Source organism: Thermobia domestica, chromosome 5 (genome assembly GCF_964235325.1).
Source record: "Thermobia domestica chromosome 5, izTheDome1.hap1.1, whole genome shotgun sequence".
Taxonomy (NCBI): Eukaryota; Metazoa; Arthropoda; class Insecta; order Zygentoma; family Lepismatidae; genus Thermobia; species Thermobia domestica.
In genome coordinates this window covers 128,673,286-128,817,464 of record NC_137458.1, presented here as the reverse complement: position 1 = coordinate 128,817,464, position 144,179 = coordinate 128,673,286, and the positions used below count along the sequence as shown (strand labels likewise).

At 35.7% G+C, this 144,179-nt stretch overlaps 2 protein-coding genes across 3 annotated transcripts; one reads left to right on the top strand and one right to left on the bottom strand.

Annotated features, from left to right (window-relative positions):
* Positions 1-28,417: 28,417 nt before the first annotated feature.
* Positions 28,418-31,487, bottom strand: Gclc (glutamate--cysteine ligase). Its single transcript, XM_081759095.1, has one exon. The coding sequence runs from the start codon at positions 31,241-31,243 to the stop codon at positions 29,324-29,326; it is 1,920 nt and encodes a 639-aa protein (XP_081615221.1). The 5' UTR covers positions 31,244-31,487; the 3' UTR covers positions 28,418-29,323.
* Positions 31,488-48,092: 16,605 nt separating this feature from the next.
* LOC145686120 (calmodulin-lysine N-methyltransferase) lies at positions 48,093-131,930 on the top strand. Of its 2 annotated transcripts, XM_081759093.1 has the most exons (6): positions 48,119-48,447; positions 86,280-86,352; positions 90,045-90,179; positions 108,775-109,006; positions 113,269-113,569; positions 123,504-131,930. In XM_081759093.1, coding segments are annotated over exons 1-6 (957 nt in total). In that variant the 5' UTR covers positions 48,119-48,445; the 3' UTR covers positions 123,718-131,930. The 2 variants fall into 2 exon arrangements, with proteins under 2 accessions (XP_081615220.1, XP_081615219.1); XM_081759094.1 differs by lacking the exons at positions 86,280-86,352; positions 90,045-90,179; positions 108,775-109,006; positions 113,269-113,569; positions 123,504-131,930 and adding an exon at positions 64,967-68,156 and having other exon boundaries at positions 48,093-48,447.
* Positions 131,931-144,179: the final 12,249 nt, after the last annotated feature.

Below are 144,179 nucleotides of genomic sequence, written 5' to 3'. Positions count from 1 at the left end.
CCATCTATTAGTGCAAATTTGCACCATCTTGCAGACAAACTGACATCACCTATCACTTTAGGGGTACTAACACTATTCATACTCTTATTTCTATGCGTATTTTTTCGGTCTAGCTCACGTACTTTCCTTAACGGTCAAATACGCACAAATATGGTAGCACCCTTGAAGCAAACAGTAATGTCCGTTTTTCTGAAATCTGGTGTAAACGTTAGCAAGAGCATACCATGCTGACAGGGCGTCTATAAATTCTGACCCCGGGACATTTTTGCGGAAACTTTTGAGTGGATGGAAACATCGGTGCACACGTATCCCATTATTTTTGGGGGGAACACATGTTGAATGAAAACGTATTGCCCCAGGGACCCCCGTAGTGTTCCAGGCAGGGTCCATCTCACAATTTTCAAATGGTAAGGTGGGTGAGGTATTGCTTGAAAGGTATTGCAAAAAAAAAAATCTAGAACAAGTCCCAAGTCTGTATGCGCACCCTATGCAAAATGGTGGTCATAGACTCTTTCACGACAACTGTGTTGACATTTTGATTATCTACCATTATGTGCAGGGTAAACGTAGAGACTCGGGACTTACTTCATTTTATTTTTTTCCACAATAACTTTCCAATGATATACTACTTGACCCCCATTGCCATTTGGAAATTTTGGCTGAGCTCTGTTTGGGACCCTTCGGCTGACTATGGGACAATTTTTTCATTCAAAAAATGTGCCTCTAAATATAATGGGATACGTATTCGCCTATTTTTTCATTCACCGAACCCTTTTCTGCAGAAAATGGCTCGGAGTCAGACAGTATAGACGCCCTGTAATTATGGCACGTGCTCTACTTTGCCCTGCTCTTGCGGACGTTTACAGCATCTTGCAGAAAAACGGACATCACTGTTTGCTTCCGGGCTGCTAACATTACACATGCTTTCCATTTTGTGCGTATTCACCCGTTCGAGCCCAAGTACTTTCCTTGTCAGTACAGCACAATGGAAACAGTAATGATCAGCATTATTTAGGTAGTGATTTGCAGGTCGAGGAACACAATGGGTATTATACAGAGTCGTTTTGATGCGTGATTAGTGTCATACTAAAGAGTTCGACTAACATATGTTTCCTGCAGAGTCAGGCCTTTAGTATGACGCTAATCATGCATCAAAATGATTCTGCATAAGGACTAGTATCTCTATAGGGCATACCTATTGCATGATTGCGAGATTCAGGCCTTGAAATTTTTACAGCGAGAACACAACAGCGCACAACATTCTACAGTCTTCCAAAATTTTCTAACATAGTACAACAGCTGTACATTAAAATCACTGCTGTAGGTTTCCTCCAAGCTTATGTAATTATTTCCTAAGGTCCGCAACACACGCTCCAGAGTTGGCGTGGGTCAATGAAAACGACCCATGACCCACTGACCCACCACCCATCGTAACCCACTCCGACCCACCAAAAAAAAACACCGTCAGGAACTCTGACACATGATCCACGGCCTCTTCTCTACTAATAAAACCAGGTTGTGAAATTCTAACTAATCGAAGTTTGACTTTCTACGGTCGATTGCTCAAGCACAGCTCTTACGATAACGGTAGATCTGACCTTTACGATATAAAATGGTAAAGTGTTTGTCATGGGCCAAATTACGATGAATTTCAATTAAATTATCATGGTATAATTATTTCTTTGTTGAATTACCGATACTTTTCGGTGGAAAAAAAGGGAAGAAATTTGAAAGTCCCACATCAAAGTAAGTAAACGAACGTAAAAGAAAAAAGTGTAACATTTTTCATATAATTACGCGTACAGTCCAAACTTAAAATGTACGTATAATTAAGCTTACAGTACAAATTTTAGGTCTATTTCTCTCACAACTTTGTTGTTTGATTGCCCTGTGCCTAAGCGCTGCATATAATAAACTTCAGCAATTATTATAATAGAAAGCAGTGGATATATGAAGCGAAGCACTGTACTTTTTGTTCCTCAATTTGTTTCTCAACTAATATCAATCGTTTTCGATTATTTTTACAAACCAACCTACTACCATTTTTCCAGTGCCTCTCCCCATAAAGGAGAATTTTAAAAAAATTCTAGGACATGTTCTGTTTATTTTCAATAGAGTTAATTTACTGAACTTCAGCTCCGTAAGTTAAACGACTTGCGAGATACTCATTTTTTTTTCGTAAAAATTCGGATCCCCACTACCCCCTTAGGATATGTATTATAATGAAAGCGATATGATAACATCCCAGTTTGGATTAAGGTCTAGCTGAGTGATTCCATTTCAAATCGTCCAGGGTGGTCCACATGACTGTCTTGGATTTAGTTTATTTTTTTAAATAAAAAACTACATACAAAATTATTAGACCCATATTTTTTCTTTTTGCTAAAAAATTTTTTTCTTCGACATACAGCCTTCCAAAATGGCTGCCCTCCTCTCGGATTGCTCGAAGAAATGAAAAACATATCAAATTAAAAATGTTATTGTAGAGAAACGAGTGTACTTAGTAACATAATCTCAATAGCAGGAAGAGTATAAAGTTGTATGTTTCGGTGGAGGGCCAAAATTCGTCGATTGGTCCAATAGGAATTGCGCAATTCACTCGCAATGTTGCCAACTTTGGTGAAATTTTTGCTAACTTCAAACATTTTTTTTCTGTCCTCACGAGCAATATCAACCATCTGCTTCTAGCATCAAAATCTACTCCATAAGGTCTCTTGAAAATGTAAAGGACTTACGTTTCTGATTATTACATTCCACGTTATAGCATGATGAAAACCTGAAAATTTCATTAAGACGCCATTTTCTCAAAAACCTCACCTTTTAAAAATCTGAATTTTTTACATGTATTGGAGAAGTACCTAAGTATTTAATATCCGTTAACCGTTCATGCGGCTGCAGCCCCAAACATTCGCAATTAATTATTGAAATTTCGATTTTTGTACTGGAAATGTAAATATTTCCTATGGGCATTGAGATCCTATACACAAGGCGAATTGAAAGGGAGTATGAAAATTTTGAGAGATGAATCCTGACATCAAATCCAGTAGAAAAGTTCCTATAAAGATGAGTCGAATTCCGCTTCGTTTTCGAGTTACAGGGTTTCCAACTCGGAAACAAAATCGGCTCGTGACAATGGGAAATAAAATATCGTGTTAAATCAGAACTATGTGTTAAAGTTATGATGAAGTTCAGAAAGTTGATTTGTATCAACATGATGATTTTTACGTGCGTTGCAATTCGGTTAGCAGTGTTGCCAACTTGGTAGAACTTTTATTTGTTTCCAAATCACACTACGTGGTTTTTATTTGATATTTGGTATTCATTAATGATTGTAAACATCACATGTAGCACAGTTTTCCCCACGTCATCACACTTTTCGAAAACTTACATGTATTTCATTAAAAAGTTTTATATCGTGGGTTATTGATAGTTTGCGTGATCCGGTGTCGTGAACATCGTCCTAGTGTTCTCTGGAACCATGAAAATTGTTTTGACTGGCAACATGACATTGTAGTGTACTAATTACAGTGTTTGTGTGAATTATAATGGAGAATTCCTATTACAGTAAGGACCGTATTAAATGTGTTGATTATGCTAAAAGCCATAAGAGGATTGCGTACAGAAAGAATTCTAGACAAAAATTTTATCTTGCGGTAAAATATATGGATTGCGTACAGCGAGTCTGCCCAAACGTACTATTAGGGGAGGATGATTATTTGTGTCCTGTACACAAGGCGATTTGAACGGCAGTATGAAAAATTTTGAGAGGTGATTCCTTCACCGTAGTCTAGGTTTCACCGATAACGGCTGGTTTTAATGGCGACACATTCATGTTTAGCATGTTAACTGTCTGGTTAATGGTTTCCAAATCTACATTCAGAGGAATAAATTCTTTATCTTGCTGGTGCATAATTTCATATTTACACCTTCTTTCGTGGTCACCAATATCTCACACATTCACGTTGTTCACGGTAAATATTCAAAGCACCCTTTACACAAATAATCATTCTCTCCTAATACTACATTTTGGCAGACGCGCTGTACGCAATACATACAGTGGCTCACAAAATTGATCGTACACTTGGCGCTTTGAGACAAATGAATAGAAATAACCTCTTTTACATAGTTTATGTTGCAAGAAACTGAAATATATTATGTGAAGGGATCTTATAAACAAAATATATTTATTTCATTCCTTTACACAAAATCAGACCTTGAACGTAGAAACAAAACACTTTCATACACAAACTTAAGAGTCACAAAATTATTCGTACACCTTGTCCATTTACAAATTTGGAACGTTCAATAGCGAGTTGAGAATCCGTTTCTTCTTATTACCTCGGTTAGTCTGTTTGGCATTGATTGTACCAATTTCTTTGTAGCACTAGGTGTAATCTTGAGTCACTCTTCTTTCAGGAACGTCTTCAGTTCTGTCAGTTTATTCGGTTGGCGCTGCTGCACATTCTTCTGTTATTCCCACTATAGATTTTCTATGAGATTGAGATCTGGTGATTGAGGAGGGGTTGCAAAAGTATTTGGTGTGTTGTACAATAGCCATGAGCGCACAATATGAGCGGTATGCTTGGGGTCGTTGTCCTACTGAAATCTGTAGAACTGTCCAAGTCCTAAGTTTTCTACACTAGACTTCAAGTTCGTCTTCAATATGTTGAGATATGCAAATTTGTTCATTATTTCCTCAATAAAGTGTAGATTTTCTACGCCAGAAGCAGCCATGCAGCACCAAATCATGACTGATCCTCCTACATGTTTTACTTTTGGTCTAGTGTGTTCCTCCTTAAATTCTGTATTAGGTTTCGTCAAATAGTTTTGTGTCCATCGGATCCATATATGTTAAATTTGCTCTCATCACTAAATATTAAGCTATTCCAAAAGTCTTCGGAGCATTGCTTATGTTCCAGAGCAAATTGAAGTCTTTTGCGTTGATTCATCTTGTTAATATAGGGCTTCTTCCTATCAACTCGGCCAATGAATCCAGCTTTTCTTAAAGTTCTTCTCACTGTTTCTATGGAAAGGGGTCTTCCAATGGATGATACCACTTCTGTTGTCAGTTTAGGTACACTTTTAAGAGGTTTCTTTTTATTTTTAAAATGATTCTTCGTTCGTCTCTTTCACTCAGTATAGATTTTCTTCCTCAACCAACTTTATTTCTTATCCTGCCCTCTTACTTGAATCTGTTGACAACTGCCAGGATGGTTGAATGTGTTCTTCCCGTTACTTTTGCTATAGTTCTTAAATATTTGCCCTCCATGGCTAGTTTAATAATTAATTTACGTTTAGAATGTGTAGTTTCACTTTTTGGTGCCATTGTACTGCACTTTCTTCGTGTTGCACTCACCTCAAATATGTAGAAGGACGTGGATAACCTACTAGTACAGGGACTCACTCCTTCAGCTTTGTTTGTTTCCACCCCTTCCCCTTCAGCATGAGTTAAATGTAAAGTGTACGATCAATTTTGTGACTGTCTTTTGTACATGGATCTGGAGAATCCACCAATAACTATAGACACGGAGGACAAGAAGGTGCAATACTCATACAAATAGGTCTCATAAACATCAGTTCCACCTTAGTAACTGCAATCATGTAGACTTTGTGACAAGTAATTAATTTACGCGTTCATTTTTAGAAATTAGTAGGGTGTACGATCAATTTTGTGAGCCACTGTATATTTCACGAAAGATAAAATTTTTGTCACGAATTCTTTCTGTACACAATCCTCTTATGCCTTTTAGAATAATCAACACATTTAATAGGTCCTTACTGTAATAGGACTTCTCATTGTTATTCACACAAACACTGTAACTAGTGCACTACAATATTATGTTACCAGTGGAAACAATTTTCATGGTTCTAGAAAACACTAAAACGGTGTTCACGACACTGAATCACGTAATAAACCGTTTCGTGGTTGCAGCAGAACTTCTTGAACAAGTTCAAACTTGATGCGCGGAGTTACGAGAGGTTTTGCAATAACAAAAGATAAATTTTCTTATTATTAATATTATTATTATAACAACTTACAAAAACGTAGTTTTTATTCGATATTTTGGTTTTTCTAATGATGGCAAACATCAAGTGAAATTCACACTTAATGTTGCAAACTATCAATAACGCACGAGATAAAACTTTTAGTGAAATGCATGCAAGCTTTCAAAAACTGTGGTGATGTGAGAAAATTCAGCTTCATGTGATGTTTACAATCATTAATGAATACCAAATATCAAATAAAAACCACGTAGTGTGATTTGGAAACAAATAAAAGTTCTACCAAGTTGGCAACACTGCCAACCAAATTGCAACGCACGTAAGAATTATCATATTGATACAAATCAACTTTCTGAACTTCATCATAACTTTAACACATAGTTCTGATTTAACGCGAAATTTATATTTTCCATTGTCGCGAGCCGATTTTGAATCCCGAGTTGGAAACCCTGTAACTCGAAAACGAAGTGGAATTCGACTCATCCTTATAGGAACTTTTCTATTGGATTTGATGTCACGATTCATCTCTCAAAATTTTCATACTCCCTTTCAATTCGCCTTGTGTATAGGATCTCAATGCCCATACGCAGGGTGCGAAATCCCGGGGGGGACGGGAGGGATTTCCCCCCCACCAAAAATTTTACACTTGCTTTTCCCCCTCACCAAAATCTGTAAGGGGGGACACCTTAATAGGAAAATATAAGTAGGTCTATAAAGAAAATTTTCAGACAAACAATAATTTTAAATGCATGCTGTTTTAAAAAACGTAGTTTATTTGTAAAAGGATCAGGTGTTTAACTTTTTCGGTTGTTGACGAGATGAAGACCTTTATTCTCTAGCGTACCAGTTGCATGCAAAATTGGTAAAATTTCTCAAACAAACAGATTGTTCTTCAATTTCAGTGGACGAACCTACAAACAGGTTTGCGGATAAGCACTTGCTGTTATATGAACATATGTGGACGAAGAAAATAAACCTTGTTGTCGTTTTTATAAATAAGAAAATAAACTGGTTGGATTTAGTTCGGACGGGGATGCAGTGTTTACTGGGAGAAACGAAGGCGTTGCTGCTCAAATTAGAAGAAATGTCAACCCGTGCCTAATTAGCGTACACTGCATGGCACATCGAATTAATCTTGTTTCTGAAAGAGTTTTTGGTGTTGTGAATGCTGTTCACAACTTTGCATGTTTGTTAGGCGAACTTTACCAGGTGTTCAGTAAGTCAACTACAGCTGCAACACTTAAAAGTATCGCGACAGTCACAGATGCCGCAGGACAAAAATTTGAACGATTACAGTGGTTCGGATTTCACCTTAAACTGTAAGTCCACATTTCATAGCCTCGCTGCTGAAAAGGGTCATTAAACTTAAATCAGCAAATCAATCGTATTATAGTGTTTGTGCTTTTATTTTCTAAAGTTTAACGTCCTATGAATATTCACCACGGCTAAGGAAGACGGTCATGATGAGATGAATTATAATGGTTGATTAGGATAATGGAAGGAAGCGAGAGGATCCCGAGAAAACCCCCACACAATTGTTTGTATATCGCAAGCAGAATTTGGCGCGAGCTAGGATCCAGCCGATGATTCCACGCACCTGAGGAGAGCGCTCTACCAGTGAGGCAACACCGCTTTTTGTTGTCTATCAAGTATTTGTATTGAAATCATTATTTATAATAATATATTCTTCTAATAATACAATATAGATACATAGTATTATTTAGACTTACAAAGGTGACCGCATATCTGAACGACCAAACTGAAACACTACGTACGTAGAGAAGAAACGAGAATTTCATAAATAATAATAAAAACTATACTCTGACTCTACAGCTCATGAGGATCTATGGCTTGCCAGGTGGAGCGCTTCAAGTTAGTAGTTCTAATGCTTGGTTAGGACATCGGTTCTCAGGGACTATTATTTCTGACATATATCTCTACTACTATTTTCGCGAATGTAATCTTCAATATAATGGTAAACACAAGGGTACTGTGCTCCCACTAGAGTCTAACCCTGGACCATACGCACCGAAGTGTACGGTTAAATGAATAAATAACATTAAAGTATTTTTAAATAACAACTACCACTAGTTTGAACATTTATTATTATTATTATTATTATTATTATTATTATTATTATTATTAATCCATTAATATTTCAATTTTTTGGAGGCTCCACGAAGCATTAGTGTGGATCGCTGAACTTCTTCCCCCCCACCATTTTCAAATGATTTCGCACCCTGCCCATAGGAAATATTTACATTTCCAGTACAAAAATCGAAATTTCAATAATTAATTGCGAATGTTTGGGGCTGCAGCCGCATGAACGGTTAACGGATATTAAATACTTAGGTACTTCTCCAATACATGTAAAAAATTCAGATTTTTAAAAGGTGAGGTTTTTGAGAAAATGGCGTCTTAATGAAATTTTCAGGTTTTCATCATGCTATAATGTGGAATGTAATAATCAGAAACGTAAGTCCTTTACATTTTCAAGAGACCTTATGGAGTAGATTTTGATGCTAGAAGCAGATGGTTGATATTGCTCGAGAGGACAGAAAAAAAAATGTTTGAAGTTAGCAAAAATTTCACCAAAGTTGGCAACATTGCGAGTGAATTGCGCAATTCCTATTGGACCAATCGACGAATTTTGGCCCTCCACCGAAACATACAACTTTATACTCTTCCTGCTATTGTGATTATGTTACTAAATACACTCGTTTCTCTACAACAAAACTTTTAATTTGACATGTTTTTCATTTCTTCGAGCAATCCGAGAGGAGGGCAGCCATTTTGGAAGGCTGTATGTCGAAGAATTTTTTTCTTTTTTTTAGCAAAAAGAAAAAATATGGGTCTAATAATATTGCATGTAGATCCCATATAAGAAAAATAAATGAAATCTGAGACTATGATGGGGACCAATTGTGGTTTGCCTGGACGATTTGAAATGGAATCGGTCAGCTATATAACAAAAGTAATTTCATTTGACTTTGCACTTTGGCCGTAATGATCAGGCACACATAATTAGGTTCAATTTTCTATATAATAATTTATATATTACAGTGATTCATTTTTTTTAAAGTAGTAGTTAGCTTCTCTAAAAACTCACAGTTTGTTTGTCTCGAAAGCCAAGTAGTGGTATAAGTCCTACTGTTATTATTACAATTACAAATATCAATATTCAAAAGTGCCTGAAGTTCTTTTTGCACTTACAAGCAAGGTTTTCCAAGTGTCACACTTCGATCTGCTTCAAGCTCCTACAGTGAATTAACGAATCAAAAGTAAGATATACGTGTTTTTCTATATCGGCCAACTTGGGAGATGAAGGGGATAAACATCCCTCTAAACTGCGAATATAGGCAATATGATATCTTTTTAGCAAGGCCATAGCTAGCAATACACAATGCAGATTTGTTTGAAACTCCTGCAGTGAATAAAGGAATCAAAAGTAAGACATACATGTATTTATGAAAGGGGCAAATACCCCCCCCCCTAAAATCGAACATAGGGTAATACGACATCTTTTAGCAAGGGAACAACTAGCAACGCACAATGCAGATTTGCTTGAAACTTCTGCAATCAATAAAGGAATTAAAAGTACGGCATACAGAATACATGTTTTTTATATATATATATATTGGCCAACGTGGGGGATGAAGGAGGTAAACACCTCCTAAACTAGGAACATAGGGCAATATGACACCTTGTAGGAAGGCCATAACTAGCAACGCACAATGCGGTTTTTCTTGAAGCTCCTGCAGTGAATAAAAAATTTAAAGTACGACAAACATGTTTATTTTATATCGGCCATCGAGGAAGTGAAGGGACAAACACCCTTCTAAACTGCGAACATAAGGCAATATGACACCTTTTAGCAAGACCATAATAAGAAACGGACAATGCAGATTTGCTTAAAACTTGTACAGTGAATAAAGTAAGTAAAAGTAGGATATGCGTGCTTTTTTTATATATATATATATATATATCGGTCAACGTGGGGGATGAATAGGTCAAACACTCCCTCAATTCACTGCACGAGTTTCAAGCAAATTTGCATTGTGCGTTGCTAGTTAGTCTATGGCATTACTAAAAAGTGTCATATGGCCTATGCTCGCAGTTAAGGGGATGTTTGCCCCCTTCATCCCCACGTTGACCGATATATATATATATATATATATATATATATATATATATATATATATATATATATAAACACTATGTCCTACTTTTACTTTATTCACTGCAGAAGTTTCAAGCAAATCTGCATTGTCTGTTGCCAGTTATGGCCCTGCTGAAATGCAGTGTTGCCAGATCTACTGATTTTGCAGGAGATCTCCTGCTTTTTCTACGTTCTACTGATCTACTGCGAAAGAAAATGAAAAGTGAACAATCTCCTGCTTTTTCCTTACTTCGAAAAGTTGAAGAAATATATTATTATTAATATTGGATTTTCAATGTTTCCTCACATAAAAACATGAAATTTCTCTGTTAGGCCTATAATACACAAAGCTCTGTAGAGCATATAGTTAGAGAGTTTTACTGAATATAATATATGAATTCAAAGAATACAACTCCACGTCATCTTCTATATGCATTATGATTAGCGTTTTTATGACTTTCTGTAAGATTTACAAGTAAGTGTTGTTTAGATTGGGACTTGGGTTGGAAGAGTGGCTTAGATCATTTCTCCACGATCGTCAGCAAGAAATCGTCTTACGCCACGATCACGTGTGAGTGTACCATATAGCTAGGTTATCGCTACGTGCATGAAAAGACATTTTCCCATTCCACTTTGCTCTTTCACTACGTTTTACTTCACACACGTGTGTATGAAATAATATTACTATAAATCGGGACTTTTCCTCTTCATTTGCTCAACGTGGTTCATCGGAAATGAATTATGGACTGCTTGTTTTGATTACTGCCCCCTTAGTAATGGCAAATTTACATTTAAATGCCACCACTGATGTGTCTACTGCTTTCTCCTGTTTTTTATCTTCGAATCTCCTGCTTTTCCAACTGATTGGTCTGGCAACAGTGCTGAAATGTATCATTTTACTCCATGTTCGCAGTTTAGAAGGGTGTTTGCTCCCTTCATCTACCACTTTGATATATATTGTGCGTTGCTAGTTATGGCCTTGCTAAAAAGGTGTCATATTGCCGTATGTTCGCATTTTAGGGGGATATTTACCACCTTTAAACCCCACGTTGGCCGGTATATATATATATATACGTAGGCCTATATCTTAATTTGATTTCTTTATTCACTGTAGAAATTTCAAGCAAATCGGAGTGTGACACTCGGAAAATCTTGCTTGTTAGATATACTCATCTCAGATAAGTAAACAGAACAAATGAAAAAGGAAGGGAAATAGAGGCCTTCAAAGTAAAACATAGACAAACTCACCAGTGTTCAGAAGATGTTGTCTACAATGCAGTGAGCAGAGTGGGTCGTAGGTCATGGTGGGTGGTGGGTCACATGCTGTTGACCCGCGACCCAATCAGAAAACGACCCACCGACCCACTTCATCTTTGACACGCTCCGGTTTACCTGTACAGGTCACCTGTAACATTAAGTTTCTTATCTCTCGAGGTCTCACGGGCATTTTTTTCTTTTCGCTTTCTCAATTCAACATATCATTTGACAGAAGTCAAGGACTCACAGACTATAGTTTCTCTTTCAGTCTAAAAATGATCTTTAAAACGTTTTAAATCCAGGGCTTGTCATGGAAGTTTATATTAGGATCTTAGTCTCTTTGAACTTAGGCCGTGTCCAAAAGTGCATAGTGCACACTTCGAGGATGCACACTCGAAGTCTACAAATGGAGTGCACACTAAATAGTGTACACTTCGTAAAATTAGCTTTTGATCAGCACTTCCTTACAGCGCCTCGTTGTGGTGGAATATGGAACATTGATGACAAAAGAAGGGAGAATTTCGCGTACTAGAAAAAATTAGCATGCTTTTTTTTCTTTAGATGAATGACTTTCCAGTTATATTAAAGATAAATAAACCGTACAGATTGACTATATGGGGTAACCATAAAATGATTTAAGAGTTTTTTTCATGTATGCCAACAGCTTCAGCTTTGCCGTGCCTGCAAATATTTGTCATTTTTGGTATTTCACGCGCAGATTAACAAGAGCGGAGCATAAATGCAATACATATATAATGTATGTGTGCGTTGTCTTATGTGCACAATAAACTCGTAACAGCATAAAAAACACTAAACTATTGGCGATATTCTACTTTATTAGGCATGCTTGCGGAGGGAATATTTAATAATCTCCCGAAAGAAGAGTAGCACTGGTGATTAGGGCGCTGAAGACACTTTTGCGAATTAGTTTAGGAATTTTATTGCAACTGAAAGTAGGCAACGTGCAAGAGCGTTAGGACACCGAGGGGAGCGGTATTTACAATAATGTGGCACAAAACTACTTTGGGAGAGGGTTGATAACTGAGTATAATTGCTTCCTGTACGGTAGATTTCACAACAATGACAGTATAATTGTTGTAGTTCTACTGTATTCTTTGAGTTCAGGCATACTGATTGAACTCTTTCTACCATATTGCGCTAATATTGAAGTTCCTTAGATGTTATTCTTTCACTGTGAATTTATTGATTTTACCTGGAAATCATCGAAATAGTGTCTCCGTATTCTTAATCTACAGCAAAAGTTAACACATAGAAGGATGACAAGGAAAGAAATGGTAAAGTTGAACAACATGAGGACCAAAATTACAGAAAAAAAGCTATTATGTCGCTATGAAATACCAATTTATAAGGACAATACATACTCAAGGCGAATAACCCTAATGAAAGTAGTATGGTAAAAATAACAAAAAAAAAAAAGTGAGATTACTATCTTATAAGCCTGCTTGAATGGAGTTCTGTATATTGTATACACTTCAACATTTACGTGCATTTTACTACGCTTTCGGCGCCCTACATCTCTCTTGAAATATACTCTCCTACATACTTCCCAATGCGAAAATGGTTATTCAGTAACGAAACAAATCCCCTCGTCCAAATATAAACGTAAAACAAACTACTAAAAGTATAATAAGAATTTTATGAAAATTAAGAGACGGTTTTATGAAAAAATACAGTATGTAATGTAATGGCTCTCATTGTTCAACTATACGGAAGAAATTATTGATCATAATCTTTTAATACTGGGTACAGTAATGGGATTATATGAATTAAGAGGAAGGCAAGTCTTTACTTTGGACACTTCTTTCAATGAATCGTTCAATGAACCGATTCGTAACGAAGACGGAAAAGAAAGTGGTCTGCGGGGTTCCAACCAGCCTTCACTCGCTAACACTCGCTCGTCAATATTATGTGAATTAAATATTATACTTTGGTACAAAAAAGGAACCAACCTACCTACTACCTTATATACAGTATATGGATGAAGAGGTAAGTTGTTAAAATCGGAACCAAGAGATCAAATCGCTAAATCGAAGAATAAAAAAAATGAAATGGCCATAGTAAAGACTTACCAGGAGTAATTTGTGAAATCTTTGATAAATATGGAGAAAGGAATTTTTGATCTGTATTTCACTTTTCGGTACCTGTCAAAAATACACAATGTACGGTAATTGGTATATTACAGTCTCTCTCAAGTGCAAGGAAATATGGTATCGTTGAAAGAAATTCGTTTAGAATCAAAACTATAATATTAGGCTTATGTGTCTATGAATTAACATTTGCGGCTGCGGCTGTAGCTGTAGCTATAGAGAAATGAATAATCTATGTATACTATGCTAGAACTTAATATATTCATACACCACTAGCAGCGTTCACCCCGCTTCGCTGGGGTCACCCCGGAACGCAATAAACTTTGTTACTTAGATAATTTTTACTTTTTCGCTTTCAAGTGATATGATAAAAACCATAGAAGATTGCAGTAAATGTTAACATTATATCGCCTGTCATTTATGTTAACCCGCCGAGTGACACGGTCATGTGGGTTGCATATAAATACGGTTAGATTTAGCTATGATGAGCTAACAAAGGATTTCTACGTTATGGACACTTGAATGGTCAATTATCTCAAGACACTGGTAATTGAAAATTAAAGTGATATGATAAAAACCATCTAGGGTCCAAATCTTAATAACCCCCCAAAAATGAAAGAAATTGGTTCAGCCGTATTAGCGTGATGAGCTAACAAAGGATTTGTACGTTCTCTTTTATATATATAGATTAAAATTTGTCATTTACGTGCAAATAGCCGCATTACCGATAGTGCAACTATTTCAATTAAGCTACATAAACCATGTAATATTTAAGCACAAATGTCTTTATAGCATTATTAAAGAAACTATTTGTTTTCCCTATACTATTTTAAATTCTATTGCATACTCAAAGAACATAACGTAAATACATTTGTTATTTGCGTAATATTTTTATATTCGACTTGTAAAATCACTAACTTGTATGTTTATCAAGTAAATTATTATAAAATCAGTCCACAAATATATTTACTTAAACAAAAATATTAAGAATATGCCTATTAAAATTTTATTAGGTCATTCTACGAGAAATCGCCATATTAAGCACACAAGTATACTAACGTAGTGTACATCCTCGCACACTACGCACTATGCACTCGCACACTTGTGAACTTGGACCTTTTGACGCACACTAGGTGACGTCACTTCCGGAAATAAGCGTACTTCAAATGTGCACTTGTATCTTTTGGACACGGCCTAAGGCAGTCTATTGAAGTGACAATCTTGTTTTAAAACCCCAACAAAGTTAGGAAGTTGTAATTGAATAATGTTTTGAATAACTATGCTGTATCACATTTTGTTTCATTACTCTCGCTCTCATTATCTATCATGGTCTGAAGAACTGAAAGTTCCTTTTGAAGCACTTAGTAACAAGGGCGCAAATTTCTCTGTAACTTTGGAGGTGGGAGGCATTCAGATGTGTGTTTGATTGCAGAAGACTTCCGAACTCGTTTTATATGGATGGTTCAAAAAGTGAGAATTCTGTTGGTTGTGTCTTCGTTACAGACAAGGAGAATTCAAAATTCAGTCTGCATCATCTGTATCCAATATTTACTGTTAAACTAACAGCAATTAAGTTTGCTCTCGATTCGCGCTACAGCTTTCGCTGCACTGACTCACAAATAATACCATATTTTCCCGCAGTACTTCCAAAACCTTCTCCAAACTACTCGAAAATTTCAATAGCATTGTTTCCAGAGACTCGTGTAATTGCTAAAACTGCATTCAACAAATTTAGTCAGATCCACACACACACACACACACACACAAAAAAAAAAAAATCCTTATACAGAGATGGTTTCCGATTCATAGTGACGATTTCAAACTGCACTTTCTTAAAAGGATCCATGTGGCCACCATCGAGAGTGCTCTATTTGGTGGCCCTATATCTGGGCAATTGTTTGACGGAGAAGTTTCCACTGTAGGAGACTGGCACGCAGTATAGTCATGTCAAACCGCAAACACTCCTCCGAAAGGCTTTCCATAGCCCTTCAACGTTGCGGGGTCTCCTGTGAAACAAGGCTCGTTTCAAAGGCCGAAGGCACGAAAGTCCATCGATGACATAACAGGAGACTACACTGGAATGTCTGTGAGTGAAATGGTATTCCAGTTTCTGCTACCATTTATTGAGGAGGCAGCGGATATAAGAAAAAATGGAAAGCTATTGCAAATAAATTGTATTAAATTAAAATGGTGGATTTTTTTCAATTGCACCAGATATTAAGGCTCCACATTGATAAAGCGCCGTCAAGCTGTTTGAATAGAACGTAAAAGCAAGCAAGCAAGAAAGAAAGGAAAAGAGAGAGAGAGAGAAAAAAAAAAACACGGACATATAATTCTGAAGGAATCTAGAACCCGAATCCGTTTCTCAACAGTGATGTACTGTTGGTATAGAGAGCGCCCAAGAAAACCACCTACTGAAGTATAGCAATGTTACTTTTTCACTTAATAAATGTGGCCTTACCAATATGGAACCTCAACAAATAGTGCGATTGGAAAATTTCTACCATTTTAGATTCAAAAATACATATTTACAGGAACCTTCCTCTTTCCCTTTTTTTCTTTCTTTGTATAGTTATTCATAACAGAGTCGACCATGGCCAAGTACATTTAATACATCCAGCATATACTACTCTAAAAATTGTGTTCCTCGTAAAACTAAAAGCTACACAACAAATTATATTGTACATTATTTATCTCAATTTTATAACTAGTTTATTTTATTAATTGCCAGCGGTTTCAAAGCAGTAAATTTTCATATTGATGGATTGATTTTCTCAAGCCCTTAATTAACTCGACGAAATTTAATTTCTCTAAATATCGACATTATCATGCAGAATGAATCTGGTAGCGAAAAGGTTAAGGAAAATACTGTATTTTCAGAGATAAAAGGATAATATTCTCGATGCAGATATAATAAGATGGGTCAGCTAACACACTTCTTGTCATGCATGGATTAAGATAAAGAACAAAGCATACAGCTTTTCGGGCCAGATGAAACATACTCACTGGTAGAGTGATACGTGAGGTCTCAGGTCGCATCAAATGGGCTTTGTAGTAGACGAACACCGTATGCATGAGTTCTCTGGGTTCTCCCGTTTCCTCCCACTCTTCACTCCACCATTTCGTTCATCACCACAATCACTGTCTCCTTTAGACTCGGAGGATAATCATGGGACGTTAAACAAAATAAAAATCAAGTAGCAGTGTCCCATGTATACCTCGTGAAAGAGTTTGGGTTGTATGGCGTGATATTTTCTCAATATTGAAACCGGAAGTGATTGTTGATTGCAGGAAACCGCTCCTCGCTATCAAATGCCGTTCTTTACTCTATACTGATCAAAGTTAAAACCGGAAGTAGCTTGAATAGAGTTGAGAGAGACGGTATCTCTTCTTTGAACACTCAATCAATTCAAAAGAAACTGCTATATCGTATCGTTTCTGCTCTACGTAAATAAATATTGAAACCAGAAATTATAGTGGGTTTCTATTACGTTTAGTATTAGTAGAGTTACGATATATTCTTGGGACGTTTAATCCATTGCAGAAAACTGGTCTCGCTCTCTATTACGTTTTCCTCCATAGTGATCGTTAAAATCGGAAATGGTTAATTTCTATACTTCCGGATTGGATAGATAATCTCAGTCAACAACTTGATTTCTAACTTTTAACTCGCTACATCCTGGCCAAAATGGATGATAATCGATTTTTTTTTTTTTTTTTTTTTTTTTGTATCCCAGTCATCGATAGGCATGGTAAATATATAACATAGTTTTGATAAACCTTTGTGCCCCCAATACTGAGTCTTCCCAACGTTCCTTACTTTTTATCTTTCTTTCCTTGGAAGGTAGTAAATAAAAGTAACCCACAACTACTAACCTCTTCATGTACCCTGTGATTTTTGTTCTGATTATCACTTTCTTGGAATTATTTCAGCAACCACACTTGTTGGCATCAACTGTCATATACTAATTGAAGAATGTTGGCATCTGAAGATATTTATATGTTATTTACCTCAATCCTCTTCCACGAAAACACTAATATCATAAGTCACTGTTTTTAATTATTGATGCTCACCTACATATGGCTCAATACATCAAGATGACAGTTATACATAAGTAAAGCAATATAAGACGCAAGGTGGTGATAAACCAAACAGTGGAATAAAGGAAATTAAGAAGAAACACGAGAACTTAGAAGGAAACCCGCGTACATTTATTAGGAGCTAGATAGAACCAAAGACTGGCCCAACGAACCGAAGGCGAGCACTTCTAACTACTCACAAAAGAAAAAATAAATAAATATGGCGAAATACAAATAATCGTAAATAATACGGCAATGGCACAACAATGAAAAATTTGAGCTGAGTGGTTGGCCTAAGAGTTGTCCCTTACAACGGTGCTGCAATTTATATGGAAATTAAAATAAACGCACATGCACAAAGTCCAACCACAACGATGAGAAATTGGATACAGTGCAATGGAATGGACATTTTGACCAATTATTACAGCTTAAGGATAGTTAATTATCAAAGTGAAATGATAACCACAGCCGGCGATTAAAGTGGTAGCAATGTTCAAAAATTAATTTCAAACGGTTCAACCGTTCTGTCGTTAGAAGGCAACATCGATTTCATTTCTATCACCAAATTTTGTCCTAATATGTATAGGCGATCACCAACACTTTTGATAAAAAAAATCTTTGGAAGTCAACGTTGTTTAATTGTATCAGGACTTGTTGCAGAAATAATACGAGGAAAGTAATTATCAGATCAGGACGACTACAACATTAAAATAAAAATAAAATAAAGTGGTTGTTAATCTTGATAAAAATGTGCCTGAATTTGAAACGCATAGTTAAGACATTAGAAACTGTATACGCTAAACGTCTATCATATCGACGAAGATGTAGTGTATCCAGAATGCTACTGTATCAAAACCGAATATATTGGAGGAATTTTGTCTCTAATCTCATCTATATTCTCTCTCTTTTAATTGGCTGTACGTTACGAACCGTGCCTTTTAATCAGTATATTAAGAACTGAGGCCTAAATCCTTTCCAGGGACACGACATTTTTGCTCAATCAAATTTCTGCATTATACGAAAGGCGTTGTTTGTTAGCGTTCCTTTTCAGCACCGGGCCTACACGAATCGAGGGCCTACAGTTTAAGGTAGAATCCGAACCAACGCAATGTGTTCTAATTTCAATGTTCCCTCAACGGGAATCGAACTCGGAACTCTGTGCACCATAGAAGGGGAGGGCCAAAAATGCATTGCAAATATTAATTCATTATACTGTGAGACAAACGAAGGTAATAACCTATTTTATATATATATATATATATATATATATATATATATATATATATATATCACCCATTTTTTCGAGCGAATACATGACATACCAACAGTAAAAAAATGCACGACTGAACCGAGTATCGCAACCAGGTCTCCACATTACCGTGCCGATGTGCCAACCACTACGCTATCGAGTCCGCTCCGTAACAGCCATACATTCTACCACTCTTGAAGAAATCAGTGAGACCTGGATTACATAACCGGTCCAGTCAGTACTTTTTGTTTTTAATTCTTGATACGTCATGTAGGGAATATTTATTTAAATTAACTTCACTCCTCTCCATATTGTAGTAGTAGCCAAAAGGTTAATATCTTCTAAGTATTTCGAAAAGCAGCATGGCCTTCCTTCATCATCATATCAAGGCCTTTACTCAATTATTTATTAAAGCTTTTAATTATTATATCATCATCATTTACTACGACACTAAAATAATTGTATGCATAATATTTTTACTTACTTTTCCACGTAATTCTGCATGAACTTGATACAGTTTTCCATCAGATCTTGAATTGGAACCCTTTGTCTGCTGATGAAGGAAAGCCTAAATACTTAAAAGCTTCCCAGTACATGGATACCAGAAGAAACATGAAGATGAATACAGTTAACCCTTTCGTTGTTATTAAATGGTCTACTTTCTACAATTATTAGATTGTTGCAGTTATTTTACAACAGCTTAAAAAAAAAAATAGTTGGGAAGCATACCGAAGAGAATGATTGTAGCTTCAAAGGAAACAGGTGTTTTGAACAGGTGAATAGAACAAATTAGCTACTGGTCTTTCCAGCCTGAAATTATGCCTCAAGTTAATATGGCATTTGAACATACATAGCGCTCCGGTTTTGTTACATCAAATTATGAACTTTATTTTTTCAAAACACACTAACTAAATTCATAAACATGTTCATCACACATTCCGATTTCAGGTATGGTGAATGATCTGGCATATGACTACCTCTACCGCGCTGGAACGCAATAACTGTGTTCGTGAAATTCGCTATGACTGCCTGACTAACAGCCACAGTCACGAACAACTGTAATGTTTAGCTCAAAATTACCACTACGATGGCGCCCAGGACTTTTAATGTTCACTGTTGAACCGTTTCAATGATTTTTTTCATAAGTCTGCGAACTGCTGATTCATTCGGTGTCTTATTTCGCCCTAGAACCGCACGAAGTCACCTGACAGTTGATGCATGACTTTCTCCGTTCTGATAAAAAGTCTTCACAATTAGCACCCGTTGCACTATAGTAAACTGTTCCATGGCTAGGCACAGACTGAAGAAATACGAGAAATTCAGACTAAGGGGACAATGGGAATGTTTGTGGGTAGAGCAACAATACAAAACAATGTCAGCAACTGAGAAACAAAAATTTACCAGACGATCCAAAACCCTATACTTACCAGTCGCTTTTTGAATAACCTTATACTTACTAATTCACTGGAAATACCTTTAAGTTGGAAACACGTCAGATATTTGTTAGGTAACGGTCAAAAGGTGACTCAGCTCCGGGCTCTTGATGATGTGTTATTAGAACAAACTCCTTAGTACGCAAGAAGTAGTACAGTGGAAATAAATGAAATCTTTCAGTTTAAAGTCCCACGACTATGGCCTTTAGGCTCAGGCCCGTATTTAGTTAAGTGCTATTTATTCTATGCTCGAGCACAGAACAGCAGAATTAAAGTAAAAAAACATTCACAATAAAATAATATTTAAAACTAGCAACCCACAGAGGGATATAGTATACATAAAGCTGCATCAGTTCCCGAAGGAGCAAGACGCTCATACTTTTACGGATTATTCATTGAGTATGTACGAACTTACAAAGGGGGTAACAAAACGACTTTTATTTACTTATCGACTAATACGAAAATAAAAAAGAACGTACCTGTACTTTATATCTACATGTGTAGTGCCCTTGCACTTTATCTATGACTGTGTGTGTGTGGTGGTGGTGGGGAATTTAACGCATATCGCATGTCTTGTGCACGTGGATACTTCTTACTATTGCACTACGTAGAAAATTTATGGTATTTCATGTAGAAGTGATAATAGAACACAGAAGAAACGCAGATCAGGGGGTTCTCATGTATACTATTACCCCACAGAGTCTTACGCAAGCGCGAGAAAATATGCTAATTCGCTCTAATTACAGTAGTTACTAATTAGCTAGCTTATCTCATTATTTTTAAAAAGTCACCCTCCCTCCCCCCCAGGGATGAGGATGAATTTGAACATCATGAAAACTGATACCGTTAAACTCACCGACCTCGAAAACTATGAATTCAACACTAATATATGTCGTTTTCGATTACTTTTAAAATAGATTATAACTGTCACTATTCATCTCAGCGACTCCAAAAACTATGAATTCAACTCTAATATTTGTCGTTTCCGATTATTTCTAAAATGCTTCCATGTTATTCTTTAGCTGGTATATTTGCAAAATCACTGTTTCATTGTTTGAGACAGAAGGGGGGGGGGTATTTACAGTACAGAGGCGCACAATATATAAATAAGGGACTGTTTAGGCTAAGGAAGACGATTAAAACAAGTGAATGATGATGAAACTGATGAAATGAAAAAGTGGGACAAAATGGAAGTACCCTGAGAAAACCGAAGGACACAATGCTATTCATCACAAATTTTACAGTGGCAGTGAACTAAGCTGACCGTGACGTAAAACGGGCAACCTCCACTATCAAACAATCGTTTGCCTAGTTGTATAGTGCGAGCATGACGAAAGTGGCAAGTGTCAGGCGTGTCATGACGGAAGTATCCAAGATGATGATAGCCTGGTAAAATCACTTAGGCGAAGAGGAACAGTATTCGAAAGAAAATTCTCAGTGAAGGTCCCGACATACATTAAAGCGGACTGTCTCTCAGAATTAATGTGCGACTACGGTGCAAGTGACGGAGGAACTCAACACTGGAAGTGTATAATCACAGGGACATTGAATTACATTGCAGGGACATATAGAGTCGGGTTGTATGGGCGAAACCGCTTATAAGAGGCCTTAATGCTTTGGGAATACGCCGCAAACATGCAACAAGGCCGGTGATGACTGGAAACTTGTGATATGGTCAGATGAGTCAGCGTTCATCTTATTTCAAGCCATGGGCCGGATTAAATGCCAAAAAACTGTATGGTCAGCAATGTTTCCACCCAACCGTGAAATATGGTGGGGACTAGTTTTCAGCGAGTCTTGTGCTGACGCTTACCGGTCGCGTCACTGCCCGTAATTGTCACCATTTTAGAACACCATGTGTATTCTATGGTCCACATGTTCGGGCGAGGACGCCAATTCCAGATGAAAATGAGCCCATTCATACACGTGAAGTTGGTGTAGTGTGGTTTCTGGAACATTGGGGTGAACACCTTCCCGGACGTGAATATAATTGATCATTTGTGATCCCATTTTGAAGACACGAATGCGGCACAATTTCTTGTAACTAAGTGACGTACTGGATGGAATGGTGTAACATTCCACTCGCTAACATTCACGACCTCTATGACTCCACTCCACATCATATCAGAGCTGCTCTAAGAGAGAAAGGTGGTCCAACGCCATATTAATCTGATAACTTTCCAGGCATTTCTATTAAATTGATAAGTATTGGTACGTTCCAATATTCGGGTTCTTATACCAAAAATCGAGAATTTTAATCGCTAAGCCGGTACATTAATATATACAGAGTTTATCAATAAGAACATCGATACTCTAAAATGAAGCAGAATGAAAACTACAAATGATGAAATATTTGTTTTATTTCTGTGAAAAGCAATCAATAACATTATATTTTGAAGATAATGTTGTTCGCATGTTCTGGGCTGGAATAAATTTTGAATGTACAATTTTGAACTTCTTTTGCACACAAATTGCGCGGAAAATTTACAATGGTACGTTCAATGTTCTCTTTTAGTTCACGAATTGTTCGTGGCTTATTCTCATTGACCTGAGATTTAAGAGAGCTTCATAGAAAATAAGCTAGTTGGGGGAGCATCCAGTTCGCATCACCATTTCTTAACAGAATGTGCCTGGGTAACATTTCATACAATAAATTCAGAGTACTCCGTTTCATTCATCAAATAAGAACATTATTTTCAGAGCATAATTGGAGGGTAAGGGAAAAAAAGAAGGAATGTCACAAAACTTCATTTTCAAGAAAACGGCGTTTTAATATTGAAAACCGCGTAAAAAGAATAAGATTAGTTAAATCTTTTGCCGATTTTGCATGGACATTTATACATCTACATGCATGGCATATACAATCAAATAGTACCAAGAGTCACCAACAGATAAGGCAAAGCACCCGAAAAAGCACATACATGGACATTCCTTGTTTTTCCCCTTACCCTTCAATTGAATTCATTGCTTCTCACAATACGCAAACAGAAACATATCTCATCATAAAGTTCATATTGGTAAACCCTATACTTGATTATTGAGCGTGAAATTCTCTTAAAAATACCGTACTGAAAAAGTAAATACATAAAAACACCTTCATGATTGTACTGAGTATGTAAACATCTTCAAACCACTTGTTATGTTACAACAGATTTATTTTACAGTGGTGCGCAAAAGATATGAAGATTCCACATCCTGAAGGGGGGCACGGTTGGCTCACTGGTAGAGAGCTTAGCTTCAGTGCGTGGGGTCCCTAATTCGACCAAAGGCCAGTGGACAGGGTTTGAAAAAACCCGGGCCTTTTTGAAAAAGCCCAACCCACCTCGGCCCATATGGGTTTTTTCGAAATATTTCAATATCTTTGGGGTAAAAGTGTTAAAATATGATTTATATTTTAAGATTGTCATTGTCACAACTTGCAACAATTTTCTACTCACTCCGTTTTGAAAAAAGGGCCGCAGTTTTGAAATTTTACATTCGATCGAAGAGAAAATCTATACAGCAAATTTAGCATATCTAGTGCTTCCACCATCAAAATTTCAACTTAAAAGACTGAAAATTGCGCTTCGTAGCGTAGATACTCGCAGTTTTGAAAAAATGGTCGCCATTTTGATATTTTACGTTGGTATGCCGCCAAAATCTATACAGGAAATTTAGAATGTCTCGTGCTTGTTCTCTGAAAATTTTAACTTAAAAGGCCGTAAGTTGTACCCTGTAGTATGTGTGGTAAAGGCAGGCAAACGAGTTGAGTTGATTTTGTGTTTAACGTCCCTTTCAGCAGTGAGGTTTTATGAGACGGGACCTACTGATTAAAGTTGAATCCGAACCACATGAGCTCCCTCCGGGAAGCAAACCCGGGTCACCCACGCCGAAGACGCGTACACTAACCGCTTAGCCATGAAGGACCTCGGCAGACAAACGAACAAATGTAGATGAAGTCATCCAGAAGCCTGACTGACGTTCGCCAAATATGAATACCAAAAGGGGTCTATTAATTTAAAACAAAGATACAATTCTGTTGTATGAAATAAATAAATGTTTCAAAATATCTTTTACACGAAATTAACAACTTCCAGCGTAAATAAACCCGCCATATTTCCTCCATGAGAATACGGGACAGCTCATACCCCCCCTCCCCTCTCAATTTTCCAACACAATGAATTGAACTATAGTCTGGTTATAAACAAAAGTATAATAGGCCGCGGTGGCTCAGTGGTGGAGCGTTCACCTCTGGTGCATAGGGTCCCTAGTTCGATCCCAGCTCGCGCCAAGTGAGCTTTGTGGTGGACAAACACCTTGTGCGTGGGTTTTCTCGGGATTTTCACGTTTCCTCCTACTTTCTTCATTCCGTCATTTCATTCATTTCTCATCATCACCGTCTCCTTGAGCATAGTAGGCATAACCGTGAGACTAAAAGTAAAAGATTTCATTTTAATTTATTTTTTTTTTCAAGAATATAATTGGCAAAAGTTCACTAGTTCACTAAGCAGCAGCTGCTTTTCTCTCTTCGTACCCTGCAATTAATTGTATAGACTCAAGATACCTAAAAACTCAAGATGTGCTATAAAAATGCTTTATAGGAAAACGATATGCAAATTATTTAAATCAGTGGTACAATCTACCTTCACTATTCTTCGCGCGTTTAGCAATATTTATCTACATGGTTATATTTGCCAAAATTACGTTCGTCAGTTTAATCTGATGAAAAGCTGATTTTTCTCCCTGTGCCATGTGTAATTGTCAGGACCAGATTTACATTTTTCTAAGACTTGTAAGACTTGGACCAAAGCACAATTCTATGCCCCTAGCTTTTTTTTTTTTTTTTTTTTTTTTTTTTTTTTTTTTTTTTTTTTTTTTTTTTTTTTTTTGAGAATATCCGAGAAAAGTAGCATTGCAAATTTCACTCGCTATCAAGTCGAACAGGGTGGTGTAATAACTTCCTCGAAACTGTTACATGCAACACCGTATTGTTCAATCACTAATTACAGGATTCCCAGCTTCACTTTTCGAATAAGCTGGTATTGATAGCAGAAATGGAACGGAGTTAAAATACGGGACATTTCCCTGTCCCGACTAAATTTATGGGACGCGGGACCCAAAAACGGGACTGTCCCGTTTTTTTTACGGGACGTATGGCAGGTTTAAGCGTAAAATAAATAGTTTTATTGTTGAAGTATTCATCTCCGATGCTTCTGCGTTTAATTCAGGAATTTCCCGAGCACTTCTTCACGGCGTGTACATCAAAACTTCCACTGGTACGGAAATTTGAACTCAGCACTTGAAATAGTAAGCGCTACATAGTTTCTGAACCCCGAGCATTAATCTTCTTAAATTTGACAAGAATTTTTACGCTATTGCTGGTGTTGATTCTACAGAATAATTATTTGAAGAGTAGCAACAAATGACTAAACTAAACTGTTATTGTTCAACCAAATTTTAGTTGAAAAAACTTGTGTTTTACATCAAAGGTAAGAAATAATACTAATGGTTTTACTAATGTATTTACGTATGTACTATTAGTACCGGCACCTATGACCTTAAAACCATCAAACGTATGAGTGATAATGTCCCTTGGTGTCGCCGAGCACACTATTCACGGAAAATATTTTCTAAAGTACAAAATTGCTTATTTTACTTCAAATAGGCTATAAGCATAATCCATACATTAATTTGTTCTATAACTATCTCAAGCTTTTTTTTTTTCTTTAAATTCATTTAGTGCATTCAGACCTTTATAAAGGTTTTATGTTTAATGTTGTTGTATACCTTAACGTGAAAGCCTCTAATTCGCCCAAGGAAAGTCTAAAATCTGATAAAAACCACTTACAATGTGATCACCTTAGTTGTACCAATAATATACTAACAAATAGGTCAAAAACCCAGGTGGGTTTTAAAGTGTTTTTTTTTTCAGGTGGGCCCAACCCGAAAAAAAACACCAGGTTTTTTTCTGGCTGGGCCCACTTAGGCAAACCCTGCCAGTGGACAACATAGTGTGTGAGTTTTCCCTCGGTACTCCCGTTTCCTCCCACTTTCTCATTCCTCTAATTCTTCCAGTCATTTATTTACCTCAATTATCGTCTCCCTTAGCTTGAACAGCGTAATCGCGGGACGTTAAACTAAAAGATTTCATTTTCGTTTTTCAAAATTGTGAAGGAGGAACATTCTATCATGCAAGTACTGACCAAATGTTTACGTATTCATACATTAGTATCGATTGTTTTGTCCTCCTATAATTGCAATTGGCTCTGCGAACTTCTGTGGGAATTCAAGGATAATATCAAACTTTGGCAAGAGAAAGCCACTTATTTCCGATATATCCGTTAAGCTGGTTACTATCACTGAGATACAGGTACTCCACAAAAAAGCACTACTACCCCAAAGTATTTTTTTTTTGTTTGTTTGTTTTTTTTTTGTTCCGGAATTTAAATTGACTATCCTTGCCAAACTCAAACTCTCGTTTTTAATGAATATATAACTGACTTCCTCGAACGGAAAAAGTTACTTCGATGTTATCTTAATTGAAATTAACACTGACAAAGTCAGAAGACTGCAACTACATATAATGATAAAGCTTCTGTTATTGATTGTACGCACTAGTAATAAGAATATAATAAAATTTTTATTTAGCTTTAGTGCGTTTTACTTATTTTTTAATCAATATTTCAACTTCTAATGGTGCTAAAATATTGATTAGGAAATAAACAAAACTCACTAAAGATATATAAAAATATTATTATATTATTAGAACTACATGTTAATATTCTATTAAGATATTATCTTACAGTGACGTACACTTTCTTTTAAAGCATACCTACAAAAGAATTGTTCAAGGCCTAATTTCTGTAGAACTAACTAATATATACATACAAAAACAACTTAGCTCGCGGACCAATTAAAAAAAAATAAATAAATAAGCGACTAGAATCAAGTTACGGCCGGAAAGAAATGTATTTCAAGCACTGTGTTCAGTTTTGTACCGCTGTTTTTCGTTTTCATGCATTAACAAACTCAACATTTCGATTCACACGGCGATCTTCATCGGGATCATATACTTTAAGCTGGAAAACTATTAATTATATTCGTTGTGTTTCCTTCTTATATTGTCCTAAATAATAATAATAATAATAATAATAATAATAATAATAATAATAATAATAATAATAATAATAATAATAATGACATCACAGTACTCAGAAAAACGTTCAATCGCATCACTGTTATCTATTATTAACTGTAATGTAATTGAATGTTTTTCTGGGTACTGTGATTTCATAATTTTCTTAATAGGAAAATACAAAAAGTAAACCCATAGAATGTGAGCAATAGGGTTCCAGCTTTAAAAAGTAAATGATTCCGAAGAATATCGCTGTCGGGATTGAAATACTGATGTTTACTAATACATAAACAAGAAAAATTGAACGGTACGAAGGTGAATTTCTTATATAATACGTATCATATACTTTAATTATAGAACCGTATTTGGTTTATTTACTGAAACATTAATATTTGACATTTAACAAGACAAACAAACCTCAACCTCCTAGTATTAAATTATAACATACAGTTTCAAGGATTCTCTCGCCGCTTCCTTGGTGTATAGCATCGTGCTACGTTGCTACACGTCTGAGATGATGAAGAGATTTTTTACTCTGGAAAATTCCGTAACTCAAAAACTTATACCAATATCATCCCACACTTTTACGCTGTGCATGATAAAAATGTTGAAATGTTCCTCTTGAAAAGCAGTTACCGGTAGAAGAGTATTTCATAACTGTCTGATGTACAGAAATATGCTCCATTTATACTATTGATTATTAAATATCTAAATGTAAATAGCCGTTTGACACGTCTTAAATTCAACATTTTTCCCGTCATCATGTCAGAATTTTAGCAACGCAGAGGAATAATACACACCGAGAAAGGAGTCCGAGAATCCTTAAATACAAGGTTGTTAAGATTCGTTTGTTCTTTTAAATATGTATTTGGTTTAGTTAAAAATGTATATATACGTATTTATTTCCTAATTACTACATTTAATATTTAAGATTTCATTTTAAAAGAACGAAATCTGTTTCAATGTTATTATTATTACGTGTTTAATGTTTGGCAATACGAATTATATACAGAATTCTTTCTTAGCTCCATTTTATGTATTTTTTTCTCAAGTATTGCATGTTTACAATAGTTCTTCACAAATTAAAACGTATTGATTTTAAATATGCACAATTCATTGTAAGATTACGTGCTTTCATTATGTTTTTCTCTTTTGTTTCGGATATACCGGTATATAAATATATATATATATACACTAAAATAATCTTGAATTACAACAAGTACATATATTGATACGAACCGACCGTTAATAATTTTTTTTTTTTTTTTTAATTAGCAACAAAACTCGTTATTACAAAGTCTAATTCAAAAGTGCATTTTTATGACCATACTTAAACGAGAAAAAATGAAAGTAATGTATGAACATTACTTCTCAAATGATGTATAAAGTTATTACACCACTGGTATACTGAAAATAAACGTGTATATCTATATATATATAAAATTACATATTGGTGATTAGAACGTAAATATAATAGCCAATAGTTTCACTCTTACAGGCTTGCATTGGTATAAAATGATACATTTTAATATGATGACTAGAGAGGTCTGCTATATTTCTCATTTATCACTGGTTAAGTAATATAGAAAATCGCATCAAGCACCCATTTCTGCAAAGTTCTCAACAACTTGAGTTACTACTTTCAACAAATCACCCAGTTTCCCTTTAAAAATAGCTTAACGATGCAAACATTCAAAAAATCCACTTCAACAAATACATTACATTCATATCACAGTTAAAAATTGTGTGGTTAAACATCTTACTGGCCCTGTAAATAATTCCCGTCTTTTTCCTTTACAGCATTCATGCAGCACCATTGTATTACAATTACTTCCCTATGATAATCAAGTTCATAAAAGGCAATAGCAAAATATGCTACAAATTACAACATAAAAAATCTGAAACAATACATATATTACATCATTCATACATATCACCTTTTGCTAGGGCATTCGGAATGCTATCGGAAGTTTTGGAAGTGTTACCCGTACCTAAAAGTTCTGGACATGGAACCTCTCCTTTTTCTATTTTTAAAGCAGTCATAAGCAAATCATAATTGATTTGCTCTGATATTACTGAATCTTGTTTATAATCAGGGTGGTTCTGAACATAATGTCGCAGCCATCTTGCTGTTGTGAACAGCTCCCCTGAAGCACGACGCCTAATAAGATTCAAATACTGCTGAATGGAGCAATGCGTATCAGCATCGACGTCCATTCCTGACAAATAACTATTGATTAAAGGTATAAGGCCAGGGAAAATTCCTGTCTTACCATTGATAATTTCATCAACTGTCATTTCCGTATAGATAACTTCGCTAGAGCTACAACCCTTACTTTGGCAACATGACGTAGCTTCTGGAGGTGAAATATTGGTCGTTAGATCCTTTCGGAACCAAAATTTTTCTGTTCGAACAGCGTCTCGTTTCTGAGCTCTTTGCATATTCTCATCAACCTTACTAATTGGTATCAGTAAATTAAGCTGATATGATAGAATAACACGCGTAAGCAAAACCACAAAACATACAATAGCAGCATTTTCGAAGTCTGTAAGTTGAACTTCACATGGCCGAAACTCAACTCGCCATCCTATTGAGGTGTCCGGTGGCGGAGGTTTAAAACGCATCGTCTGCCAGTTTGTTGACTGAATATTTTCAAAATGATCCGAATCCTTTTCATCATCTTGGTGAACCTTTTCACTGAACAAGGATACAGTGTCTCTTATAAATAAATGAGCCACATGTTGCGCTAATAAATGATCAATTCCACCTTCACGCAACTGATTATAAATGCTTTGGTCGTATATCAATGGAATATCATTATACTTTTCACCACTTGGAGATATGTACGAATCAATTGAATCATACCGCGATTTTGGGATACGAAATTTGTTATATCTTAGAGGTTCCAATCCACGTTCCTCCCTTGTACGACAGTCCACTGAACTAGCTATTACGTTCCATCGACAATCTACGTCCGTAATATAACCCCTATAAAACGGGGACGCAGCTGTTAAAGCCAACATGATCGGGCACAATGGTGTTAATTGGTCATAAAGAGTCCTAGCTTCATTAATGTTACAAGCCTGAAAAGTAAGTTGAAGGCAACAGCACCCCATTCCAAATCCCATTGCATCCAAATACACATGATCAGGTAAGACTGCACGCTTAGCATCACCACCATCATCACCATACACACTTACATCTTCTTTAAAAGGGTTAGGTGTGTTTTTATCCTTATAAATAGGGAGATTGATAGCTACCTTTTCTCCCCTACGTTGGCGAATATTTCGTGTTAACGTTTTAAAGCGCGGATGCCCAGGATAGATTGCCTCATCCGGGAAAAACAGAGACCTTGATGAACTTGTAACTGGATTTGGGGAAACTGGGGGTTCCGTGAAATTAACACAACCAAGTCTCGGGAAACTGGTCAAAGACATAACAACTTCGCCGTCACGAAGTAACTTCGACACTTCTTCTCGTCGATATTTCATGTTAGCCTCAACAACATTGAAATGTGCTAACAGTCCACCGTATGGTTTTCCGGGTGTACCTTCAAGCATGTAAGCACCATATTCAGGTCGCCAAATATCCGGATCTTTCATCTGTAGAGTGTCTAATATATCTGGACCACGCAAACTTACACGGGCAGTTTTGTTCACATGATCAAATTTCACAAGAATATACTCCACTTCATCACCCCACTTTAGAATATCACCCTGTCGGTCCCGTACTCTTCTATATAAGTTGATAAATTGAACAACACCATGCTTCCGTACATGATCTGCTAGTGCCTTGGTATCTTCCCAACTCAAGGGACTTCCTTCGGATAACAGACCCATGACACTTGATTTCAAGATTTAGTTCTATTTCAAAAGCACAAATAAACAACAGAAACGGTACAGTCCTAGTTTCGCCGTATATGCTCACAATTAACGTTGTAGCTTCTTATCATGGTATTTATACACTTAAATATTTCCACATATTTCATAACATGCCGCACTCACATTCCACTAGCGGTGTTGAACTAGATGATTACGTAAATTCCTCGTTGCCCAAGTCCCACCTTCACTTGTATGTTATTTCTTCTTCTCGTCGCCAGGGCGCAGCTGTTTACAAGTCGGAATAATAACCCAAAATATTGAGTACTGCAAACCAACACGGGCCTCATTCCGTAGCACTTTTTCCGTCAAGACATTATTTTTTTATTATTATTTTAATTTGTTATAAACAATTCACACTGACTTTGGTATGACATCAATGACGCAAATGTTGTGTTTTCAAAACATATATCATCCGAAAACTTATCATACACAGAAACGCTATCAAAGTTTTTAACGCATATTTTGCGAAAACTGATGCGGAATACAGGTCATTCCGTACAACACTTCGCAAAATTCTTGTAGAGCAATGCAACGCAAAAAATAAAAAAACAGCCATTATACAGCTACTATGCCGGTTATCAGAAACTAACCACAAATTTTACGTTACATTGACAGAAACCGTTCCGAAATGTGTCTTATACAGGGTGCGGCAGAAGCAACTAAGCAGTTTAAAGGAGCAATAAAAAGTAAATCTGGATATATATAGAGAAAATGTTTTTATTTTCTAAATTAGTACAATATACCATTTTACATTCATTTAGTTTTAAAAATGATGTCCTCAAGATGGCGGCCGTTAGCATAAATACATTGTTGTAGACGAACCCTGAAGTGTCGAGCAGTTCTTGCACACATATCGCGGGGTATGGCATTCACTTCGTCAATAATCCGCTGTTTTAACTCTGGTAGGGTGTGAGGGCGGCTTTTGAAAACCTTTTCCTTCAGATATCCCCAAAGAAAGTAGTCACAAATGCTAAAATCTGGTGACTGCGGTCTGAAATCCCCAATGCAACAGCATGTCGTCGAGCAGAACGTTGCGGCGATTGTTGAACTGCTGTTCTCACCCGCTGCACATTTTCTGTCGTTCTGATGGATCTGCGTCGGCCATGTGTATCTATTCTTAGTGTGCTACCAGTTTCCTCCAACTGCCGAACCTAGGACCGAATTGTGTTTGCATTAGGAACGGCATTGTTGCGTGGAATGTTGAACTGTCGCCGAAAAGCTCGTTGTGTAGCGATCACAGATCTGTTGTTTTCATAATAAGCGCGAACGGCAAAACTACGATGTGCACCGGTCCAGACCATATTAGCTACCTGAAATGGGCTCAACGATTGAACAAAGGCAGACCACGTGCAACTGCCTACCCCCACCACAGCTCTCGCGGTAATCGATAGAAACTGCTTAGTCAGTTCTGCCGTACCCTGTAGGTTCCTTAAACCTAATCTTACTGACGGAAATTGATTGTCACACCTATGGGGAGCCAGGATTTTTTCAGAGGGGGGGGACAAAGGGTATTCGCCCTTTTATGTAGTAAAACTATTAAGGATCTTAAGTCACGTCAGTTCAAACTTGATTTTAATTCAATATTTTAATATACTTACGACCGACACAATCAAGTTTATTTCTTACAAATTAATACTTTTGTGGTATTAAATAAGTACAATATCTTAAATCTCAGTTCTGTTGCCCAATCCGAAATAGAGATAAGTACTTTATTGCTAGGGTATATATATATAGGAGCGGATCCAAGGGGAGGGCTATAGGGACTATATAGCTCCCATTGACGCTCAGGTATACACTGGACAAAATGGGCTTCAATCCTGCTTTACACTGGATAAAGCTGCTCCTTTGATCATATCCTGGATCCGCCATTGTATATATATATATATATATATATATATATATATATATATATATATATATATATATATATATATGTGTGTGTGTGTGTGTGTGTGTGTGTGTGTGTGTGTGTGTGTGTGTGTAGTTTAAATTTAGTTTTCCTCCTCTACTGTTTCGAAGACCAGCTGAAGGCAATGAGGCTGTGAATTTTGTTAATGGTTTCATCTAGAATGATACTTCATATTCTAGAATGATACTTCATATTCTAGAATGATACTTCACGCTGTGAATCACCATTCAGAAAGAATTATTGTGATGAGTAGAGACATTGATGTATTCTTGTCTTGATACACCATGATGTATTCCTGCTGTTGATACACTATTATGACAGCATTTCTTATAAAGAATTGTACATAATGGAGGGACTTCACAGACAAGAAGATTTATTGCAGTTCACCACTTTGACATCAGTTATCTGAGAATGAGAAGAGAGATAGTGACTTATCACGCTTCACTTGGATGCGGCTTAACGTCATATCCAGTTGGAACATCAAAGATCAAGAACTGTGTACTTACTCATGCCAGAAAATTGTGACCTTTAATTTTCCTTAGGACAGATTCCTTTATCCGCAAGCGCTATAGAATCTGCAGAACTGTTTTTCACAAACCTCCTCAAGACTAATGCGAAGATACGTGATGAAGCTAGGCTCCTACTTTTAGGAAAATGCAGCCTGGAGAAATTACCTCCAACTATTGATGCTCTGAAACAACATATAAAGAGATCCCATTATCAAACAGCAATTTGGAAAATGCTGATAAATGTGAGATTAATCTACTAAGGCCAGAAGACTCCGGATGGTACTTGGAGGCCAGAAGGCAATGCGAACAGACACCTGTGTTTTTCTGGACAGGTTGTTTACGTTATGAGAAGTGGAACCTGTACGAAGCTCCACGCGTCGTCATCATTGGTTAGCATTCCATGAACCGGTTCCAAAAGACCAAAACAGTTGCAGCAGTACTGCACCAGAATAAGGTCCTCCTGTGTGTTTCGTGGACTACTCGCGGCATCATGCATCGAGAACTGCTACCAGCTGGTCAGAACATCAATGCGACTATGTACTGTCAGCAGTTGAGCCGTGTTCAAGAAAAACTCATAACTCTGGAGCCAGCACTTCTGAATCGCAAAGGGTTCCTCCTGTTACAGGACAATGCCATGCCGTACGTAGCTAGGATGACCCGGGACTCCATTCTAGGCTTTGGATGGGAAACATTATTGCATCCACCATACTTCCCTGATTTATCCGTCCGGTTATCACCTCTTCCATTCCTTGGACAATCACCTTAGAGGACGCCAATTCAAATCCTTAGTAGAGGTTCGAAATGCACTTGATACCTCAGTGGTGCCCACCCCCCTTATGTCAATGACGCACCCCCCACAATTGTCTATCCATAGGTGTTCTTCCATGAAAAAAATCTTTTCGATTAATATTTACACCCCCTCAAATATATTTATATAGATTTTTAACCCCCCAAATATTTCAATGACGCAGTTTGCGTCATAGCCCCCCTTGTAGGCACCCCTGGAAACCTTCTTCACTTCACGGCCCACCAAGTTCTTCCACGATGGAATGAAATCTTTGAGTGTTACGTTCCACGGTCATGCCGGTTAGGCTAAATGAGACGGTGATGATGAGTGATGAATGAAATGGTGGAATGAAGAAAGTGGGAGGAAACGGGATAACCTCGAGAAAACCCACGCACACGGTGTTTGTCTACCACGAAGTTCACTTGGCGGGGCCTGGGATCGAACCCGAGACCCCAATCTTCCACGATGGAACTCATGGCCTTCCAGAACGTTGGCAAAAGGTCGTCGATGTTAATGGGGACAATTTTTGATCTTCCATGCACGTCTTAGATGACATATCGATGTTCGACGATAGTGGATGAAAAAGCGATAGAGCTTTCTTGTTTACCTTTATATAAGAGTGGCATAACATTATTGAGAACTAATTCTAGAAATCTAATAATTTGTTCTCTTCTGTAGAGATTTCTTAAGTATATGGTTTTCTTCTATTACGCTTCTTATTATAGATTTATTGTATTATAGCAACTGTACACAGTCCCAATAATAGTCAAGTGCTTCTTCTGTTAATAAGATTTTACAGTTTAAAAACTAACCATTTATATAAAATGTGTTAGGTAGGCCTATATCTTGTTTTTTGCTTTTTTTCTAATCGTTACAGTAATAAGGGAAAGGTGGTAATATATAAAAAACGTGGATGGCAAATTGTTCATGATTCTCTCTTGAAGGCAATTTTCAAATGTGGATACTGCTCTATTTCGTTGAGTAATCTTGTAGTACATAAATCAAAGGACTTGTAGCAAAAACAACCCTTGTCAAAACAAGATTTTCAGAAAAATCAATAGAAAGCTACATCTTTGTGCATGTCTTAGAAGGTATCAGATACACGTATGAAGCAACAAATTTGCAGAGTTTCTCATCCTGTGTACTAGAGAAAGTTCTCTTTTCTTCTTCAGAAAAAAATTGTGTTTTGACAAGGGTTATTTTCCGAAAACTCTTCAATTGATATTAAAACTTGATATTTTTTTAATTAGCTTATAGACAGACTCAATCATCAGGATTATATACTTGCAGGCAGACAAGATTATATATATATCTTATATCATATATATATATAGCAGCTGATATATATCATCAGCTGCTAATATCTACCGTTTGTTTGGGCCACGCCGTGATCAGTTTCGCACACGACAGATAAATTCGCTTATAATTCCGGCACTATTAGTCCTACACTAATATAAGTATACATTTTTTTTTTTTTTTTTTGAAAGAGCATAAAATGACGAAAAAATTTCAGAGGAGACATTTTTCCGAATTCGATCTTGTAAAGAATCTGTGACTAAAAAACTAACGTCACGCGCAACCAATACTGAGAAAAATGAAAATAACAAGAAAACCTTTATATTTAGCTCAAAAATGCACTACTATTAAATTATAGAAGACAATTAGACAAACAAAATGGAGAAAGTTTGGTGGTCTATCTCCAATGATTACGGAGTTATAATGAATAATAGAAACGGCTAAAATTTCGGCTTTCTCCTCCTCCTCCCCCCCTCCTGTGAGGTATTTTTTCTGGCATCCGGCATTTTTATGATCAGTGATGGGTATACGAGGTGTGGCAATTAAATAACGAGCCTGGTGTCATAAGTGTGATATATTGCAAAGAAAGTTACAAATCACTGTCATCCCCTTCAATAAATTCCCCTCCCCTATCTACATCGCTGCATATGTGCCTTTCATTGTTCAAAGTAATGCTGTAGGTCATCAGATGTCACCCTGTTCAACAACTCTGCCGTTTTTCGTTTCACCTCTTCCACAGACTGAAAATGTGTTCCCTTCGATGCACTTTTCACTTTGGGGAATAGATAAATGTCACAGGGAACCAGGTCTGGGGAATACGGAGGATGGACGAGCACAGGAATGCGTTTGGCTGCTAAAAATTGCTTCACAGAAAGGACATTATGGGCAGCCATATTGTCTTGGTGGAGGATCCATGCATCGTTCTTCCACAAATCCGGTCTCTTCTTCCTTATTCTTTCCCCCAGCTTGATTAGGACTTCTTTGTAGTAGGTCTGATTCACCGTATGACCCTGAGGCACCCATTTAGTCATGATCATACCCCTGATATTGAAAAAAAAATGATGAGTATTGCCTTCACTTTGGACTTGCTCATTCGTGCCTTTTTCATTCTTGGCGATGTGGGAGTCTTCCAGTGCATTGATTGACGCTTAGTCTCGTGGTCATACTTGAAAATCCATGTTTCATCACATGTGATGACACGTGTTAGCAAATCTGATTCTGCTTTGAGTCGTTCCATGACATCAGATCAAATGGTCTTTCGAATGTTTTTTTTTTTTTTTTTTTTTTTTTGTTCCTGAGAGAGGTTTGTTTTCGGGACAATTTTTGCACAAATTTTTGTCATGTTTAAATTGTCATGCAAAATTTGTCTTACTGTCTCTTTGTTAATGTTTGTCATGTCTGCGATCATCCGAATCCTCAGACGTCTGTCTTTTCGCACAAGTTCATTAATTTTTTGAATATTTTCGTCCGTTCATGAACTCAAAGGGCGGCCGGGTCGTTCATCATCTTCAACCTCTTCCCTACCTTCTGAAAATCTTTTGTACCATTCGAAAACTCACGCACGTGTCATAGCATTATCACCATACACCCCTTTTAACATTGCACAACATTCCGTCCTTTTTTTTTTTTTTTTTTTTAATTTCACCAGAAATTTGATGTTAATGCGCTGTTCAACTTTACTGTTCACCATGATTCCGGAACTACTACAGAACACTGTCCTCTTCATGCAAGCCTACAAAGAAAAGAAAAGCTTTCAGAATCATGAAACAAACAGTGGCTGCTCATGAAGGTTCAAGATCAACAACACATTATTAGCTACCTCCCCCCCCCCTCACGATCCTGTGCGACAGGAGGTGGGATCTCGTTATTTAATTGCCACATCTCGTATATTCAAAAAATATCGGATGCCAAATTGTTACATGATTTGCCCTTAGAACTCGATTTTTAAGCCCCGATGCCTAGACTAATATGACCTACAAATATTGCAATTATTGTTTTAAGCGGACAAGTAGAGAGCGGAATTCAATCATAAATTTCGACTAGTTAGAATCATCGCATGAACGAAAGGAAGTGTTTTCCGTAATCAGCTATCTCTCAAGTATTTTTAGAACAACAAAATAATTCAGTGAAAATGTATATTTTGTTTGAAATAATTGAACACAATCCAAAGAACACGTGCGACGTAGTCGCTTCGATTTAGTAGCAAATGCATAGAATCGATTAGCCGTGATACTAAATCGAAAAAGTGAATGTAGAGGATAAAAGAGACGGTAATAATCAGAATGAATAAAATAGTAGAATGAAGGAAGTGGTAGGAAACGATAGATAACCAAGAAAGTTCTGTTTCATCCACCACCTTCGAACATCGATATGTCACCTAAGATGTACCCAGAAGATCAAAAATAATCCCCGTCAACATCAACGACCTTCTGCCAACGTTCTGGCGATGGATTTCATCGCGGTAGAACTTGGTGAAGCGAAGAAGGTATCAAGTGCATTTTACACGTCTACTGGGGATTTGGACTCTTCTAAAATGATTGTCCAAGAAACAGAACAGTTGATAATCGGAAGGTGCAATGTCCGGGGAGTATGACGGATGCAATAGTGTTTCCCATCCAAAGCTTAGAATGATGTCCCGGGTCATCCTAGCCACGTGGGGCTTAGCGATTTCCTGTAACACGAGGAACCCTGTGCGATTCAGAAGTGCTGGCTCCAGAGTTTTGAGTTTTTCTTGAACACGGTTCAACTGCTGACAGTACATTGTCGCATTGATGTTCTGACCAGCTGGTAGCCGATGCATGATGCCGCGAGCAGTCCACGAAACACACAGAATGGTCTTGTTCTGGTGCAGTGCTGATTTCGGCTGTTTTGGAACCGGTTCATGGGATGCTAACCAATGATGACGGCGCCCGTAGAGCTTCGTACAGGACCAACTTCTCATCACATGTCAACACCCTGTCCAGAAATGGCACCTTCCTCAGACGAAACACCGAAGAAACACAGGTGTCTGCTTGCGTTGCCTTCTAGCCCGGAATCAAATCATGTGGGACCCATCGACCCAACTTGTAGTGCTTCCCAAGTTGATGGAGGTGCTGCCGAATGGTTTCTCCATTCACACTGAATTGTAGTCCAAGTTCCTCACATATCTGGCTACTGTTCGCCTCAATTGCTGCCTGAAGACCTTCATTTTGTTCTCGTGTTGGTATTCCGACACGTGGTGAATCTTTGAGTGTTTCGTCATCGTCCTTAAACATGTTAAATCACCCCTGCACTGTGCGCGTAATCATGACACCTTCACCAAAGGTCTGGCATATCTTCCGCCCCGCTGCAGCTGCGTTTGACCCCAGTTTAAACTCGTACAGCATACACGCCCTTATTACTCTCTGTGGAGGTCCCATGTTCACTCTGTCTTTACGCATGTTCATGGTGTGACTGAACTGCCATAATCAGGTGTTATGTTGAATATACCCACACCAACAACTGACCTTCGCCTTATCTCCATTCGCCTCCAACTTATGGTGTGAGGGTCAATTGAACATAGACCTCCACAAAAAGCGACAGGACTTTTTTTGCGGGGGGGTACCTTTATAATAACATGTATTTGAGATTGTCTTTGTAATAATTATACTCATAGGTAGCTAGTTCACTTACAAAATGAAATGAAATTGGTTTAACGTCCCACACTTGTGCCCTTTAGGTTAACACTAGAAGTCCGCTTGGGGGTCTTTTTCGCCCCCAACATGATATATTTTATTATATTTCTTACACTTTTAGTTCTATTGTTCTGTTTTATTGTGACTTTGCTTTGGAGAGTTTTTGTGTATAATTTTATAGTTTTTATTCAAACAAAGCAATAAACCTAGAAATAGAAATAAAAAAAAATGTAAAAAACTGTGTGTTGGAGTCCCAAAAGACCCCATGTGGACTTCGCGGAACTTTCAAAAACGCAAACACCTTTTATTTTCCTGGAGTTATAAATAAAATAGTGGGTCTGGAATAGGATATAAAATCAAAAGTATGTTTTCTAGTAGAATATTATTTCAGATTTCACAGTAAAATGCTTATAGAGTCTGTTTCTAAGTTAGTATCTATAGAAACTTGTTATTTTGTATTAAATATTGATAATTATATGGGTTATGCGCATGGATGCCTTACTATTATTTAAAATATATTAATTAACTCTAAATCAGTGAAATAAATAAGTAACCAAATGTAATTGTTGCGAAATTAAGTGTGGGTTCGAATTTAATCTCATGCGGACTTAACGTTACCATATTCGATCCGGACTTCTAGTGTTAAAGGAGATAATTACTGAAGGCGAATAATCATGAAATGTATGTGCTCTCCCATCGGGAATCGAAGTCGGGACCACGCACACAAAAGGCACACGCGCTAGCCACTCTTTTCAAGTTAAGAGATTTACCGAACGTTCCTCAGTAACTTAATTTTCCTAATTACGAATGTTTTACCCATTAGACCAGCCGTGAGAGCTTATCTCTTTCAGTTCAGTATTTCCTTCTCATTACAGTGTATAAGAGATTTTATTGGTGTAGCTACATATTTCCTCCTTTTATTTAAGTTCCGGTAGCCTGTTTTGCGATGGGTCAGTTTTCAGCAATGATGTTATAAATAGAGGATCTGCCCATATGTATCTTCATCCTATTAAATCGATGAAGCCAAAAAACAACCGAGCATCGGCATGTCTGATTGGCTACTCTCGTTTCCTTCATTGTCTGATTACCTACTTTCGTTTCCGCCATAATTGTTGGCTCAAAACATTGCGATCCTATTGGGCGGAGTGGGCAGAGTAGGGGTGGCGAAACTGTGACGTATGAGTAGTAATTGCCCCACTTGGCCGCACTTTTGATTATCCAATTTTGGGTCCCCATGGACCATAGTGAATGAATCAGGGATGCTTTGGCCCGGGATTACGTCACCTATTGAAATTTTGCTTATGCTTATTCAGGGGCCATGCACGATGGTACGAATGAATCAGAGGTACATTGGCCAGGCTATGACGTCATTGAATTGGGAGTATTGGATCAGAGGTCATGATGATTCTTTAAAATTACTAAAAATATGATCTTGATGATTCATTACGTTATGAAATAGTACAGGTTTACGAATGCTTTTTATTTTTTCGTTCCCTTTTATGGCATAAAATTTGGATATTGTTATCCATGGACTAACACTGGTGCAAATGAAATCTTTAGTTTTACGTCCCACGATTATGCCAGCTAGGCTAAAGGAGACGGTGACGATGAGAAATCCCATCGAACCAGGGACCCCATACAGCAGAGGTGAACAGTCTAACACTGAGTCACCGCACCTCTACTGGTATGAATGAATTAGAGGTAGTTGGTTCCAGCTAATATGTTCGTTTGACGTTACTGAACTGTGATTTTTAGCTTGGAGCTTATGATGGCTTGTTTCGTTCCCTTTTATGGGTATAAAATTACCAAAACAAGGTTTGATCTCTTTCTTGACGATCTATTACATTATGAATTAGTAGACCCCAGTAATAGTATAAATTAGTATTAGTATTAATATGAAACTCGAAAACTTTGGAGTTCCTTCGTGACTAACCGGTTAGCGTATGCGTCTTTAACGTGGGAGACCAGGCTTCGATTCCCGGAAGGAGCTCATGCGGTTCGGATTTCACGTTAATTAGTAGGTTCTATTTTTGCTGCTGAACGGGACGTTAAACTCAAAATCAACTTAACTCGAAAACTTTGGGAGGAATACTTGATTTTTGGTTGTGATCCCTTTAATGAGATGGACTAACACTGGTGCAAATGAAATCTTTAGTTTTACGTCCCACAGTTATGCCGTTTAGGTGGTTACGATGAGAAATGAATAAATTGGTGGGAGAAAATTGGAGTATCCCGAGCATAATGTTGCCCACCACAAAACTATTTTTCGCGGTGTTTGAACCAGGGACCACATACAGCAAAGGTGAACGCTCTACCACTGAGCCACCGCACCTCTACTGGTATGAATGAATTAGAGGTAGTTGGTTCCAGCTAATATGTTCGTTTGACGTCACTGAACGGGGATTTTTAGCTTGGAGCTTATGATTGTTTTTCGTTCCCTTTTATGGGTATAAAATTACCAAAACAAGGTTTGATCTCTTTCTTGATGACCTATTACATTATGAATTAGTAGACCCAGTAATAGTATATATTAGTATTAGTATTAATATGAAACTCGAAAAGTTTGGAGTTCCTTCGTGACTAACCGGTTAGCGTATGCGTCTTTAACGTGGGAGAACAGGGTTCGATTCCCGGAAGGAGCTCATGCGGTTTGGATTTCACGTTAATTAGTAGGTTTTATCCTCGCTGCTGAACGGGACGTTAAACTCAAAATCAACTTAAATCGAAAACTTTGGGAGGAATACTTGATTTTGATTAAGGTATAGCTTTCATTCACGAAACTTATGGAACTCGAACCACGATATTCATTTGTCAAAAAGTGTGTCCAGGAAAACATACATTTATTGAGACGCATAAAAGAGGGGGAGGGGCGATCCCGGTCCTCATTAATTTATATCGTATTTGTTTGTGGGTTAAATAAAACTTGGAAAAATTTAAAAAAATTCTTCGTGTATTGACTTATAATCATATGTTGAAAAGGAAACGTCAGCTATATCGTGTTACCTATGCTTACGTATTCGTTGTCACAGTATCATTGGCATTGTTTGTTCGAACAAATACGGTGTTTAATTGTCAAATAGTGTGTAATGGTTTACTTTGAAAAAAATATATTCATTCTTTGAGAAAGAGAAAAGGGATGAGATGAGGTTATTTTGGACCTAGTTAGTACCAATCGTTTTCGTCTGTGACGTCACATTTACTTTTTCGCTTAAATCTGATTGGTTCATTGTAATAACGATTAATCTACTTATGTAACGAGATAACATTGAGGAGTTATTTCTTATGACAAAACAAGAACATATATATGTAATGGTTTACTTTGAAAGAATATATTCATTCCTAGAGAAGGTAAAAGAGGGAAGTGATGAGCTGACTTCGAACCTAGTTACTACTTCTCGTTTCCGTTCGTGGATAAATAATAATGACGTTACATTTACTCTTTGCTTAAATCTGATTAGTTCATTGTAATAACTCTTACAAAACATTGTTATTGGTTTGAACGATTTAAACGTTCAGCGTTTGTGTTTAGTTTAATTAGTAAGGGCTTAGCTGATGGAAAACGGTTCCGACACTACTTGTTATATGCTTGTTATATGTTGTTTAGGTTCATGATTAAAAGGTTCTCAATATTGTGTAATATTTCTAAGCTTGATTGGTTCTTTATTACAGTATATGGATGCGTATAGGTTTTTATAGAGCAAGGGTACATGGACGAACGTGATTGGTACCAACTTTTTGTGGTTAATTTGGCGGAACCAAAGTCATGGTCCCCAGAACTAATGTTAGTATTTGATCACCTAAAATTGCTAAAGATATAATTTGGGAAGGTGTCTAGCCTCATGTATTCTCTTTATTACGTTATAGCCATGCACGGTCTATATTTAGTCTCCGAAGGTCATGAGTTTGATTCTCGATGAAAGTTTATATGACATTGATATTAACTTAAATTCTTGTGCTGTTTAGGATTTATGCTCTACATAGACGTTGTCTGAGCTCTTCAAAGTAGAGTTTGCTGTTACTTTATTTACAAATAATGAGGATATGCGTACCTAATTGCACTCCTCTTAAGCTTTTGGATAAGAGAACCACGATACTTTAAGGTCACCTTCTACCTTCTTGGTCCTGGTATTAGTTCGTGTAATTTATATCTTAAATAAAATTGACTGTTTAGTTTAAATCATCATTTCAAAAATATTTTAGTATGTGCCAAAACTGTTCAGTGAATGCAAAGAGGGAATCGTTTCACGGTTAACCGCCAAACGTTATCCGGTTTTTAACTATTCGATTAACAAATAAACGGTTTTTAACTATTCGATTAAATTTTGATCCACTAATTTCCAGTTATTACAAAAGTTCAAGTGAAAATTTGAAACTAAATTTTTTCGAACTCAAATTTTTCAAATAAAAAATATTCAAACTGAAATTTTCGAATTAAAAACATCAAACTAAACTTTTCGAACAAAAAAGTTGAAATCAATATTTTCGAATTCAAATTTTCTAACAAAAGAAATCAAACTGAAATTTTCGAATTATAAACATCGAACCAAAACTTTCGAACAAAAAATTTGAAATAAAACTTTTTGAATTTAACTTTTCAAACCAATTTAGGACTAGAAAGTTGAAACTAAAATTTTCGAACAAAAAAATTGAAATAAAACTTTTCGAATTCAAATTTTTTCAAACCACACATTTTCACACTGAAATTTTTTAAACTAGAAATTTTAAATTAAAATTTTCGAAAAATGAAATCAAAATTTTCGAACCAAAACATTTCAGTCCAAATTTTTGAACTAGAAAGTTGAAACTAAAATTTTCGAATTAAAAATTTTTTATAACGAAATTTTCAAATCAAATTTTTGGACCTAAAATTTCAAACCAAAATTGTCGAACTGAAAGTTAAAGTTTCGAACAAAAGAAATAATTCGAAATTTTCAAACAAACTTCTTGAAAATATTTAACCATAGCCGTTTACTGATTTTAAAATTTAAATTATCGTGAAGAAATATTTGGGACTAAGTTTTGAGAGATGAACCGTTTGGTAAACCATAGCCAGACCGAGACATTGATATTGCTTGAAATCAAGTTTAATCAAGTTTTATTTTATCAGACAGTCCTAACTTACGATCCGTTTTAGTGCATTTTTGTTTCAGATCAACGGCCAGCCATAATCGGACTTTTTTTTTCGTATCATCATGAAAGCATGCAAAGCTTTTTCTGGTCATAGCCGCTACGCTACGACAAACCCGAATCCCTACCACAGAACAAACATAAACGCATATTTTTCAAGACCTTGAATCGAACCTGGGACCATTTTAAGAAAAGTAAGTAACCTCTGCATAATTAGCGCCCGAGGCGGGAGTATACGACGGCTCTCCCGTACATATGGATGTGGTCTAGAGACCAGCCGCGAAGCGTAAGAAAATTTTCAAAAATAATCCCTGCTATTCCTTGATTTTGAGCACTACTTATTACTTTTTCTTCCATTATATATATATATATATATATATATATATATATATATATATATATATATATATATGCACATGCATTTCCTTCCAATTTTGCGCCCAGGGTCGCCGCCCCGCTAGCCCACCACGGCAGGACACTTCTCACCCCATAGCGACCAGAGAAGGTAAAGGATGTTTCCCTAGCCCACAGCAGCTGGAAAAGGAGGTAAGATTGACCTGTTTTAATGCAAGCGGATGCCGTTGAGGGCCTGAGGCGTCTTTTATTGACAATGGTGTTGTCCTTCAGTTACGTATCGATGCCATGTAAACGAGGTGTCGTCTGTTTCTGTTTCTTTTTTTCTTTTTTCTTTCTTTTTTTAGGTTTTACATGGAGGGAATACATGGTAAATACATGGATGGTAAATACATGGAGGGAATATTACATTATAGATAACCATTGCCTGCAGTATCGTATAAAGATATAAATACGCACTTTAACACGCTATCTTTGCTGGGCAAAGGCAGACATCAACTGCAGGGATCTATAATATGGACCAACAATAATAATATTTTTTAGAGAGAAGGAGAATTCAGAAGCTCTTTTCTTTCTTGATATCTCCAAATATTGAACATTTGGAACAGGCGGATTTTCATGCAAGCGTCTGCTGCGTTCGTTGTTTGCGATTTCTATGTGTAGCCAACAGAAAGTTGTGTAACGTAGTTGTGTTACGTAGAAATGTACTTAAACAGCTTTTTCAATTGACTATTCAGTCACATTACAAACAAAGAACGCAACGGGCTCTTGCATGGATATCCGCCTTTAGTTTTGAGTTTAAATGTTACATCTGTATTTTAGTGGAAATCCTCATTGTTATGCAAACTTCATAGCAACCAGATTTGTAGCTGGTACTCGGAAAATCCGTAATGGATGAATGCCCATTTCCCTGAGAGATTAATTTGCCGTCGTGATCTGCATAAACGATCAGTCAAAAGCCTAGTAACATTTCTCGACTTTTTTCTTTGTGATTGGTTAGAGCAAACATACTCTACCAAATCAACTACTATGGAAGCACTTGAATGGCGAATACAAGAAATTGTCTTTTATCTCACAAGAGTTCTTGGTAATATCCAGTGGCATATTTAGGATTTTGTTTCGGGGGAGGCTATGCACAACACGTAAATAAGCACATATTTTTCCTTTTGGGTGTCGACAAATTTTAATGAAGTTATGCATATAACAAATTTATTTCGGGGGAAGCTTGAGCCCGTTAGCCACCCCCTTAAATACGCCACTGGTAATATCAGTTTATGAGGTTTTACATTCAGAGTGGCTGTTGAGCCTGGTGACGAATGCTGTCACCTGTTTCAAATTTGAAATAAAACTGCGTGTTATATGCTTGCTTATCGTACTCATTTCTTGTTAAAATTATAACTACGAAATAAATCATAAGAACTGTAAAGTAGGAGTTACTTTTCATTCACAAACCCGCTAACCACTAGGTTACACGTTAATAACATATGAAATACATGTTAATTACATTTGAACTACTATAATCAACTTTCAAACTTTTAACAATACTGTCACTTTATTGAATCCCAATAACAAGTAGGTGGATTTTTAAACATAATACGATGGTATCTTCCCCATGTCCCAGAATTTCCTACGTTGATACTTAACAGTCAAAGGCAGATAAATACTACAAAGGATTAGGACAGGAAAATATTGCAATCTTTAGTTTAACTTAAAAAAAAATGTTCTAATATAATTACACATGTCATCTTTTTCATCAAAGTTACAATCAAACTTAAGACTAAAGGTGTAGGCTAAAGAGACGTTTGATTGATGAAAGCGAATGACTATAAAACAATTGATGGGAATAAAGTAAACGGAGAACCGCGAGAAAACCCACGAACACAGTGTTATCCACTACAAATGCACGTAGTTTAGGACAGAATAAGTGGTTATTTGCAATAGAGATGAGCACGCCACTACTGAGGCACCTTTTCTCCAGGGGCTATTGAATGCAGTGCCTCTCATAAGCATTGTTGTGCCCTGGAAAATCAGCACCTGTTGCGAGAATACACAACGGCGCCCGTACATATGAGTGAGATCGATTGACCATGCGCGAAGCGCAAGAAAATTTTCGAAAATAAACACTGGTTTTCCTTGATGTTGAGTTCTTTTTATTACTTCTTTCTTACATTTTATATATATCTTTTCATTTTCTTCCCGAATTTTTCGCCCCCTTACTTCGCTACCCGGGCCCCTCGCCCCGCTTGCTCCCCCACGCACAGGCACTGCTCATAAGTCATTAATACACTATGCAATTTCTCTCAATACTACCATGTACTGTCTCGATTAACTAACTTAGAAGCTATTTACATTGAATGTTATTAATCTAAATGTAAAAATAGACGGACAAATGTGCTCGTATCTAATTACGATGAGGAGGGTTACTAACTACGACGACGAGGGTTGTAACCCAGTATGATTCTATCGTATGTTATAATACTATAGAACAGTGGCGTATTTACGATTTTGTTTCGGGGGGGGCTTTGCCTGAAAATGTGAAAATTCTGCAAAATATTTCATCAGGGGCGGATCCAGGACCGACTTCTGGGGGGGTGTAATACTGCTACTTACAGCTACTTTTAAGAGCGTCAAAAAATAAACTATATATTATGTTTATATATAAAATAAAAAAGTTTCCTCTTCTGGGGGGGGCGATCGCCCCCTGGATCCGCCTCCTGTATTTCATATACTTTACTATAGTAAGATTTTGGGGGGGCTTAAGCCCGGATTCCCCCCCCCCAAATACGCCACTGCTATAGAATAAAAGTATTTATACTGTATAGTTTAACTTACCATTTTAAATAGAGAAGACTTGTAACAAATCGCAAAATATTCAATATACAAGTGTATAACTTACGTACCAATTGTCATAAACTAAAACGCAGCTTTTGCGTTGCGTTAATACATTCCGATATGAAGTGTGGCCCAAAGCAAATAGTTTCTTAATTGAATTATATTTTAAAGTACCTTAATATTTTTATCCAAAAGCATACTAATATTTAAAATTGCGCACACGCAATATATTAGAGTTAATATAAATTAAGAATATTCGTTATCAACTTCAACGAGGAATCTTATTGGTTAGATGAATGGTTAATTTGTTTATTGAACGTCGTTTCAAGTTTCAAATATCACTCAGGCCATAAAGTCTTATTCTTCTATGTTACTTATAATTATAATAAAAATATAGATTGTAATTTTACCCAAATTTAAGTTAGTTTCCTCGAATAAATTAAACTCCAACGTAAATCAACCTTTTCCATCTTGCAATCATAAAAACACGTCAATGCAAGAAAAAGAAGAATCTCTAGATGCTGTCACTCAATGTATTTTTGCCTGTTGAAGATGAAGATAAAGAAAAGGGAAAACATTAACATGTAATCGAGCAGAGAGTAATTGAGTTTGATAAGTTGGTGTGAGGGTGGAATGTGATATACCGGTATTTGTGAGAATTGTATAGGCTCCAAAAAGGAACTTTCCCGCAACATGTAAGTAAAATCCCTATATAGTATCTAGGTCAGAACTGCTTAAAATAGGTTAATTGTCCTAGTCATGACCGGGAATTAAACTTAAGTGTCACTGTAATTCCGTTTGCGTAACGCATGTTGTATTATATATATATATATATATATATATATATATATATATATATATATATATATATATATATAGCGCAACTACTTAATAAATTTGGTTTCGTTATTAATGGATGGAATTTTTAGTTTTCCTCTAAGTTCCTTTAGATGATAGTTGTAGTTGAGTTTACTGTCGACTTCTGGAGAAGCATGTAATTGTGTACGTAAATTTATATGTTCATTCACTTGCAAGAAATCTTCAGAGTGCCAACGAAAAGAGGAATATTGTACTTGGCTTGTCTAACGTGGAACGCTAAGTTTTGCAAACTGTGGACATGCCGTAATATCGTGCAGATTGACAATACGAGGGCAATTTCACTTTACCTACAAAATATGCTAATTCAAAAGGAGGAGTAATATTTAAGAAACACTGAATATAACCACGCATTCTAAAGTGTGGGCCATTATTTGTAATGCACAACTACCTTGTAGTGACCACCTAACACATGGTGGCGCATTTTTTCGCACTTGTTTTGTTTTAGGAAACACCTACCTTCGCTTACGAGCCTCTACGGACCAATACCACCGCGATCTTCCAAGTTCGCTATCTCCTCAACCGGAGTACACTGCCTTCGAGCGATCAGCTAGTAGACGTTGCCGAAAGGGGTAAACTTTTCAACGCCCGCTCCAGCTGGTATCCTTATACAGACATGGGAAATTACACTCGATAAGTTTTAACAAAATGGGTCCAAACTTCCATATCCTACTGTACTCAACTCGGGAAAACTTTACAATACACGCTCCAGCTGCGCATCGACAAGTAAGACCGCTTTAAAAGGTTATAGTATGTAAAGGACAGTAGGGTAGAGTGGAGTAAAATAGGTATAAGTAGAGTAGGTGAGGGAACGGGGTAGCTTAAGGTTAGGAAAGTCTTGACCAATTTTTATAAAATTAATAGAGTGTAATTTTTCGTTTATGAGAGAATGTACCAGCTGGAGCGGGCATTGTAAAATTAATCCCTCAACCCTACCCACGATATCCTTTTGAAGCGGTCCTACTTATCGATGACCACGTGAAGCGTGTATTTTTAAAGTTATCCGGCGCGTGTTTGTCTCAAGATGCTGTTTTGAATAGCATATCACTTTGTAGGCATATTTTGACAGTTAGTGAAGAGGCGCCAAGGAAATAAGTCTATAAAGCATTTGGAGATAATTAGTGAAAGAATTGTAATTTTTGAACATTATTGCTGGTGAGTCTTCCTTTTCCAAATAGAATGTCAAAATGTGGGGCTTAAGTTGAGAGTTGCCCCTCCAGTCTAAAGGTGCCCTTGAACTTTGCAACATACAAAAAACAGTGCTTTAAAGTATTAAAAATTGTTACATTTCACTAAACTTCAGTACTCCGTGGGCTTCACAAAAATTTAAAAGGTTTTCTTCATTATTTTTGCGCATCTGTTACACATGTTCGCCATATTTTACAACTACCATGCTGCTGAAACCTTCCGCATCCGGCAAGTAGTACTAGTTTTCACATACTTTTTCTCGTATTAAACACAACTATCCTGCCGAACTTACATTCCTAAACATCAAATAAAAACTTCAAATTACCATTTCATACCTCATTTCTCCTGTAAATTTTCCTGATTTTTATAAAAAGCGGAGGGGTAGGTCTAAACTTAACCCAAATGTGGTAACAGACTGGTAGAGGTAAAAGGACACTATTTCCGTGGAGGTTCGAGATTGCTGGTCCCCTTATATTTTTCATAAATAGAAGTATTTGCTTACCTGATACATGCTCTTTCGTGTTTATACTTGTGGCGATGATATTTCTTTAGTTGCTGTGAACACTATTTATTATAAATTATATTAATCGTTTTGTCAAGTCATGATTTCATGTTGTTCTTCCACCATTTCTGTTTGTGGAACAACACTAGTCAATCACACTATTAACACTCCTACGTTTTTAAAATAAGAATATGTTAGTTTTTTGGGTTAGAGGGCTTTGCGCCATACGTGTGTAGAAATGTTTATTGTTGTCCGGGGAGTTAGGGGGGAGGCGCTTGCCCTCCTATGGTTTGAAGAAGTATTTAACTTTTTGTAAAATAATAATATAGATTTTTTGAAATAGCCGAACGTTGTCCTGCTATACTTTTATAGAAAATTGTGTTGTTGTCGGAAAGGGGGGGGGGGAGTTAGGAAGATGCGGGTCAGTGGTATAGGTGGCCCGGAAGATCCGAAAAAGTGTATTATTTTCTTCTGGTCGTCTAACAATACAGTTTTTCGGCTCTTCTGGATCAACTATATCACACCCGCATTCAGGGAAGGGGGACCAGTAATCTAGAACCTTGCCATTTCCACGAATAGCGCGTGTCTTCGGTGCACATGGTCCCAGGGTCAATTCCATGTGGGAGATAATTAAAAGTTTGAGTGCATTACGGTGATTCAAGTTCCACCTTAAACTGTAAGTCTATGTTTCTCATGTAGCATCAATGCTGAATAGGGAGGTTAAACTTCAACAAATAATAAAAAGAAACTAATAAAATTCGTTAGTTGGTATTCAGCTAAAATAAATGAAATTTCAAACGTTTATCTTAATAATGAAACAGTGACGATTTAATTATGTTGCTGAAAGAAAATCTGCAAGATTAATACTAGAAAGGAAAGAAATAATAATAATACAGACGAACTATTTAAAAGTAACGCAATGCAAAAAGTTGTAACACAGCAGCGATCTTCTTCCAAAAATACAATTAAATTATTATTTCAGTATTCAAATAACCAAGTGCTATTTAACGTGGTATAAAAACATTCTCTGTGGATTGAAATGATACAAATCATGTTTCTTCCAGATATGTTTTTTTGGGGGGCACTCTTCCCCGGAAGAGACTAATACATCAATAATATAATAATAAATAGAATAGTACCGTGTGAAAATAATATGTGGCCCTCCGAATTAGGGTTGGACCCACCTGTGATTTTGAGCTTTTCGTTAGTGGTACAACTAAGGTGATCACATTGGAAGTGATTTTTATCAGATTTTGGACTTTCCTTGGGCGAATTGGGTGCTTTCACGTTAAGGTATACAACATTCAACGTAAGATCTTTATAAAGTTCTGAATGCACTAAAAGGATAGAAAAAAAAAAAAAAGCCGTACCATAGATTGAGATAATTATACAACAAATTAAAGTATGGATTGTGCTTATAGCCTATTTGAATTAAAATATGCAATTTTATATTTTAGAAAATACTTTCCGTTAATAGTGTGCTCGTCCACTCGCCGACGCCGAAGGACGTTATCCCTCATACGTCTGATGAGTTTAGGGCCATACGTGCTGGTACTACTAGTAAATATTTAGTGTATTAATAAAACTATCAGTATTATTTTTTATTACCTCTGATGGTAACACAAGTACTCTTCAGTAAAGATTGGTTTTCCAATAACAGTTTAGTTCCGTTCTTTGTTGCTACTTTTCAAATAAGCATTCTGTAGAATTAACAGCAGCAATATCATAAAAATTCTTGTCAAATTTAAGAAGCTTAATGTTCGGAGTTTCGAAGAGTACGTGACGCTCTTTCAAGTGCTGGGTTCGAGCTTCCATACTAATGGAAGTTTCTATGTACAGTAAAGAAAGCTTGCATTTTCGGAATAATAATAATAATAATAATCCTTCGTCGCGAAAGAAGTACTCCGGAAATTCCTGCAAGTGAACGCACAAAGCATCGGAACTGAATACTTCAACAATAAAACTTTTTGAAAAAGATGAAATGAAATCTTTCAGTTTTACGTCCCACGTTTATGCCGGTTAGGCTAAAGGAGACGGTGATTATGAGAAATGAATGAAATGGTGGAATGAAGAAAGTGGGAGGAAACGGGATAATCCCGAGAAAACCCAAATACATTACACACACAATTGATTACAATGTCAGTGATATATGGTGTTCATTGGACAAAACACTCCAAACAACAAATATTCATCTTAGACTGGACAAATGATTACCCTTCGTTTTTCGTTATCATTTGGCCATGAAACAAACGCCGGAGAGACATACTAACCCCGCATACAATTGTGTGGTGTTGGAATATATAATTCGTAGAATACGATGTTTCACTTTTTTAAAAATTTCAACACTTCTAGTGTGCTCCTAAAAAATGAATAAAGAAATAACGGTCATCTTTCTTAAATATTCAATTACAACTTAATAATCTACACAAAATTTGCAATCGAGCAGTGAAAACTCCATCTTTCTAGAGTTTGTCGTTTTCGAGATATTATTGTCAAAAGAATTGGCTACACACATATAAACTTTTCTTGACCACAAATATATAAACCTAGTATTTTAATATATAGATATTTAAAAAAAGATTAATTAGTTTTTTTTAAAAAATTTATTATTTCATAATTAAAGGCTAAGCGTTGATGTTTCATATATCTTATCACATTGTTATATATATCATAGTGTAGCACTATAATATTTGTGTGTGTGTATGTAAGAGAGAGAAAGTAAGTGAGTGTCTGTTTCTTTAAAACATATATAATAATTTTGTATTTTTTTCTTTCTAATTTTTCGTATTGTAAAATACTGTCTTAGAATTTTGTATCATGTTTACGTGCTAGTTAAGACTTCTTGTAGCCTTGATCTTGACGTGTAAAACAAGTCAAAATAAATAAATAAATAAATAAAATGTTTTACAAATCATCATGGGCGTTTTAAGATAAACGGTCCACTCTGTATGTCACATCTTGCTTCAACAAAACACTGCTGGTAGCTGATGTCTATTTGTGTATATATATATATATATATATATATATATATATATATATATATATATATATTTTTTTTTTTTTTGAAAAAAGTTATAACAACGTACTTAAAATTAAAATATAGATGAAAAGTGTTATTGGGAAGGGTACAATGCAGTGTTGTAAGTTCATTTTTGATATAAACACTTGCTTGCAGAATTTCACCTGCAGTGAGAATAAAGAATAACATTAAAAATCCCATATTTAGTACCTGAGTTTTACTACCAGCGGTCATATATCCATGAAAATGTTAGTCAATTATAGCAAAATGTTCGCAAAAAGCATATCTAGAAGATGAGAGATCTAGAAGTAGTTCTCGTTTCTTTATAGCAAAAAGTGGCATGGGGTCAAAAAGACTCCAGTTACCAAGCGAGGGTTAAAGTATGACGTTTGTTCACAGTCAACAGTATTTTATATCTTTTTATGAATTTGATGTTATATTGAATAGTCAAAGAACTGATTTACTATGAAGTGAAAAAGAAGATAGGAATTCACTTACATGTAACTACAAGTCAAAGTGCATATAAGGAGGCTATTTTTAAATTTCTAGTAAAGTGATCTGGTCAGAGAAAAATGTTTTCCTACATTTTTTTCCTAATTTTCCCCGATGCTTTACATTGTTTAAATAATAGTTACTTTTCGTGCTTCTCGATAGTTTTTTTTTTTTTTTTTTTCAGCTGCACGGAAAGTATTTCTCAGTGGTAATATAAGCGGAGATTGTGCGATATAAGGAAGGTTTAAGGTATATTCTGAGCTTGTGCTAAATAACGTGTCGTTAATACACTATATTAGACGCTAAATAGAACGTACTATCATGTGTGAATAATCTGGGTATCTTCGACTGAAAGTACAAGCTCGACTCGGCCAAGTCATGTAGTTACTTTAAAGCAAGAATTTTCTACTTTTTTTAAAAATAGCGGACCCCTTTCGTAATCCGATTTCTGGGACTGACCATTATTTCGAACTCAATCTATCTGGGCTTCATCTCATCGTCCCACCAAGAATTTGATTAGACCGGAAGGAGAATCTTTCCAGGAAATGACAAATGTAACAATTGCACTTCGCTACAGCGAAAAGTACTCAGTTCATCAAGCTGAAATTTAGTACACAAAAGAATACTGAAAAGTATCAGAACTCAGAAGATGTTACTAAATATAGGTTAAAGGAGTGGTTAATTAAACACAAAAATAGTATATTAAATATATCTATATATTACATATAAATGTATTTTTATATCTGTGTATGTTTCAGCATAACTATGAAACACCTGGAACAATTTCTCAAACTTGACACACGTGACTTACAATCTGAAAACCAGTACGTTGGGAGTAGGACACCGTAGCAACTATAGGGGAGTGAGATGAGATGTAAAAATATCATCCATAACCGATACTAGTATCTAATTAATAGTTTTCGGGCTCGCCGCTATGAGTAGTGACTCTCTCAATGCCTTTTAAGCTGAAGTTCAGCCTCCATCAGCATGGGCTGGGAAAGGTTAAAAATGACAGACATTAGTGTTGAGTCCGTAGATTTTGCGGTCACTAAGTTGATTGGTCACAATCTCGATGACATTTGAGCTCAAGTTTAAACATGTCAGCTGGCCCAAGTTGACTTCCCAAAGGACTCCCTGATAATTCTATAATAATCTTTCCAATAACTAGAAGATGGAGCAAAGATGGTAAAACTTTCTCTTGACGACATATACGGGGCACTGTTTGTTACGGCATCACTAGAAAATTGTCATTGATCTCCGTGAGAAAGAGATGCCTCTCGTAATATCATACATTACTTTATCTCTAGTCCAAAGGCTTATTCCAATCAATGTTCCTTTACGAGAGGATCTCATTCAGACTCTTCAAAATGTTCAAACGTCGCAGGAAGTTCTAGGGTACATTCAGAAATACTATTGGTTGATTTGAGCGGTTCCATCTGCAGACTCAAGGTGTTACAAAGAGAATCTCCTGATTCTGACCAGAATAACAACAAGCAAGGCACTAGTTCCACGTCAACTGACTGAGGAGAGAATATTTGTAATTCGGACTATCCAGTCAAACTTCCATCTCGTAAAACTGCCCGCACAACTACAATTCATTGTATAAGCTTGACCGTGAGTTCAAGTTCGTGAAAGAAGAGATGTAGATAATGTTGCATAACTAAATTCCACAACAACAAGCTATTCAATTCCAAAATTTTCCTGGGCACATTGACGTCATGACTTCTTTCCATTTCCACGAATTGATGATTGTTGGGACATTCACAGAGAACTCACTTGTTGGCGTACGTTAACATGTTATCAGCGACAGCCTCAGTCAACTTTCATGCTTTACATTCGTGTGCATCCACTTCCTAGGTTACTTGGTTAACAAAGACCGGGATTTTCAAAACCTTAGCGGAATACTGAACTGCAGTGGCGTACCCAGAAGTTCGTCAAGGGAAGAGTTCAAGCTAACAAGTAGATATAATTGTTTGTATGCGTATCTTAGTAAATACTTATTTTTGTATATCTTGCTCAAGGTGGTGGTAGTAGGGCTAAGATCCCGAAACTCCCCTTGCATACACCACTGTTTAACTGTGATGTCATACTACATCCCTGATTTCCTGAGGAATTGTTATCGAAAGAGAATAGGGTAATGTATACCTGTGTTTATGCTCATTTTTTCCATAACCGTACCACACTATCAGCTAGTTACAGTTCTACCTGTGGTATTTTTGTGATCTCGCAAATCCTGCTATAATATCGCAAACTAATATTGCAAACTAATATCGCAAAGCCTGCCAGTTTACAGAAGTGTGGTTTTGGTTGAAGACGTCCCGGATCTTCGTGTTTTGCTAGCTTGCGAAATAATATAGCTGTATGTAAATAATTTCCAAATATTTCAGCCTAAAAGGTCGCTTCGCATTGAATAACGTTCCTTTTATCACGCAGATGCTCTTCAATGAAAAATAACTTTTCATAGAACTTCATGGAAATCTATAATATACGTCATAAATGTTGATTTTAATCATAAGTTTTTTTTTTCTGGTTTTCTTAAGTTCGCGTCCTATTTTGCTGTAATTATGCTCACAAACTGTGTAATTATATGAGCGCATTATGAGGAAACTGGCACAGGCTTGCGACATGAAATTGCAGTCGAATCTCATCTGACGGAATATGTCCTGGTCACGTGTTCCTCGATCCTAGTATATAAATACATTTCTATCATACGTTTTACGACTGGACTTAGCCATTCATATACTGGTACTCATGTCTCTCTTTGTCTTTTGATATATGTGCCTCCCATTTTATTCTAAAGTGTTACTTCCTCCTTGTTTATTTATCGATATTTTTTGTACAGAATGAGTCAGAAATAAGGCCACTTTGATCACATGATATGTAGATTCTGTTTTATTTACGGACAACGGGATAAGCATTTTATACAAATGTTGAGAGTACTCTGCAGTACTTGCTACATGTTATTTCAATACTTCAAACTGCTCTGTATTTAATCCTTACATGTTAGCTACATTGACTGTTGCATTACGTAGAAATGATTTACAAGACTGCCAGATCTAGCAGCCTGTAAGTAGGGATATGTTGAGAGTAAGATTTGTATTCCTTTCTCCACTTTTAGGTCATGTAAAGATATTGACATAAGCATATGCATTGCTTATGTATGTAATGATGTTGACAAAGAACAGATAAAGTATTAAAACAAGATGTGATAAGTTACGGTCGTGATAATAATATAAATGAATTGATTAAAGAGTAGTAACAAATAAAAATGTAGCCAATATTGAAATAAATAGTAGATGAATGACGGGAAGTTCACTTTAGTAGTCCCTTTAAAATCGTTGGACTAGTACGAGGATATACAATGCATTCAAAACGTTGCACCGCAGTGTACTGTGGCAAAGAGATGCATAGAAATAGCCCTCTACAGTTAATATTGGAAATGGTTTGTCTTAACTTGAAAGCACAGATCAATCCTACCCTTTTTTGCGAACACTCGGGTAAAGATTGGTGATCGATGAATTGTATTTGTGACAGCGCTCCTTAGTACTCGAATAAGATTCTGATACTGTTCAGCGAATACTGTTGAACCACTTTTCAATGAATAGTGTTTCACATGTTCTCTATACTTGTCACCCGCACAAAACATGTGTTCAACCAGAAAATACTTGTTGCCCACAGTTAACATTGTAACACTGAACAGAACTCTGACCGACATTTGAGGACAACTGGTTACTGTGTTGCAGTGTAACGCAAACCGTCTTTATTGTGCAATATATGTTTCTATTAAGTTAAAGCGTAATTTCGTTCCTGTCTGTTTAGGGCATTTGCATAACATAATATGCATATCCTCAAGGAGAAAAGTGTATATTTCAATCCTTTTCTCACAATAACAGGTACCTACATCCACTACATCACGACTTTTTAAACGTACTGTATTATGATACACAATAATAATAATAATAATAAAAAAATACATGACTGCACCGAGAAATGAATCAGGGTATTCGGTTCGTGTTGATGCGTTTACTACTACGCCTGCCTTCTGAACAGTCATTTATTCTATCATTCTTGAAGTAGGTGCTTAGCCAATCAGACCACACGAGCTGTACCCAAACAGGAGTTGTGTTGTCTACATTACAGGACCCTCTGTCTGTTGAATTATATGTATTATATATTATAACGGAAGAAATACCCTATTTTATATTACACAATGAAAAAGGGAAAAAAAAGTCACAAAAGATGGAGGGTTTTCTCCCATAAAAGGTCAGTTTTCTGGAGAAAAATGGATTTTTTTTGTTGCCTTTTTTGACTTTCTATAATTTTCTTATTCAAGTATCACCTTTGTTTTCCTGTAGTGCATTTTGCAGCTTTAAAAAAGTGGCTTTCCAGGGGTGACTGTCTTTGATTTTCGAACTGGCATCTCATTGGCGTCCAGCAAGTGTAATTTATAAAACCTGATACTCCAGAATGGTCATGTTGGTTGCCTAACTACCTTACAAAGTGGCTGGAAGTTATCTTGATATGTGTTTTACTGGTTACCTAAACTAAATCTGGCAGACAAAGTAAAATAATAATAATAATAAAATCTATATATATAAAAGAGAACGCACAAAATCCTTTGTCCGCTCATCACGCTAATACGGCTGAACCGATTTCTTTCATTTTTGGGGGGTTGTTAGGATTTGGACCCTAGATGGTTTTTATCATATCACTTTAATTTTCAATTACCAGTGTCTTGAGATAATTGACCAATCAGGTGTCAATACGTACAAAAAATCCTTTGTCCGCTCATCACGCTAATACGGCTGAAGCGATTTCTTTCATTTTTGGGGGGTTGTTAGGATGTGGACCCTAGATGGTTTTTATCATATCACTTTAATTTTCAATTACCAGTGTCTTGAGATAATTGACCATTCAGGTGTCCATACGTACAAATCCTTTGTTATTAGTTCATCATAGGTATAAAAATAAACGTATTTATATGCAACCCGCATGACCCTGTGACTCGGCGGGTTAACATAACTGACAGGCGCTATAAATCACTTGAAAGCGAAAAAGTAAAAATTATCTAAGTAACAAAGTTTATTGCGTTCCGGGATGACCGCAGCGAAGCGGGGCGGGTTGGGGTGACCGCAGCGAAGCGGGGCGGGTTAACATAAATGACAGGCGATATAATGTTAACATTAGTGCAATCTTCTATGGTTTTTATCATATCACTTGAAAGCGAAAAAGTAAAAATTATCTAAGTAACAAAGTTTATTGCGTTCCGGGGTGACCGCAGCGAAGCGGGGTGAACGCTGCTAGTAAATAAATAAATTTATATTTTGGGATAGAATTTTGCTTACATTTCGTTCTTCGTTCGAGAAACATTTTATACTAGAATATCTGAGAGTTCAGATATTCTAGTATAACTTAATATAAGTTCAGTTTACAAAATTAAAGCCCTTAGCGACCACTTTAGGTATGGTGTTAGGTTAACTATAGTAAAAGTACATTATTTACAGAATTTATTCTTTTCTTAGTGTTACATCTTACATCATGTCAATATATTTGAAATGGGAAACTTGGATATAACACCTTAACCGTCTCCTCTTCGAATTTTAACGGCCTCAATAAATGCTATGTATACACAGGGTAACTGAAAATTCGATCTTTTTCGTGAAAGGGATTATTATGAAAAAGAGTCCATAAACCGGGGTCGCAAATCAGTGGTTTCGGCGTAATTTTCAAGTTTGTAATTTTTTTAAATGTGTTGACTTACAACCCACACGGTTACTAGTGTATTATGAACTGTAAATACTTGGATAAAACTCACCTCGATGTGATTGTTCCAGTGATTTCGCGAAATGCTTTCTTCGCATCTCCAGAAAACAAACTGATTGTGATGCATACCGATGAAAGGGCGCGTATTAATATCCTTGCAGTTCAAAGAGTTATATATAAATAGCCAGACAAGTTGAAGCATCAGGCGGAACTGTTGGTGTTCGAAAATACAGCATTCCTAACCTAAATCTTGAAGCATGGGACTACATCGACATAATTGACTGGAAAACAGCAAAAATGACCCCATCATCAGTTTTGAATGACATAACAGCCGAAGAGTTGCAAACCATGCTGCAGGCAGAGTTCCAGTTGAATATCCATTCACTCAGTTCCCATTCCACACCTAAGCTGTGGAAAGAACTGTACCACTCGCTACGGAGGCCTTCAGTAAAGTTTGCGATTATGAATACCGGGTTATTCTTTAATTCTTCCAAATATAGGCCTAAGTACTTTTGACCGTCATCTATTTCTTCTACACAAAATTTTGAGGAGACGCTTTCCTCTGACCCTCCTTCCGCCTGGGACACCCGCGTCAGAGAGCAAGTACGAAATTTCATTTGCCCAACCATGATTTCAGGAACGGCAGGAGGATATTCAAATTCACAACCTATAGAGAGGAATGTTTGTGGCCTGCGTGCATGACTGTGACTTGCAGATATTGTAAGTATCAGTTGTGAGTTAAATGAAATTGTCATGAACTTCATGCTACCACATGAACCGGCTGTTTGTTATAGATTTTTACCTGAAGACAGCAACCATACCACTAGTATTTACTTCCAATTCGTGATATTTTAAAGACTGTGGGTGTTCTAGTTCCTATTAGATCAACAGAGGGCATAACTTAAAGAGAGTTACTGATGCAATTAAACACATTTTTAGTTCACTGAATTGCTAATTTGAATGTCCCTGCCAAATATTAGTAACTTTTGTGAAAAAAAAAGTATCATGCTGATAAACGTCGTCGTACTTTTTCCTTAGTGCTTAAAAAACATTGTTTGGGATTAGAGATGCAAAATAGCCGGCTTTTGAATTGATTTTTTTCACATAAAAAGCCGGCTTTTTAGGGGAAAACCGGATTTTTTTTTTTTCATTTTCATGATTTTTCTATCTAAATAACTTTCTTATAGCTTTCTTATACTCTATAGTTAAACAAGATTTCATGACCTAAATGCCACATTTCCCTCTAGAATTCACCATCATGATGGATGGAGCACATGTTTTATGAATTAAACGTTAAGTACGTAGTATTTGAGAGCAATTTTAGAAGCTATATAACTTTATTTTAACTTCTGAGTTATCGACATTTTTTTCTTCTTTAGATCATTTCATTTTAGTTATTCGTGTTTCATTTCTTAGAGCTTAGTACTCTAGTTTCTAGCACATAGTTAAACTTATGTTTTTCAACATATCCGTCAGAGCATTCTTCCACATTTCTGTTATACTGAAGCTGTGTAATGATGTAGCAATAATCTTCCGGATGCAACCTTGAATACCATTTTATACAAATAATCAGTACGGATTTAGAAAAGTGTTTTGGGAGGATTTTATCTTATTAATGGTTAGTTTTTTCTAAAAATGCCTGATTTTCATTTGAGGGGAGCTTGAAGTTTATGAGTAAAGACATAACTAAAATTTCGTTTGTTTTAGAAATTCCGTAATTTCGGAGAACAGGCTTCAGTCCGAAAGACACCCCCACCCTAACCCCTTTCGCAAATCCGTCATTGCTGGTAATTAGTAATAACAACAATTTAAAACATAAGAAATGAAATCAGCCATGAATCACACTACACACACTATCTCTACATTCACAGATGGAATTAAGAACTTTTGTCGGAAAGGACTGAATCCCGGATTTCCCAATAGAAGCGGAAAAGCTAACAACACACTCATATTTGTTGTGCTTGACTTAAATGTATTTCGTAGGTTTTATATATATTAAGGGAAAGTTCCGTAATGACATGTTGAATTCTTGTTAAAAGTTCAGAAACCTTTAGGACTGGGTAAACCGTGATGGTGGTTATATATTCCAGAGCCTTGGAAACCAAACGCTCAGATAAACAGTATTACGCATATGATCCATGAACAGAAAATTCAGTACTTTCCTGACTCTAAACAAGCTTAAGGAACAGTCAGTGCATTACAGAAATTGGAACTTTACCGATTTTGTAGGTCCGAAGCACCTAATAGGTGGTAACAGATTATTACGTATGTAATAAATGAATAGAAAATACAGTTTCAGCATTTCTGTTCCATTTCAAAGAAGTTTCTGTAAGAGTAGCAAAGGCGGAAGCAAGAGGTGCATTAACAAATTAGGTGATTTTTGAGCGTCCCATACAAAGATTGCATTTTTTTTCAGTCTTTTAAAGTAATACGTTGAATTGTAATAAAATAATGATTATTTTTCATTGTTACTCTAGTACGAATGTTTATGAAAGTCTCGGAAGTCAGACATAATAAACTTATAGGCTATAACAGATTGACGAGGGAATGATATTTATTTATTTATTTAACAATCACCAGATGCAACTCAGAGGCTATGTATTTTATACTGGATACCTAACATGGAAAGGATTTGTGAAGGTGTCGGCCAGGGCCTGTTTTAGTAGGTACCATCCTGGCATTTGCCTGGTAGGACTGAGGAAAACACTGGAAAACCCCAGTCAGGATGGTCGGCAGCGGGAATCGAATCCATGACCTCCCGAATGCGAGGTCAACGTTGTACCACTTGAGCCACTTGATATACGCAATGAACAAAGAGAAGAACATGTTATTTTTGAGAAGACTACGACTTCAAAACGTTTTCGAAATTCATGTTTATTTTTGAGGTTTTGTACTATTATGTGCATCCACTACTACTTAAATGAGTTTTTGTATTGTAGAGAAGCGAAACAAAACCTGCTTTATCAATTTAAAGCAGAATTTGGTAAAAAGCCCAACAATTTCCAAGCAAAAACAGCGAAGCAGAAAAAACAGTTTCCCCCACCAAAAAACGATTTTTTTTCGAATGTTTGCATCTCTATTTGGGATTGAAATAAGTTAACGACTGCCAATCAATTCAAAATTCAAGCCCAATACTTTCATTTAAATGGCATAATTAACATTTAATATTAATTCCTAATGTTTTATCTTCAGTTCGAGACTTGTATTACGGGAGAAGAAAGATTTGATTTAAATCAAAAAAATCGATTTAAATAAAAAAAATCAACAAAGATGATTTTTTTCAAAAAAAATCATGATTTTTTCCACCCTGCTAAGGATAGAAGTCAGTGGAGAGCTTTTGTGAATGCGGCATTGAACCTCCGGGTTCCATAGGCCATAGAGTTAGTTAGTTAGTTAGTTATTTCATACAGTTTCTGATAACCCAGTTTGTCAGTCACAATTCTATGCACTGTTTTAGTAGACACTTTTGGAAACTCTTTGGCGAGTTCAGTTATTGTGAACTGGCGATTGGATCACACTTTCTTGTCAACGTGTTCCACCAGATCGTCCGTCTGAACACTAGATCTTCTGCTGCGCTCATCGTCGTCAATATTTTGAATGCCTTTCCCGAAAATCTGCACAATTGCCTGATCGTGCCTTCACTCATACTATCGGTCCGTAAATAGTGCACAATTTCCGATGGATGTCAGCTGCGTTCTGTCCTTTTGGCATTCAGAAATTATGACATCTCACTTCACATTTGGCAGGATTTTGTATTATGATTTCCACTATTTTACTTACTGCTACTCAAATGTACGCAACTCCACTCAGACAGTTCTCTCTCTGTTGCAAGCACACAATACGAGGGCATGCTTCTACGCAAGCTCAACTTCATCAATGCTGCTAATCCGCGTAAATATCGGCTCTTTTTTTTCACATGCGGATCGTATGCTTGCAAGCTTGTCTGTTATCTATCTTTATGCAGAACTAAATGCCGTGTCAAGTAAGACTAGATTTTGATTTTATGAGACCAATATGTGAGAATGCAATAACAGAAACTGGTTTAGTGTGTGGTAAAATTTTAAGTTATTTATAAATCTTATTCAACTTAAAAGTGGGAATCCTCCTTTTCAGGGCATGTAATACTGTATGGTCCTGATCAACAATCACAAAATCAGAACTTTTGAGATTTGTATTTAAAAAAATCAGAAGGCTGCGAAGGCTACACATATTTCCAAATGGAGAATATCACTTTAATCAGTAGATTATATTTCAAATAAAACAAACAAACAAAAAAAAAAAAAAAAAAAAAAAATCTTGAACCGTTCCAGAAATAGAGCATTTTAATGTTTTGCCAAAATTCGCACGTGAGAAATGGCGCTCGGGGCACCATCTTTGGCGGCCTTTATTTCAGGCTAGGATATATATATATATATATATATATATCGCCAAAAAATATACCGATTTCTTACTTTGCCCTAAATTTTAACATATTTTTCTTACTATAAAGGTAAGAATTTTTCTTTGCCTATCTGAATTGATCTGTAGTATGCCATATATAAAGTATCTGAGGATTTAAAAGGAAAATCTGTAAAAGCGTATTTCTGCCCGTGTAGTGGTGATTAAAAGTTAGTTGGTTGCTGACTGTCTGAGAACAAAACATTCTGAGGGAGATTGAAAACAAGAATTGCGAAATTTACGAAATGGCGAAATTTCACAATTCAGTTTGTTTGGTTTGATATGATTTTAGTTTAGCGCCCTGTCAGCAGCGAGGCTATATGACTCGTACACCTACAGTTTAACATAGGATCCAAACCGCATGAGCTCCCGCCAGGAATTGAACTTGGGTCTTCCGCTCCAAAACAGTTCGGTTCGTGTTATCAAATACTATGCAGGTAAGACCACAGTGTTTAAAATTTGATAGGACATGTCGCTCACGTGGTTAATGATTGAGGGATGTGTAGAGTTCCACTCAGAAAAACTGTGGGAAAGAGACCTCCTGGGTAGACCAGTAAAGAATAAAAGGATAATGTAAAACAGGCTGTAGAGAGTTTGACTGAATTACTTGTTTCAAAATAGGATCCATTGACGAATTTTTACGCTGATAAATCGTGGAGCTTCTTACCCATAGAGTTAAGTACTGAAATTTAAAAATGGTAGTATTGTTTCAATAGGCCAACTAGTGCGAGAATACCATGCAGTCAAACATATAGCCGTAGTTTTTGACTCACCCCTTATTTTAATATAGCCTGTGCAAGTGTGAATACAAGGATTTTATTTGATTGCTTGTATTTTTATTTATTATTTTAAAAACATAATGAATAAAATTAAATTAAAATTTTTGATAGAAAATACTTTTAGAAATGGAGGAATAATGTGAATCTTTTCCTTCCAGGCCGAAAATGTTGCATCGAAAGTATGTCAATTATTTAAGTACCGGTAGCCAAACTTCATGGTGGAAATTTTTCATTGATGAGGATCTAATTGGGATGGAGAGAGACTAACTGGCCCTCTCGACACCAGTGATGTCCAAAGTTTGTAACGGCTCTCAACTCGATGCTCAAAATTCGAACCGAAATGAACTTGCACGTCGCCGTTGGAAGCTCTTGGCTCAGGTTTTACATAAGAAGCATAGTGAGCATTCCGTAAAAGATGTATCAGTGCGAAGATTCACATCTTTCGGGCTTTTTCAGGCTCAACCATTGCCCGACTATAATAATGAGCAAGATAATGGTACATGGGCAGAATACACTTATACAGGTTTTCAGGGAATTTCAGCCAAACTAAAACATCTTTCCCGAAACTTCACAGCATCTGAACTCATTGGCTTCAATAACACTGGGAACATATGTATTTGGCCTTCTGAAGAAACTTTAGGTTATTACTGCCTTCACAACCAAGATATTTTTAAAGATAAAGCTGTGATTGAATTAGGTGGTGGTATGACTTGTTTAGCAGGTATTATGTTAGCAAAATGTTCCATAGTACGAGAAATTCATCTTACGGATGGAAATAAGCTGTCCGTGGACAACGTACAACAAATTATTAATCAAAACGACTTTAGTCCAACTGTAGTCACGGCTTCCATTTTACAATGGAATGTGCGTCAAACTTATGAACATTTGCATAACAAGTACGATGTTGCGTTGTCAGCGGATTGTTTATTTTTTGATGAGGCTAGAAAAGATCTTGTGGAAACTTTTTGGACCGTACTTAATGATAGTGGCCTTGGGCTAGTTATGGCTCCGAAAAGAGGGGATACTTTTGATAAGTTTGTCAAAGAGGCAAGCAAAAGATTTCATTGTTCTGTTGATCATTTTTACAATGATCACGTATGGAATAAACACATAGAGTTCAAACAAGGTTCTTGCGAGTATGACGAAGATATTCATTATCCAGTCCTTCTTCAGCTTAAAAAACACAAAAATGGTTGTAAGAAAAATTGTTGAAAACAATTCCCAGCTTCCATTCAGTGTCCCTCCCGCCCCCTACCTATTTTTGGGGGCAGTTATGAAATGCCACTCACTATAGAAAATATTTCGTACTTTTAAAAGAGAAAACCCTCTATATGAATGTGAATCAAGATTGGTTATAAAATTTATTAGTTACACATTCAATATTAATATTACTGTTCTTTTATAGTTGAAAAGGATAGTGCCAGTCAAATACAGTTGTAGCTTGTAATCCCGAAAATGACCAAAAACTGAGTTTTTCATTAAATAGGACAATAGATAGAAATGTTTGGATTTGTGAAAGCTTTACCTTAGAATATAAAGTAGATCTACACATCTCTCGCTGATTTTTGTAGATTTTTTTTTTTTTTTTTGAATTTAGTAAATTTCCAAATAAAACTTCAAAGCTGAGTTCATCTTTCTTTTTATTTTACATAATTTTTCTTGTGTGAAGTGGCATTTCATAATCTTACTTGCAGTGTCTCGTTTAATTCATGTAAGTAATGAAAGAAAGAAATATTGTGCCTTGCGAGTTCTGCTGGCAGACACTCCATGGATACTAACGACAATAGTTTTTTAGGCTATGTTTGCACTGAAATGTTGCGTTTTGGTGAAGATATACGCATTCTGTGTGAGCGTGTAGATTCTTCTATATATATAAAACGATACAGGGACCGTATTGAAGTCATAAAATCAAAAATAATTTGATTAAGAAAGAAAATTATAATTGATTAATTGCTATTATATACTAATTATACAGTCAGGAATAAAACATACTACATGTAAGTGTTAACAGAAAACTGCATTACGCATTTGCATCATTGGTTTCTGGATTTATAAGTTATTCTAAAATAGTAAACATGAAAATTACAAAATAAAGTGTTACTGTAATCTCACTTTCAGTTTTAGCTGAAAGACAGTAAAAACAATTGAATATTTAAAAAAAAAAAAAACTGTTGCATTTCGAAAAACATCTGTAAACATGCTATTGAAGTGAATGTTTTTAGTAGTAAATTGCGAAGGATTTCTTTTTTATAAAGTAAAATAATTCTTTCTTCATCACTTAAGGACACTTCGAGGTATGACGTGAAAATAGCTGAGCTTCTGTTTTAAATTAGTAACTAGCAGTAAAAATATTTGAAATTCAAAGAAAGTAAAAAATATAATGCAACATGTCATTACCAAGAATAAAAATCATTACCCAAACATGAATAAAGACATTAATCATTATTGTCTATTCTTTAGAACTATATGCTTATTTGAAAAGTGTTAAAATGTACGATTTGAAGATTTTTGTAATGTGTATTACTTTTAACATGAGCAATTTAGTAATTATTAAAAAAAAAATCCATTCTGTTAAATCATCAAGCTTAACCATGCAATAGTCCGTTGTAGTTTTTGATAAGTTACTCCGAATCAGTTTCTTTGATACAATAATCAGAAAAGTTATAAGAACTAGTATTAAATACACAAAGATCTTCAGAAGCGGATTGATTTTGTATTTAGGCGTAAAATGTGCCCTAATTTTCCTGTTTTTATACTTCATAATGCGACGGTTTTTTTTTTTTTTTTTTTTTTTCAGTTTGTTTCATACTAGCACAAACTAAATTTTATCTTAGGTAAAATATTTTCAAAAGGAAAACCAGGATGTGTTAATTCATATTGTTCTTATAGCCAGTTTTGTGTTCAGTATCTTTTGAAATTTAAAACTACTTATTTATACGTTAATTTCAATTCTTCAATAATCTGTAGTAATTGTGTTGTTTAGTTTAAATCTTGCAAAAATATTGAAATTCTGTCCCATGCCCAGCAAATAATATGAAATATTTCACTTCGCTAAAATAAAACTTCTACTTTTCGCTTGTAGTATAACAGTAAACTTAATATATACAGTGTGTATAATGTGAGTGAAAAGAAGGTTTGAAGATGAAGATTGGTAACAAAATTTAGCCAAACTAATAGATCTCTGTAATAAGCTAAGGCAGTATTCTGTTAATTACGTACAAGTCATACCACACTTTCAGTTCAATCTGAGGAACTTAAATAGATTAACTTGGTTATTTCTGTCATATGCGTATTGTTTAAAAATACTTTTTCGTTTGCCTCAATGCAAAATCCGAGTGGGCTTGGATTGGGTATGAGTTCTTGCCACGATAAGTTGATGCTAGTCAGTCGTAGAACATTTACATAGGTTCGTGCTGATTATGAGTACAAATTTTTAAGTATTATTTTTTGGCTATGCTCAATTAGCAAAGAATATGAAATTATCGAGGCCTTGATGGCTGCTCAATGTTTACTGTATGTATATACATATGTATGTGTGTGCCATGTAAAGTTTTCATTCTGTGTCTTAATTGTAACCAAAATAACAGAAGAGATTTCAGAGTTATAAAAATACATTTGAAACTTTTATATTTTTCCCCATACATCGTTATTACTGTATGTGTGGTAATTGAAAAAAAAAAGGAAGAAAGAAAATGAATACAGAATAATAATTAAAGAAGAAAATGCATTGTGATATTATATATAACTTCATATATTTATGATAGTTTCAATATGTTCAGCATAATGTCGTCCACGTTACTGTATTACATGGAGGTATGTTTAATTCAACATCTAAATATTATGTTGGACATTTAATAATATCGGTTGCCTGAAGATTTGTGGGACATTCTTGATATTGTCGTCTTTGTATAAGCTGGGGATGAAAAAGAAAAATCATTGATCAGAATCCCTAGCGAGAAAAATATGATATATATATACTGAAGGAATATATTTTGTAAGGAAAATTCAAGCAAATACTAAGAACAAGATTATTGTAATTGTTACTGGTTATGTTGAAGCAAAAGATATTTTGATTCGTAAAACAAAATTTGGAGTGTTCATCCAAATATTTTTCTGTAAATGTTTATACTTTTCATCCATTATATTAGCCCCGCATTCTATAGCTTTCGGGAAAATTTAAATGTGTATTAGTTGAATTGTTCACGTAATTAAATTGTATTTGTCTCATCACAGGTTTGGTTGCAGTTTAGGCATTGGTAGAGTTGTTGATGGTTCTTAGAAAATTATTTTTATGTCCTTTTTTTATTTTTTTCCTGTAGTGCTTTTTATATACCATTTTGCCGTTAAGTATTGCAAAAAGAATTTAAAAGAATTGAAATTAAAATATGACCATTGTTTTGACTCTTTATGTAATTTGCGACGTGATCAGGGTTGGTACTTCTTTGGAATTAAATCTTTGTTTTGGGAGTACAATAGTTATTGTTACATTTATACTGGTACTTGAAGAAGAGCAAAATGGAAGTTGTGCAGTTGTTAGTAGTGAATGAATGAATTATTTAAAGAAGTACGGTAAACATATTGTTTGGTACAACTTTATGATTTGATAACATGCAATGTGTCGGAATGTTGTATAAACCAGGAATCACGCGTCATAGAAATTTCTCCACAAATTCATTGGACAAACGAGATTATATTAACCATTAGCTTAAATCACTAGATTCCACACTATTATATTTCTTCATTTGAAGGAATTTCAAGTGTTGTGTGACATACGAAAAGACCTTTCATGTTTAGTAATCACATTACTTCAAAGTTAAAAGTGTTTAGAAATTGGGGACTGTGATTTTGATCACACTCTGACTTCTTTCCTTTTTTAATCCCTATGATACGCGACTTATGGTTCACTTCGTATATGAGTTTACACTTAGTAATCACGCAACAAATATAATGTGCTCTCTAGGAGAAATTTTGTGATAGATCTGAGAATTGCGATACGTTCATATTTTGATATTAAAGAAATGTTCGATACATTTCATATTATGTTACAGTTTTAATAGAAAACATTATAAATGTCCTCTTCCTTTTCTGTAACCTGCTTTAGTACCAGAGCTGGACCAAAGTGGATTGGATAACTTGAATAAAAATGGTAACCCTGGGTATGAAAGTTTTTGGTATTTTATATGCCATGTATGCATAGAAATGTGTTAGGACAGTATTAAGAGATGTGTATGACTGCATGCATGTGTGTGAGCATAGATGCCGTTACACACATTTTATTTCACGTTCCTCATTCCAGTTTCTTAATAATACTAGATGCCATTCCAATTTTTGAGTATTATCGTCAACCTTCGTATCCATTTTTTTTTTTTTTTTATTTATTTAATGCGTATGCTTTAATGTATGTATTTTTTCAAATACCATTCCTGCTATATTGTGTAATTAAATGTCCTGCCACAATCCGAGCCATTCCATGAATTTGTATTTTATTTTCCCTTTTTACCATTCCCATGTTTGCGCCAATATTCATGTAGCACTCCTAAGAAGAATGCTGTTAAGTAAATATAATGTTCGTTCATGTTAACATGTAAGAGCATGTCTGTTATTACCTTACGTATCCATTAATTTCTGGACCTGAATCAGCTTGTGTAGTACTTGTAAAATTCTGGTGGTAATGGAAAACGTGGAAACCGTATTTATTTGTTAATCAGAGTACTCTGGGTCGAGCTTTGTTAGGCCGAAATCCGGATCATTCTAGAAGTAGATTCCTTAGCTTTACATTTGTTCGAAAATATGAATTTCTTTCTTGCTCCTTTATTGCTTTTTTGTAATGAACGACTGCAATTGTAGTGAACTGACTGTTTAGTTTAAATCATTTAAAATCATCTTAAATAATCCTGTAATAAGCTATACATAGTTCAAATCTGGTAGTTGAATTACACTACTGGGATATATACATATATATGTAAGTAAATTTGTTTCATAGCAGTCCTTGATTGCCAGGTGGTTCAATATCCAAAATTGTAACAGAAGAGAAAAGTAAAACTTCAGATCATTTTAATCAATTACGGATTTTCCAAATACGTTTTCTATATTGCGGCTCGAAGGTTCACGAGATCATTATTTGAGCTTCGAGCTTTACGTCAGCAGTACTGTATATTTTAGTGAAGATCAAAGTTGCATTATTTGATGATAATTAGTAGTAAATGCACTGAATCTGGAAAATTCAACATCAATTTAAGAGTACTAAATGTATTTGTTTTGAAAGTACTTTTGAATTGTCTCTACTTCTTTTTATGGTCGTTCCTCATAGATTTGAAAACTTAATGTCACATATAATTAAACAAACTGATTGAGCACCGTAATACTGTTTAATATTAATTAATTAATTAAGTTGTGTATGTTGAATTGTTTTCCTTTACATTGAAGTTTTCTTACATGTTATGACTGAATCTGTTTATAAGTTAGAGTATGAATACTCTTGAATAACCCTGGTCTCTGTAGTAGTCGCTCAATATTAGTGATGTTCGATAAATATACTATGTGTACAGAAAACAACTCTAATGGTCATATTTTAATTTGTCTTGCTACAGTTTTACTGCTGGTCAGTAACTTTTTTCTTCCTGTAAGGTTTGTTTATGTTGCGTATATTTTTTTATATATTTATGTAGATAAGTGTTTTACTTAGGTATGTTCACTCTAGTGCTCATTATATAACTATTTTGTATGGAACTTAAAATGTGTTTACGCGTGCGATACGCACTACGTGTGTCTTACACAATGTTTTTTTTCTTAAATGTTATTTACAGCTTCGTGTTTCTTTTCCTTGTTCTGTACTACAATTATATAAACATTAGTCAAATAGTTTTATATATTTTAGTGTTTTTTAAGAACTTTATTTATATGTATACATGTAAACAAATCCTAGTGTGGCCATGCAAATGTTGTATTCTGTACGTCATTAGGAAAATTATGGAGTTATATTAAAAGGTATAAATCATATCAGGCTCCGTAAGGAAAAGTTTGGTTTCAAAAAATGGAAACAAAGCGAAGCGTTAAGACTGCATTTTCAAATTGATACACAATTGTGGTCAGTTTTGAAAAGATAATACTTATAATATGTGTATTAACAGGAGCATTGTTCCATCGTAATCGGAAGATTTCAAGTTCATATCGCGTGTGATTATACTAATAGTTTTTTTTTTTTTCTTCAGTGCTATAAACCATGTGCTTCGATAATATCTATAGGTCTTACGCGATCTCTGTTTTCCCAGTTGTGTTGAACTTGATGTATTAATAAAGAAGTAAATAAAACTTTAAGCCTTGCTAATTCAATAGATGTAGTGAAAGCTGATAGTGTTGTGGTATTAAACATTATTTATTACTAAGAGCAAAGACTACGCAAATGAAAATAAAAGTAAACAAAAAAAAAAAAAAAAAAAAAAAAATCCTACTGTATGACTACTTCTAAAATGTAGTATGTCAGTCACGAACCAAATATTTTGTTTAGTGATGCTAAGCAAAAAGGGGAGGGAAGGAGAGAGAGATAAGTTAGTTAATTTAGAATTTAACGTCCGTTTCCGCACCAAGGCTAATTGAGACATGGATCTACAACTTAATGTGGGATCCGAACCACATGAGCTTCTACCGGGAATCAGGGAGAGAGAAGGATTTATGATACGAACGAGGTGACGATTAGTTACCCCTCACAGTTGAAAATAAATGCTATTACATTATTATGCTAGGTAGTGAAACGGACGAATGAAAAAAATTTGCTATGTGCTTATTATTATTATTTTTTTTCTTTGGCTATATTAACGCTTTATTTCCAGTGGTCCCAATTTTATGTCAGGTGTGTGGTGTCAAAAAGAAAAATAAATACAATTAGAAAAGTGCATGTTAAAGACATATAGTTTGTTCCTATTTCCGCCCATATTATCTCTAGTCATGAAATCATATTAATAAAATATAATTGTTTATTTTAAGGCCTCTACTATTCTTTTCATCACTTTATTTATTAACTTAATTTAATTCCTTTTTCTGTGCAAAAACTCAGAAAGAACAAACATAATAATTTTGAAAACCATGCCATTTAACACTTTTAAGTGCTATTGATTGAGTCAATAGTTCTTTTTCATATTGCGCGGAAATTTTAAGTACGTGACAAATACGTTGTCAGAAAGTGTGCTTCTAGATTTCTGGAGTATGAAACTCTGACCTGGAAACAGTTATTTGATAGCCTTTCATAGGTACTTGGTAGTGTATTTTCTAAATTGTGGATATTCTTTATTGGCTTTAATGAAATTCGAAGAAGTGAGAAGCGTAGTATGTAGTTCTATATTTTGTGCTTTAAAATCAGTGACGGATGGATACCTTAAAACAAGTGGTGTAAGATTAGTATGACTTACAGAATACGACATGCGAACCAAATACGTGATGTGTCTTCATTTCTGTTAGTTGTTTTGAAAGTGAACTGATATATATACACTCAATGTACTATTGATTTCTTATTTGTTAAAGCAATTTTTTGTGGTGTATATGTTTGTGGTTTATTATTTACCTTTTCTGTGTAGTTCGGGATGTTCTTGCTAAAACGATAGTTCATTATATCACATGAAGCTGTTATGTATATTAAAATGGGACGTTATTATAATTTCGGAATGGTATTAGTATATGTAGATTAATATGTTGTCTCATCCGTTGAAACCACAAAACATCAAACACTTATGTTCCTGTTGTAATTGCTGAAGCTTGTTCATTCTAGATTATTGATTAATTACAAATAGAACTAAAAATACAAATATTATGTATTGTATGTACGGTCACGACACATGCATATTTCTCGATTCATTTTTTTAAAAAGAGTCATATAGTATTATTTATTTCTTCCTTTCTTTAACGAAAGTTAGTTATCATGACAAAATCGTTACTGCATTTGGTAGTAATTTGTGTGTTTTGTAATTATAAGTGTTTTGTAATTTGATAATTCCAGAAACAAAATACTGAACTGCTGAACAAGCCTGTACTATTAATAAAAATAAATGCTTTACATGTTACGTTGCGATCTTCTAACCAAGATCCTCATTTGACAAACTCTCAGACTGATGAGTTATGTCTGATGAGGATCTTGGCTAGAAGATCAAAACGTAACATGCAAAGTATTTATTTTTATTAATAGTACAGGCTTGTTCAGCAGTTCAATGTTTTATTTCTGTTTTTATTTGCAAGACGTGCAGCAATGTTGTGTTGTAAGTTTGATAATTTCACCACTCCCAAGCATAGAAAAGCTGTCCGTCGTTGGTAGTTTAGTTGGGTAGAACAGCTTTGCAAGCAGGAAATTGTGGTTGAAGTCCATCTTTCAGATTTTCCTGTGTTGAGTCGTTGTTTTACACTGACCAGCTTTAAAAGTCCTTTCCAAGTATATATTGAAAAATCTTATATTTGAAGCTCCCAATTTCAAAATCATATTGTATCCGCGTTAAAACACCTCGTTTCATACCTTTGCTGTCTAGGAGATCAGTAACAATTTTCAAAATAGTTAAGGTGAAGTGTATATATGTTTTCAGTCTCACCAAGAAAAGCAAATGCCTAAACAGTGCTTGGTAGTTTTATTAAATGTAGCCCTCCCCTTAATCCAATGCGTTTTTCTCGTGCTGCTGCAATGCTTGTAGACCAGACAATTTATAAGGAGATAATAGAAGGAATCCAAGAATAAGACGCATAGTCCTACATTTGAAACTTAGTTCCTTGAGTTTTTCCATTGTCTGTGCCTTGTAGTCGAACTGTCATGGGAAAAAATTATCCCTTTTGTCTGCTTTCTACGTCGATTTTTCTTCAGTTTGTCCAGCAAAACAGTGTGTATGATATGAGGATTGATGGTTGCGCTACGTTGGCATCAATCAACAGGACGCCCTCAGGTCCCAGAAGACAGTGGCCAAAATCTTTATAGTGGACTCTGTTGGCTGCCTCTCTTTGAACGTGGAGACCCGCTATTGTTCCACTACTTCTGTATGGTCATGAGATCATGGAAATACAATCGTTTCATTCACAATTATTAACCTTTGCACAAAACTGGCACTATTCTCTTGAAATCTGTCCAAACCCACCTTGTAAACCATAATCAGGTTTCTGATCTAAGTTCAAAATTTTCGGAATTTATGTTTGTTTCAACGTTTCCCCTGCACTATAAGTGATTACAGAATCAGCAATTATTTCAGAGGTTACAGAAATTGAGTATCTTCCACCTCAAACTGCCCACGTTAGAAATTGGCAGTCAGTTTCTTCACCATTACACAGGATGGTGTCTTTTTCCCCTAATGTCATGATTCATTCGGCGGGAACCTGTGCAGAAAGAAGTATTTGTGAAGATATGATGATCTAATAATTATGTCCTATAAATAGCTTTTCATTTTGGACAAAAAGGGAAAACGTTGTGGTCAGTTTATCCAGACATGACTTTACATGATAGATTTCACCTCCTCGTTCTTGGTATTTGTTTATTGAATATGTGCCCGACTTCAGTTAGGCTACTAATTTACCCCACTCGTATTGTACAACCAAATACAAAATAGTTAGATTGACCTTCTGTTTATATATATACAGTATATCGCACCACAATCAGTAGATACAGTTGGAAATAAAATTACAAGAAATGTTTTATAGAAATTGTGGAAAAGTTGTCTAGGTTCACAGGAATTTGTTGTATAATAACGAAGACTGTAATCAGGAGAGGTGAACTCCCTCTTGGCTGTATAGTTAGCGTATGTACACTCATGTCCAAAATGATTGTCGCATATCTATAATTGTCTTCTTGTAAGAATATGATTTGATAATGATTTTGCAGGGTATTCTTAATACCGATACTGTGTGTATAATCGGGAAATGTATATTTGTGGCAAATTTCATATGAAAAGAATTATAAATACGAAAATTAGAATGAGTTGCTAAATGGATAAAAAAAAATCGTTATATTGTTCTTATTTACTTCTCTTTTGGCATGAAGTTTGCCACATACATGTCTTTGCCGATTATACACATACTAACATTATGAGAAATACCTGGCGATATCGTTAGCAAATTATATTTCTACAACAACAAATTTATAGATATGCGACAATAATTTTGGACATGAGTGTATCTTCATCGCAGGAGACCATTTTTGATTCCCGGTGGAGCTCATTTAGTTCTAATCCCACGTGAGCTGTATAGCCTCGGTGCTGAACGAAACGCTAAATTCCAAATCAAATAGTAATCAGTAGATGACTCGAGTTTTTCTATTGTGATCAATATTTAGTAACAGAATAGATTTTCTGATATTGGTGTTCCAAAATCCAAATACAATTCATGCCATTATAATTATAGCTAACTCATTCATTCTATGACGTAAGGAAACCGAAGGTTTGCGAGGGTTGCGATAATACCTAAGGCAGGGATCTCCACGGATGAAAGATGAACGCATGTTCGCAAGTATGTTCTCCATATCTAACATTAAGTACTGCCTTATATTCCATTTTGTTCCACATTTCCTTGTACCTTTAGTGTATTCGTAGGATCATTCCATTTTTACTTCGCATACTAGTGTGTTGTATTATTTTGAATATATACTTAAGTTCCTACTGCTTACCTGAAGATTTTTTTTAAAGGTTAATACTTTGCATTAAATTCATAAATCACAGAGTGAAATTCAAACAGTATTTTGCTAAACAGTGTTCATCTGTAATTGAAAATTTATGAAAGAAGGAGTAAAGAGACATATTTAAAAACCAGTGGTTGTCATGCGTATAACTGAAAATTAAAATATGTTCTAAGTTCTTACTGGTAATTTATTTTCTGATCTGGACAAGTTTTCAGCAATATGAGAAAGGTTTTTTGAGGTGTTGAACGGTGTGTTTGTTGTTGATTACATGTGATGTTATATTAGAAAGAAAAAGATACCGTGTTTTTTTCATATACAATTAGATTTTTAACACACCATTGTCCAAATATTAAAAGATTTCACCGTATGTGCGTAGAGTTAAAACCAAATTTGATGAAGATGTTTGTAAATGAGTAATGTCTATGATTTTGAAAATCTGTTGTCACCTTAGTCAATATTGTTAAAATTAGGCCTTCTACATTGAAAGTATATATAGAAACTAAAAGAGAAGTGTTTGTTGTGGATTTATAGTAAAATAAATTATGTAATGTAGCATAATTTTGTCACTTCAGAAGATTAATAGAATCATAGTGGAAAATACTTAGTTTTTCCTATTTTAGTTGACTAGTTTAGCGACGATGCTAGTATTATACTTTCCCTCTTGTAAAATGCGACAGAAAAGTAGTCACTTCAAACTATATTTCAGACGTGGAGATTTTTGACGCTCATAGAGTATTTTTTAGTGCGATGTCAGCTGAATGACTTTGTAGATATATATATATGCATATAGCACTAGCTGCATTTCGTACTGAAATAGAAAATATATTAAGGCATAATTCTTTTACAGATAAATTAAAATGCTAACATGAGGTAATTAACAAATAACGGAAATGTGATGATAAGGCCTTATGTAATGTCCCTCCACTGTTAGTTTCTATTGTGAGAACATGAATTTTGATGTAACATTTGAGAATTTCTAAATACATATATATTTAAAAGCTGTGTCCGCAAGTGGAATCACCATGACAGTATTACCCCACCAGTATGTATATGCTGTTGTACTCTACAAGCTTTACAATGGTTCATTGTTAAACCATGTGTGATATGTACATATGACAAAGACCATGAGTGAATGTATTCGTACATGTGTGTTTAGTGTAAACCTCCTCCCTCCCACCTTTGTATAGGTATACCAAATATTTTTGTCATTTTTTAAAACAAAGAAATATATATATATACTGGAGTGCCATTGTAATGGCTTTGATTGGGATATGTTCCTATATATTCTGATTATTGTACATAAGAATGTATGACACTATATATGGTTATTCTGGAATGTTTGCTATCTAGTATTTTTTCCCAGATATAGCAGCATATATTTAGTGCTCTTTACATGTTTTGTATGTTATATTATTGTTCGGTCAAATGTCACATGAAAAAACAAATATATAAAATAAGTAAAAACATATATTTGTATTCTTTCTGGTATTATTTCCTGTAGCTGTGTAGCTCAACATGCATATGATATTATAGTACAAATTACTACACTGATTTCGTAAAGTATAGTATAATTACAGTTTGTTCCTTAAATGGTGACTTAAGCGGACTTAGCCATCACAAACGTGTATACATGTATGAAAGACCATCGCAGGAGAAAGACAAATAGATAGAAAGGATAAAGAATTAAAAGTGGCATTACCTATCCATACAAGCAAAAGAAAAAACTGGAATCTGTAGTGGATCCTGACCATCGATATGGTGTGTTATCATCGCTGACAGATACACAGACCTCAGAGCAATGTGCCATCCTTGTACTAACGGCGTCAGCTGGAAGACGTTCCCAGTCCTCCCAAAGGGCAGTGCGGAGTTCTAGAGTCGTTCTTGAAGGCGGTTGTAATTCGCCTTCCCAATGCTTCTCACTCATGTTCGATTGAATTCATGTTCTGTGGGCGCACTGGACACTTCGTACGTTGAATATTTTTCCCCTGAAGAAATTCCTTCTCCATATTTACCCGGTAACATCCTGCATTATGATCCATGAAAATTAATGTTGATCCCATTGTACCGGAAACAGCTACACTTGAGGATTAGCACAGTTCCTTACCCCCACGCAGTGATGGTAGTGTCCTCGAAGATATGCAGCTATGAACGTCCATTAAGTATAATGCCTGCCCACAATAATATACCACTATCACCACCACATTGGTCCTTTTCCGTGATAGAAATCGTAGCAGGTCCCCAATTCTCTCCAGGCCAGCATGCATCGCGAAACAGTCTGTAAACTGAATCACGACTTGTAGAAGAGCACGTGGTGCCATTGGTCTCTGGTCTAGTGATATGTTCCTCACTTTACCGTAAGCTGCTCTGCTGGTGCATAGGGGTAAAGAGAATACACACTGCGCCTCGTCTGATGTAGAGACCAGTTATATGCAGCCACCGGAATAAAGTTGCTTCGAAACCCGTTATCGTGATGCTTCTGCGAGCTCTGATAGCAGTTGTTAGTGACACATAACGATTATGCTAAGGGATTGTAACGCATGGCTGACGTGGTGTAGATCGATGTCGAACGTTTCCATTGGTTTGAAAATCTGTTACAGTCTCGGTATGACACTTTCCGTTTATTCACCACCTGAGAGGCCTGTGATTGTGTTCGATCTACTTCTAATTATTTCAACAAAGGACCCTTATTGTTTCCTCGTGACATTTTTTAACTAACAACATTCACACATCACAGAAAACACCTGTACATTTGATATAAGCACTGTCTCAAATGAGGTATGATGCACTTTTTATCAGGAGAATGCACACCATTTGCCTGCATGACCAGAAAATACTCATGCCCATGCCTACATTCTGAGGTTGTTAGAAGTCACATTTTTATATTGATAACAATTGCCGTTGTTCTCGCACATTTTGGATAGGAGTGTACTACATGACAAATGAAGGAAATAGCCGACTTTTTCTCATACCATTTCTTCTGTAGATGCTAATTCAATGAAATCTTAAGATTGAAAATTGTACGATCGCGGAGTCCGTTTCTCGGCCCAGTCGTGTATTTTAGAGTTTCATAGTGCTATTGTAACTCAATATAATAGACCCTTCCTTTAGCATTAAAAAATCATAAGTTCGTAAATTACTTCCATACTCTGTCGTGGCCAAAAGATCCTAAGTTCGTCAGCAAAGCTTTATTTTGGCCTAACTTTTGAAAATTAAGTCTTTCAGTTTTGCGTCCCACTGTTATATTCTTTTTGTCTACAGGAAGCAGGTGATTAGTGAATGATTATGAAAGAATTGGTGGAATGAAAATGTGAGAGGAAAGAGAAAATCCTGAGAAAACCTCGCTAACACGATGTTGACCACTGCAAACTCACATGGCGTGAAATCAAACCGAGAATCCCTTGCACCAGAGAGCCTATATACTTTTATATTTGTTAAATTGAAATAATAGTACGGTAAGCTCCCTGGTGGCCGCTTGGCTAACGCACGTGCTTTCTGTATACATGGGCCGGATTCGACCCTTCGAATTTCCTTATGTTATCTTTAATTGACGGTGAGTTAGCTTTTGTGAATGTTTTAGGTTCTAGAAGAACGTTGGTGTACACTTTGGTCAAAAAATCACTTTTGTGTTTTTTTCAGTTCTACAATAATATTAATGTATAGTAATAATAATATTTTTAAAATGTCCGAGAAGGGACATCAAGCTTTACTGTAATCAGTAAGATGAGAGTATGCGATATGGTTAATGAGATATAGCCCAGTATATGGTATGGTTAATGAGATATAGCCCAGTATATGGTATGGTTAATGAGACATAGCCCAGAATACAGTATGGTTAATAAGGCATAGCCCAGTATACGGTATGCTTAGAGACATTGCGCAGTATACAATATGGTTAATGAGACATCCCAGTATACGGTATAATTAATGAGAAATAGCGTAGTATACGGTATAGTTATGAGATATAGCCCAGTATACGGTATGGTTAATGAGATATAGTCCAGTATACGTATGGTTAATGAGACATAGCCCAGTTTATGGTATGGTTAATAAAATATAGCTCAAAATTATGGTTAACTTTTAATTTTTGTTTAACTGTAGTAATGTCCAAAGATGACATACTTCAATCGATGGATCATATCGAACTGAACAAAAGGTGGTGCTGGATGAATCCATCTCCGGACAGGCAATGCAAATAAAAATAAGGAAATTATCGTCGCTAATTTTCCTGAAATTTGAATACGTGAAACTGAGAGACACTGACTGTGAGAAAAGCACGTCATATTTTGTTTTAGTTTTAAAAAATTGTGCACCAGAGATATAGCAGGTCTAAGTAGACCATACAGAAGCCACTGTAGAATGTCATTTAAAAAAGAAAATCTAGACGTGTTCAAAACTAACCTTTATACAGCAATTACAAAGCATTTTTTTTCTCCCTCAAAATAATTTTTTAAAAAGATTTTAGGGTGAATACGTCCAATGCTATGGAAAGAAAATTGGGAAAACCAATTGGAATTATTAAAATGTTCTTTTATTATGCCAAATGTGGTTATAATACTGTTACAAAGTACTGCAATACTGTCCGTTGTGAGGAGAATGAACGAACCTGGCGATGGAATGTGCAATAACCCATTGTGAGTGGTGCTATAGAAAGGGATATATTTCTACACGTAACCCTATAGGCAGAAAGAATGGAAGTGAGTACGAAAACCAAATAGCAGTGGTAGCACTACAAGTTGAAAAACCAGCGAATGACGCAGCTCGCTTAAAATACTGAAAATCTAGTTCTTTTGTGCATAAATATATATTTAATTGTAGTAGTGTGTTGTGTATCTGTTTGAAGAAAGTCAATAGCACTTTGAATGGCATGTATTTCAGGCTTTGATAGGTTGTGGTTAGTGGGAAAATGTTTCATTAGACTCCCGACCCCATCACATCGTCCTTTTCCATGTCCACTTGCACTAAAAATCTACACTGAAAAAGCTGCTAATTTTGTAAGTTCATAGAGTTGAAAGCGGTTTTTAAAGTGACTAACAACTACATCTGTAATTACGAGGGCGGGCTGATAAGTTCTCGGCCCGACCCAGAAGGACTTGAGCTGCAGGCATGAAAGTGTGAGGCTATTCAACATAGCCCCTCGAAGGTCAACACACTTGGCACTTCGATGCTGCAACTTCTCCAACCCCTCACCATTTTATCACTGTGAAATTTCTGTTCTTTCAGTGCTGTTTTGAGTTTTGGAAACAGATAATAATCAGAAGGGGCAAGATCTGGCGAGTAAGGTGGGTGATCAATGCACTTAAACCCTAGGTCCCTCAGAAAATCTATTGTTCTGCCAGCCTTGTGGACGGGAGCATTGTCCTGCAAGAACAAGACATCTCGTGTCAACTTTCCCCGGCGCTTTTCTTTAATAGCGTCCTTTACCTTAGCCAGCAGACTGCAGTAATACTCTGCAGTTATGATTTGGCCCTTTGGAATGTAGTCTGAGAGCAAAACACCATCCTTATCCCAGAATAGTGAGGCAAGCACCTTCCCTGCGGACTTTTGTGCTTTGAATTCTTTGGGCCTTGGAGATCCTGAGTGGCGCCACTCGCATGACTGCTGTTTGGTTTCCGGATCAAAGTAATGCAACCACGTTTCATTCTGGGTAACAAGCCGATTCAAAAAATCATCCTTGGAGTTCGCAAAATGCCGTAAAATCACCTGCGATGATCTCACACGTTCGTGTTTCTGATCCGCGTTCAAACATTTCGGAATCCATTTCGCAGAAAGCTTGCGCATGGCCAACTGATCATGGATTATTGACCCAACACGTTCTTTGGATATGTGCACTTCGTCAGCTATCTCCTGAAGCGAAATCCGTCTGTTGCTCAAAATCAAGTCAAGAATCTGGTCCACTTTTTCGGAGTTGATACTGGCACTGGCCTGCCACACCTGTCACCATCTTCTGTTGAAAATTTACCACGCATGAAGTTCGCACACCATTTCTTCACAGTGGAGTATGAAGGGCACTGTCCACCCAATGTGTCTAGCATGCAACCATGGATTTCCTTGGGCGACTTCTTTTACAGGAAGAAGAACTTCACTACACCTCGCAACTCCTCTTTGGTGAATTTGACATCTGGCTCCGCCATGGTTCATCAATTACCTGTAAAATAAATTCATAAATCCAGATCTGAACCAAATTTAATGGGCAAATATCCCATGGTCAAATTAATAAAAAATGCTATATTTGGTTGCCGGGCTCGGCCAGGGACAGGCCTGGACCGACTCGACTCGCCTTTCATGTGGTATTTTATTTCTCTGTGGACTTAAACGAAATTCCATGTATAAGTATTCCATCGTCTAAGAAATAAGATCGCTATATTTGGTGGCTAGGCTCAGCCAGAGACAGGCTCAGTTCACCTTATATGTAGTACTTTATTTCTCGGTAACTTCTGGCCGATCTCAATCAAATTTATGGGCAAATAGCCCATGGCCAATAGAATAAAAATGCTATATTTAGTGACCGGGCTTGGCCAGAGACAGGCTGGGCTTGCCTTGTATCCGGTACTTTATTTCTTGGTAACTACTGGTCAGATCTAAACGAAATTCAATGGGCAAGTGGCTCATCGTCTAAGAAATAAGGATCGCTTCGTTTGGTAGTGGGGCTTGGCCAGGGACCAGCTCGGCTTGCCTTGTATGCGGTGCTTTATTTCTCGGTAGCTACTGGCCAGATATGAACCAAATATGGTGGGCAAATAGCCCATGTCCAAATAAATGAAAAGAATTCTACATTTGGTGGCCCGGCTCGGCCAGAGACAAGCTCGCTCGCCTTGTATGTTGTACTTCATTTCTTGGTAACTACTGGCCAGATCTGAACGAAATTTAGTGGGCAAATAGCCCATACCGAAATTAATAATAATAAAAAAAATTCCTATATTTGGTGACCGGGTTCGATCAGGGACAGGTTCGGCTTGGCTCACCTCGCCTTCTATGTGGTACTTAATTTCTTGGTAACTACTGGCCTGATCTGGATAAATTTGATGAGCAAATAGCCTTAGAGATTTGAGGAGCAAATTTGATGGTGTAGAGAATAAAAATTGCTATATTTTGTGGCTAGGTTCGGTTTGGTTCGGTTCATCTTTATTCATGGACAAGCCCTGCTCGATAATAGAAGCTGTGTTTCACGGCTTCGTATGACGGGAGTTTCTGTGTTCGGTTCACCTAGGCTTGTTCTTTTCTAGCCTTCATATACTGTGAAATACATATATGTTCTATTTTTGATAGTTATAATTATTAATGAACTGCTTATATGATAACAAGAAAGTATATTAAGAAAAAGTCGGAGGTTATTCTATATTCTTCTCTGGCAGATTCAATACTAATAAAACACAATGGCTATGCTTTATTTATTTGCTGAGTATATTGTATATGAAATGATGAGTTGCTTATGGTGATAAATGTGGGTCTGAATATAATTTGGATAATTAAGATCTAACAGTGAGGAGTCTAATTTAAGCAGATGGGATAGTGGTGAATAATAATGTAGTATTGGGTGTCAAAAGCTCCATCAAGATTAATTTTATCCACCAATATGGAATATTGAGCCAGGAGACATGAATTTATGTTCTTTTTCCAAAGTGATACAACATGTGAGAAAATCGAATCGATTGTATAGGAAACATGTAAAGTTAGAGTAGGCGAATTCGATAGGGTATCCAGAGAGCATGTTACTCAAATAACATTAACATCTATAAAATTTGTTAGGAGCTGAGATCGAGAGAATCGGCCTTTAAATATCTTACATGTATGGGAAGTAATGTAGGCATGGAGACTTCAAGTTGTATCATTTAGATTCCTTTTTAATTAGCAGATGTATTGCGGTTTGGCTTTTGAATTGACTGTACTAAAGTGAGGTTTCTATGTCAGATACAAGTCAAAGCAATACCTAAATATTACCGTTTTATCTCTAAGCTTATCTGGATTTCTTCAAAGCTCTCTTGTGACTATATAATAACGTCTTTGGTGCGAAAGACTCTGGTTTGATTCCCGATGGGAGCTCATGTAGTTTGAATCCCACATTAAGTTGTAGGTTCACGCCTATAGCCTCGCTGCTGAAAGGGTCGCTAAACTCTAATTAACTAACCAGCCAACCAATATGAATATGAATGTATGAATATTTCCTTCAATATGAATATTTAGTTAAAAAGGATTGCGATGGACTTGTACGTAATTGTGAAAAAAGAAAGAAAGAAAAAAAAAGAGAGAAAGAGAACAATTTTGCGTTGAAAGTTCGGCGCCATGGTACAAATCGATCAGTAGCGTCTTACAAGAGATTATTTATATAATGGATGGCTAATTCACAAGCAAGTACTGCAGTGTCATTGACAAAGAGTAAAGATTGTGTTATTCAATAACTGGGAAACTAGCTGTGAGTAGGATACGTATCAGCAATAGCCAATGTATCGATTACGGTTGAGTAGTCGATCGGCAAGTTGTGAGGGGTAGCCCGCGCTGATCTGTGTTCTACCATCTCTATTAATCATTATTATTATTCCCTGTGGCAACCTAGTGAACAGACGAATCTGCCTATAAGTGACCTCTAGCGGACTAATTGGCAATCACTCGCTAAATAGTGAAAGATTTAGTTTACTTGTAGATTCTTTTGAACACTCTAAAATGCTTTTCAGATGGCACGATTGATGCACCTCGAAAGTTTGTAGTCGTAAGTCTGGATTCGCTGTGACAATAATATGTTGGTGGAAAGTGATGAGTAGATTAGTTGTGCCACAAGTAGTTCAATTGACTTTGCTACAATGTATATTACAGAATATTCCTTTGCTGCATTCGTTTTGACAGTGAATTCCCATCAGTTTTGTAGAAGCTTTTAGTAGCAATGAATCTCCGAGGAAGCCTGAAGATAAAACCATTTACCACTGTCACAGTGAATGAAAAGAGGAATAACTATGAAAATATTTAACGTAGATATATTAAAAAAAAATAATATTTTTGTCATTAAATATGAGTAAAATGAGCTAAGTTAAATTTGCTTTCGGATTGAGCCAGGAAAGCATGCCACTGTACTAATAAAGACTACTTATCTTAATATTGAGTCTTTAGCGCTGGCGCTACTTAAGATAAGTGGCGCGCTAATGATTTCTGAAATAAAAAGTAGCCCTCAAACCTGTAAAGGTTAGCCAACGGTGGCTGATACTGATATATAGCAACGGTGGCGAAACCGATCCTTGACTTCGGAGAAAGCAGGACTCGATGTTTTCACGCTAGAGGATGACGACTTGTTCGTAATATGAAATTATATAGCATAGAACGTGTCTCTAAGAATTCGAGAAGGCTTTTTGAAATAGCATTATGTGTTTATGTAAATAAATCAGTCGCTGGTTAAGGTGGAGTGCCATTGAAAGTTTAGGCAACAATAAATATTTAGACGCGTTCCTGAGTGTAATTTAATAATATATTTAAACGTTGAAAACACAGTGTTGTCTATCACGAACTGTCACTTGGACTAGGAACAAAGTGGGATGTTTTGTACCAGAGATAAACGATCTTATACTAATCGACTGTGCCCTTCAATTAAGAAGCCAAGTTAAAAGAAAATGTAAGTACTGTTGTTAATAAGGTAATTTATACCGTTTATTAAGGAAATTATCGATAACCATTACGCTGATTTAGAAAAGAAAGAGTCCTGAAGTTAATTTACTACATTTGAAATCTATCTTCTCAAAGAGATAATCAAGGGGAAGTCTAAACATGTTCATACCTGAAGTATTTATGAAAATATTGTATATGATTGATGTGGTTGATACTTTGATAATTGAAAGTAATTTTATTATATTTTTTAGGGCTGATTACTGGAAATCTCAAGCCAAGAAGTTCTGTGACTTCTGCAAATGTTGGATTGCTGATAATAAACCTGTAAGTTATATTTCATAAAAATGTTTTCTTTCTTTTTTCTTTTTTTCTTCTTTTTTTTTTCAAGTTACAAGTTGAAGTTATTTAAGTGATTTGGTTAAATTTATTTAGAATATTAAAAAAAATATATATTAAATTTTCATCATAGGATAATTTGTTACATAATTTTCCAAAAGGATTATTAATAAGTCAAAATTGTTGTACACGCTCATAAAATTTACATATATATCGTAAATATTCATTCCACCTTGGATACTTCTTCAAAATGAAAGAAAGCAAATAGAGTCGGATAATAACGGGGCAAAAGTCTTATACTTCTTTGACATGACAGCTCTTTTCATTGAAACTGAAATTAAGTATAACCTGTATAGGTGCCACATTCATGAAGTAACTATATATTTTCTAATTAGATAGCTTCGTAACTACAAAATTTTATTAAGATGGAAAAGAAGGAATTCAAAAATAAGTAGCTAATTGGTCTTAGGACTCTTCAATGTATATATACATTTCGAATTTGCCCAAGGGATCTACTATTAGACAGATTATTGAGTATTGGAATTTTCATACTCATCTACCGAAGTTTTGTCCCACTTTTTTCCCTTCTGAAGATGTTCTCATTGATAGGAAAAACACTAAGATTTTAAATATAAATCACTATTTTGACATGGCAATTTTAAAAATTGATTAGGTAAGATTTTTTAGTATGAGATTTTTTTTCTTTATTTTTTTGTATGTCCATTTCTCAGATTCAATTTTTGAGCGATCATTCTACTAGTAATTGTTTGTTATTCTGTGTGTAAATCTTCTATAATTAGAGAACATACTTAGTCCAAAATTAATATACGACAAGAAGTGATGTAATCGCAGGACGGCATCCGTAGGACATCCCGAATATGTTATACAGAGTGTTAAAAATATTCAGCACGTACATCAATACTGTGGTATGTGTCACTACTCGGAACACTAGTAGTCACACGAGCAGCTGTTCGGGCAGGTCGTTAGTCGAATAAATGATGAATGTCTGATATTGCCTCCGACGCTCGCTTATATGTCTTCACATAACTGGCCGCCAGTCATTGCGAAAGCCGTGCTCGGGGTCAGGGGCCGTTCCACGTGTGATCGTAGGTCTTTAGATTCGGAGATCTATGAGGCTACGGTAAAAGTTCATACTGGATTGCACTGTGATGTGGGGACGCACGTTATCCTGCTGGAAAACTGGATCCTTCCAAGTGTCCATATGTGACGGGGTTGACGACATCATAAATGTAAGACTCCAGTGACATCACCCTGCACTGGCGGTCACTGTCCTATCAGTTAAGGTATTCTGAACAGTCCTTCTGTCGAGGTGCTTCCCAGTATGTCGTGGAACCATTAAGGGGAAGGGGGTGCAACTAGTAGGGAACTATTTGCCTCCCATCGTGTACACCATCGATGCACCAATTATACGTTACGACCCATGTAAGCGGTAATTCTACGAAACGATTAACCAGCTTGTGTTCCACTGCACAGCAACGCTCCTGGCAGTGCAGACACAGATTGTGATCCGTACATAGTGAATTCGTACAACTGTACTCATCGTGTGGGCCGATGACTTTCGAATTAATAGAAGCATGTCTTGTAAAGAAACTACCGGGTCACTCCATACGTAATGTCGTATTTTAACACCGTAAGGCAAAGAATAATAACTTACCAGGAACACTACTATTAGTCAGAAAAATAGTCTCCATCGGACTGCACAACACTCTTACAGCTTTCAACCAGTTGTTTAATGCTCCGTTGAAAGAAGTCACCGTTTTTGGATCACTGTTCGTCGCACGTCATCCTCATTTTGCAATGTTTTCCTGAAAAGTTGGTTTGCAGTCTGCGAAAAAGACAGTAGTCTGTTGATAAAAGACCTGGTAAAAATGCTGTGTGGGGGATTTTCTCCCAGTCACATTCCCCGATCTTAGCACAAGTCCTTGACGTGTGTGGGCGCGCGTTATCACCGTGAATAAGCACATCCTTGGAATGAACCAGAGCGGGCCCAAACCATATTTCTTCAATGCAGTCCTTATGCATTCAAGCTACTGATAGTAAACATCTGCATTGATTGGTTACGCAGCAAGAGTTCAAAATGGATTATCCTACGGATATCCCACCAAACACTCAACATCACTTTGCAGGGGTAGAAATCCTTTTTGACTCATTTCCTGCACTCCCTTCCTTTAGATACCACTGACATTTGCTTGTAACCTTATGGTCCATTCTATCCAGTAATGGGTCATGTCAGTGAAGGATGAGCAAGGAACTGCAGATGTCCACTTGCTGTTTCTTTTGTTGAGGTATTAAACACGTGATACACTCATTTACCGAGTTTCAATACGTACCCAAGGTCCTGGAGATGATGAATGGTCGAATGGGTGGTATGGAGTTCGCTGGTCAGTTCTTCAATAATTTACATTGGATTTGCCTTAACTACTGGTCGCAGCCACAGGTCTCCCTTCTCGTGGATTATCAGTGAGGCTGGTGTTTTGAGACCGAAACCTCTGTAACTACTTCTGATACTTCCGCATATCTACAACACCCTGACCATATACGGCATTAATGTTTCGGACCGGTGCACTGGCTGAACGTCCCTACTGAAATTCATACAGCATGATTTGTCTTATGTGGTCCTCCGACACTGCCATAATCAAACACAAGCCACAATTCCAAAACATGGAGTAGACAGGTCTTCTTTACACTGCTGTACAATGAAGTGCCCTGTATGACATAGCTGTGGCACGTGCCATCTACTTCACTATTCGTTCGTCTGATGGCCTCATTGCAGTACTCACCGTAAAACGACGTTACTTACGGGATAAGCTGATCAGCCTGCCCTTTACAGTGGGCAGTCCTGCATCTTTAAACTAGGATCAACATACCCTATATAGACACACATTCTGAAGCGCGACTTGTTTTCGAATTAAATTATGTATATGTGTTACTCTTAAGTGTGTTTCCCGAGTGTGGGTGATCGAAGGTAGTCAGAAGAAATAGCATAATTGTCCATTTTTTTTAACGAAAGAAAGAAAAAAAAAAAATACGAGGACGAATAGTAAAAGTCACTGTAGAGTGTATAATGGAAATGTATAAGGTTGATAACGGGTATTCAAACGACACTTCTCTTCAGGAGATTAAAATATAGATGACTGAGGTATAAACAATAAAATGTGAAAAATAATTTGCAAGAGGGTGTAATAGTAGTGTGGACGGGACAGGATAGTACTTTGGTTAGTACATTAAATTTTCAAAGTATTTATTCTAAAAGCCCATCCTAAGGCATGAGTTTTTAATGTTCTGCATCTCCTTCAATGAAATATGTAAGATGTTATGGGTATTATATAACCACAGAGTAACGAAAAAAAAACTCACCTTAGCGCCATTTGTAGCCCTAACTTTTAAAAGGTGCCAGTTTTATTATTTTAAAAATGATTAAATTAGCACATTTCGTGCTGAAAGAAATGGATAGTTAAACGTATTTCCCTCAATTTATCTTGAGTCTAATTTTTCGAAGACGCAAGACACCTTGGTCCCGTTTCCCTGCGAATGTCATGCTGTAATATCTTGAATATCTAAGATCTGCAAGACTTGTATCTCTGTAATATAATCTCAATAGAATTACAAATTGCAGAATAACATAAAAGATGTTTTAAAAAATGTTAAATTCGTTTCAGAGTATTGAGTTCCACGAGAAAGGTAAACGACACAAAGAGAATGTCCAGATGAGACTAGGAGAAATCCGAAAGAAAAGCATGAAGGAGCACAAAGAACAATTAAAAGTAGATGAAGAGATAAGGAAAATGGAAGAGGTAAGTAAGCAGTACTTATCATTATGCTATTTGAATTTTGCTTCTTGAAGCTCGCTCGCCCCACATCCCTCAAATTTGTATGAATTCGGAAGTCACCACGAGACTAGCATACTAATCGTCAAAAATAACGACACCCAAAACCATTAAGGCGCGGTGGCTCAGTGGTAGAGCGTTCACCTCTGGGGCTTGGGGTCCCTGGTTCGAACCCAGCTCTCGCCGTGTGGACTTTATGGTGGACAAACACCGTGCTCGTGGATTTTCTCGGGGTTCTCCCGTTTCCTCCCACTTTCTTCATTCCACCATTTCATTCATTTCTCATCATCACCATCTCCTTTAGCCTAACCGGCATATCTGTGAGACGTAAACCTGAAAAATTTAATTTAATTTCATTTTGCAAGATCATTAAGTGAATTTGTAGTAGATAACATAAAGTTTGTGGATTTTCTCGGAGTTCTGTTGTCTCCTCTTTTTTCCGTTATTTCTTCCATTATCATTCATTTCTGTGTGTGTCATCCGTTCCCTTTACCCTATATGAAATAACTACATAAACTAAAAAATTAAATTTTACTGCAAGATCGTTAGCATTAATTGATTTTTGTAAATTTGAAAATCGAAACGAAATACAATGTCTATATGGCAATTTAAATTTTATTCTTCTAATCGACATATTTATAATTGTACATTTGTTAACAAATAATAATAATAATAATAATAATAATAATGATAATGATAAATAAATAAATAAATAAATAAATAAATAAAACTGACGAGACCTCGTCACGTTTGTTCTGTCAAGCTCATTACAGCTTTGGTATTTATGTGATTAGCCTCATCTATGGTACTACATGTTGTCACCAGAATTCAAAACAACTTTAAACAGATTTTTAAATAACTCCTTTTTTCATTTAAAGGCACTATGGTTTTCTCTTTAAATCCGCCTTTCTGCTTAGAATAAGGAAATACCACTGCGGACGTATAAAGTATGCGATAGGTATGTGATTATTTTCTGAGGTCTACATACATGAAAACACTAATGAGATTTTGCAAATTTGATCATTCTGTCGTAGAAAAGCGGAAAAATGCAGGATAAACAATAGATGAATAAAATGCAATGTATGTATTGAACTAAAGATGTTGTAATATAGATGATATACTCGAAAAACAGCCGAGCATCGGTAAATCTGATTGACTCGTTTCTTTTATGGTATCAATATTCGCTCAGAACATTAAATTCTTCGTGTGTGAACATGTGATATTTTTTGGTTTTATTGAGCTCATTCGTGGCTAAGCGCTTAGTGTACTCGCCTTTGGCGTTAGAGACCTGGGTTCGATTCCTGGCGGGAGCTCATGTAGTTTGGATCCCACGTTAAGCTGTAGGTTCACATCTGAAGGGACGCTAAACTCAAAATCAAAATGAAATCTTGTTTTTATTTTTATTTAAATTTTTGCTTTTACCAGGAATGACGTTTCATAAATAAGAAAATCATTAACTATATATAGGCAGTGCGTTCTTAACAGCATTATGAGCCCCTGAGCAAACCTACGACTAACTTTCACACGTAATACATGTAATTCTGCTCATGGGTCTCCATATAAGTGACCATCGGGCTCTTGCGTTAAGCTGGCCCTGACTATAGAATACCCACTGTAGCAGTATTGACCTTATTGACATTTTAATATTCATATTAATTACTTTCTTCTTCTTCTTCTTCTTCTTCTTCTTCTTCTTCTTCTTATTATTATTATTATTATTATTATTATTATTATTATTATTATTATTATTATTCAAAATGGCGTCAAGTCGCAGCTATGTGTACTGTACTCTAAGGGCATTTATGGAAAGCAAAGTATTATTGTTGCATGTGCAAAAACAAGTTTCACGTAAAGAACTGTATCTGAAGGACTATGAAATGCATGAAAAACGGGATCTCTACAATCATAAGTAAAATTTGTAAACTGTCTGTGAATGAAAGTGCTTCTAGTGAGACTACACTAGTCAACAGATGATCTGACAAGCAGAGTGGATCAAGTAATAAAATCAAGAAAATGAATCATATCTTAATAATACATCAAAGAAAATTTAAATGATAGCGATAGACGTCTCTGCAAACAACTAATTCGGGTAAATATCGTTCCTTAGTAAACATAATAAACGAATTGGATTGGATTGATTTTGAGTTTAACGTCCCGTTCAGCAGCGAGGCTATATGAGACTTGGACCTACTGATTAATGTGGAATCCGAACCATATGAAACATAATAAACGGATGACAGAGCATATGATTAACTAACTAACTAACTAACTCTATGGCCTATGGAACCCGGAGGAAATAGGAAATAGTCACTAGGAAATCCCGACCTCCTTAACCAGAAGAACCAAAACCACTACAGTTCTAAAAGCTGCGAAACAGGTGAAACACATGCCATATTTATTTCAAGATTCGATCCAAGTATCACTCGCTAAGATCTAATCCAGGGTTCCCACATTCTGGAAAATCAGGGAAAGTCAGGGATGTCATGGAAATGAAAACATGTCAGAGAAAGTCAGGGAAGTCATGCATTTTGCGAACAATGTCATGGAAAATGAGGGAACGTAAATATGCAAATGTAACATTCTTTCTCTCAGTCTAACATTGTTTCCACTCTATCAGTTGTACAGATTGGCATGTGAAGAGGACCACAATGATATAGCATTTCCATAATGACAGTGATGCAGTGTTGCTATTTCTGCTGAGGGAGTTAGATATTGTGTGTGTTGTCACAAATATCGCTATCACACTTTACTACAACCATAATTCGCAATAAAGCAAAAAAAGAAATTCTTTGGTTGGATTATTTAAAGTGCGAGTGACTTCAGCCGAAGCAGTACCTCTCAGCTGCACCTGTAAACCCCCACAAAAATAAACTATTCCGCCTCTTCCATTTAACATTACCCGTTTCTTTCAAACACTGATTGAATTATTCAGGTAGAAATAAAATTTTATTTTCAATTCAAGACTTTTAATAATTATTGAGACCTCTATATACAAAAATTCCAATCAAAACTTTTCGTTGAAAATTAACTAAATATATCTCTTGAATTTAATAAATTAAAGAAATTATCACAGATAAAAAAAAATGGAAAATGGTCGTAACTCTGGATTGAAGCAAGCTTAATATCATCAAATCTTTAATTACAATAGCTTCTTGAAAAAAAACACTACCGACTGCTCTAGAAGGAATAAAGTATAATTTTTTGTGAGTCCAATTTTAATTCTTCCGTAATCTATATTCTAATCACCCGAAAAATGAGATTGATGATTTGACTCTAATCGGTTTTAGTTTATTTTAATTTATATTTTACTTATTTCAACCAGACAGCAATCTATTACGTTTATTTTTATGAATACTATTAACGCAATTGGGTAATGAGTGAGATGAAATTCTACCAAAACTTACTCTACCACTACTCTACTCAACCGTAACCAGAAATATTAAATACTCTGTAATACTCACCAGATCCAAATATCTAATATAAAACATTCTTACGCCTTTATCCAGAGACTCCACATCACCACCATGGATTGGAATTTGACTTTCTCTACTTAAAAACCAACTGCCATACAAAAATAAATGAGTCCCAATTTTCCCCAACAGAATATTAATTGCAAAATTTCACGATTTAATTACAAGCTCATTCTAGAGTCAAAAAGTTAATTGGATTTAAAAAAAATATATTTGAAAGTTTAAGCTAGGAAGTATAGCTACAGTTCAGAGCTCTCCCTTTATAATTTACTTCAAACTTCCGGATTTTAATTACTTAATTTTACTGCAATAGAATATCATACACTTTAAATTCAGGTATTAATTCAAACCATTTTATAAAGATCAATTAATTCTTGAAATTATAAGTTTTATAACCGGCATTAGACTGAGTATTACTACAATAATTCAACACAATTTTATCAATTCTAAACAAAATTACTGCTGCTTAAAGTTAAATTTATGATAGTCAAACAGGTTATCTACTGTAGTTAGTTAAGTGACAAAGCGACATAACTATCTGTTTTAACCGAATTTTACAAGCTAGTTTTAGTTTGGTCAAAGGGTCTGAACTCCCCTCCCAAGTACTCCAATTAGGCACAATTCTCCTACAAAAATTAAATTACCAGTTAATTTTAGTGTATTTAACTCACATATTAAACGGATATTCACTACTAAATTTTTATTCCTATCTTTTTTTTTAAAAACCTACTAATGTAGTAAGAACATTGAATCACAGTCTTTTTTTTTTTTTTTTTCAGTCACGAATTATTTAAGCTAGGAAACTAACCCATTTGATTTAAGCATATTAAAGACAATTAACCTCCGATTTAGTATCAAAATTAATATTATAGATTCCGTAATAGAAACTTTTTAACTCGTAAAGTCAAATCCCTTTAAACTCAATATCACACAATTCGCACTAGAGGCACAAATCCAGCCGAGAAGACAACTTCACTGCTATGTTTTTCCATGCGTAATGACTCAGCCGTCGCTCGCTCGCATGAACGAAGCCTGGTAGGGAAGGAAGACTCCGCCCACCCACCAAGGCCAGATCAGCGCAACCGACACTATGTCATCACGCGTACACCTCATTGCCTCCAGAGCAGTTGTTTACAAAACACCTTTACTTCGAAGAACAACTCAGCAAAAGAAGCTATTTTCACAATCTTAAAAAATAAAAAAAAGAATATTTTTTTTTAAAATTTTCATATAAACGACCATTTCAATGTAACTTGAATGTCCTTAGATTTTTCATTATTTTCCATTTCTGTTTCTTTTATTATTTTAAGTCCATGATTTATTGCATTTCATTTTCTTTCTTTTTTTTAAAAAAAAACTTGGAACGTGCACACGTTACAAATCTCGAAGCCTCAGAAAATATAAAAATTCACATAAAAAATTTTTATATTCTATATTCCATTCTTTAAGTCCTTTTCAGGAGAGATTTCCACATCACAGATGTAATTCGCTGCAGCTTTTTTGTCCTGGAAATCTTCGCCAATCTTCACCATAACAAACATGGATCATGCCTCAATACCAACTTCTTACATTTTATCGATTTGGACAACCTTACTGTGATAAACCCTCTAGTGAAACCTGAAATATACAAAAGCTATCACATCTTATATAAAACAGCAATTCTTCCTGAAATGAAGAGTTGAATTTAGATTGTTCATTTATATAATTGAATTGCAAGAGTCCTTACATTAGAAACGATAATGTTACAATGACAATGAAAATGAAAATGATAATGTAAACTTAATCTAATATTTAACCTAACTTAACCTATCCCTAAACTAATTCTAATACTACCTTACCACTAATCTTGCCAATTCAACTATCCTTCAATGATATGGTTTTGAAGTGTCCAAATTCAGTTTCATATTACAATTCAAATTAATTTAAGCAACTTATACATTCCTACGCTCCCAATATTTTTTAATATCTGTTACATGTGCTCTTTTCACATTTTGCTCATTTCCTACTTCTTCTAATAACACAGAGTTATAAGTCAAAAATTTAACTATAGTGAAAGGACCAATCCACGTATAACATAAACTTTTAGTTATTTTATCCTTTAGTGATGATTTTTCATGATTTTTTACCAAAACTTTATCTCCTAATTGTAAATTTACTTCCCTTCTTTGATTTTCAAATAATTTTTTTCTTTTTTCCCAATAATTTTTCATGTTAAGCATGGCTCTTTTCCATAACTCTTCAGACTTTTCTCCTTGCAAATCAGCATTACAAATTTGCCATTTTATTTCCAACGGACTAATTAAAGATCTACCTAAATACAATTCTGAAGGAACTGATCTCATTCCCTCGTGCTGAGATAGATTCAAATTAAATTGCAACTCTTTTATAGCCGAACTCCACTTATTTTGCTGTTCTGCAAAGTAGGATTTAAGCCCGTATTTCAACGTTTTGATATATCTTTCAGCTACGTTTGCTTCAGGGTGATATGGGCTTAATTTAATATGTTTAGCCCCAACACTGAACAAAAATTTCCTAAGGTAATCAGAGGAGAATACAGAAGCGTTATCACTCGACAAACTTTCAATAAATCCAAATTTAGTAAAAAGATCATGTAATTTATCACAAATATTCTTAGAAGATAAACGTCTCAGCTTTTCAAGCATACAAAAACGAGTTGCATTATCTACAACTATTAGTACATATGAAAAACCATCACTCACCGGTAAGGGCCCTATGATATCCACCATCCAATTAGCATTAGGTCTCTCGACTACCTGCGATCCTAATCTACCCATTTTCCTCTGATTTGAGGGTTTGGCCTTTTGACACTCAGGGCAGCTTTTAACATACTCTTTCACGTAGTCAACTAGCCCTTCCCATGTAAACTTTTTCATTATTTTATGCAAAGTTCTATAAATTCCCGAATGTCCATCTGTTAGATATTCAAGGTGATAATACTCTACTATGTTCTTCCTTAGATCTTTAGGGACAACAATTTTTAATTCATTTACCCTGGCCTTAGTTCTTTTTAACAAAAATCCCTTTTTTATTTCAAAATTCGGAATTTCTCTACCTTCTTCAATTTGATCTATTATATTCTTAAGTTCAGGATCCTTTCTTTGCAATTCTGCCAATGGTTCACTAATAAAGGGCAATTTCCATAAATTCACCATAACAAGATGTTCCTTATTTTCCCTATCACTAAGATCGCATTTAATTTCATAATTCATAACATCATAGGTCCTAGAAAGGAAATCAGCTATTTTATTATCAGTAGTTCTAATATGATGAATTTTAAAGCTAAACTGAGATAACTGTTCTATTAATGAGCCATATTTAAGAAGCCTTCTAGAATTATTAATAACCCAAGTAAGAGCTCTGTTATCAGTGTATATGTCAAATTCCTTAAATAAATAATGTTTAAACCTAACAATGGTTTTAACTAAACTCAAAAACTCTATTTCATAAATAGATCTGTGACGATCTGCTTCACTTAATTTCCGGGAATAAAACCCAACAGGTCTGATCTCTCCTGTCTCATCAACTTGTGACACTACCCCTCCAAGACCGACACTAGACCCATCTACATGGACTAAGAACCGCTTATTTAGGTCTGGTGTTTTTAATATCACATGTTCACCAAACATTTTCTTAATTTCCTCAAAGGCCTTATTTTGCTCCTCACCCCATTCAAATTTTTTTGTTGTAGATCTCAGTTCAGAAATCGGAGCAATTAATTCTTGAAAACCTGGTATGAAACGAGCATAAAAATTTAACATTCCGCAAAATTTTTGAACAGCCTTCCTAGTTTTGGGAGGTGGAAGTTTTTTAATAGCTTCAACTCTTTTAGGATCCATACAGACATTATCCTTATCAACTATAAACCCCAGATACTTAATTCTCTTTTTAAAAAAGAAAGACTTATTTGGAGAAATAGTAAGACCATTTTCCCTAAGTCTCTCCAACACCATTCTTATAGCTCTCTCATGCTCCTTACGAGTTTTATTTGCTATCAATATGTCATCAAAATAACAAAATACCCCATACTGTTCAAGATCTCCTAGCACCTCCTTCATGCATTTAGCTAAAATGCTTGAACCTATCTTAATACCAGCAGGTAATTTTTTATATTGATAAATACCTATAGGGGTCACTATAGTGGTTAATTCTCTACTTTTTTCGTCCACCTGCAACTGGAAATAAGCTTTCTTTAAATCAAAGGAGCTTATAAAAGGGCATCCAGATAAATTACCTATGCACTCTTCCATATGTGGAGTCGGAAAAACATAGTCAGCCAACAAACTATTTAATTTTACATAATTCGCTACAAGCCTATATGAACCATCCTTGTTCTTAACTATAAAACAAGAACTCCCATAACTAGAATGATCACATTCAACTAAAACATCTTGTTCAACTAAATCTTTAATAACATCTTCAAAAATTTTTCTCTTTTCTCTAGGAATTGGAAACGGCTTATCATTAAAGTGTTTCTGTTCTCTAAGATACAAATGACATTTATAATTTTTTAAGCATCCAACCCGATTATTAATCACATCTTTATACTCCTCCTTTATCGATCTAACAAAAGACTCCGAGTCAGGATCCAACCAATAATCATCATTTTCCATAACTTCCAAATTTTCTTCCTTTTTCTTCATTTCCTTGTTTTCAATACCTTCGGATTGAATTTCTTCACCTTGGATGACTATATCACTTGAACTATCCATCCCTAACTGTCTTTTCAAATTCTGAAACCTTCGTCCAAACTCTTCTTCAAATGACTCAGTCCAATTATTATCGGTTTCATTACACGGATCTTCACGCTTGATCTCATCCTTTCTATTACGGTCCCCAGTCTTACCACAAACTTCCGAAATATCATTGGAATTTAAATTTGAATTAAGTCCGCCACACTGATCAATAGAATTACGAGTTTGTTCTGTTAAAATATATTCATTAATTCCCGATGAGTATTGCTCTTCCTCTTCCCAAAAAAATATCGCACTGCAAACCAACCTCCCTAGTTTCAGCTAACAATTTACACTGTACTGCTGCATCAATCAGTTCAGAACTGCCATGAACATATACTGCCTGTTTAGATGGTAAGTTTTTAAAGTCTGACGCAAGCGGCGATGTCCCAGATATTCCTTCACACCCAGTACCTTTATTTGATGACGAGGTATCGTGATTATCAATCAAATAAATCCACACCGGATTAACAACCTGTTCATTGCCTGATGACAACTCAACCTTAGATTTATTAATAATTTCTCGAACCACCTCATTACTCCGCAAGGGAACATACCTCTTCAATTCAAGAAATCTCAGCATATGGTTACCAATGTCCAAGACAGCCTTCGAACGTTGTAAAAATGGAGTGCCTAAAATAATGTCACATGGTAGACCACTAACCACCACCAGATCAATTTCGAATTTAAGACCTCCCATTCGTAACGGCGTAGTAACTTCCATAGGTTGGGATACACTTTGACCCATCATAGAATTAAATTTGACTGGTTCAATGTCTTTCCGCTTAATTATAAAGTTTCCTAATTTATTAACCAAGTCTGAGGACACCAAACACAAACTAGCTCCACTGTCGACACAAACAGCAACTAAATTACGTCCAATATCACCCAATACAAAAGCTGCTGAGGCATTCGAATCACTTGAAGGAATTTTCAAAGTCCGACCACCGATTGAACCACTAACCGGATCTTTCGAAGATCGATAATTATTTCCACCATTACTAACACGCTTTTCATTACCATTATAATGTTTATCCAGTGTATTATTCACATACTTGAAGTCTTTATTTCCCCTTTCAGAAAAATATTTTTTCCCAACTGTATCATGCCTTCCAAAATTCTTACCATCATTACCAAAACACGTATTATTCTTTCCCTCATGCTTAACAGCATTAATATTATTACAATTGCTGGGATTATATTTAGATCTACCATTATATGTAGCCTTAGAATTTCTGGACATAGTGGGTTGAATATTAATAGCAGCAAAAGGTCTAGCATTTTTATTTTTAATAGCACTAAGCTCAGCAAATTCCTTTTTAGATGCCTTATACCGATCGAAATTATCAACTAAATGTCTCATTTCTTCAATTGATCTCGGCATCATGTATCCAAAACACTTGAACCTATACTCCGTGTTCATACCATGACATAAAATTTGAATAATTTCCGTTTCAGAATGTCCTACTTCTAAAACCTTAGCAGCATTAAACACTCTATCAATATAATCCAATATGCCTTCATTTGCTTGCATTATCTTATAAACTCGGGTATTCACCAAATGACTACGTAATATCATAGAAATAAACTTGAAAACCAGACGATGTCTTAATTCAATCCAAGACAGTTGACTACCAATGCCATGCATAATTTCTGTATATAAGCGACCAGTAGTTTTAACTGAAACAGCATATAGCAGCATTCTCAACGGAAAATTATAATGAAAAATGAGATCATTAATCGTTAATAAAAGTTCGAAAACTTGAAAACCATTTGAGCCGTCAATGACGCTGAAACGAGCCAGTCTTTTATCAACAATTTTACTTATTTGATTAAAAATGTACTTATCTATATACATATTCATTGATTCAGAAGAGTTTCCAACCCTAACATTATTTTGATAATCATTTACTTGATTACAATTTAAACATCTTAACTGAGATGTTTTCTTAGTTTCACCTAAATTTCCATATTTACCTTTAATATCATATTTTTTCTTCAAATTATTTTCCATCCCAGAATCAATTTCGTTCTGATGACCCAAAAAATTAGAATATGTTAAAGGGCTACCTCCTATATTTCGCACACCTTCTTTATTACATGCCAAACAAGGACAAGTTTCGGCTTTTTCCCTTTTTATTTTCAAAGTTTCAGCTTCATTCAAATTTCCGGACCAAAATTCTAAGTACGGATTAACTGACCCCATATTATTCATATTTGTCATTCGATTCAAAAATTACCTAGGACTATTACGTTGTTCCAGCTTACTAGCTTCGGTTTTCTCAAGTTTTACCTTATCACACACAAAAGAATCTGGCATCCTATTTCCTGACTTAGCAACACTTACCATTCTACTAGGCTCATTCAAGTCTATTCTAGATCTTAATTCTGTATCGCTAATTTTGGAATCAGATAAAGCAACCGATATTTCTTGAACATCTCTAGGTTCAATTTTATTTGGTCTTTGCTTAAGTTTTTCTACAAAGTTAGGTTGAACTAAATATTTACGATCTTCAGACGTACCATGACGAATAGTATTTAATTTTCCTAAAATTGCATCATTATTATCCTCATGAATCCTTAACTCCGAAAATTTCATGCTTCTGAATTCACTTACATCAGTTGGCCTATTACTAGTTACGTCAGAAGTCGCTCCACTCGTTTGATCTCGTACAGTACTCGGATATACCAATTCATACGAAGTTTCCGCCATATTTCGCAAAAACCCTTCGCTTTCATTAAATTCTAAATGATTTAATGCGCTACTACTAGAACTTGATGATGATTCTACCCTATAAGCATTAATTCGTGCTATCACTTCATCGTCAGGTAATTGTCTTAAACGTGGATCATTAATATCTCTTATTTCAACCACCGAATATTCAGGAATATCTTCTAGACTCATATAAGCCGTACCTTCCGATAAATCTGAGTATGACATGTTGATCGCAAAAGGCAAATATAACAAACAAATATAGAAATTATACAAAATAAAGTTCATTGAAATATGACAAATTTAAGAAATCTACACCAGAACCACTACTATATGATCTACTCTCAAAAGTAAACAACCCACTACACATCCAAATTCTTATAATGCATATAAACAATGAATAAATACATAAATTACAAATCATAAATTTCCAAAAGGTTTGTGAAAATTCTTTATTAAACACAATTTATTCATTCGATGTCGGATAGCATCAGCTGAATGGTGTCACTCAACAACAAACCTTTAAATAATCCAATTGTATCTTAATACGATTACGATATTATGAAATCTGAATTTGGGCGCTGTTTTTTAGAATGCACGCACTCACTCAGGATCGTACGCTAATACTCCAAAACTATTCATTAAAGTTTTTCGCAAATTAAATCTAATTTCTTCATTTTCAGGATTTAAGTCAATTTCACACTGACTATTCAATTTATTACAGCTGATCTGTGTAACTGAATAGCATTACTATTAACCTATTAGAATACTCAAATAATCAAAGTTGCATTTAAATAGCTTTAATAACACCTCAAACTCAAGTTCGAATAACATTGACCTAAACATGTATTAAATGCAACCTATAAACGATGTCAATTCTCATTTATACTAGTCAAATCCAAACATTTTAATTTTTCTCTCTAAGGACATCCAACATTACGGAACTAACAAAACTTAATTATTTTAATTACTTTACTTGAGAAATTTAAATTTACTAAATTCTTGAAAACAAATCTACTAATTTCAACCAGCATTTAATTCTCTAAACTCCCCGTCCAATTAATAATTCCTTCAACAAAAATATTAAGGGAGTGATTACGCATGGAAAAACTTTTTGTCAAAAATATCGCTATCACACTTTACTACAACCATAATTCGCAATAAAGCAAAAAAAGAAATTCTTTGGTTGGATTATTTAAAGTGCGAGTGACTTCAGCCAAAGCAGTACCTCTCAGCTGCACCTGTAAACCCCCACAAAAATAAACTATTCCGCCTCTTCCATTTAACATTACCCGTTTCTTTCAAACACTGATTGAATTATTCAGGTAGAAATAAAATTTTATTTTCAATTCAAGACTTTTAATAATTATTGAGACCTCTATATACAAAAATTCCAATCAAAACTTTTCGTTGAAAATTAACTAAATATATCTCTTGAATTTAATAAATTAAAGAAATTATCACAGATAAAAAAAAATGGAAAATGGTCGTAACTCTGGATTGAAGCAAGCTTAATATCATCAAATCTTTAATTACAATAGCTTCTTGAAAAAAAACACTACAGACTGCTCTAGAAGGAATAAAGTATAATTTTTTGTGAGTCCAATTTTAATTCTTCCGTAATCTATATTCTAATCACCCGAAAAATGAGATTGATGATTTGACTCTAATCGGTTTTAGTTTATTTTAATTTATATTTTACTTATTTCAACCAGACAGCAATCTATTACGTTTATTTTTATGAATACTATTAACGCAATTGGGTAATGAGTGAGATGAAATTCTACCAAAACTTACTCTACCACTACTCTACTCAACCGTAACCAGAAATATTAAATACTCTGTAATACTCACCAGATCCAAATATCTAATATAAAACATTCTTACGCCTTTATCCAGAGACTCCACATCACCACCATGGATTGGAATTTGACTTTCTCTACTTAAAAACCAACTGCCATACAAAAATAAATGAGTCCCAATTTTCCCCAACAGAATATTAATTGCAAAATTTCACGATTTAATTACAAGCTCATTCTAGAGTCAAAAAGTTAATTGGATTTAAAAAAAATATATTTGAAAGTTTAAGCTAGGAAGTATAGCTACAGTTCAGAGCTCTCCCTTTATAATTTACTTCAAACTTCCGGATTTTAATTACTTAATTTTACTGCAATAGAATATCATACACTTTAAATTCAGGTATTAATTCAAACCATTTTATAAAGATCAATTAATTCTTGAAATTATAAGTTTTATAACCGGCATTAGACTGAGTATTACTACAATAATTCAACACAATTTTATCAATTCTAAACAAAATTACTGCTGCTTAAAGTTAAATTTATGATAGTCAAACAGGTTATCTACTGTAGTTAGTTAAGTGACAAAGCGACATAACTATCTGTTTTAACCGAATTTTACAAGCTAGTTTTAGTTTGGTCAAAGGGTCTGAACTCCCCTCCCAAGTACTCCAATTAGGCACAATTCTCCTACAAAAATTAAATTACCAGTTAATTTTTGTGTATTTAACTCACATATTAAACGGATATTCACTACTAAATTTTTATTCCTATCTTTTTTTTTTAAAAACCTACTAATGTAGTAAGAACATTGAATCACAGTCTTTTTTTTTTTTTTTTTCAGTCACGAATTATTTAAGCTAGGAAACTAACCCATTTGATTTAAGCATATTAAAGACAATTAACCTCCGATTTAGTATCAAAATTAATATTATAGATTCCGTTATAGAAACTTTTTAACTCGTAAAGTCAAATCCCTTTAAACTCAATATCACACAATTCGCACTAGAGGCACAAATCCAGCCGAGAAGACAACTTCACTGCTATGTTTTTCCATGCGTAATGACTCAGCCGTCGCTCGCTCGCATGAACGAAGCCTGGTAGGGAGGGAAGACTCCGCCCACCCACCAAGGCCAGATCAGCGCAACCGACACTATGTCATCACGCGTACACCTCATTGCCTCCAGAGCAGTTGTTTACAAAACACCTTTACTTCGAAGAACAACTCAGCAAAAGAAGCTATTTTCACAATCTTAAAAAATAAAAAAAAAGAATATTTTTTTTTAAATTTTCATATAAACGACCATTTCAATGTAACTTGAATGTCCTTAGATTTTTCATTATTTTCCATTTCTGTTTCTTTTATTATTTTAAGTCCATGATTTATTGCATTTCATTTTCTTTCTTTTTTTTTTTTTTTTAACTTGGAACGTGCACACGTTACAGTGTGTGTGTGTGTATTTGTAGTGTGAGACAGAGAGGGGGATAATTGATCGTGTAAAAGCAGAAATCAAAATATGACTTGCCATCTTCGTCTACATCGGTTTTAAGACAGAACAACTACTGAAAGAACTTAAAGCATCAGATAAAGATAAACTAGCTTTCAAGCTTGACTGCTGAAAACTTTTTGCAGGGCACAATCAAGGAGATTGTAGGAAGTAGCCCTCTGAAGTACAAACTGGTACGTGCTCTGTCAGCTTTGGACCCCAGGCTACAAAAGAACAATCCAGAATTTGCTCAGACTAGAATGAAACGTATCCTACGAACTCTGCATGAGCAAAACAGAATTAGTGATGGGCACAAAAACCGATTTTTCGGTTTTTAGAAAATCTGTTTCGGTTTTCTTCAAAACCGGTTCGGTTTTCACCGAAACCGGTTATCAGTTTTCTCCAAAACCGGTTCCGTTTTTTTCCAAAATTTGTTTTATTTCTGACCTGAATAGAGTTTCGTTGTTCTCCGGAATCCAAATCTGTTTCCACAGAAATAGTTTTGTGTGTTTTCCAAAAGTTTTCACCGAAACCAGTTTCGGTGAAAACCATACCAGTTTTGGAGAAAACCGAAACTGGTTTCGGGGAAAAACCGGCCCGGTTTTGGAGAAAACCAAAATGTCGATTTTTCGGGTTTTGGTTTTTTTAGAAACCGGTTTTGCCCATCCGTAAACAGAATATCTGATTATGTAGCTAAAAAACCAAAGTATCAATTTATGTCTTTCTGTACTGAAATTCAGGGGTATCATGACTTCAGAGAATACGAACAGAAGATGGGCAGCATCAGGTTAGATGACTTCTTTGCAAAGGTCATGTCCAATAAATAATAATATCTGATTTGTGGAATTTTGTGAAAATTTTTAATTTCATTCCACTGCAATGTCTCACTGGAGGGCGGGTACTTAATCAATAAGACACTTATTGTAGAAAACCAAATCGAAAATTCTCTGGTAGCACAGAGGCGGGTGCATGATACAATTATGTACTGTGGAGGTGTAGAATTTGTTCCTGTTCATCGAAGAATGCTTCTCTCACTTCGTTCAGCTCGGGGACGTTACGATGAATACCTTAAACAGAAACGAATCAAAAGTGGAGAGAAAAGTAAAATCAAAGATGAAAAAAGAAAATTAAGTACTGAAGTTAAGAAATTGAAAGCAAAGAAGAAACGAATGAAATTGTTACAAACAAGTACAAGACACACTCGTAGAACAAATTCAAGAACTGAAAGCAACACAAAATTCTGTTTAAAAAAATGTAAATGTGAAGATTAACATGTCCCAGAGTTGGCAATATAAAGACTGATATGGGCCACGGTGGCTCAGTGGTAGAGCATTCATTTCTGGCTCATGAGGTCCTTGGTTCGATCCCAGCTCGCGCTAAGTGAACTTTGTGGTGTACAAACACCATGTGCGTGGATTTTCTCGGGGGTTCTCCCGTTTCTTTCCACTTTTTCATTCCACCATTTCTTTCATTTCTCATCATCACCGTTTCCTTTAGCCTAGACGGCATAACCGTGGAACATAAAACTGAAAGATTTAATTTTAGGACTGACAGTAATAGGTCTCAGGGAGTTAGCAATATATCCTTGACTGCGTGTTATATTGCTTTTTATTGTTTTTTTCAAGCAAAAAAAAAAAGTCTAATTTGCAATGTCAAGGTATGTGGTACCGTATCATACACATAATAATATATATTTACATGATAAATTATGTGGAAATAACAATTACTCATATTGAACGTAACAAATATGTAAATAGAAGAGTGTGTTGGACAGGTATGGGGATAGAGGAGGCTTTAAAAATAGGGTATGATAGAACTTGCCCCATATCTTCTCATTTATGTTCAAGAATTGATGTCAGGGAAAACAACAATTTGTGTCAGGGAAATCGATCTTCACTTTTTTGGGGGGAATCCTGTAATGTCTTTCTTGGAGGAAGAGATGAAAATAAAGATGATCAGATACGAAAAACTGAAAGCAAAGTATGATACATATTCTTTACTTTACATAGCAGTAGAAGAAGATGACTATGAAAAGATAAAAGTCCTGATTCCGGTCCGCGAGTATAATCCTTACCAAATTCTGTGGAGTTCTAACCAATAACAAAATAATGCAGGAAGGCAATGGAGAACAACAAACATCAGAGATAAAAAAAATCATCTGCGAAACCCATTATGAACATTAACTCCAAAGTATCCCAATATTATCAGAATGTTTGAGAACTGAACAGTAAAATTCAAATCTTTTGTGATAAAGTGTTAACAGATAATTATGATATAATCTTCATAACAGAAATATGATGTAAGAATAAATTGAAATACTTTCATCAAATCAGTGGCAATTATACAGTAATAAAAAAAGATAGAAATATCAACGGTACCTCTATAGGTAAATCAAAGGGAAGGAAGAACTTTGGGTTAGATATATTGTGGGTTAGACTTAAGATTTCTCAAGATGTAATTATAGGTCTGCATTATATACCTCAAGATGTAAGTAATACTTTAACACTTATGCTACCTACATTTAATAATAAAACATTCCTTATTGGTGACTTAAACCTACTTGGAATTAACTGGTACACAAATGGAATCTACACTACACAATATTATATTCGAAAAACGTAGAATTCGCTTAGGACTATGTTATATTATAGGCAGTAAACAATAAAATCACTCATACAGTGTCAAAGAAACTGGATTTATTTTTGTCCAACTTTGAAAATGTTACACTGTATACCAACATTTACCCTTTGGTCAAAATAGATAAATATGATACTCCATTTCTAGTAGAAGTTGAAACAATTATTCTATGAAGAAGTGTAATAACTGGTAGCTCTCACTACAATTTTTAAAATGATAACTTTGTTCAAATTTATGAAGACCTACTTGCGCTAGAAGGTATGCCGTCATATACCAACGTAAATGAAAGGTAGATTGTATATACAACAAAATCGTACTTTCGGTTACAATGTCGGGAAACGGGAAACAAAGCAATATGCCAGTTATTGTTCATTCATAATCAAAAGTTTCAAACCCTAAAGAATAATAATAATAATAACAAAATCATGATCTATATAAGAAAACAAGACACAAAATGGTATGATTTATTCTAAGTTAAAAAAAAAAAAGTTACCTATTAAATTCAAAAATCGCTACTATTCAGATCTGGGGAAATTAGCTTACAATGATTTGAGTACTTCTGGTCACTACTTATAAATAAGAAGCCAAATAATGTTGATAGTATATTTTATGTTACAATTCTTTGATAGTATATCCTATGTGACAATTCTTTGTAATCTGACCAAGCAAAAGACACCAGATGTGTTCGTGGATCATTTCCAAACAGTCTTTTCAGGTTCTGTAAATATAAGTCCTGTATCTCAATCGGACTAAGAATGATAATGGAATAGGAATTCTACGCATTACTACTTCTGATGTCATAAAGCTGTAAAGAAATTTAAACCGCATAGTGCAATTGGTTGGGATGATATTCCAAATTATGTGAGCAAGACATGCTCAGATCATCTTGTACTTACATTAGTAAATATATTCAACAAATCTTTGAAAACATGTATCTTTCCAGAAGCATGGAAGCAGTATTTTATTATTCCTGAAAGTAAAAATGATGGTCAGTTTTCCTCTTTGCTATTTCTTACTGAGAGAACTGTGTTGGTGCTATTGTCATGTTCCCTTTTAATGGAATCATGTTTTCAGTATAAGCAGCTTTAGGGCTGTCCCATGACCCCCACCTAATTCTCTTATGATTTGATTGATATAGCGAAGATCGTAAGTTTTCTGTTGGCACTTCCAGTGGAGGGATTTTGTGTCGCTGCCTATGATCATTTTTACTGAACTTCAAATGACTATATCTTGAAAATCACTGGTGAGCGACGGGTAATAACATTATTTGACTTGTCTCGTCAAGTCGGTGAAGTTTGTTATCGTTTATGCGCATAATAATCCAAGGAAAACAAGTAATGATTTTATATTAAGAACTGCATTGTATTTGGAATCTCTTTCCCGTTATACTAGACAATAAATAGATCTTTTGTGTATAATAAGAGAAATTAAATAACATATCTGCATATTGTTTATTATATATAAATGTGTCTTATGCAAAAGTGAACACATTAACATTTTGTTAAGATCTTCTCTCCATTATATAGAAAACCCAACCTCAAGTTATTCTTTTCTCTGGAAACTTAGAAACTTTGCTTGTAAAGATGACAATAAACTCATCTCTAGAACAGTGTTAGCAAAAAGAGTGTTGTATCAACAAAATTGTATATTTAAGTTATTCCAGGAAATAAATAAAAATGCTTTTCTTTCTCTTTTATTTATATAGGCAGCGATGAAAGCTTATATGAAAGATTTGGAAACAAATGATGACCTGACATCAAAGATGCTGAAAGAGCAGCTAGCAGCGGCGAAAAATTCTTCATCAGAACCTGTGTCCAAACATGAACACGAATCTTCCAAGCAATTAACTGATGTTAGCTCAAACAGTCAGAGCAAAGAATGGTACGAAGCAGTATCAGAACAAGGTTATACTTATTATTGGAACACTAATACGGGAGGTAAATTGTATTTTTTTAAGCACTTTAGCACTTCAATATTCTTGAAGAAAAAAAAAATGTTACACAGCTATGTACAATACAGTAAAATCAGTTTTCCAAAATGTCAGACAGTAATGAATATAATTTGTTTTACGTAAAAAATAGGCATCTTTTTCTAACATGGTAGAAGAATAAGGTAAATTGTAATTGGATATTTCGGAAGAGGTAGCAAAGAATTAATTCATTTCAGTTTTCGTATCGTCAAGTGTTGACCCCGAATTTTGTTGTAACGTGAATGGAAAAGGTGATAGCGTAGTGGTGCAGTATGTGGATAAATATAGAAGTGTTCAAGTTTTCGAACTCTCTGTTGTTTGAGCTAGCTCAATTTGAGTTCACTATAAAAAAATTAGAAAGGGGCTTGTAAAAAAAAAAAAAAAAAAAAATGCACTCCTTACAAAATTGAAAATTAGCTTTCATAGCAGCGTGTAAATATTTTGTCAAGAGGACACATATGAGCATTTTTTAAAACAATGTATTCTATTTATTTTTTTTATTATTTTTTTTTTTTCAAGATAGCCTGTCTCACTTGAGGTGCTACCGTAATCGATCTCAGTTTCACTAATATAGTAAACGTTTTTATACAAATACGCGTCTTTATAAAAACACACTTCTTTTTAAGGTCTTTTTATTTTTAAAAAAAATCTAATTTTTGTGTATTTTGGTATTAATAATATTCTATTACCTTTCATTGTACGATTCTTTTTTTATCTTCTCAAAAACCCGTATTCATTGCTTTGAATATTTTGTCTAAATTACATGCCGTATTTACTCGAATATATTATTTTTTTTCTTCAAAGTGTAGGGCTAAAATTATTAAGTGGCACTTATAACCACATATGGTTTTGGATAAATGATAGATATACCAGTAGATGTTTTTGTTTTTTATTAAGATTGTTTTATTGTTCCTGTTTTATTAGCTTAGTATTTTGTATTTACGATAAATGCACATACTGTAGTATGTGATAACAATAAACTTGCGATAATGTGAACACCTGTAAAGTAAAAATACGGTTAAACAATATCCACACTTACTGACACCTTTTGTTCTTTCAGTGAATGTCATAAGCTATATGATTCATTATTATAAAAATAAAAAAAATAACAGTGATTTGAGAATGTATTGTTTGATGTTTTAGGTTATAACCCTGCATGTAAGTTCAAGCGTAGTATTGTTCAGAATGGATAAAGGTACTACTGGTAACTACGTGGAAAAATACTTCTAAGAAGTCACTGACTGGTTTTGCAACCAATGATCAGCCGTTAATTTGGTAGTTTGTGAGAGTTTTTGTGTAGTTGTCTCGTAGGGGGTGCTCGTATCCGAATACTAAACAGATTTTCAAAATCAGCACAAATATTCAGGGAGCAGGGAATTCGTGTTACTATTCGGTTCAAAATCTCTTGTTGTCGCGAATTCTGTCGAGGAATTTGAAGCTTAAAATATACAAAACGATAATCATGCCTGTTGTTTTGTATGGCTGCGAAACATGGTCACTTACTCTGAGGGAAGAACATAGACTGAAAGTATTTGAGAACAAGATCCTGAGACGAATATTCGGACCCAAGAGGAACGGGAATGGAGAATGGCGGAAACTTCATAATTTATACGGTTTACCCAACATTGTTAGGCCGTCAAGTCTAGGAGGCTTAGGTGGGCGGGTCATGTAGCTAGAATGGAAGAAAGTAGAAACACTTGACTGAAAGACCAATCGGAAAACGACCATTAAGGAAGACCTAGGCGCAGATGGGAGGACAATATTAAGATGGATCTCGCAGAGATTGGAATACAAAGTAGAAACTGGATGCAGTTAGCTAAGGATAGAAGTCAGTGGAGAGCTTTTGTGAACGCGGCATTGAACCATAGAGTTAGTTAGTTAGTTAGTTAGTTAGTCACTTATATTTGAGGAGCATGGAACGTTAAACTGAAAACTTTCATTTCATTTATATTTGAGGAATGCTTTTATTGGAGTAAATACAGTATTTTCAGTTAAACTTAACTAACTGCAAGAAAAAAAGGTTCTTTTGTAGTAGTGTGGATAATTTATTTATTTAATTTCTATGATTTATTGTACAAGCGTACTTTTTTTTTTTTTTTTTATGAGCTACCTTTTAAAATAACTACAATTGAGCGAGTTCATTTATAAGCCTGGTTTATGATATTTCCTGATTTTACCTTTTGTTAAAGATTGTCATTGCTTCCTTTCTACTACTTTAACCATAACGCAATCTTTCTGTCAGTATTTTTGGCTTGTAGGTTAACTTTTCTAAAGTTCCTCCGTATTCATCACATGTAGTTTTTTATCTTTACTTAACATAGTATTCTATGCTTGTTTGTTTTAACTGTTCTCTTAATACTACGCGTACGATATATGCGTTCTTATGACAACGATAATTTTTAGCTTTTTGTAATATTGAAGAACTATTTCGATTCAGGTTGATTGCTGGATTTTAACCCTCCAAGCCGGGTTTAAATCCCTATTTCCCTACCCTAATGGCGGTATTTAAATAATGTCCTGCTAGTAAGATTTTTAAAGCTATTTATTGTATAAAGAAAATTCCGTACATTGCAGAACAATGTCGAATTTTTGATTGTGTATTTAGAGTGAGTGTGTGTGTGTTTTCTCTCTCTCTCTCTTTTCCGGCTTGAAAGATTAAAAATCGCCAAATATCGGTCTTCAATACCATATAAGGAACATAGAGATTAAGATTCGTTATTGTTACAACATTCTCATAATGTATTTTGTTCTTTTTCTTCAGTAATATACTTGCATGAAACTTATCTCTTCTAGTGTAGTCCTATTTATTTTTGTTTTCTTTCCTTCTTGCTCAGGATATTGTTATTAATATATTTTATAATTATATTTTATTAATATATACGAGGAGGTGCTGAAAAATTCCTGGCTTTGCCAAGAAAAACAAGTGTCAAAGGTCCGAGATTACGTATTTATTCAACGTATTCCCAACTGAAATCAATGCACTTTTGACAGCGTTGTTGAAGCTTTTCTATCTCATGCAAAAAAAAAAAAAAAAAAAAAAAAATCCTTCAAACTAGCTCTCAGCAGCTTGTGTGGCGTCAGAATTGTCCTCAAAACGGTGCCCCTTCAGGTATTTTTTTCAGGTTTAGAAATAAAAAATAGAAGGGGCCGGGTCTGGGGAGTAAAGTGAGTGGTGGACCAATTGGAATTCCAGAGTAGTCAATTTGACATCAGCAATATTGGACTTGTAAACGGGTGCATTATCGTACAACAGCATGATCCCCTTTCCACGGCGTTTCCTCTTAATTGCCTCTTTCAGCTGGTCTAGAAGATTAACATAATACCCTCCGGTGATCTTTGTCCCAGAAAACGGGCGCCAGGACTATTTTGTCCGATTTCTGGGTACGGAACTTTTTGGGGCGGGGGAACCACTATGGTGCCATTCCTTTGACTGTTCCTTGGTTTCGGGATCATACCTATGGAGCCAGGTTTCATCCTCTGTCGTTAGTCTAGCGAAAAGGTCATTCGTGTTTTCAAAATGTGCCAAGGTGGCTTTGGGTGCTTTGACACATTCCGTCTTTTGATCCGTATTCAAAAGTTTCGGCACCCATCTCACTGAATGCTTGCACATGTTTAGGATTGTGGTAATAATGTAACTAAGTCGCTCGCTAGAGATCTCCAGTATCTGGGGAATCCTTTTGGTGAATATTCGACGGTCCTCAAGAATCAGCGCATGGACAGCATCGCATGTTTGCTTGTCTTTTGAGATTGACGGGCGTCCGTTGCGGGGCTCATCTTCCACCGTGAAATGGCCAGTCTTAAAACGTGATATCCAGGTTTTCACACAGCTGTATGAAGGATATTTTTCCCCCAGTGTTTGGCATTTCTCCATATGAATTTCCTTTGCAGACTTTTTTTGGAGCCATAAGAACTTCATAACGGTTCTCAGCTCCGGCGACGTGAAACTTTCTCATGCCTCTTCCATCTCACCTTCTACCTGCAATGACAGATTTTATACAATTAGGATTCAATTGATTTTAATAGAGTTACATATTAAAATATGAGGCTTTCATTTGTTAATAATTTTGTCTACATCAATTTAAAGGGAACAAAGCCAGAAACTTTTCAGCTCCCTCCCCCCTCAAATTTAGTTTTTTCCTGGTAAAATTACTTCCTTGTAAAAATACCTTTATTTTATACGAGTTCTAACTTTTCAAATAAATAAAAAGAAGAACAAATATTGTTTTTCAGAATCAAAATGGGAACCTCCATCTGAAGGATATGTATCATTAAGTGAACAACAGCAGCAGACACAAGAGAGTACTAACGAAGAAGTGCCAAAAGAGAAAGATAAGGAAAGAGAAGAAAGCAATAGAGAGAAATCTGAAAACGCAGATACATCGGAAGACTCCTCACAAGAGAGTTCAAATACAGAAGAAGAAGAAAAGGAGGAAGACGAAGATAAAGAAGAAGAACAAATCACATCAGAAGCTGCAATTGGACCTGCACCGAAACCAGATCCGTATGGTGCGTGGAAGACAATCGAAACAAAGTACGTATTTCTCTTTCTAATCACTTTCTAAGCACATTAGGAAAAAAAAAAGTTTCTTCCGTCACTCTTTGACTTAAAATTAGAAGTATTCATAGCGTGTAATCTATTCACAAAGCTCTTTTGAAATTCGACGATTGAGTAAAGTAGTTATGTAATTTGTTAAGTTACTGGCGTTCATTATGATAAGTGATTTTCGAATTTTTGCATATTTGTATGTTTTCTTCCTAATGTGTTATTGATATGCTCTTTAAACAGAAATTCGTTTCAGGTGCTTTGGGGTAAAAGAGCAGTTTTATAGTGCATATATTTGCATATTTCGGAGGTTAGTGCATGTTTATGTCGTTACTACATATAAATGCATATTTAAAGAAACGACCAAATTGATAATTTTTAACTCCAACAACTTTCTTCCTTATAAATGGAATTTCAAGTTTCTAATATAAATAGACTCAAGATCTTTAAATGGTTCATTTTTGTCGGTTTAGAATATCTTCCAAGGTCATGTGAAAAGAGAATAAAAAAAGGATGAGTGATTCTTCCTCCCGGCAATGATGCATGAATGTCAGCTTTTTGGAAGAAAATATAAATAACAATGCCAAATCACCTACAACCAATGTTTCTTTCAGAAACAATGTTCCGGGGGGGAGCACACTTAGTATTCCGAGGGCGCACTGCTGGAACTATTATATTTATTAATATATTATAGACGTATTATTTTGGTCTCCTCCGGGGGTTCACTCTCAGAGAGCCGGGGGACAGTGGCCGCCAAAAGCATGTCTGGAAGAAACACTGCCTACAACAAAATTTCCACGTCACTCATCTCAGCAGTTAAAGTTGCTACTGTTGTGTGTGTGTGTGTGTGTGTGGATTTGAAATTGGTCGTGTGGCAATTTAAGAATACCAAAAGAAAAATCTGAGTCCATTTAGTTGTAGTGCAACATTTTCAAATTACAATTGTAACTAGCCCAGAATTTTGTCCAATTTTTGCCCTTTTTTGTCCACCCAAGAAAAAAATTTGTACCATTCAAATTAACAAAGGAGGGCCATTCCAAAATTTCGGCCACTTCGATCACATGTAGTGCGATATCATCAGATTCGAATTTTAACTTGCTCACAATTTTGACCAATTTTTGTCCATTTTCGTCCACCCAAGAAAAAAATTTGTACCATTCAAGTAAACGAGGGAGGAACATTTAAACTTTTCGGTTACTTCGATCACCTGTAGTGTGACATCTTCAAATTCGAATTTTAACTAGCTCAGAATTCTTTCCAATTTTTGTCTACCCAACAAAGAAATATGTACCATTTAAATAAACGAAGGAGGGCCATTTCAAAATTTGTCCACATCGATCTCCTGTAGTGCGACATCTTCAAACTTGAATTTTAACTGGACAAACACCATGTGCGTGGGTTTTCTCGGGGTTCTCCCGTTTCCTCCTACTTTCTTCATTCCACCATTTCATTCATTACTCATCATCACTGTCTCCTTTAGCCTAACCGGCATATCCGTGGGACGTAAAACTCAAAGATTTTGAATTTTAACTAACTCAGAATCTTGCCCAATTTTTTGTCCATTTTTGTCCACCTCCCAAAATTTTGTACCATTCAAATAAACGAGGGAGAGCCATTTCAAAATTTCGGCCACTTCGATCACCTGTAGCACGACATCTTCAAATTCGAATTTTAATTAGCTCAGAATTGTTGTTGTTGATTTTAGTTTAGCGTCCCTTTCAGCAGCGAGGCTATATGAGACGTGGACCTACTGATTAACGTGGAATCCGAACCACATGAGCTCCCGCCGGGAATTGAACCCGGGTCTCCCACGCCGTAGCTCAGAATTGTGTCCAATTTTTGAACATTTTTGTACTACGAAGCAAGGGCGCCGATTTCTCTGAAAATTTGGGGAAGGGGGGCATTGAGATGCAGAAGGTACATATATGAGGATTTTAAGAAATATTGCATTCAAATTATGTCAAATATTGTATATTCATAAATACAATAGGGAACCCACATGAGTTTTGGGGGAGGGTCCCCCAGGATCGGCGCCCTTGCCACGAAGAATAAATTCTGTACTATTGAAATAAATCAGAGACGGTCATTTAAAAAATTGTCCACTTGGATCACCTGCGGTGAGACATTTTCATATTCGAATTTCAACTATCCTGGTGGTACAAAAATCTACCAAAAATAGGGAAAATTCTAAGCTAGTTAGAATTCGAATTTAAAGATATCACACTCCTGATGATCGAAGTGACCAAAATTTTGAAATGGCCCTCCTTTGTTAATTTGAATGGTACAAATTTTTTTGATGGTACAAAAATGTACGGAAATTGGACGAATTCTGAGCTAATTAAAATTCGAATTTGAAGATGTCGCACTACAGATAATCGAAGTGGCCAATTTTTCAAATGATCCTCCCTCGTTTATTTTAATTGTACATGTTTTGTTGGTGGTTCATGAATGCACAAAAATTGAACAAAATTTTAAGTTTGTTAAAATTCGAATTTAAAGATGCACTACAGGTAATCGATGTGGCGAAAGTTTGAAATGGCCTTCCGTCGTTTATTTGAATGGTACAATTTTGTTTTCTTGGTTGGACAAAATTCCGAGCTAGTTAAAATTCGCATTTGAAGATATAGCACTACAGGTGATCAAAGTGGACAAATTTTGAAATGACCCACCCTCGTTTATTTGAATGGTACAATTTTTTTTTCTGGGATGGACAAAAATGTACAAGAATTGGGTAAAATTCTGAGCTAGTTAAAATTCGCATTTGAAGATGTCACACTCGTACAGGTGATCGAAATGGCCGAAATTTTTAAATAGCCCTCCTTCGTTAATTTGAATGAAAAAAAAATCTTGGGTGGACGAAAATGGACAAAAATTGGATAAAGATGTCGCACTACAACTAAATGGGCCCGAAAAATCTTCTAAAGTTACCTTCTGAAACAATAGATTAAAGTTGAGAGACGTTAAGAATTCAAGAAAGAAATATGTTATGCAAAGTGTATGCTAAACAAGTAGTATTTTCAAAGTAAGCTTGCTTTCAGAGGAGGACATTACTATTTTTTTCGATAGCAAAAACTCAAACTTCAGCAGCGCTCAAACCGTTGAAGAATATATTTCGGGAAGAAATGAACCACTCTTTGGAAATGAGCTCTAAATTAATTAAAATATTTGCCTTACAAAATCTAAACCTTGTCACAGCAGTTACTTTCTGAGATAAGGAATTAAATTCCCAAGTTTTCCTTTATGGAGTTTATGAGAGTATTTAAATATAAGCTTGTGTTGCTTTGATACGCACCTCGGTTTCTCGAAACGTAAGTTTCCTATTAAGTCTTCTGTTATGTTTTCGATAACTTTACCTTCTTCCCATTCATGCTCCATGTCTCGCTCAAATCACTTTATTCCATTTTAAAGTATCAATATTATACATTGTAAATTATTACTGTTTGAAACGGACAATGTTACTCTAGAAGAAAATATTCTAGGATTTACACATAATTGGATACAAAAAGTAATTTCAAGTGGATTTATTTTCTTTTAAACAACATAAGGTTTTTGAATAGAGGCTTTTAAAACAGTAAAAACTGCCTTCAACAGGTCCCTTATTGAACGGAAATTTATTTTAAACGGAAATATTTCACGGTCCCATGAATATAAAGATTAATATTAGGGTGGAGCGTTTTGCACTTTTGTTGGAAATTCGATGACGGCTAGTGCGGAAAAGATGTCATTAGTGGCACCGACTTTACTGATTTTTTTAATTTTTATTTTTTTGGACAACCCCTTACCTTACCCCAACGGACTTTTAAGTGTTTGGTTAGGCAACGCGCACAACACCAATTACAGAAAAGCTACTTGTGGTCGTTTTTAAAGTTACCTGATGGCTACAATTATTTTATTAAAAGAAACTTGTAGCAATGCCAGTAAATAATTTTAAAATATTTATGAGTCAAAGTACAGTCATATTAGCTCAGTTGTTGGAATTAATGTCCAGATTTTGTTTGGAATGCCACGTTAACGATGATTATAGGCATAGCTGTTGATATAACACGATTTATTTTTGGCAACTCTTCGCTTGTTATGTACACCTACAGCAAATGCTATCTAGCGGCAAATGCTTGTTATGTACACAACTTCGTGGTTGCTTACTTTGGCCACGCTCTTCGAGCGTCGTCGCAACGTCCGACTCCGTTCAGAAGATTCACGCTCCTCCCGCTCGCCTCGTTGTTTCCAGAACGTACGCCGACGTTTCTAGAATATTCTCGCTCGAAGTTCGGCGGTGGTATAAATATTGCGTACTCGGCCAACCAATCCAGCAGGCCAGTTTATTGCAGCTTAAGCTTTAACGGTTTTAGTTCGCTACTGTTTCTGTTAAGACAGAGAGTTTGTACATTGTACCTAAAGTTACAGTCTTCTTAGTGCGATACGATTCAGAGACATTTTGTATACTTTGGCTTCCAAGTTCGGAAACAATGGAAAGCAAATGAAGAAAATGCCTCATATCAGACCAACGCGGGGAAGTGTGAAACGAGGCTTATTTGACACTCCAAGTGAAATGAGTGAAGTACAGTTACCCACGTACGCTGACGTTATGCGACGTTATCATTGGTTTCGAAGTGGTTTAAGTGGTGACGAAAGTGTAACTAAATTACCAGTGACTGACATTTGTAAACTAGTTGGACAAAGAGTTGTACATATTTGGCGTAAAGCAAGCATTCCTGTGGTTTCAGAAAAGAAAGTTTTTGACATGCTGAAAACATTTTATAATAAGTGTCGCACCAAGGAAAAACATTCCAGTCGACAAGGACAAGAAGCAACACTTCGTGCAGGTTTTGTTGCACACGCGGAAAAGTATCTTTTTGATACTTGCAAGTCTTACAAATGTAAAACCGCCGAAGATTGCAACTGTGAGAGGACACGCAAGATTCCAAAACGAGAATTCAAGTTTTTTTTGGACCAGAGAACATCACGGAAAATAAGCATTGGTAATATTGACGTCCGAAGAATCAAATCTCTGTGAAAGAAGTTTTCCCGTAAAGTGAGCAGGGGCAGACGACCAAGAAAGACGCTGGAAGTGTTGAAGCAAGTCCATCAACTAGTGGGATTAATCATAGGCACAGGTCAAAGATACTGGCGTCGTAAGGGGAATCCAGCGAAGCTGTTGAATCGGGAAGCACGTCGGGATCTGACTTCCAGGCGCGACCAAGAAGGAAACATAGCCTAAAGCGCATCTGTCTTCAAAATACAGCAGAGGCAGCGTTTAGAACTGGAGCTTCAGACAGACAGGTTGTTTTGATCACTTCTGCCGTACTTTAGGACGCGAGACTCATAACGCCAGAGGACAAAAATCTTGTTGTTGACAGATCTAAGGTACAAAAAGGAAAAGATAAACTGGGTGAGAAGATCCAGAAATAAAAGGCTCACCTAGGTCGGGCGATTACAAGTATCTACTTCGACGGAAAAAATGATGCAACTCTTGTGCAAGAAAAAATTAACGGCAAACTACGAAGACGAGAGGTTACAGAAAAGCATATCACAGTTCTATCGGAGCCCAGTTCAGAATACTTGGGTCATGCCACACCTAAGTCAGGCACTGGCAAGGATATTGCCGACTCTATATTGTAGCTTTTAGAGAAGAACCAGTACGACGTGTCAAGTATTGAGGCAGTCGGCAGCGATGGTGAAGCCACGAACACAGGATGGGATAACGGCGTGATAAGTCAGATACAAAGATCCCTAGGAAAGGAACTGCAGCATCTCATTTGCCTTCTTTATATCAACGAGTTGCCATTTCGACACCTGGTTACCGAATTGGATGGTGGGACGACCGGACCCAACGCTTTTTCCGGCCCCATCGGAAAGAATTGTGAACGTTCACCGATCGTCTCCTTTACACCCATTCCCGTTGAATGGGTGTTTGAAATGGAAAAAACAGATGGTTTAAGCAGCGATCAGAATTATCTCTTTGAAATTTGTAAGGATGTTGCTACAGGAATGTGTACTACCGATCTAGCAAACAGAAAACCAGGACCATTATCACATTCACCATGGCTTACATTGGCCTGTAGGATGCTTCGCCACTACATCAGTACTGATATACCTAGTTCAAGTTTGTGTCTATTTTGCCAGTACATTGTTAAGGTATACGCTCCCGTCTGGTTTTCAATACGGTAAAATCCTTCGTGCGAAATGGGCGCCATGCATCTGTTTAGCATAGTTAAGCTATCACGTTTTCTGCCAAAAAAATCTACAACACATAGTTCATTCTGTTCAGCAAACAAAGGGATACTACGCTCATCGTGAAAACCTGCTGATAGCGATGACAGCAGATGAAAATCCACATATTCGAACGCTAGGTTGGAGTAGGATTAAAATAGGTTCCGCAGCCAGAAGACTCCGAGATCAAGCCGCCCACGTGACTTCATTGTTCCGAAACTAAACTTTACAGCTGAAAATTACTACGACATGATTAATTGGCCTAAATGTCTAACAGAGCCGCCAATCACACGAAACATAACGGATCAGCAGCTTGAAGAAAACATTCGAACTTCAGCTACTGTAACAACAACATTCCCTTGCCATAGTCAAGCTGTGGAACACACAGTGAAGCTGGTGTCCGAGGCAGCGTCGAAAAAGTGCGGCCAGAAGGCAAGAGATATCTACGTTAGAGCCAAACTGAAGTCTAGAACAAGAATGCCCTGCTTCGAGACCAAGAAGAACTACGTGACCTAAGGTCAAATGTCAACGTATGCCTACTGGGTGGGTGAGTGGGCGGAACTCGTTGTGCAACCACATCCACGTGGTGAGTTCTGAGTTATTTTGCGTACAGAGCAAAATAAGCGAAGAGTTGCACAAAGAAAATCGTGTTATATCAAGGGTTATGCCTATAATCATCGATAAGTGGCATTCCAAACAAAATCTGGACATTAATTTCAACAACTGAGCTAATATGACTGTACTTTGACTCATAAACATTTTAAAATTATTTACTGGCATTGCTACAAGTTTCTTTTAATAAAATAATTGTAGCCATCAGGTAACACTAAAAACGACCACAAGTAGCTTTTCTGTAATTGGTGTTGTGCGTGTTGCCTAACCAAACACTTAAAAAACTTTAAGTTCGTTGGGGCAGGGTAAGGGGTTGTTCAAAAAATCAAAAAACATTCAGTAAGGTCGGTGCCACTAATGGCACCTTTTCCGCACTAGCCGTCATCGAATTTCCAACAAAAGTGCAAAATAATCCACCCTAGTTAACATGGTAAAATTCTCTTGATTAGGCGGAAGCTGTGTTGCGAAGAACGGATGTTAAAATATATTTTTTAACGGAAATATTCAAGTTCCGGAATGCAGCATTTAGAAGATTTTTTGACATTTTGTAAGAGGTTAGATATATGAACTACGTTGTCTGTAAAGGTCTTCGTTTACTTGTTACTCTACATTTTTAACCCTTAGTCCACCGCCATGTAAGGCCCTAGATACTGCGCGACTTTTTGAAGAAAGTGCAATTTACATAGTAATTTCCAAATACCAAAAACTCGTTCTCTAGCTGGTTTAGAGACATGGAACAAGGAGCAAAATATACACAGTAGTTCAAAAGGAAGCCAACAATAGAGGGAGGAGCGCTGAAAAGGGCATAGCATCTACATTTTGTCATGGCCTTTGAAACCGTAGGTAGGCTTTTTTTTTTTTTCATTGTAAGTTTTATATGTATTAATTCGTAGCACAAATAAATACTGTAATTGAATACGGTAGGCCTATGTACAATATTTTATTTTATCTCACTATGTCCATTATACGTATGTACATTATTTAATTTTTAAAAAACACATCTATCTTCGTTAACTTTAAAACGTTTAACGGAAATTTTTGCCAATCCTGTTCAAATTCGCTAGGTAGGTCAAGAAGCTTTGAACGCTTGCAGAGCTAAAAACATTAAAATCGGCCTTGCGTTTATCAATACTCATTTCAGTTGAATTTCAAAGATCATAATGATGTTTAATGTTCGTTTTAGTCCGCTGTGATGCTTCTCTGTTCCTTATATGTATATTCTGTGTCATAAATTTAGGTGATTTCTTATATCAAATGAAATTAAAACTGCTAATAAACATCGGTCAGCGAACGCCTCCTTTCAGAGTTATAAACCGCCGAAAGTGCGAAGCATCACTTTATAAAACGCTCCCCCGTCTTGTATTATGGGATCTTTCGCAAGCGGTAAAAGGAATTAACAAACGAACTACTATAGGTTCTTATTTAAATATCCATGTTTTACATTCCTCTGGTACCTATTCAATGCGTAATCAATCAGTATTTAAAAAATGTATTTTCTTACCCCAACTTACTTTATACAATTCATTATGCCGGTACCGAGGGGTGCGAGCGGTCCCGGTTCGATTCGCGGTGGGGACACTCGCTCGAAAAAGTGTGATAGGTTTTTCAGGCCAGCCATCTTGAGTGCGGTGTTTCCTGGGTTTCCCTCATTCGCACCAGGCAAATGTCGGGATGATACCTACATAATGGTCCCAGACCGCTTCCTTCCCTCCCCATCCTTTCTTCCTTCCCTTTCATCGGATAGTGTGCTCACCGAGAGACTTCATCCCTCATATACGTGACGGGGTAAATGCCCTTAGATGCCGACAGTCCAGAAATCTATTTCTTAATCCTAATCCGGTACCGAGGAATTGTGAAACATGGATGTTTAGATAGAGCACTTACTAGCACGTACTGTGTAATTTCTTGAAATGCTTGCGAGGTGTCCCATAATTTTCCAGGTCAGGGCGTTTTAAAACGTGATGTTCGCATGTCGGCGGTCTATAACTGTAGGAAGCGTTTTTCGGTTTATAACTTTAAAAGGAAGCGTATTCCAACCCATGTTTATTCTTTTTCTTTATTCTTTCTCTAAGGAATCACGTTTATTAACACCCTGTATAAAGGTGATATAAAATTATTCGTACATGTTCATTTCAATATTGTTCTTTCTTTCTTTTTACTTTTTTTATTAACATTGTTAGTATTGTGTTTATGTTCTAATAAGTTCTAATATAAAAAGGCCAGATGGTGCACTTCATTGTTCTTAACATTGTTAAGCTCATTGTTAAGGAACAACTCAATGACAGAAAGTAATCATATTTAAGGAACATAAAAAACAATGGAGTATTTGGACTTCCTACATATTGTTAATATATTAAGCAAAATTGACCATGTTAATGTTTAGGATTATCAGAAACTCATATTGAAAGGGATATCTATTGGGAACTATGGAATTTCGAAGCTGAAATAGAAAATTAATTATGTATCAAAGAAAAAGTGAAATTAATCACTAACACACAATCAGTGTTTTCGTTAAAATACTTCATCAGATAGGAGGAAAAAGAAGTAGAGAGAGAGAGAAAGGAAAAGATGAATGAGTTGAGTTGATTTTGAGTTTAACGTCCCGTTCAGCAGCGAGGCTATATGAGACGTGGACCTACTGATTAACGTGGAATCCGAACCACATGAGCTCTCGCCGGGAATCGAACCCGGGCCTCCCACGCCAAAGGCGCGTACGCTAACCGCTTAGCCAAGGAGGAGCTCAGGAAAAGATGAAATAAAGAATAGAAAAAGTTTAGAAACATTCAGTTGGGCGTCATGATGGATTGCAGGGCCTTTTAACTCACCTAAACACTTCTCAGCTTTTCTTTTGTTCTGTCTCTACGTCTCCCCTTTCCCTACCTGATGAAGCATTTTAGCGAAGGTGCTCTTGGTATATTTTTTTTTCCTTTAGCTTGTGATTTTGTTGTTCTTTATGGTACTATATACTAATACTGTGTTTTGTACAGTACAGTAATACTACTATAAAATATGGTGTTTGTTTATTTAATTATTATTTTAAAATGGCTTCCTGACGTACTAGGTGTCGATATCCATTTATTTATGCATTATTCCTTTACAGACCTGTTGAACATGTGGATCTGCAGCTTCCTGAACAGGAATACATTGAGATCCGATTACCTTCTTCCTCTGAAGAACCTCAGGTTAAATTCAAGGAGAAAAAGATCAAAGGCCTCGAGGACTTTGCTGGTGGTGATAAAGAAGTATCATTTAAGAAGCGAAAAGTGGGTTTAGATCATAAAAGAAATATGAGAAGAAGATTGGACGATGATTGAAGTAGTAAAGACTTGATCACTAGAATTTTCAAAGCAAAGTGAGAGTCTATTATGAGACATTTTTCTAATGTTCTGATGGACAAAAATATTGTTAGTTAATGAAGATTTTTTAATGACTTTATTCATTACTGTATTGTAATGAATTCCATTCCATGTGAAAGTGTGTGTATGTGTGTGAAACGAACCAGAAGCAAACGAAATTGTTATGGTGTACATATTGAAATGTATGTGGTAATTATTTTTAACAGTCGGTACGCAATTACTAGAATAACACTGCATTTAGTAACAATTTTCTTTACAATTGTTTGGCCGAGTAATGTTAGTGGATTCATCAGGGATACGTAATGAATTGACAATTTCTGGAACTCGGAGCACATTTTGAGTTGAGTCGATTTTGAGTTTAACGTACGTTTCAGCAGTGAGGCTATATAACACGCGACTTACTGATTAACGTGGAATCTCAACCACAGGAGCTCCCGCCGGGAATCGAACCCGAGTCTCCCACGCCAACGGCGTATACGCTAACCGCTTAACCACGAAAGAGCTCCGAAGCTCATTTTGTTGTAAAAGAGGGTAAACTTCTGTCTACATGAAAATATATAGAATTGAATAAAATGCTAGAGAATGTTCGAATGGCGAAAGGTATAATATAGAACAAAAAGCCCTAAAACCATGTTTAATAATTAATTAGATTCTTTTAAATATTTTATTTGCAAAATGTTTTTCTTCTAGTCGTGTTTCTGTTGAACTTTAATTCGAAAACATAAGGAAAACAAACAAACAAACAAAAGCACTCCACGTTCAAAATAGTGCGTCGAACGATAGTGAACTTGTGGAGATGAGTCATAGAGCATATAATATATGGAATTACAATACGAATTCATAGTTAGAAAGAATACAACATTTTTTCACCAGTGAATTCTAATTATTTTGTTCTCACTCTCTTCCGTGTGTACATTATATTTAAGTTGGGAGTAATTCTGGGGAAAGGAAGAAAAAGAAAATGTTTATCACTGGACTAACGTTACGATAGTAGTTTAGGCAGATGTTCTGACTAAGGATTAATTTTCCATCACAGCACTAAGAAAATGCCAGTAATTCAGGCGATAATCCACATAGTGATCAAAACATTTTGTCATTGTTTACGTGAGAATATCTTGTATTAATAATGATCCGTTATATTGTTGTTTTGTTAGATTTTTATGTGGCATAGGAGTGTTTGACTATGGAGTACGAAATAATGTGCTGCAGCATTGCCGAATAACGCTTTGTTCTAATCCGCTTCAGCTCATGAAATAGTGTTTGGTTACTAGAGTTATATTCGTTGTCTATGGTTCCGTCTGTCTAATATAAATTGCGCAATGCATTTTTAAACTAGAATTTATGACTACAGCTGTGGCCACTTGAGCATATTCTGCTATATTAACAACTACTCTCACCTCCGAGTCTTGTTTTCTGAGTGATTGACACGTCGCTTTCACGCAGACGAATTCACGCCACAGAACTGTCGGTATCATTGTGGTTTCTTCTAGCTTTCTTTGGCTCTAATTTACAACCATGAAAGCCTTATGTGTTATTTGGTCTAGTGGCTAGCGCATATGATCCCAGGTTCGATTCTCGATGGGAGACCATTAAAATTTGAACGTTTTATGGTGGTACGGATTTAACCTTAAAAACTAGGTCTTATAACCTCGGTGTTCTAAAGGAATGCTAAACTTCAACATGTAAACAATACAACTATGATAGTTATATTTTCATTTTCTGATTCGTAGTCCTCCAGTTTCTATGATTTAATTAGATTCACAAGCAGTACGTGTGTCATATGTATGCTGTCCCTAATTTCAACCCAAGGATCCTCAACACTAGTGTACTCCGAACCTTCTAAAACCGAGAATCTATTCGACACCTCAATCTGGTATTCCCCACAGGGCCTAGAGCTGAATGGTAATCACCAGGTTATGGCGTATGCTGATGATGTAAATATAATAGGGTATGATAGGAGAACAATAGAAACCAATGCAGATGTCTTGCTAAACGCTTGCAGGGACACGAGTTTGGAAGTAAGTGTAGAGAAAACTAAATACATGGAAGTTCGCCGGGGTCGTAATACTGCAAATTATGGGTGCGTTAAAATACCAAATAATACTTTCGACAAAGTTGATACTTTCAAATATCTAGGATACATATTAACAGACCAAAACCATATTCACGAAGAAATTAAATGTCGACTGAAAGCTGGAAATTTATGTTATTCATTTCAAAATCTTTTGTTGTCGCAAATTCTGTCGAGGAACTTAAACGCAGACTGAAAGTACTTGTATTTGAGAACAAAATTCTGAGACGAATATTCGGACCCAAGAGGAACGAGTGTGGGAATGATGGAAATTTCATAACGAGGAACTGGATAGTTTATACCGTTTACCAAACATTGTTAGGGTCATCAAGTCTAAGAGGTTGAAGTGGGAAGATAAAACCAAAATGGAAGAAAGTAGGAACGCTTTCACAGTTTTGACTGGAAGTCCAATCAGTAAAACGACTATTAGGAAGACCTAGATGAGAGGACAATATTAAGATGGATCTCGCAGAAATAGGAGTACAAAGTAGAAACTGGATCCAATTGGATAAGGATAGAACTGAATGGAGAGCTTTTGTGAACCTTTAGGTTCCATAAGACCATAGAGTTGGTTTATATGTGTCAAATGTTAGAATAATGAATGCCACTGTTAGTGAAATTCAAATAGCAATAAATACAATCTGCTACCGAACGGTGTACATTTTCCATATAGAATAATAAATAAATAAACAGCAGAATGAGAACTGTTTCAGCGGAGTATGAACTATCAACTGTTATCAGATTGACTTCAAACGACATATTTTCTAGTGCCATAAAAGTTCATTTTTCTCGAAAACTACACATCACAATTTGCCCCTTTCCCCAAGCATACCATTTTGTGTAGCTCTATGTGGTCTACTTTGAACTATATCTTATTAATCATACTGTGTACTACTATCGTGCTAGTGCCATAATGAAAAAAAAAAAAGGAAAAGAAAAAGCTTTAGTACCCTACAGTCAGTATAAGATGTACATCTTAATAATGGCGTGGTTACCATAAGCATCAATTTTTAGGTTTAAAAAAATTTTCTCGAAAATTGCCCATGAGAATTTTACACACCCATATAGTAATTTAGTTCAGTTTAATGAATCAGCTTTATCATATTCACAATCATATTCATATTTATTTGCCTGTCTATAGCCTGCAATATAAGGATATTCACCAATTAAGCTTTACAGTTGTCAAATATGGTTACATTTTCTATATGTTATCAGTAAGATAATTTTCAACAGAGTAATAACTTTTTTCTAACAATAATTGTAGCAGAGTATTTCTGAATACCCGTTTTTCATTAATGTCCTTATATTTTGTCGGTAATTTGTTATACAATTTTATACAATTCATATAGACAATTATGCTAAATTCGCATAGTTCTGCTGAATGATACACGTATTACAATTCTGCCTAGTATTGTAAGAGTGGATCGTATTTGATAATGTAAATACTCCCTTGTGTTCGATGACATACATATTTAATATATGTCTAATATTTGAACATTTTTTCCGTTAACCACTAATAATATTGTAGAATTTTTAGTGTGTAAGATACCCTCTTCATAAATTGCAGGGAATTGGAATAATAACAAATTAAAACGATAATTATGAGGATTATATCAATAATTTTTTTTGTTAGTTTAATATCCTACATTATACCCTTTAGTCTAAAGGAAACGGATAATCAATGAAGTAAATGAATGTGGGAGTTTTTTTTTTTTTTTTTTGTGTGTGTGTGTGTGTGTGTGTGTGTGTGTGAGTGAGAGAGAGAGAGATCTTTTCGAAAATATAATCTGGGACCGAATGCACCAAAGCCATACGCGCTAGCCACTAGAGCAGTGCGGATGGCTAAGATTATATAAAGTTCATTCAGAAGAAAAGGAGGAGCTGAGAGACAATTATTTATTATCTGTTCAAAATAAGAAACGAATTGACATTTAGAGCAAGAGGTGTTACCCTGTTGTCATATCATGAGTATTCCGTTAAGGCATCCGCTTTAACTGCCATTTCCAATGAAAGGATAATTATAGAGAACGCTTCAGCGGAATACTCATGATGTGGGAACAGGGTAACCACGTCTTGCTTTAAATCAATTCGTTTCTTATTTTGAACAGATAATAAGTCAGACATTCTGTAAATAATAATTATTTAGGTTAAACAATCTGAGAACCATTTGCTATTGATGTACCTATTAACATAAATAGCAAAATATTGCTGGGAAGTTAGTATACTATAAAGATTTCTTTGCGTTATACTGTCTTATGGAGTATTTTTCCCCAATCTTCTCAGTGACTTGTTCGATAACACTTTCTTTAAGTTGATGAATAACGTGGCCACACTTCTCCTATACACCACGTCTTTAACAAGTTCAAAGCTGATTTTTTATGGTTTGTTTCAAGTTCTTAGCCAGGGTAACACCTAAATATTTGAATTTTCACTGTGTGTATATGTCAAAGTCCCCCTAGAGAATACCATATAGTAAACGAACTTCAAAAATAAAGATATTGCAACGTTGAAAATATCGATAAAGAGTATATATTTAGATACTTATAAATAAGAAAATCGATTCCACGTATCTAACGTGCGTATGTTCCTTTTTTTAATCCTTGTACGTATTTCGATGCTTTGTGAAATCGTTAAAGTAGTCGGCGTACTTAAAACTTTATATAAGCTGCAATGGAATAACAAGGGGTAAATTTAGTAAACTTCATAATTTTAATAAGTCTTAGGAGCTAATATTATAAATCATAGATACCTGAATCGTGCAATTTAATATACCTTAAGCACAACGTGTCAGTTAGATACCACTGACAAGTAAAGAGTCCAAATGGATGAATGGAGTTGCGGGATGAGACATAGTGGGCCTGATAGAGGATGCGAAAATATGTGTATGTTCAAAGTTATAGCGGCTGAGCGCCATAAGAAACGGAGGGGGAGGGGGTCAAAGTTGGTGGGAGAAAGGCTATGCTATATTATAGAAATTCATCAAATAAACTGTTAAATCGTAAAAATAATGAAATATATACAATGGAAACGGTGGTAGTTTCACATATTGCCAAAAGAAGAATTGGCGGAGTAGATCATGAACTGCCGCCGCCATTTTGAAATATGTGATATCTTTTGAAACAGAAAGGTAGTCATGTGATATATCAATTAGGGCCAGAATGTTCTTTAAAAAATATATATATGAACTCTAAAGATCATTATCTGCACTTATTTGGAAGATTTAAGATCATCTTTATAGTTATTTACGAAAATCTACGAGACTGATACTCGTATGTTGAAAGTTTGGATTATCATGAAAACATAAGTAAGTTAAACATACCTACAAGCCAATAAAACTAAAAGTGAAATTTGATATCTACGTTGTATATTATTGCAGCATTATTTATGACATTGCTTCCATTTTGCTTCTTATAGTGCCGAAGAGAACTGTTCCGATCTAGAAGAACCGCTTCCGCTTGACGTTTTTGTTTTTGTTTTGTTTTGTTCTTGCGCTTATGGTCGAAAACAATGTTGAATTTATATAGCTACATTTTGTTAAGTGACATACTTACTAATATAGACCATAACACAATAAAATCTGATAGATTGCAATGCAATTATTACGTACTGTACGTAAACCACAATATTTTAACCACTTGCTATATTTTTCACTCAACTTTGTTTGTTCACCTTCGTAAGCAATAGCAACTTGGGACGAGCGTAGCATGTGATATCTAAATGAAAAGTGAACTACTGCAGTCGAATACGGCAATGAAGTTGTAGCGGAACATAAGTTATTGGGTGAGGTGGCTTCCTCGAGTGTCTATCGTGTCGCATTGTATTTGATTGGTTTGTTTGAAATATGAAGCCTTCGATTATTGTGACAATGTTAGCACAGGACACGATTATTGTGTCCTCCGGCGATGTATCATCATTGCAAGTTCCGAATTCGCGAACTAACATTGTCACAATAATCAAAGGCGAATCAATTACGAACCAAACTTTCAACTTATAAGTATCAGTCTCCTAGATTTTCGTAAATAACTATAAAGATGATCTTAAATCTTCCAAGTAAGTACAGATAATGATCATTGAAGTTCATAATTGACATTTTGAGAACATTCTGGCCCTAATTGATATATTACATGACTACCTTTCCATTAAAAAAAAAAAATCATATTTCAAAATGGCGGATTTCAAGATAGCAGCGGAGGTTTGTGATCTACTCTGTCAATTCTTTTGCCAATATGTGAAACTACTACCGTTTACATTGTCTATTTTTCATTATTTTTACGATTTAACAGTTTATTTGATGTATTTCTATAACATAGCATAGCACTTCTCCCACCAACTTTGACTCCCTCCCCCTCCGTATCTTATGGCGCTCAGCCGCTATAACTTTGCACATACACATACTCTCATATCCTCTATCAGGGGCACTATGTCTCATCCCTCAACTCGATTCATCCAATTTGGACCCTTTACTTGTGATAATGAGTCGCCCAATTCCAAATCGTCTCATTCCCATTTTTTTATTTTTCATTGTTTATGATTTATTAATACTTAATTCAGCTAATTTATGTCATTTAGTATGTTCAAGTATTTGTTTTACATTTTACAAAACTTATTTCATTTATTAAATTAAGATGATAACAAAAGAAAACTTGATTTTCCGAAAGTTTGTGAAGCGACAAGAGACGTATTGGGATTGAGCAATTCAATTAAGCCTACAAAACTATATAATAATAATTAAGCTCCTTTAAAATTCCAAAAGCATGGTATTATTATTATTATTATTATTATTATTATACTTCACTGTGCCTTGTTACAAAAATATAAAAACATAATATTCTAGTAGTTTAAAAAAAGAAAAAAAGGAAAGAATAATCTAGATTTACGTTTTCAAGTTGTGGTAACGATCAATGGTGCTTCATTGTACAGTTTGTCTACTGGCTTCACGAAATAATCTTGAGCTTTATTATTACTTTTTTTTATAGCATATTATTTCTTCCAGCTACTGATTGTCCGCACTGCCAATTTGTGTATTCAAAAATTCTAGTCTGTACAGTGATACAGATGTTTATTCGTAAAGGAGAATATTTTCCACGAAAATTCCACAAATTCTCCCATTGCATAAGTTCGGATTGTTTTTAAGGTTGTATAAAAATAGCCGGACACTCTTCGGAGCGAAAAGATGCAAAAGGAGGTTGTAAAGAAATAAAGATGGAGGTTCTGAAATGTAGTTGATAATTTTCTAAGAGTAGTAAGATCTATATTATTCTCTAAGGCTAGTTTTAGACGGAAGCATTTATTGTAGCATTTCTCGTAGTAAAAATCGTATCATCGATATCCTACCGTGTAAAGTAGCAAATGCTATAGTATTTCCCATGCCATGGCATATCCTATGGCATTTCTTGTCGATAGAACCTGCTCTATTTCATAGCATTTTCCGCAGTATTTCTGGTCCGATTGCAGCGCCGCGGTGTGTTAAAAGGACGCTAAAGATTTTGTGCCAAATATCCATGCTCTTTGTTTTGTGTGGGAAATTGAATTGTAGTAAAGAAAAATGAGTTGGAGTACGGATGCTCTTTGCCCATATATTTCTTTGTGGTATTGGTTTTTTAATATAACCGACGAGAACTGTTGTTACAACCACTATAGCTTTAGCTACCTCAGGCTTTAGTTTCGGAGCCATAATTGCGCTCTTCTCCAGTGATTTGTTTGCTGCGTTACGACAAGACGCTTATCAAAATACTACCGTGTAAAGCACCACGTACTTTTGATGCCATAGAATATTATATGAGATTTTTGGCAGCATATCTGCTACGAGAAATGCTACGATAAATGCTTCCGTCTAAAACTAGCCTAAGAAAGCTAATGAAGAAGATTCGCACAAAGCCCTTCCATAATGTCTGCAATGATTTGGGTGAAAATAAGTGTGATCAACGCTGTTCCCCTTAAGATTATACTGCATTTAAATGCATGGACAATCGTTAGAACTACTATGGAATTAGTTGATATATTAAAAATATTTGTATGCATGGCTCTGTATGTTCAATTTGCAAGCACGAGTAATGAAAAATGTACAACTATAAAATAAAGTACAATGTTTATAAAATTATTTATTTTATGTTATTTTTACTATACTTACTATTTTTCTTTACTTATTTATTTGTGTATTCACAAACACAATTCCAGATACAGCTGAACACCAGTTTACACTGGGATATTTAACAAATATAAGAGATGATAACATGAAATAATAATAATAATAATAATAATAAATCTAATATTAATAAAGGCTGACAATAGCTGACTAGAATTTATTAAAGTGACGTTGTAGTGCAGAGTTATATGTAGTGTCAGAATTAAATAAATCTACGGGTGTATGTGATATTTCATTGTATAACTTAAGGAAGCCAGTAGAAAAGAAAGCGTTGAAGTATTGACAGTCGAGGTCGTACAATATGAAAAAGATGTGTGTTACGTGATTGTGTGAATGGAATTCGGAAATACAATTCAGAGAGTAACGTTTCGGATCTGAATTGGCCATGTGAGTTTGTAGAGATATTTGACATCACTGATATTATGACGAATGTCAGGTAGTTGAATATTTAGTGTTTGTAACAGTTCGTGCTTTGTCATCGCACATATCCGAGATACTCTGAAATGTACTATTGCAAGGAAGAAGTTTAGAATTGAGAGCCGTGATAGGTTTGTAGGATCTGCCATTGTCCAAATAGGTGAACAATATTCCAATTTAGGAGAGATTATTGCCTTGTAGAACGTTGCTAAGGAAGAGAGGTTCCGTATCTCTGTTAATCTGTACAAAAGTCCTAGAGTGACAGCATTTATATGTTCTGTAAAAGTTAGTCTTGTGTCAAAAGTAACTCCGAGATCTTTATGACTATTGACTCTCGTGCTGGGCGAACCATTTATATTGTATGAGGTGTTTACAATATTTTTCTTTAGGGAAAATGTTATGGATCTACTTTTATCGGGATTTATGTTTAAGAGCCATGTTTTTCACCAAGAGGAAAAATTATCGTTTTGAAGTAGGTCGGAGTCGTCTACACTTCCCTGAAGATGTTACAGTCGTCTGCAAATAAGAAGATTCTGCTGGAGGTTGAGTTGAAGACATTAGCCAGCCCAAAAATGTGGGGGGGGGGGCGATGAAACCATATTATATTTCATCACCATATTATAGCTCATTTGCCAGTCTACCGTGAAAATTTTAGTGGGGCGCCGCCTAGACCCCCCTGGGTACGGGCCTGTAGCCAGGTGATCCATACACAATATGAATAAGAGTGGACCAACTTCACTACCCTGTGCTACTCCGGATGTTACAAGAAGCGGGCGGATGTTATATATCTGCGATCGTGGTCAATAGTTTCTACGTAGAAAAGTTTTTCATGGATCAGAGTTTAACACTGCTCACAGAACTATAATATGACACTTGACTAAAATATTACAGCACGTTCTCAGGTGGATTTTTATCGTAAATAGCTAACAGAATATCTCAACCGAATTAATATGGTAGCTTAAGTAATCATAACGTTCATCGCCGCAGCAATGAAAGTTCGCAAGTGGATTCTAGCTTGTGGTTATGACGTTTAGACCAAAGGAGACGGATCATTAATGAAAATGCATGATTATTAAGTTAAATTTTCTATGCTTTCCCACCGAGAATCGAACCCGGAAATACGGGCACCATAGGCATAAGCGTAGTCACTAGACCAGCGAGTAGGACTTATATTACATTAGGGTTTGTCCTCCTTGCGAAGGGTACTTCAGCATTTATGACCTCTTCCCTTGCTAGCAACAGCACCACACGGCGATTACGTTAGAACTTCTATTTTATTGGGGAAAAAAACTTACGTTTGTATATCAGATTTATTACGCATTGACTATAAATTACTTGGTCTATGCTGTTTACATTATATGTATGCTATTGCCGCCTTATCCAGAGTCGTTTTGAAGTATGATTAGCATCATACTAAAAGCCTGGCTACTGCAGGAAACATATGTTAGTCGAACCCTTTAGTATGGCACTAATCACTTATCAGAACGACTCTGCATAAGGCCCTTGATGTTTACGCAAAGACACACATTACTGCCTGCTTTTGTCATAACTATCTTCTTGTAGGCATAGCATTGCATATATGTGGTCTTAATTCGTATGAACATTCCCAAAATTGTGGTAGGTAACAATGCAAAATTTGTGCAAATCAATTATCATTGCTATACCCATTATCGCAAACTAAAACGCAGATTTTGGTTGTGTAGACGCAAATCATTATGGAACGGTGCCAATAAGCTATTTTTTAAAAATCCAAGCCTCTTTAAAAGAACAATATTATTTTTATTGTGTGTGTACGAAATTTTAATGAGTTGCCTTACAGGCTGACTCGGGTGAGGTTAAATTTATATTGAAGTTGCACCACCCGATCGTGACGTAATGTCATGTGGTATTATCATGGCGGCGTGTCGGCTGTGAACAGAAGGGTGTTTTTGTGGAAATTGTGACAAAGGTGGAATAAAACGAACCCTGCGAAACTTCTAAATCCCTTCGCTCGCTCAGATTCGTATCGCAGCGTAAGTATATATATATATATATATATATATATATATATATATATATATATATATATATATATATATTTATCAGTGACGTATTTTGTGGGCTACCGGGCCTACTGGCGGTAGCTCTAGAATATTACAAAATAAAGTTATTATAATATAAACTAATTTATATTGATAATTTTATACTTTAATATCATGTATGATAAACATTTCTGAAAAGTTTATGTATTTAGAAACATCCAATACTTCTTTGCATGGTTTGCCTCGCTTCCTTAACAGAACGACGTGACAACGCAGCAGAAACCTTGTTACTCCAGCAAGAATCGTAGTTATCAGCGCATTCCCCTCTCTTCACGCATCCAACTCAAACACACAGCGTACAAACGGGCTGCCAGGACACCAGTTGCCTCAAGAGAAATCGGTTTCTTGGAAGTGAGCGAAGAGTTAAAGAGAAGTTATACGAGTAATGATAGTGCATTTTGGAGGACTTTGAGAATTGTCCCCGACATCTTGAGCCTCGTTCCACAGCGGTTTCCGTCAACGCAACGCAAATTTTGAGTTTTACAGTATTTTGCGATAGGCGGCATAGCTGTTATATATGTATGTTTCATTATTTGCGCTACGTTGCATAGGCTCTTACAGTCTCAGGCTCCTTCATTGGCTAATCGCCTATTTCAGCGTTCTTTATTACTCGCACAACTTCCATTTACTGTGGTGAGTTCGGTTACAACCTATCCAAAGCAAAATGTAAGGTCATTTCGTGCACCAAATGAAGGTAGAAATGTACAATCGTTCCTACGAAATAAGCAATAAGATAATAATAATAATAATAATAATAATAATAATAATAATAATAATAATAATAATAATAATAATAATAATACAGTAAATCCGCCTACAACGGACCCTTTATTAAACGGAAAACTGTCTTAAAGGGAAATATTTCATGGTCCCATGGATTTTGGAGTTCAGTGGCGGCGGTTGGACGTTAGAAGTGGGGGGGCAAGACATGATCTGAACAATTGTATATCAATGTTAGATTTCCTGATTGTTTCTAACACTGTTTCATGAAAGGTTGTATAACTAATAGGATACTATCTTTTTTCACTTAAAATGCCGTATATCGTATTTCTATTTCATTAAGTAAATTCATAAGAGCAATACAGGTAACCCTTTATACTCTTAAACAACGAAAGCGTAAGAAGAGATTTGAGTTCTTGCTCATGAACATATTAAAATTCTGTCTGGAAAATTGTGTGATCAGATTATCTAATAAATTTGCAAAATAAATAAATAGAAGGGATAATATTAATTATAATAGTAATGAATAATGACGCTTCTTTTGCACAAGTTATATTGAAACTGGGAATTAATGAACAATTTGTACTTTTAATTCCACACATGCCATTATATTAATGTTTTTAGTCTTAGAAAATGAAATACAGTAAGTACTGCAAGCATATGCTATGACATTTAAAGAAATATGCAATTGCAATATTAATTGCTTTGAATTGCAATTAAAACGCAATTCCTGTAGCTTTCTTAACTCCATTTGAAGACAAATAACCAATATGTACTCACGCAACGGCAAATATCATATGGCACCATTTTTTTTTCTATGAAACGGTAATACATACAAACCCTTTACCAGGGTGTCCACATTCTGGAAAATAAGTGTAAGTCAGGGAAGTAAAAATGTATCAGGTGAAATCAGGGAAATGGCAGAGTGGTCAGGGAAAGTCAGGAGAAAATCGATTTAGGTCCATTGTTCAATTATTGAATTTATGAAATAGGGTTGATTTCTTTACTGTTACTGGACGCAAAATGTGGTGTTCTCAATGATGATATTGAGGGAGTCAGTGTTCTCTGATATAGTCGTTGAAACTAATTTTCTGCGAAAAACACATCTAACTACATCCTGGCATATTTGCTCAAAAGGGTAGACGCTGTTCTAGAAGAATTGCATGGTACCAAGAGGATATCTGGACAAGTGGCTGAGAATGCGAAGAAATAGTATCTCCAGCTCACAGTGAAAGTGAAGAATTTAAGGAACACTAGAATGAATTCATAGCCAATGATAGAGATGGTATTGGACTTGATGAGTTTTTTACTTAGTCTTAGGAAATGGGAAGAACTTCTTTGATTTATGGTCAGTTATGAAATGTGTTTTATCTTCTTTTACGGAAACGCATTTTTTGAAAGTCGTTTCACAATAAATAAAATTCTCATTGTTGAGAATTTACAAGAAGAATCTCTGGTGGCTCAACGGATCATATATGATTCTGTGATGAGAATAGGTGGATCATCAGGATTAATAATTACAAGAGGCATGATAAATTCAGTTAGAAGTTCAATGAGACAATATCCGGTGTATTTGGAAAAGAAAAGAGAAATAAATGCTGGAGACGAGAAGAGGAGAGAGAAACGGAAAATTCAGCAACTAAAGGAGCTGGAGGAAGAAAATAAAATTAATCTGCGAAGACAAGGACATTCAGATCAACTATGCGAGAAAATATGAAAACAAATTTCTAAATTTGCTGCATTTAACAGCTGCACCAGCAAAAGTATGTGTTACATAATGTGTGTGTCTTCTTTTTTTTAATAATCAATAAAATCATGTATGAACTGTTTATTGCTATAGGCAATATTATAATGCTGTGTAATTGGTATTATAATGTGTAATTTTTTTCATATCTTAAGTACTCTGTATACTGCACACTTTCGTTTGTAACTTTACATTTTGTGCAATATGTAGGCCTAATCAATAATGGCCTAATGCACATATTTATAAATTTATATTCCTTTGGAAACAAAATTGAAAAAGAAAGAAACAGAAATGGAATGAATAGAACAAGGCCAACTATGGGTAATGTGGAGGCTGGTGTTTCTTTCTTTTTCCTATATTTTTAAGTTATTCAGGGAAATCTGCAACTTTTGTCATGGAAAGTCAGGGAAAAGTCAGATCTTTTCTCCAAATTGTATGGACACCCTGTTTACATTTCCAAATGAAATTATATAAATAAGGGCACTTCAAAAAAGTGGGGGGGCAACTGCCCCCTCTTGCCCCCCTAATCGCCGCCCATGTATATATTTATCAGTGACGTATTTTGTGGGCTACCGGGCCTACTGGCGGTAGCTCTAGAATATTACAAAATAAAGTTATTATAATATAAACTAATTTATATTGATAATTTTATACTTTAATATCATGTATGATAAACATTTCTGAAAAGTTTATGTATTTAGAAACGTCCAATACTTCTTTGCATGGTTTGCCTCGCTTCCTTAACAGAACGACGTGACAACGCAGCAGAAACCTTGTTACTCCAGCAAGAATCGTAGTTATCAGCGCATTCCCCTCTCTTCACGCATCCAACTCAAACACACAGCGTACAAACGGGCTGCCAGGACACCAGTTGCCTCAAGAGAAATCGGTTTCTTGGAAGTGAGCGAAGAGTTAAAGAGAAGTTATACGAGTAATGATAGTGCATTTTGGAGGACTTTGAGAATTGTCCCCGACATCTTGAGCCTCGTTCCACAGCGGTTTCCGTCAACGCAACGCAAATTTTGAGTTTTACAGTATTTTGCGATAGGCGGCATAGCTGTTATATATGTATGTTTCATTATTTGCGCTACGTTGCATAGGCTCTTACAGTCTCAGGCTCCTTCATTGGCTAATCGCCTATTTCAGCGTTCTTTATTACTCGCACAACTTCCATTTACTGTGGTGAGTTCGGTTACAACCTATCCAAAGCAAAATGTAAGGTCATTTCGTGCACCAAATGAAGGTAGAAATGTACAATCGTTCCTACGAAATAAGCAATAAGATAATAATAATAATAATAATAATAATAATAATAATAATAATAATAATAATAATAATAATAATAATAATACAGTAAATCCGCCTACAACGGACCCTTTATTAAACGGAAAACTGTCTTAAAGGGAAATATTTCATGGTCCCATGGATTTTGGAGTAAAAGACATGTAAAAGTCCCTTCATTAAGCGGAAACTGTGTTATGCGGACAACGGAAAGCAAAATAAACTTTTAACGGAAAATTCTGAGTTTCAGACTACATCGTTTAGAAAATTTTTAAACATCCTGGGAGAGGGTAAACATATACTGTCGGCGATAAATACTTCGTTCTTTTGTTAAATCTTTATGAGCAGTGTTGATCTTCGTCAATCACTACTCATATTCAGCTCCCACGATTTTTCGCTAGTCCTACGTAGCATGTCAGCTGTCAGTCTTCTTTGTAGGCGTACTTCTGTTCCGCTTGTGGAGCAACTAGCGACAGCCAACAAAAATGAGAAGAAAACTGACAAAACAAAGTTCTGGAAAAAAGGAATTGAGGTAAAGCAGAAGTTATATATCTCCATCACGTGTCGTGAAAACAAGGAGGAAAGAGTTCAGAGGACTTTCAAAATTCCAGAGAAAGCTTTTCTCTGTCCTGAAGTATACCGCAGCCAAGTAGTGGCAATGTATGCAAAAAATCCTGCTTGACTATTGGGAAAAATAAAGGGAAGTGTGCACAGCATATTTTGTGTTTATTTTAAGTTTTTTTGGGTATTAATCCGTAGAAGGAAAAAGCACTGTAATTGAACAAGTTGCGTACATCAATATATTTTCTCATTATGTCCGTTATAAGCATATATATATATATATATATATATTAACGGAAAGGTCTATCTCCATTAAGCGGAAACCTGTCTTTAACGGAAATTTTTGCGAGTCCCGCTCGATTCCGCTGAAGACAGGTTTTACTGTAATAATAATAATAATAATAATAATAATAAACTTTCTAGTGAAGGGTGTAGCGAACATACAGCCAGAATGGGCTGAATTATATTATAAAGAAAGTGGTACATTTTCAAAGGAGAGAAAAGCATCCGGACAGTATTATGATTTCAGAATAGACGAGTTATTCAATGAACACAACTCTAAATTCAACAACAGATACGTAGATGTCCTACAAAAGTATACTTCCTCTTGGTTATAATTGAATATTGAACCTAGTAAACACGGAACTACTCCGCATAAAAACTAGCTATTAGAAAGTTCAGTTGTCCATTATCGTCAGTTCATGTTGTGTGTATGTCACTCAATCTGTTCGAGGCGCTTGCGTCACTCCGTCAACCTAACGCCAATGACGCCACGACGCCTATCATCCTTGACGTAGAGTTCGAATCTAAGTTGTCCGTAAGTCCAGGAAGCTAAGTTAGCCATCGTCCATGTAACAGATGACGTCCAGTTTAAGACTACTTCTGGTCCATAGCCCAGATCCTAAGAAGGAGATTACAGAGACGGCCAACAGCGAGAACGAACGCGGGACTTCAGCGTTCAGAGCAGAGTAGCGACCGGAACGTCAAGACTGCGAGGCAGCACCCGAAAGAAGAAGAGGGAAAACCTCCGCTGGGTTCGATCCAAAGACTTCAACAGTCGACAACAAGCTCTTTCACAAGTAATAATGCGTCGTTAACACAACATTAACTGAAAGTGTCATCAAGTTCCTGTACCTGTGGGCATCAGCAAGCTAAGCGCACGTGAGTAAGGAATACCATCTCTTAATGATCTATAAAAGGTTGTTTTGAGGAAAAAGGGAAACGAATTCTCTATTTAACACACATAGAGATTTCTTTATTTACCGCATTGACAAGTTTATCTCTTTAAGTCTCAGCTATTAGCCTTCAGCTAATGAGACTCCCGATCTATACCGGGACCCTTCAGGTTTAAAGCTTTGATCGGTTATCAAATTTCAATAAATTATTCTGACAAAATACCCAGATCTCCATTACTTATTTTCATTAACTCATCATCATCCTTTTTGTAATAAAATACAAAATCCAACGTTTCATCTTTTATTTTGAAATCTTGTATCATTCTGATGCGCGATTTATGAGTTATGAGTTAAGTTTAATAATTGAAGTAATTAAAATTCTCCTGCGTGAGAGCATACTCTACCGAGGTACTGTTTTACAGGGTTCGTCCGGGAAGTAATAGGACTGATTTTATTCCGCCATGACTGTGCTTCGGAGCGTGCGCGCACCGACTGAATCCGGTATAGGGCGTTCCTAGCTAACGAACGAGCGACTGGTCAGTTGTCTCCGAGCACGCGGAGAGTCAGGACAGGCTTTTTCGGGCGACGTGTTTCTGTGAGTGGTGCAAGCCGAAAATGCAGCGTTCGTTAGAGCAGAGGTACGCGATTAAATTCTGTGTTAAACTCGGTAAATCTGCGACAGAGACGTTTGATATGATCAAGCAGGCTTACCCAGATGATGCTTTAGCAAGAAGTGGTGTGTTTCGGTGGCACAAGGCCTTTTCGGAGGGCCGAGAAGAGGTCGCCGATGAAGACCGTGCTGGAAGACCTTCGACTTCGACAAACACCGACAATGTGACTCGTGTGCGCGAAGTTTTGAACTTTGATCGTCGACTAAGTATTCGTTTAATTGCCCAGATGTTAAATTTACCAAAAACTGTGGTTCATGAAATTGTGACGGAGCATTTGAACATGCGCAAGGTGTGCGCGAAGATTGTCCCAAAAGTGCTCACTGACGACCAGAAATTGCGGCGAGTGGAATTGTGCCAAGAAAATTTGAACGTGTGTGAAAGTGACCCCCAATTTTTGAATAGCGTAATCACAGGTGACGAATCATGGATCTTTGAGTATGATCCCGAGACAAAGAGGCAATCTTCCGAGTGACACACGCCGGCGTCTCCTCGCCCAAAAAAGGGAAGAATGAGCAAATCCAAAGTGAAAACGATGCTCATTGTCTTTTCTGACATCAAAGGCATCGTCCACCATGAATTTGTTCCTCCTGGACAAACCGTCAACGCCAAGTTTTACGTGGAAGTGCTCAAGAGACTCAAACGAAGGGTCAATCGGGTCAGACCAGACATCGGAGCCGACTGGAAGCTGCACCACGACAACACCCCGGCTCTCACCGCCTTTCTTGTGAACAGCTACCTGACCAAGGCCGGCATCCCAACGCTTCCGCAGCCGCCCTACAGCCCAGATGTGGCCCCAGGACTTCTTTTTGTTTCCTCGCCTGAAACGCCCGATGAAAGGCAAGCATTTTGAGACGACAGGGGGGATCCAAGCAGCTTGCACCGCGACTCTCAAGGCTATTCCGGAGAATGACTTCCGTGACGCCTTCAATGCTTGGAAATCGCGCTGGCAGCGCTGCATCGACGCAGAAGGAGCTATTTTGAAAGTTTTTAAAGAATTGTAACGATTGGCTCAATATTTTTTTTAAAATCGACTCAGTCCTATTACTTTCCGGACAAACCCTGTATAACTCCTCATGTAAAAGGACTTGTTATAGGATGAAATCATTTATTTGCTTGATAAAATGAAAGGGTATTGTAAGGTTTTCTCTTATTTTGAAGACTGTATAATAACGTGAAAACTAAACTCCAATAATAATAATAATAATAATAATAATAATAATAATAATAATAATAATAATAATAATAATAATAATAATAATAATAATAAACTCTGTCAAATAATACACAACTTGATGTAATCTATCTAGACCTAACTAAAGCTTTTGATCGCATTGACGCTATTCTTCTTCATAAACTAGCACATAGATTTAATATTCACAGCAACTTCTTCTCATTGTTGCAAGACTATCTCACCGAACGTGAACAACGTGTTGTTCTCTCTGGATCTGTTTCGAATTTTGTTTCTATTCTCTCTGGTGTTCCGCAGGGTAGTGTTCAGGGCCCACTTCTTTTCCTTCTCTTCATAGATGATCTCCCGTCTTAAGTTATCTGACACCAAAATTCTTCTCTTTGCTGACGACTGCAAATTATTTCGGGAAATTAGGACAGCTCAAGATGTGATTGAATTGAAAAAAAAAAAAACTCTCAGATCTTCTGGACTGGTGTAGCATGTAGAATCTAAAAGTAAATCCCTTAAAATCTTCTACTATTACATTTTCATTAAAGAAAAACAAAATCCCTTCTACCTACTTCATTGGAGATGACCCTATTGCTAAGGTCTCATCTCAGAAGGATCTCGGGGTTGTGTTCGACGAAAGACTTCTGTTTACTGATCACATTGCTGCCATGACCAAGAGTGCTATGCGATTATTAGGTCTCCTGTACAGGTTTACAGAGATTAGGGATATTACAGCCTTAAGTATACTCTATAAAACGTTTATTTCAACCAAAATAGAGTACTGTTCCATCTTTTGGAGTAGGCTAGCGTATCAAATCTCTCTCGCATTGACTCAGTTCTAAATTTCTTTCTTGCCATTGTCAGGAAAAGAATACCTTCTGTACGCTGTTTAAGTAAACCTGAATTGTTGACTGTTCTTGGCATCCGTACACCTTCATCTCGTCGCATGCTATTTGATATGATGTTTCTTCATAGAATTCTAAATGGGAAACTTAGAACTGAAGAACTAATCTCTAAATTTAATATTCGTGTACCTGCAAGAAGAACTAGAAATAGTGAACTACTTCAATGCAACACGCCTCGATTATCAATTATTCAGCGTTCTCTGTTCCATAGACTGGCTTCTGAATTTAACTCCATTGCTTCTGACGTGGCTATTTTTAAATCTGAGAATGTATTCCGACGGGAAATTACTGCTACACTTATAGAGCCTTGGTTTTATTTCAATTTGTTATTGCTACACTTATGGACCTTTATATAGTTTTTTGTTTATACTTGTTATTGTTAATTTTATATTCTGTTATATAGTTTCAGTGTAAAATGGCTGCCTTGCTGTATCTGGAACTTTGTCAAATAAATAAATAAATAAATAAATAAATAAAAATAATAATAATAATAATAATAATAATAATAATAATAATAATAATAATAATAATAATAATAATAATGTCACCAACTTCAACAAATATGAAAATCGGGATATTTTAAAGATGTGACTTCAGGAGCGGCTCATTTTCTTCGAAATTGGGATTGTCCGGTCGGAACGGTAGTAAGTGATGTACTGAAGTTATAGTACCCCTTGCAGGAAAATGAAAGAGGGTGCAGTTTTACTATACGGATCCACATATTGTAAAATGTACAGAAAAATTTAGGCAAGTGTTTAATTTGCCCATTTTATGTCGAGAACAGAACTCAACCAACCGTTGCGGAGCTTCCAACCTGTTCCTACTACTACTTATACTATGGATCCGTATAGTAAAACTGCACGTGAAAGAGTTATAAATAAATTAAAGAAACAAAGTGTTTTTTTTTTTTTAAATTGTTGTACAGTAGAATGGTTACAGAAGCAAGCTTAAAAGTGGGTGAAGTACTGTTAAAGTAATTTTGAAATAACAAAATCAGAAAATCATTCTTTTTTCGAATGTAGCGAACAGAAGAACCAAAAATAAAAATAAATAAATAATTGTGACATTGTGAGGTAAAGCATGGCGGAGGAAGCTTTAGGAGAGGTTTCTATTGACAATTACTGTATTATAGAAAGTTTATTAAAAGTGCCTATTAATCATCGTTTATATAACGAAAAACTAGAAATTGTGAAAATGGCAAAACCAACTCGAGTTAAATTTATCTAAGGATGTAAAAGAAACAGCGTGAGTACACATCATTTTACATTATATTTGTAAGATAAATTTAATTGGTTATGTGGTAGCTCTAACTTGTCTAAAATATGTTATTGGTCGTGTTTGTTATTCAGCAATGTAAATAAGTAAGCAATGTATTTATAGCAATATTATTGCAAATGACTACATATTTTTATTCACTATTATTATTATTTTAGTTTGTATGTTTGTTTAATAGAAGTGTCCCTTTGCAACAC

Coding starts and splice junctions, on each gene's coding strand:
- Gclc (XM_081759095.1), bottom strand. CDS start 31,243: ATGGGTCTGTTATCCGAAGGAAGTCCCTTGAGTTGGGAAGATACCAAG.
- LOC145686120 (XM_081759093.1), top strand. Junction 90,180..108,774: donor AGATAAGGAAAATGGAAGAG/GTAAGTAAGCAG, acceptor TTATTTATATAG/GCAGCGATGAAAGCTTATAT. Junction 109,007..113,268: donor TTGGAACACTAATACGGGAG/GTAAATTGTATT, acceptor ATTGTTTTTCAG/AATCAAAATGGGAACCTCCA.